Below are 141705 nucleotides of genomic sequence, written 5' to 3'. Positions count from 1 at the left end.
TATTTCGCTCATCATCACGCGCACGGGATGCCGGCGTGCTGTAAGGACTAATATTGTCTGATTTTTATCGTTTCAATTTGGCCGCCGTTGTTGTGCTTTCAGTTCTTACCCACCGCCCTTAAACGGTCGGACACGTTTCGTTCTAATTTGTTATGACACTGCAGCACAGAACGTGCGCTTCAGCCACGTCGTGCATGGGGATGGACGGGCGGTAAAGGAATCTGGCAATGGTGTAATGCTTATTCAATGATACCCCAGCCTATCCTTAAAGTTCTGGTATATCAACAATCGTGTGCCGGAGCCATCCACCGGAAAATTAGGCTCAACCCCATCCGAGGGTGTTAATTCGGAAGCTTTTGGAAAAGCGTGTATGCGTGCGTCGGGAAACCAAACACCGAAACTTTAAAAATCCCGGACAGAAAAGCACAACAAAAGTGGTTATCTTTAGTATTTTCCGGAAAAATGGCTTAGGAAACGTACACCGAAAAATAAACGGGATCAAAGTATGCTGGAACTTCCTGGGAAAAAACCAGCAACATTCCATTTCCACATCAGCGAAACTGCCGTCCAGCCTGGTAGGCGGGTTGCTGTTTTTCGGATATTGTTAAAAACGGCATAAAAATGTACAGGACACTAAAGACTCCCGATAATAGCTTCGGCCCAAAATGGCCTTGCGGGAAGGGAACGGAGGCGCCGGAGTGGAGTCCACGAGGGAGGGAGCATACAGCGCAACCGGGAACCGAATCACGGTGGCCTGTCCGCCTGCCAGAAGAAACTAATCCAATTAGTTTATCAGCGTGCCATACCGCAGCGGGATCATTGGAATCGGAAACACAAACGCGGAACGAAAAGGAGGAACAGAAAGCCGAAATTGCAGACGGGGATTATACCTTTTTTTTCACGTCCTCCCCTTTTTTCACTCCCCCCTCACCCCACACAGTTAATCCCTTTATGGGGACCGTTAAGATGGGAGGGAGGAGGGTTGGAAGGGGGATACTTCAGGGAGCGGGAAAAACGAGATGGAGCCCGAGCAGAGGAACTCCCGATTTTCAGAACGCGCAGAACGGTCGCGAACGGGGCGCACTCTTTTTTTATCGTCGTTGAATCCTTTTACCAATTTGCCTTGAATTTAGACAGAAAAAAAATGATTCGGCTTCAGACTTGAGTGTTCTGATTGTGCAAAATTGATTACTTAAACTGTGATGTGTATTTTTCCCACGAAGTGTGATTGTTGAACTTTCCGATGTTTATTGCATCTGAAAGGATCAGAGCTTTGTGTAGAACTTTCTTCAGCTTTGTTTTGTAATTATGCTAAACTGATTCACAAACAAAGTTAGATGAGCAAAACATAAATAGCACAAAAACCTCGGAACTGCAGGACCAAAGCAGATTTCTTTAAATTTATGTTTTTCAAGCCAATCTAATCGAGAAAAGTTTGATTTAAGTAAGGTTTTTCTTTTACGAGCCCTCTATTTTATGTTTAGGGAGTACTATATTGGTAACAACTCAAAAAAAATTCAAGAAACAAACATTTTCCAACCACATTATTTGCAAATAGCTGAAGAATTAAAAATGAAACCATAAACCAACCAACCAACCAAAGTTACTACATCAAGTTAATTGGACACAACTCTGAATATAATTTATGTATACAAAACAGGATAATATAACCTCGGTAATCTAGCAAAACAAAATTGGATATAGATAACCCTACCCATTTAATTCAATGTTGCTGTGTACATTGCACGAAATTTAGTCGATAAAAATAATGTCGCATATTAAGGATTTTTCCAAGAAAGAAAATTGTCATCTCCCGTTAAGTACCGGATCCGGGACCAACACGTGCGCTCAAAAATTAATCCATGACAGTAAATGTACCGGTTGTTCATCACCGGCGCACACACCTCGTCACCCTTCTGCGTCCGACAGGGTCGCTACTAATTGACCATGTTTATAGCTCTCCCCCTCCTCCCAAGTCCCCAGGCAGAAGATGCGCCCGATGGACGGCCCCGAGGGGTGTCGCTGGTTCAAAACGGCCACTTCGGACCACTCTGGCGACACCATTCGGTGCTCGCAAACTGCCACCCGTTAGAGTCCGTATTATTGCTTCTTTTATTTGTTGTTTTGGTCGCATTGAGGCGCTTGGCGCACTTTCGACCGGAGAGTATATCGCACGTTTCACCTACTAAACTGCTGGAGCAAAATAATAAAAAAAAATAAAAAGTGCTAACCAAGCCCGTGCGAGTGCTGTCGGCCAGCTCGGCACATGATGCCCGGCGTGCGACGACACCGGACATGAACTAGTTTTCACCGTTGACGGGAGCACTTTTCCTCCGCAGTTACTTTTTCGTCAAGCGCCAGAACAAACACGAGTGAGCCATTTTAGTGCCACGCGGAAGTGGGCAAGTGCTGGATGGTGTGGTCTGTTTTCACCGCGATAGGTTAACCCTTGAAGGAGAAGTGTTTATTATTTGTCAGAAATGAGAAAAAAAACAAAAATAAATTTGAGCTATTTTATATCCTCAAACATATGTTTTGACACCAGGAAAGTCATTGTGAAGACATCTTATTGGACACCATTCATATTTCTACCATACGGATTAGTTATAAGGTTTTGAATCGAAAGCATCTGGAAGTCGATTTTCATAAACAAATTTTCTGTATAATTCAATCGATTTAGATTAATAAAACTAATTCCAAAGGAAAACTCGCCACTCAAGGGTTGTACGGATGAAGTCGCCAGCGGAAAATGGGAGCCACATGGCACTACCGCGAACGTGCCATCGCGGTCACTTACTTACTCGAAGGCCTTCGGTGGTGCCTTATTTTTTTTTTGTTCATTTCCTCATCTCTTTCTCACTCGCTCGCTCGACCACCCCCATCGTGTCTGCGAACCGTGGCGCGATTACTACTGAACCTAAGCTCAATGATCTGTCACCGGAAACGGTGTGACCACCACAAGCACAGAAGCGCCATCCACCATTTACCTCCCCTTTGAGGTGGAGTCCCGCTCTAGCGGAAGTGGAGTGAATGAGACGAGGGGAACTAAATAGGCTCCGCGAGGCACCGAGGTCGGCCATTTTCCGCCGGCAGGGCAGGCACATCTGCCGCATTAGGAATGGATGGTTCGCATTAGCGCGAAAAATAAAGTAAAACACTAGCACGTTTTCCCCGTCCACTGGATGAATTGTAAAATAACACAACACACACACACACACACACACAAAAAGCAATGCAATACCCGCGGGGTAATTGGGAAAGTTGTCAAAGACCAGACAAAGCAAGTTCCCGTGGCATCGGGAACGAGGTGGTGGATGATCGTTTATTTTATTAGGCTCATCACGATCGGTGACGAAGTGCAGCATCGTGCGAAAAGAGAAAAGCTTTAAAAGAGCTCACACTCCAGTTGAGCTGCCGGGCATGAAACGGTTTATTTGAATTGTTCGCAAATGGACCAACTGACGTCTGACTTTTGAGTGTGATATTGTTGGTGAATTTAGAAAGAAATGAAAGTGTCTGCATGGATTTACGAAAAGAACAGTCTTCTATTAATCGTAATATAAATTTGAAAAATTTAAAAGTAAGTAACTGTAAGTGAAAAATATAATTTACAACATTATTCTATTACCCAAGCTTTGAGTAAGTCGGGCATGGGTCGGAACATCGTTGGATATTATGAATTGAATTTGATGCCAACACAAATCCCACCAGAAAGCGGAAAAGCTCGTACGCTCCCACTCGACGGCGCCGGATGAAGAAAATCCTTTGCAAAAGGAAAATTGGACGCCGATGAAGGATGAAAGGATGGATAAATTTCATCAAGGGATCTCACGCCTTCCGAACGTCCTAGCACGGACTCGCACGAACCCTCTCGACATGGATGAGCACAAATTAGGGTATCACGTCCTAACGGTTCAGTAAACAATCGACACAACTTCGGCAAAGACCCACGCCGTTGCAACCGAGCGTGGATTGCCGCAAACTCAACGAACAGGGTTCAATGTTACTGCTGGCTTATGTTTCAAAGACCATTGTGCAGCGCCTTTTGTGGTTAGCCGCAGTTTGGGGAAATGCGACCAATTCACCCCTCCAAGGGATTAGAACTAAACCCTTTCGATCCCCTTTTGCTTCGGTCGGTGAGATTTTTGCCTATTTTTCCGTGGCGAACTTTCATACTCGGATGGGGACATTTCTTCCGAGACACCGAGTCGCGTGCAATTCAACGGAGGGGAAATCATCAGAGGATGAGTTAATCATTAACAAACAACCCTCGCCAGTACCGCCACAGCGGATGTTGATTTGAAGTATCGATCGGAGTGCATCAAGTGGGAAGTCACGCTTCGGAATCGATACTTGACGGCGGCACGTCTAAACAAATTGCGCACGGCGATGAAAGATACCCTGAAGTGACTCATCTTCTAATACTTCCCCGTGGAGACGCGCCAGCCAGCAACAGGTTTCGGAAGAATTACTCACGATTGGGTGAAAAATCGATTTTCTCAAGGGGAGAAGATTTGGTAAACCGCATGGAAACAACCCTTCCCGGACCGATCGTCAACGAGAGAGGATGTTTTTCTTACGAAAGCGGAACCGTAAACGATTTTCCACTAAAGTAAACCAAACCCTCAAAGATGGTAAAAAGAGGCATATCTGCTTCATTAGTAATTAACGTTAAAACTTCGTAACAATTTCGTAAGCGACAAAAGTCCCTCTTTTCAACCACTGGATAGAAGATAAATAGTTTATAATAAGACGAAGAAGTTTTGACACTCAATAAACACATATAAACAACAAATTAATACACAACACATGCCACCAGGAAAACTTCTCTCTATGTTCATATCAATTCATTTCAATTAAAAATAAAATAAAGTGAAAAAATATTCTCTCTTAACCTGACTGCCAACTCCTGTTTATTATTCTCATCATGTGAATTACTGATCTTGAATGCAGGGCATGAGTGAGTGCTTCAATGAAAAAATTTAAGAAGATCAATTGTAAGTAAAAAAAAACTCGTTCCAGTATGTGTCTGATTTCCAGCATTTGTTTCGCTTAAATGCTTTATTTATACTGAAAAATACCCTTAGCATTTTTGTTGCTGCTAATAACTGACTACCCGACTGGTTTTGATGTGTTTGCTCACTTGTAAGAGAAAAAGTAAAATCGTTTTTCAAGTTTCCGACAGCGGCACCCTTTGTTACAGACTCGCTGTTCATTGGCGATGTATTCACAGCCGAGAACATAAGTGAGGATTTATGTTTTTACAACAAAACCTGCAGGAAGAAGCTTCCGTGTTCGGTGAAGACCGAAAAAACAATTGCTCCACAGACATGGAAAAACATGGAATCAATTTTCACTTTCTTTACCACCGACCGGTGCGTGCTTCTGAGCATACATATCAACACCTTTCCTTCCGCTACGGTGGAATGCGCATCACTTTATTACCATACATGTGCTAAAGCCAGAAGCCAACTCTTGAATGTTTGGCGTTTTATTTCCTCCATTTTTTCCGCACCATCTCTGATGCCTGCTGCGGTTATGTGTGTTCGGACATAAACTCATTCCCCCTCTCCTGCCAAAAAACATGCGCCCATTTGATAGGCATGAAAAGCCTGTACTTCACGGTGTACAAATTGGCAAAGGGGCAAAAATCATTACAAAAACACAGCATCCCGCCCTCGGCCGCGTGTCTAGTGTGTGGCCTTTTTATTGTCTTTACATCGCGTTTGCATGTTGTCGATACAAAACGGCAAGTTTATACTTCCTCGATAGTTTCCCTGCTGGGCGTTGACTTTTGAGGCGGTATGCTTCCTTGGCCGCTTGTTGCTACCGTTTGCCTGCTGCCGGTGGCAGAGTTTGCAGGAAAAGTTTGCTAAACAAGCCACCCCCGGAGCTTTGCAATGCCTCCTTGTTGCTGTTGCTGCCGCCGTTGTTTCCTGACCCCGGAGGAAAGTGATACACATTCGACACATCGTTTTGCCACGGAAAAAGGGCCCGATGGGAGGGCGCGCCTTTGGAAGTTTTGTGAGACTTTCCATAACCGTACCAGCATGTTTTTGGTACCACACGACAAACTTTCTTGGTTTTCTTTGCACTGGATTGCAACTTGAGAAGCTTTGTATAAGTACCAACATTATACACTATTTATGTCAACAATTTGATCAAGTTGTAAAAGGCAAAAAGTAAACCATCAAAATACGGTAAAAATAAACAAGGGGTAAAAAATCAGCAAATCAAGCACATTTAGCTTCAGCATTTTATATTAGTTTTGATAATAATTTGCCTGCCATATTGTTTCATATGTAACTTAATTGTTGATTCATGTAATCATCCATTTATTTTTTATTTATACCTTCATTCCAATTTTTGAGGCAAGTGTATTTTCTATTATTATTACATACATATTGCCAAATCGTTTCTTACAAAATTTAAACGTGCGTGTGCGAACATATCAAACATAACATGATAAATAAACCGTGAGTGCCTTGTTTTAAAAGGCGTGAATCGATACGAAAAGAAAACAAATACCAGCAACACTATCAATTCCACTCGACCCATTGGTTTGGAGAACCGGAGCGGATTTAATTGCAACAAATGTGTATAAAATTACAAAAATAAATTCAACTAAACACACCATCAACCGTGGTAATGGTCAAATAAAATTAAAAAATACTGTGACCGATCATTTGGTATGTGCCTTTTCTTTATTTTATTGTTACTAACGCCAAATTAATCGGTCAAGTTAATCTGTTTCAAATTGCGCTTTCATTATCAGTTGGTTTATCAATGTTTCTTTCCACAAAGTCTTATAGGCAATGCCGTGCCACAAGCAAGTTGCAAGGCACTTACCCAACGATAGTGCGCGATGTTTGTTTCCTTTTCCCAATCGTCTTCTTATCATCTGGGACTTTGGGCTGCAGTATCTTATGCAAGTTGCGATAAGAATGTACGTTCCAATGACAACAACTGATGTAGATGATTGTTCCTCACATAGAAAGGGGCAAGGGAAATGTACCGAGTTCCTTGATGTCACATTAATACATTTCCGCTCGGAAAAACCATTATCGCGGCGGTGTGACTTGAAACCAATTCATATGCATCTGGAAATGCGATCAGCAATGTGTCAGTGAGTTGTGAGAAGAAACCCCTACCGGAGGGGCAAAGCCATTTCTATTGTTGACGTGGTCCATCCTAGCTAAACTTAATTCCGGTCCTACTTGATTCTATTTATTTTCGTGCCGGAAAGATTAGCCAGTCTGCCCCGCCGGCAGTGTGAAATGGGTAGAGGGAGAAAAGATCTTAAGAAGATGATCTTCCAACGCTGACGATCAAGCGCTGGAGAGGGAGGAGAGACAGTGAAATCATGTTGCTGTGAAGAGAATTGTGCCCCTCTGAAATAACTCACCCAGTTTTGGTTGGACGAGATGTGCTTCTTGATTTTTGTTTCTGCCGGTTTCTTTCGCTCTCCGCTGGCCTTGCCCCTCAGCTCTGGCTCCGCGTCAGCCGAAGTCAATGATTTGGATGATCATGCTGGTGCCTGCAAGCTTCTTCCCGCAGCCTTCAAGACCCTATGCTTCTTCACACTTGTGCGCGATTAACACGCGCGTTTTGGACCAATCCACCGCTCACAGACACACGCACACAAACACAAGGAACGCCGGCTTTCCGATGGAGATGAGGGAAGAGAAAATGCCCACCGTCTGATTGAGCACGGAAAAACATTCCTCCTCCCAAACACGGTACGGTTAGAGTGGCCATTTCACGGGTAATTTTACGTTTCGGTTTTCCCGGGTGGGGGCTGCCCTATTATCACCACACCAACACCAGTGCCGACCGCCAGACACGATCATCATCATCATCATCATCGGCACAAGCACCATCAGCATCAACTTTTGGACCACTTTCCACAAACACACGCACTCACAGCCCTCCCATTTCCATTCACCGGCTTTCCTTCGGCCTACACTCTATGACCTGTTTTGAAATCTCTTTTTTTCTACTTGTTTCATTCATGCCATTTTCCGTTTTTTTTATTATTATTTTTATTTCAGCTTGTTCACCTCCAATTCGACACGTTCCTCGCGCGTTGGAAAAAGGGAAAATTGATCTTGAACAAAGTGGTGATTGGCTTAAGAAAACTGGTCGAGCAATAAACCGACCTTGTAGGTTGTATGAATGGAAAACCCCAACGACGAATGGTTATTCAACGAGCCTTTGAAAGTCGATGGAAACGATTATCTAGTTGCCATAGAAACCGCTGTTTGATTAAACTACTTCTTCCACATCTTTTCACGCCCCCCCTCCGTGTTGTGGTTCGGAGAATGATTTGTTGGTTGGTTGATTCCTACCGGCCCTGAAGGGCATGCATGGAAAAGCACCGTGTGCATGCGTTGCATCGGAACTTGCTGCACTTTCCTCGATAGAATGGTTAACAAGCTCGTAAACTTGTCCACACAGATGCAGACTTTTGTTACGGGGAAGTGTTTTTACCCCCTCGAAGGACGGGAAAAATCTTATGGACTAGTATTTTTAATTTGTTTATACTAAATTGATCAAAGATTGCTGGAACCACGCAAATGCAAGGTAACCTTTGCTGTGTCCGTTGTCATAGACGACGGAAAATGGCACTATATACATTCGCTGGGAAACCGTACGCGACCTCCATGGAGTAAACAGACAACGTCATCAGGTTAACCACCGTCTCCCCATTCGCCGCACAACCCGATTACCGTGACCTGCTTACGGACACGGGGCTGGTTGCTGGTGACGCGAGCTGCTGCTGTTCCCTGTTGTCGACCGTGTTCCGGCATGGCCGGGTGGTCAACACGTACCGTTCGCCGTTACCCACGGAAAGCACCAGAAAGAACCGCTTTACGGCCATTCACACTGCATGTTGCTGCCACTGTACTGGTTCGTTTTCGATAAACAGGACCATACACGGAAACTGCACGCAGTCAGCAAAGGAATAGTACCGATGGAAACTATCAATATGACAACACTGAAACTATCCGCCTGACATGAAAGCAAACCACGTCGGCGAAAAGGCTTCTCGAATGACTTACGCGGCGTGAAATGTTTGTTGAATTTCTTTTCTGCGGGTGCTCTGGAACCCACGGCAGATTGAATCGCACAGACAACACGACGAAGCAACGACAGCCACAACTGAACTGACAACATTTACTCGAACTGCGATTGTAAACTGCTTGTGCCTACTGCCAAGGTATGCAAACTAGGTAGCGTTATTTCGTGCAAATTGACGTTCCACCACTTAACACGTCAAAGTCCTCAAAATTTAGATCTTTTCTCCGTAAGTTCTACGCTATTCATATGAAATAACTTATTATTAATATATATAAACAAGATTTCTTTTATTTATGAAAGAATCGGCTTTCATTTGTCTATAACATCGTAGATTCTGCAATATGGCTTGTCAAAATAAACAATTTATTACAACCTGGTATCCGCTTAGGCACCCTTGGATAAAAACGAGATTAGTGTTGGCAGAATCGGGATTTGGAAGACTTGAAGATTCAATCCCCGATATTTGAGTCCCATAAATAACTATGCCCGCTTTTTAATGGCGGCGAAGAACATCGTTTCCTTACGTTGATAGATTTGTATGATCAACAGAACTGCAAACAACGGTGAAGCTCACGTCGAAAATGTGTGGTATGTTTTTTATTGCGGAAAAGCGTGTTATCAGTTGTGATTTGATGGGGATTAAGATTAGGATAAACGATTTCCAGACCGGCTCTGAAGAGTTTATATCGTATCGCGACTGTTCGATGGATTGGGATTCGGATTCGGAGATCCGGATCTCCAAATGGATTTGAATCAAAAGATTGGAATCCCAACCGGGAATCGATTTTCCCGACACTAAACAAGATCCTTAGCGTAAAGATAAATACATTATATGTATCTTGGTGCAAGATGTATACCCAGGTGACAAAATTGACGGTTATTTTTGAAAAATGCAGTGAAATTGCCCTAAATCCCACCGATGTTTGAATGTATGGGTGCGGAATTTCGTATCGCCGTGTACATACACGGACTGATGAATGTTTTCTTCTTGAACATTTTTCTAAGCTTGCTGTGCATCAGTTTTGAGCTGTCATTGGTGTTTTCATTTGGTAATGTGACTGTGCATCGTCAGTTTCAGTTCGGCAGTGAATCAGAGCGGAGGTTAGCAGTGCAGTTCCTGAAAGGGTTAGCGGAAAAGTAAGGTTACGGCACGACCGCGTGGTCACGCCGAGCTGGAGCTCAGGTCAGAAAAATCCTAGCTGCCGCACATCTCGTTCTGTTGGAGTCAATCAAGCGGACCACGAGTTCTTGTGTCCTGACAACGGAAGGAATTATCCCTCCCGTGGCCGGCGGGTGGACATATGGCTATTATTAGCCGGTCCTAAAGGACGAGCCCCTTCATAGGAGTTCGGACAGAGTCGGTACGCCTCTGATTACGAGTAAGGGAACAAACGTTCGACTTAGCGTAGGAGGATATACCCCGACTCGCATAGCGAAAGAAGAAGAAGAAGACTGTGCATCGTGCGGACTTGTTCAGCGTAAATAAAAGATGATAATCTTTATTAATCACACATGTTTTCACGGAATAACAAGAAAAGAGGTAAGAGAAGCCTTTTTCCGGAAACATATTTAGCATCATCATCAACGTCGGTCGAATGTAGGTGTTGAATGAAAAAACGTCAACAAACCAGAGGTTTGTATCAAAACTTGTTGACACGGCGGGAGTGAATAAATCACAACCGTTGAAGGAAGTTTTGTTTAAAATGTTCCATCTCTTGAACTTCATATTCGATATAGGGTTTTTTGAGAAGTAGAACTTCGCACAACGAACTTGGTGGCTTCGGGAATTCTCTACAAACTCGCAACAAACAAGGAGAATGTGCTGATGAACGATGTGATCGCCATCGTTAGTTCGGTGCATATCTGGGTGAAATTCTGGGCACATACAATACATCAGTACGATTATCAAGGACGGTCGGAAGTACTGTCGGCGTCACGTCAGTAGATGTTGGACGTGGTACAGGAGAATTTCGCGATAGGTACGACACTTCCGCCGCAGGATACCAAAATGGTACTGGAGTCACTGTTGACAAACGTGAAGTGTTACATCCGAAAAGAGTTTAACATTGAAAAGGTTCGTAAGATTCAGGGGACAAGCTTATTCATTTTCCTATTTTTCTCGTTTTGGATTTCATTCGGGCTCACCCTTACCACCACAACGAAGCACGAGACTACGGTTGATGACACTTTGGCGCCGAGGAAGCTGATCAAGTTCATTACCGATATGCTAAACACGAAGCGAAATTCGAGCAAAAAAATGCTGTCCTGCGTTTCTACGATCCATCACTTGAGTGCCACAACCTTTAATCGGGGTTGTTTTCCTTCACGCTGCCGTTCGAGCTGGAGCCGCACGTTCTTTTGGGTTTGCGGGATCTCGTCCTTGGGTCCGACACCGAGATGGGATACGCCGGGGCACTCTGTTTGATTTATCACACCAATCTGGCCAAACTGTCACTGAAGCTTGAAAATGCGCGACGGTTGATGATCAACACTTTTACCAAACCGAAAGCTCCGCAGACGATCGCGAAACAGATTGGCTGGCAGGAGTCGATTGCTCGATTGTTGAACAAAAATCGGATGGAAAACCGCGTCCACGGAGGCGCGAGGGAGCAAAAGTAGGGTAATATTTTGATCGACATGGATGAGGTGGTCAAACGTGAAGGTGAATCGTCGGTGATCAATGGTGCTGGCGACGATCTGATGCGTACACGTACACGACGGTGGCGGTAAGCATGGACCGAAATCGTTCATGTCTGAGGAGGCAATGGTGATCAAGGAGCAGGAGGATACGGTGTAAGATGCGGTGGTGAGGCAGCGTCCACACGGCATCGTAGCGTAGCGATTTTGACACTCCATCGTAGTGTAAATGTTGGTCGAGAGGCCTTAGCCACGGCCATAAAAAATAGTTGACACTACGATGGAGTGTCAAAATCGCTACGCTACGATGCCGTGTGAACGGGCGGTGAAGAATATCACCTCTTCGATCACTTCCGTCTACTTGGTGACAAACAGGACGCGATCGGTTCGCTAACGTTCGCTAAGTCGTAAGAAAAACTCGTCGCTCAGCAGCAGCAGCGAGGAGAATGTTTCCTCTCAATAATCGGGTAGGTCGGTGATAAAAGATGTTACTTTCACAAAGCGTAGTGAAAAGTTGGATAGCAGCACTGGAAACAGTGTCGAGTCGCCGGGTGTGAAGTACGCTGAAGAAAATGACGCAGATAATCTCTTGTGCCTTGTAACGAGCAGTCTGTGGCTAGGTCAGACTGCATTAGCTTAACCATGCTCGCATCGTAGTTTGCGCTTGCATTCTCGAGATGGGTATTCAGGCTGAACTGATCGATCTTACTTGTCCTGCGGCACCGATAGAACGTAGCCCAATTGCCCTCTGGCATACGATCCAGTGGAAAAAGTGTTCTATGAAGCTACACGACGGAGTAATTTCGCTGCACTGTCATGGTAGTCCTGCAGAGCATCAGCAATGACTGGACTGAAATGTCCCACCTGCGTCTCGGTTTGCGAATAACATATTTCCACATCTCTCTCGATTCAGCCGTTTGCACTGTACCAAAAACAACATTGCGGTTCGAAGATAAACAGAGATGCGACTCTAATTTTCTCGATCAGAAGGCGGATTAAACAACATATGGATCAGCAGTATGAAAGCCAACAACACGTTTACCCAGGGCCAAGCAAGATTGTGATGAGGCAGTTTATCGATTATGGTAAGTTTACTGATTTATTTGCGTTATCGCTTCAGCACTCGATAATTTTTATTTGGAAAGTGTTATTTGCAACCGTCCAGCAGGTTTCAACAACAAATGCCGGAAGGTTTCTGCATTGCTCGTATTGACCGTTTGCTGCTTGTAGAGGCTATGATTTCGGAAGCGTTTGCTGCTTGTAGAGGCTATGATTTCGGAAACGAGACAGGACATACAAGCCAAAATAATGCTGGAAAGCCAGGGTAGGCCAATATTTCCAGTGACTGTATCGACGAGGGATGAACTTTATGCAATGATGATGCAGACGCTCTGTTCGCCGCAAGATGCAGCTAACCCTATGATACAGGACGAGCAGCAAGCTAGGAAGCAGGTTTACTCCATGGTAGCTCGATAAATGCAGTGTTTGCGATTTTGTTGCATTCGAGTTCATCGGGGAAGATTATCCTGTTTGCAAGCAAGGTAAATGTAAACAGGTAATTTTTTGTATATTTGTACTTTTCTATATTTACCTTTTCGTATTTTTCGTTTCATGACTACGAATTGCAACTAGACGGTTTTTGGAACACGCAAAGAAACTATTCCAGAAAAACTGCTGAGATTGTTAAAATAAATCCTCTGTTTGAATTCGAATTTATATTTTGTTTTGATTTGATGGCTTTGAGCTGTCAGTTCCGGAGTTGGGTTGGAAGGGTTCAATTTATAATAGTAAGGATCGGATCAGTGCACCCACGGTGGGTTCATTTTTCACGCACACACTTGCAATTTTGGCTTAATAAGTCTGCTATTAATCTTCTATGCAGCCCCTTTCTAAGCCTGGCGAAAATTATCTAAATCGTGTTTTCTGTCACTTGGGTAGTGCTGCTCGAAATCTGACAGCCTCGATAGTTTTAGATCTACGCACAACTCGAAAAAGTCGTTAGAAACTCCCAGGACACACAAATCTGGTGATAAAAACTATTTATGGAGTATGTAAAACAGTTTAAAGATTCCTATTCAAAGTTTTCTTTCATAAAGAATTCCTGATAAATTTTCGACTAGCGTGCACGGTTCCATTTGTCGTATACTTACTGTTTTATTTTTTTGCATTCGGTAAATCGGGAGAATCAATATTCTTGTAATACCCCTTTGCGCAACAATAATGTGTTTTTCGTTTATTTTTCACATGTGTTATAAGAATATCTCGAATGGTAGTCGGTTGTTTTATTAGAATACTCGTATATTTATCTATCAATCTTTGCACGCTTTCCCTCTCGAAGCTCGCACGGAACAGCTTTGCATATTTTTTCCCTAACTTTCCTGTTACGATCGCTTCTATTTACCACAACGAAGCACGCAATATTCTGCTCGGTATGCACGTTCAGAGGCACTATTGCACGTCGCACGGTTTGTCTATTCGAAGCGAATATTCAGTCCCGGTAAACTCGGTTTTTTTCTTCTAACCTTTCTGTTAAAGCACCACTAGCCCGAGCATTGATTGCCGTGTCAACGACCTAACCGTTTATCCCCATTAGAGGCCATTTATCTTGTACATTTAAAAAATAGCTCATCTTGATGCGCAAAGTAAACAGTAAATAATGTCCTTTTATCCTGTAACCATTTAACAACACCCTCGGCCACCTCATAAGCCTAGGAGAACCATCTTCACTGGGATAGATTGTATTTGGTGATAGCTACGTTACTTATCTAATGCATTGAAAGCTGCTTCAGTTGGACGTACGCATTATTTAATGTTTATCATCAAGCGGCTAAGTTTAGAGCTTTTTTCTGTTTAGCGGTTTGGTGTAAGACTGTCTATTCATTTTCATCTTTGTCTATTCCTTTTAAAGCAGCACAAGCATGGATGGTAGGTTGTTTTGTTTCCCTCTTTGCCATAAGGGGAACAGTAAAGTAATAACATTCGGAATATGTATCTCAAGCTTAAAAGGGACCAACTCAAATATTTAGATACATTTTTTTTCTTGTGAATTATTGCTAAAGTAGGAAAAGATAAAATCTATCGGCTCGAACCGATTCAGACATGATACCGCTAACATTTACAAATAAATAATAAGCCACCAGGGAAGGAACTGGACGAAACTCATAAGCTCATAAACTTCAAATGGTTCACAAGCACGGGAAGAAGTAACCGAAACGATAGCATCACATTTTTTACCAAATTCGGCATAATTTTCGTAAGTACCAGGGATGAAGATTGTTTCTAAATAGTCTATTCATCTAATTATAACTGATCTGTAGTTGTATTCACTATCGCATTCCCTTACTCGTAGGCCCTTTCGTTGTTTATCCCGGTCTCTCAGTTCACATCGAGCATTATGTTTCGTTTAAATTCATTCAACATTTTCATAGAACGTTAAAATCTTATCTACAAGTGTATCCGTGTTGTTTCTACTAGCTTGTGTGTAAGTGGATAAAACATATATTAATGCTTTACCTATTTTTCTTCTAGGGGTTTTCCTATTATTAATAGCAAGTGTTTTACTCCAGTGACCTCTCTACTTGTACGCTCGTGCCTTGTCGATATTCGAACGCTCCGCGTCGGAGAAACCAAGAATACTTTCGATCGCATTCAGGTGTCCCTGGGAGTTTTCCTTGTCCGTCAGGAAGTAGTAGATCGCACTCTTCAGAAACTGCAGCGTCACTTCCGGATCGACCTTATTTTTCGTTTGCTGTGCGTCAATCAAACGCTTGTACATGGTCTATAAATGGGAAGAAAAATAAGTATTAAAGTTAATTAAATTATATTCTGTGAATAAAATGTAAAAATATAGTATTTTTACGAAATAAAAATATAAAGCGAAAGAATAACGTAAGCATCACAATATTAGAATAATAGAGTAGTTAGGCGAAAATGTGCATTGCATAAATTGTGTAAAGAAAGAACTAGAATAGTAATAATAAGAATACTATACTGAACATGCAACGGATATAAAATATTGGCTTAGTTACTTCACAAGAACAACATGAACGAACGGAAACACTTTCTTGGCCCATGCATTTTGTTTAAGCTATGCGTTGGTTTTGAATCATCGATCACTCCCGAAGTATTCAAGATCTCAACAATATAAATTAAAATATGTATATAAAACATTCAAAAATTTAGAAAGATAAACGTTACGGTAAGTGTACAGAACGTCTAGTTGAGTGAAGAAGTTAAGAATATCGAAAAGAAAAACGTTAAGCAAAATATTGAATAGAAAAATCTCAGCGGTAGGAAAATCAAAAACAAAAAACCAAAATGGCGCTAATGTTCAGCATGAATGTTATTTACTGATTTTGCTAATTTTTTTTGTTTTGTAATCTTTTTACAAACCTTACGGGCACCGAGAAGCCAGAGTGAGATCGCTTCTTTTGCGCTCAGTAAAACCTGCGTACCGCCGTTTTCTTGCTGATAGTTCGTATCCTGCGAGAGAAGTGGATCGACAGATGGGAACATGGGGGGAAGGGAGAGAAGTGAGTTATGATAAGTGATTTTGAACAGTTCAACATATAGAGAGAACGCGAGCAATAGCAATAATAGAAATATGCAAAGTCCGAATTGATTCAATGATTTTTCTATAAGTATATCAAGATGCTAACAAGATTGAAATAAGGGATTTGGATTTTGTTGGCCGTTGCATTAATTTTAGATTGCCTTTTTATCGGTTGTGTTGGTACTTCGAAAAGGGTGTAATGAAGAAATGAGGTATGGAGCTTAGGAAGAGAGTGGGGAAGGTAGGCAAACAGCAAGAAGCAAACAGTGCAACAGTGATTCGGTGCCATTCCAGCTTGAACTGATCGCGTTTCCACCGTTAAAAATAACAGACAGGGTATTTTCGATCGGGATAAACAGTGATCATTTATCCTTAGTGAGATTAGAACTTTAATATTTGAACAATAGTTTTTCAAAATCATTTTTTCATACAAAAATCAATGCTCAAAAAGAGAGTATCAACCTCGCTTTCATTGTTCCAACAACATTTTTTGTAGAAATAAATCTACAAATCACCCCAGGGAAAACACAAAGAAGTATCATGAGTATAAGGACGTTAGTTTCTACATCCTTGAATATGGTATACATTTCCCAAATTCAGAATTTGACCTATTAAATTCGATAAAGATAAAAAAAATTGGTCCACGATACGCCAACATTCGTGTTCTCCATTAAAATAAACCGTAAGATAACAGTACGTATCAAAATAAACATCAAGACCCATTGTGGGATGGCACACAAACATCCTTTCACTTTCCTTGTTCGATATCGTATAGCTGGTTCGAAAGGAATCTCTGGCGCAATACCATCTATTGGTTAACGACAAACAGTAGCACACAACACAGCCACAACGAATGGGTGCGTATTGTTTCGTTTTCTTGTTGTACGTTGGTGGAACACATACACACCGATGTGGTACACGCATACACACACACAACACAAGACAACCAAAGCAGCCACCATAGCCGAGTCGCAGCCGAGCATCGTAAACGAAGAAGAGGCAAGGCAGACATCGCCCATATTCCGTGCGCTGGTTTACTCTCACACGCTGTACAGTTAGACGGTCTCAATTTTCCATCCGAATCTACGGTAATTATATTGATCTGTTCCACGAGGCCTCTACCATTCACAGCTGGAGGAGGAATCACCCTGTAGTTCCCTGATGGGGAAACGACGGTTTTCGCCAGCTAAAGCGCTCACCTTAATGTTTTCCAGTTCGTCCTGCGTGACCTGAAGCTGCTGCATCAGTTCCGGGACCGAGACACGGCTTGGGGAAGCACGGGCCATGTCGATGACTCGATCCGCCTGCTCCTGCCGTTCCGCCTCCTGGCCTTTGGTGTACATGTGCAGATACATCTTGTTCGCCTTGTCCTCCTGCTCGGCCAGCTGCGCCTGCAGAGTTTCCAACTGTTTTTCGAGCTCTCGGATGCGTTCCTTCGCCTGCGGTTGAGAATTTAAGGACAGTGTGTTAGGGGGGATTTGTGTCCTATGAGCTTCTTAAAGCCACCATAATACCTGCTCGTAGTCCGGCACCAGATCACAGTAGCGCGTGTTGGACTCGGCTAGCTTCTGGAGCAACACCTCGAACCGGTCGTTGTTGGAAGTGCGCAACTGCTGTTCATCCGTCTGGTGCTGCTTGATCAGCTCCTCGATGCGCTCCTCGTACAGCGCAATCAGGCGCTTCTTCTCCGCGTCCATGTCCTCGTCGCTGCCACACGCACGGTCCTGCGTGTGCACGTACGAGTCCTTCGAGTGTATCGACGACGTCGTAATGTCCTCGAAGTGGCCCGAGTCGGCGAACGAGCTCTGCATCTCCGACGTCGACAGCTTGTCGATGAACTGCACCTGGTGGATGCCGGCCTGCATGTGATGGCTGTGGTGGTGCCTCGGGCTCGCCTTCACCACACCCTCGTCGATCTGATCAACGATCGGCGAAATGTCCTGACTCGAGCTGGGCGTATTCACGTCATTCGTCGTGTTCTCCCGCACCGTCACCGCATCGCTCGAGTTGCTACGCTCCTCCGGCGAACTGAGCGATGCCTTGAACAGTCGCAACTCAACCACCTCCTTCGTGAGCCGCAGAATTTCGCTGTCCCGTTGCTCCAGGTCGCAGCGTGCTTGCGACAGGAGCTCCTTCAACCGACGGATCTGCCGCTGGGCACGCTGCGTTGGCGTCAGATAGTCGCCCCCAGTTTGCCCTGCATGGCTCGAGCAGTGCACAACGTACTTCATCTTGCGGCCACTGAACGTGGTTCCGTTGCGGGCCACGTATGGATGATCGCACGACATACCACTCGCCACCGAGCTGTAGCTGTGCAGCGAGTCTAGATCGTCATCCAGATAGCTGTTGACTGGCGACTCCGGCGAGACGGGCGGAGTCTTCGGGCTCAGTCCTCCTACTACTCCACCGGTGCGTTGCAATCCGACTCCGGGTCCTCCGTTGGGCGTAAGCGGTGTTCTAGGCGTTCTTTGACTACTGCTACTGTGTCCAGAGTTGGTAAGATTCAAAGACTGTGCAGGAAAGAATCAACAAAAAGTACATTACTATAGGGCCTTTAAACAGCGAGTCAAGAAAGATCTTAGTAGCCACATTATTACCATCATTGTCACCACTTATTTCCATAATCTGAATAACTCGACCAATCTCAGAAGGTTTGCGCAAGTATTTCTAAGACTTCGCAACACCACAAATATCGTCGAGTCTGCAGTGACCAACACCGTACCCCTAGCGGGTACCAACCCAAGCCTTGCTTTGGTACTTCAGTTAGAAACTTCCACTCCAGTGGGAAGTTTAACGAGTACCGCCTCACTTCGATATTATAACCTCACAGATTAACTAGTCGACAAGAGGAAGACTAGGTATTCCGTCGACTGCTATGATACAGATTTGTACTAACTCAGCCTCAACCGAAACGCGTTCGATTGACGCACGGTTCGCAAACTGCAAACCACCACTGGCTGTTCCGTAAGTTTCACTTCGACTGATACTGCAGCTGAAGAGATTCGCTCGAGCAGCTGAGGCCTAACCGACCACCCGAATCGTGTTTGTAGTTCGCGGCAAAAAAAAACGACCACTACCTAAAACATACAGCACACCTTACGCGTTTCCGATCAGTAACCGTGGATTACAAAACTCGTTCAAATCAGAAAACACACACAATCCGGAGACTTGCGGGTGTCTTCATGGCGATTGCGATCTAACTTCCGAAAAGACACCCACCACTACCGGGGACAGCGGGGCTCACTGTAGACGCAGGCCGCGAAGTTATACGCGGTTTTAAACCTCCTATTAACCGCCACAATAACAAGTCCGAGGCTCACGGCGCGATACAGTTCAGCTCACGTTCACAGTTCGCTGGCGCTTAGAGGAGCAGTTGCAGTAGTAGCCTTGTGTGTTGTCCGACAAACGGCACACCACCGCAAAACGCCACGCCAACTTGGCTGGTTTGGAAGAAACGAGGTTTCGGTCTTCGTTTCGCGCGGTTGTTGAGTTGGTATGGTTGCTACTTTTCAGCACGTTCGTTTGAAGGAAACTTGGAAACGGTCACTTTTGAGGTATAGCCACAGCAGCATGGTGCTTCAACACTTCTGCATGGTCATTGAAGAATATATTTTTCCCCATTAGAGAACGTTCCATCAAAGCCTCGCCACCAGTCATACGGAACAAACGACTTGCGAAATTCTTGATTTTGGGATCCAATTCCCAAGAAAACCTGGGCGATATTCGTTTGGCGACTCAACACAGTTTGGCAAGATTCCTTCTATCTGATCCTAGGTGGCTTAGCACTTTAAACACCGATACAACTCGACGCAGGCGTACAAATACCGAGACGCCTAAAGACTTCCGTCCGATCGGTCGGAATGTCCGACGGAGAATGGCCGCGGTTGTGGGACCTGATAAGCACCTGCAGCCGTTGGCGCAGATATTTCGAATGGCCAGCACCGTTTGTTCGGCGCAATGAGCCACATCTTTGCTTTGTTTTACGTAGCCATCGATTTTCTTGCACTCCCAGTGGTAAAAGAAAAGCAAAAGTTTTCGTTCGCTGTCGTTTTTTTGTTTTTCTTGAGGGGCGTTGTTTGTTGATGAGGATGATAGATAATGATGACCATGATAATGGTATCTTTTTCTTTTCCCACCCCCCAAAAGGCTATTTCCCCACAATCGGCGAAGGAATCCCGCCCACGAGCGCATGCCTCTCTATTACGGACAACATCTTGCTTTGTGAATTTCTATGTGGTTTCTTCTTTTTCTTCTTGAACAGTCTCCACTTTCCAACCGATCACACCGTGAGACTCATCTTCAAATATCAAACATCCAAACAACGATCAAATAGTGCTGAAGAGATAGAAAGAGAGGGAGAGAGGCGTGGGGCGCAGTTTTAATACCTTCTGTAGCTCCATCCTTCTCGTGCACCTCAAAGGAGAACGATTTTAAGTTGGCCCCGTCTAGCAGGGGGAGCATCTCCCATAACCATGTTGTATATGTTAAATGTAGATCAGCTGATCATGTTATGCAGAAAAACCAGTCCACCGCTAGCCGCAAGGTGCCCGAACGCGCAAACGAGTACAGTGGAGTACATGGCGATAACGATAAGACAACAGAAACCTCATCATGGCACGATCCATCGATCATGCTGGGATCAGCTGAATCAGCGCCCAGTAGCGCAGCGGGATGATTTACGATTATCGATGATTAGCGATGCGCCCAGCTTCACGGTCCGTGAAATTAAACACACTCTCCGGCGCTGCGAGGCATGCCGCAAGCCTTACATATTTCCCGTGCCAACGATCATTAATGGCAAGAGAAAACTGTTTATCATTGACGGTGGCGCTTGGGGATCAATTGTTTCAGATTGTTTCGCAAACGCTTAGGCGAAGGTAAATTTCAGCACTTATTATTATATATTAACAGGTGATGGGCCTGAACCTAATTGCCTCAGTCCGATGGTAACATCTCCAGTCAAAAATACTCAAAATGGGACCAAAAACCCAGAGCCGGAGAATGAATGTTTCATGAATGATGAGTAGTTCGATGTCAAAGGATATACTGCAGCGGTCTGCAGTAACAGACTCCCTTGCCAACCAATAGTAAACGCTACTCTGCATGGTAATTTGCATACAGTTTACCGACCAGTAAGTAACGAAAGACATGCGAAGCAAACACATTTCATACCTCGTTATTTGGAGAGCAATACTAGCTAAGTTTAGCATAGAGTTAGCTGCATGTACTAGTATATTTCAGTTAGAAAGGGATAGTGGTAAAAGTGAAACAGTGTAGAAAGCTAAATACCTTCCCTTCGTAAAACCAATCGCACCAAACCATTCCTTTCGAAAAGAGAAGGATTTGATTGGAGAATGTGAACATCTTGAAAATTAAACACTCCCAAGCCTTCCAGCTCGCTGCCGACATCGTCGATTCACCATCACCGCGGAACGATCTGCCTCGTTTGGTATGAATCGATCGTAGTAGCCTAAAATTTCTCCAGAATTTTTGACAGCTTTGTGCAACTTAGTTGATTTGTATGCAATTCCATAGTTTGTTGTCACTTCAAAGATTCCTTCACAGTTTAACGGTGTAGTTTTTCAAAGGTCTCCCTGGATTGTGTGCTCTTGTAAATTTCAGTACACTTTAACCGAATGTTACCACTAGGGACGCATATAACGTTCTGAAAACAAAAATACACTTTGAAACCTATCAACACGACCGCTGTGAAACATTGCGCCACATCTAGGTCACCCCTGGCGAAGGCAAGGACCCTTAGAAGAATTACGTAACGCCGCAGTACGGACGTAGGACACACGGGAACTTACCATTCCACGCTCATGCTTCTGGCTCAGGTTTGTTAGGCTGGTTTTCCGTAAGGCTCCACCGTGGGCGCAGCACACCTGAATCCCGGGCGGTTGTTGATGTTGATACTGTTGCTGCTTCTGGTGCTGGGATGGCGTGCCTCCTTTCGCTTTACACGGCACTGGGGACAGACAGTTGGCGCACGAACCCTCACTGTGTCCACCGTGCACTAGCACTCCGTTCGGAAGCGCACCGCCGGTGGTGCCATCCTTTCCGGTGCTCGACTGGACGGCGAATGAATCTACCTCGTCGATGACGTTCTCCGTGGCAGGATTCGCATTCGCCATTGGTGAACGTTGCTGCGATGGCTGCTGCTGCTGCTGCTGATGGTGGTTGTGCTGATGGCCGTGGGGAATCGATTTGCTGCCGATGTTGTTGGCACTACCGCCAGCACCGTGCGGCGACGAGGCGGCCGACGGTTTTGTCTTTACACCCGAACTTTGCATGACCAGATTGCTCGGATGGTTGACCAGCTGCTGCTGCTGGTGCTGCTGCTCGCAATCGCAGCACTCCGTTCGATAATGTTGGTAGTCATGGAAGCTCCGGCTGGTGCGCATACGCAATGAGTACGACCGGCGGAATGGCTGCGGCGAGAGCATTGGGATCCTGGTCGTTTCACTCTCGCCAGGATACGCACGGCGCTGCTCGAGCGGTGTCGCCGGTTTCGAAGACATGGTTTATCCTTTTTCTGGTGCTTCCCGCGCGTGCAACGCGCTCTGACATCCGGGCGTTACTACTAACCGAGCACGAGCGTTACTAGCGTTACGTTAACGGTCGACGAAGCACGTGCTACCATCCAACGTGCTAGTCTGCTATGTTGTAGCTAATGACGATGCTCCCGATGATGGTGTTGCGGATGATGCGAACAAAAAACAGAACTAAACTAAAAAAACCACCCCTCGCTATGGAATGTCCACCTGCAATAGAAAAAAATGAAACAAGATAGAAAAAGAACATTAACATGAGGGCAATACACGCCTTTGCCGGTTTAGAAAGTGCCGTTGTAAAACGATCAATTGGCGCCAAGGAATCGGCTCGGAAAAGGCAACCCCAGCGTAGTGAATGGTGACGGGAAAACGCCTTCAGTACCCCAGGCCGTGTTTTTCATCACACCAAGGTGGAGCGCAAAGTGAACGATGTGTGAATTGCTACCGACACGAATCCGAAGTAAAGATTTATGGCCGCCGGTTCGACTGCAAAGAACAAAATTGCCGCATCCCGCACATTTGGAAAACCTCCCACAGTTTGCTTTCCGGTAGCCATCAATGCCGTTCAAAAGGTGTGCCAATATCGGCCGTAACAAAATTAAGAGAAAAAAAAAGTCCAAACTCTTTATCGCCATTGCTCGTTCCTTTATCGTCGCGTTTATCAAATCACTAATTGTGTGATTTCTAGCTTTGGCCAAAGCGTTGTGTAATGTGGTATGAAATCCGGGAAAACATATGCCCACCCCATACGTACACATTTACGTTTTTTTTTTATCGTTCAGTGTGCCACCACTTTTCCAAACACTTTTCTACAATTTCCTCCCCTCGAGGGGGCGATTTTGTCTTTTGATGTTTTGCGCTGGATGTTGTTATTGTTGTCGTGTACAACTTTTCGCTGGCCACACACCACCAAATGTGGTGCTGCTTTCGAATTGATTAAACTTTCAAGGTTGAAAGTGACCCCGGGACCCCGAGCCGGTACTGTTTACCTTGTACAACAATTCGGTTTTCGAAAAAAAGAGAGAGTGTAGAAGTGCAGGTCCAAAAATAATAGAAATAGACGAAGAATTGCGGTAACAAAACGATGTCACAAACAGAGCGCACGAAACTTCGAAAAACAACTCCTTCCCATGGCGGTGCCAGGGGACAACTATCGGTTTGAAACCAGGTTCGTCATAACAATCGTTACATATTTCATTGCAGTCTGGTGTGAGTTTTATTAAGGCATATAAAACAGTTGTTAGGATTAGTTTGTCCCATGGGAAGGTACTAGTAGACTTGCGTGTATTAACTTTGGCAGTACAAGAATATCTACGACATTCATGACCTTTGAGATGATTTGAAATGACCCCTAGTCACGCACATCCTCCCTGAACCTCTGGAAGCGTTCGCTTATGTATTATTCATTGAACATCATTCACCAATTATAATTGGCCCGAGTAAAACGCGCACCAAGTATGTAATTAGCAATAAATCATTATTGATTTTCATAAACTGAAGCAATGTTCTTTGATACTGATAACTATTTCAATTGTTTTTTCCCAAACCAAACGACACTATTCAATTGTTGAAAGGCCGTCGAGACAAACTGACGTAGAAGGACCGAGTTTCAAATTTCCATTAAATAAGAAAATTTTAATTGATAAAAAAGTATTCCAATGCGCGATGGTAACAACTTGCCCATCCATGTGCATAATTTTGTGCGGGGGTTTTTCATTTTGTTTTTTTTCCTTCTTTACACACATTAACGGCATCTTTGGGGTAGGGTTTTGTGTTTTTTCTCCTTTTATCTGCTACTTTCTCATTTTCTTTTTGATGAAATGATACCAGTTCGAAGATGTATTCCAATGTTGCGCTGTAAATTATGCTAATTTTCTACTTTGGTTTGTTTTGTTTCATAAACATACCGAATCAGCTCATTTCATGATTAACGGTACTGTTTGTTAGTTCTTTAGTTAAATAAAACGCTAGCTTTAGCTTGAACGCTAAAAACTCGGTATTACCGAAGCAATAAATGAAATATTTATAAGACCACAGCATGCTGTGATCACAAAGATCTTACACCACATTGTAGTCAATCAAAATGATAATTATGTAAATGATTCATCATGCGATGACGCACAAGGTACGAAAGAAACTGTACTTCCTCAGGCCTAACGATCACCAATCAACTTAAATAAAATAACTTAAAACACAACTCCAAAAACCACACACACACCCACCAGCAAAAGCTCTCAGCTCAGTCGGCAGGTCGTTCACCTTGCTCACGGGGTTTGGTTTTCCGTGTTCACTTTTACTGTATTGCGCTGGCTGGAAAAGTGTGAGGAAAATCCGTTAAAAATACATGACCGCACACAACGCATTCCCACAACCCACGATGTCTCTGTGATCATACGGATCCGGTGTGTTATTTTGTCTGTGTTTTTCGTTTTTCACCGGAAAGCAGAGGGAAAAGCCAAAGATTGCCAAACCAACAGCTAACCCAAAACAATCGGAAATCGACACAGTTACTCTACTGCTCCAGTTGAGCGCTGGTCGCCGAATTTAGTTACAGTTGGGACAGAAAAGTGGAATGGGGAATTTTTCTGGGTTATGCGTGTTTTTTCTGCATCAAGCTGAGAAATTTCACCAAACATACACATATTTTAGGACACTGAAATGTAAACAAACCAATAACTTACAAGAGCAGAATATCTGGGGAAGAGACTTTATGTAAAGTTACATATAATGTACAGTCCGTGCCCTTTTTTCCTTTTCAAAACAAGAGAGAACTGCAGCTTAATCAGAAGAACCAGTTTCGTAATTTAATTAATTTGGATTGTAATACCTTTTAATTGGACAAATGTCCGTACCTCACAGTCCTTAATCAACAGACTGACTGACGGTTCGAACCATGGAGCAACTCCTTACCGCGAGATCATTATCTAATGGAAGAGATTTAATCTTCTCCTGGCATCATAAATTTTAACGTCGACCAGACCCTGTTGACGAATTTCTTTCTCTATTTCCTTTCTCGATGCGTTACGCAATCAATCAAACGGACTGACTGGGCTGGGAAAGAAAGCATGTGGAAAATGGCGCAGAAATAAATCTGCCCCACCTTTTGGGGAAGGAGAACCATTGTTATGGCTTTTTTTGCAACTGGTGAAATTCAGTTTCAAAGGATTTCTGTTTGTAAAAATTTCGATTCGAAAAACTGTTTTACAGCACCAGCTCAATATTTTTAAATGAAAGTTCAGTAAGCATTAGTTTTCAGCAAAGCGCGTTATCATCATCAATTAGTAACGCTCATGAATTTTATAATGGCTAACTATTTAAATATTTGACCACTAGCATACTTTAAACTCGAAGAAAAGTGAAATGAAAAGCATATGATGTTTAAGAAATTGTGCGAATGTAAAAAAAGATAAACGTTAATAAAAAGTTACTTGTTTCAGAGCAGAAAAGCGCATCTCAATTTTTAAAGTATAAATTACCCAGCTTATTAAAGTTTACTGGATATTTCCGCATGCATCTACAGCTTGGAAAAGTAATTGTTCTTCTTATTTTCGCTCGGCACCACCAATCGAATGCCGGCAAACATCAAAACCCAACCGGCGCGAATGCATGCCACGGATGGGTTGCTCCATCGCGGCTGGTGCCAATGTAATGACGCCTTTGGCCGTTTATTTTTAACCTCAACATCTTAGCCGGCCGAATGGAAGAAAAACTAGCTTCAAAAGCTAATGTACAATGCTCGTCACTGCCGGGCAAGTGCACGACGGTGCAGTGTACGGAAGAAAGCAGGTATGAAATGGCCATATCTTACGCTGAACCTGACGAATTGTGCACGGTGCACAATGCATCCAGCACTGTGCTGGCTGGGATGCGGAGGTGCACACTCGTGGCGTTACATAAATTGGGTGATTTTGTACCGTGCTCTCAATTCAGCTGTCGGCAAAGTGGAAACTTTCGAGAAGCATACGTACATCGACGTCGACGAAATGCAAACACCTTCTGTATTTTGGTGGCTGACGGAAATGCATGTTTCATGCAGGTTATGCAACGTAGAAAATGACAAAAAAAACCCCTGGAGGTAAGGGTTGGAATTCTGCCAAACCAGCCGCTTGTTTGCTCGAACGATGAACGGGTTGCGGTCGTTGCAGGTGCTGGTAAATTCTTATAAATTCTGCTTCAATAGACCCAACGTTGAGCCTGAAAAAGGCTAAATCATGATATATGTTCATCAGGCTCTCAAACGTTCTGATTTGCTAGCATTTGGCGAGGAGTAAGGAGTCCCTGGCCCCAGGTCGATACTTTATGCCGTTTTTGTGCCGTATAGGTATGCAGCAAACTTTCGTGGACTAAATTGGAATACAGTCACGTGACTTAAAATGTTTAACATTGTTAACGTTTTTTTTCATTGAAACGAAACTTTAGAATGCAGTGCATTCAATATTTGTGTGGGCAAGGGATTTCAACTATATTGAGTTAGTTTTAAGGGTTGATATATTGTATTTTTATTCGCCAATCAATGTCTCCCAGGGGCAGATTCAAATTGAACTAAGAACTTCATCAACCACCGATCATCGAACATTAAAATTTTTATAACCTCTTATGTTTTCATATCCGACATATAATTAGATACAATTAACGTTAAATCTAAAAAGAAAACTCCCAGACGCATGGAACCGCCTCCATAAACGACCTGAAAATTCCTCCCATCCATTTACCTTCTCCTACCGAAAAATTCTACCATCAATTTCCTTCCTAACGGTGTAATAGTACTCTTAACGAAAGATAGGGCATTTAATTGTACTGACCCAAAACAACAAGAAAATTGAAGGGTTCGAGGAACACAAATATCAAGAAGTTGGTATTTGAAAAGATGAACCATGGAACCAAGCTGTTGATTAGTAAAACCTATTACCGAAACAGTGGAGGAAATTTACGGATTATGGCAACGAACAGGCAATGTTAATGACGTAGAGCAATTATTCTGAAGGTACTTTATCTTCGAGAACAATTAAAAAATAATCAGCCATATGATTGACTGCATCGCTCAAAACTGAATTGCATCACGAAGGGGTTTTATTCCAGCTTCTGTTTAATCCCCATTATACTTTTCAGAGGTCATAAAACTTTCAACATATTTGCCAGAGGTCATAATAATTGGACAAATGAAACAAATACTAAGTCAAGGAACAAAATTAAATAGAAGATTGTCTAGTCAGAGTGGTAATGTTTTTTTATGATTGAAACGTTGATAATATGATTAAATAATTGAAAATTAAGAATTTTCAATGAGTTTTTTTTCACTTTCTTAGAGTTCTCAGTTGTCATCTAAATCCTAACATAGACTATAAATAAACCCCATTATTTGCCTTGGTTGTAATTTCATATTTAAAAAATCTAGAAGGAAGCTACAATGAACATAAATTTTTAAAGAAAATTTACTATATAACATCTTCCCAAGTGGGCTTGGCTAACGGACCGTTCTTTAACGACCCCTGTATGATAAAATCTACCGATCTGATAGAACAATCATCTTCGACTACCAAAACAGAAACCACCAATCATTAATGCCCCATCAAATGAACTGCTGGACTGTGAGCACGAAGTCTGGGAAACTCTGTTAATCTCCCGTTGAAAACTGGACGAGGGAAATCATTCCATTCCAACAACCTTCACGGGCTTCGCACGGGGGTAAACCGACGGAACACGCATCGCGTTGGCTTTTAAGGTATCGGGTGAAAATCTCACCCTGCGCCACGAGTTATCTCTTTTCTTCCCCCTCAACGTCGGTCGAAGTTGGTACAAATCGAAGGAAAATTCTCTCTTCACGGTAGTGGAGCTTTCGAAATGGGGTCGGCACCGATTTTTGTTTCCATTTGTAGGCCACCCCGCCAAGCGCTCAAGGCGCGGGCCACAATTAGCCACCGTTTGGAGCAAAATGTTTAGCGCGCGGTTTTTCTTCTCCTTCTCTCGTCTCTCTACCGGATTGCTTTTTGTTTTTCTCGTTTCCAATGCAACCTTGGCGAAGGCCTGGGCCTGCTCGCTCGACCGCGCGGAAAATGCACATCGCGAGGTTTTTCCTTCACCAAGCTGCGCGCTGCTCCTTCGGTGGTTTTCGATCCGGGGCGGCCATAAAATGGTTTTCAATGGAACTTGAGGTGCGGAATGCGGGTTGAATTAATCGAAGTTTTTTTTTCTTCATTTGTTGCCCTCTTGGCAAATCGCGACCGCGCAATGGAGTTGTCATGAGAAAATGCAATAGGCGCCAGGAATGAATGGATAATGTAAGGAGGGAAGACTGAGAGGTTGCTAATTTGCCGGCGCATAACACTTTCGACGGATTAAATTGCGGCCGGTGATTGTTTTGTGACAGTTCAATTACGCATGCTTTCGACGTGATTTGTTAAATCGTTGATGAAAGAGCTGCGATCAGTGTTAGTTAAATCCTGCTTGTATTAAACAGCTACCCAAAGACTTTGGGTATTTGACGTAAATAATCTGCTCAAACACAATCTGGCAATTGTACAATTTTCATAAGAGATCAGGGTCAAGCAAAAATAACATAACTAAATAATGAGCTCAGTTTACATACATCCAATGCACTGCATGTATGTTTTAGAGCAGTTTGTTTCAGGACCTAAAGTTACATCACACTTACATTTTCGGGATAGTCAGTATACTATCAGAGCATTATTTTCACCTAAGGAATTGGTCAAAGTTTAATCAGTTTCAGTTAACGTTGAATAAAAACTCTGGTTTAAGCCTCCGGAAAATCTCATAATCATCACCATTCACAAAGAAACGAGAGTTATTTCGATGCAAGTTGTTTACTTTTGATTACAATTTTTAGAATAATTTTTCATTTTTGATTTTAATGAAACCATTAGAAAACAAATATGCAAAAGGACATTAGTAGTACTGGGTAAATTTCCAATGTTGATAAACCTGTCACTACTTAACCTTTAGCGTTTAAATATATATACGACGATTCTCTATTTATATATATATTTCCAAGACTAATTATATGCTTTTTATTTCTATTGTGTGTGTTTTTAATCGACGGTAGATACCCGTTTGTTTAAAAATTGTCTTTATAATTTTTCAGTATTTAGCAATTGAAAATTGAAGCACCAAAAACAAGTTGCCCTGAGCGAATCAGACCAAAGCGTGCTAGCATGTAGCCTGGTTAAAGAAAGAAATTGAAGTCAAAAAGATACTTGCGAAAAATGTAAAACTAAATGCCCTGTAACCAATTTATGTAATCATTCAGTCCTTCAAAGCCTCATTTGTTTGTCTCGTAAGAGAAGCAAATTTATTTTTACCGTCACGTAAAGCTATTCTGTCTCCAACCGGACTTGTAATGGCTATAATAACCGTACCCTAATAGTCTTAAATATTTCTACTTCTCTCAATTGGCTTGACACCCGACCCTTGGGCATCAACATGGAGGCTATTTTCGATCGTTCCCCAGTTGGTTGCTTGTGAATCCACCGAATGACCCAACGGCAGCCTGGAAGGCAATTTGTGCAGCTCAAGTTCAAACATTACGCAACCATTTCCGTTTCCCATCGGGCACCTTCGCACAACGAACGTTCAGGCGTCCCCGCATTTAAAGGATATCACTCTCGGTGTTGGCGCCATCAACCTCATTGCATTACGTAAGCGAGCTGTAATGTTTACACTGTTCCAGTTTTTCTATGGCACGTATAGCTTTTCCCCCTCTCAGTTTTTCCTTCCACCTTGGCTAAACTGTGATGCCCAAACAGAAGACATTCCTTCACATAACATACCAGGCGGCTCTCTTCAGTAAACACACCATAGTAAAGTATACACAACTGCCAAAATATGATAGTAATTTACTTTTTCAGCAGGAAAAACCTACCTCCGAGCTAGTTCCTTGCACGTGCCGTTTTACGAAAAGCAGCTGCTCAACATAAACACACACAAACAAGTAGGAGTTTTATCATCCCAAGCGCACGATTAGCGTCTTCTTCTGGGCGGAAGCTGACGAAAAACACACAACCACGTCGCACGGAGGCATCTTACGCGCGATTTTCCTGGCCATGGTAACCGTTTCCATGGCTACCACCGTCGTTTTGGGGGGATCTATTCTTTTCTGCTTTGCGCTGACATGCCGCACGGTAGAGGAAAATTAAAGCACTTCTCACTGTTGCACGGGAAAAGCGCAAGGAAGAGCGGAAAAAGAAACCGAACAACAGTTTTCAAAAGCTTGCCGTTGGAAGATAGTTGTTTCTTTTCTTTTCGGATGGCTGTGGTCCAGTTTTCTAGTTGTGGTATGGTCGCAACTAATTACGGTGTTTCTTCGGATTGTTAAGACTAACTAACGTTAGGCGACTGAAACAACCGGACTGGGGGAAAACTTTGCCGATGGAAATTATGCTCGCGGAAAACGCACTACGCACACTGCTGCCTGTTTTCGCGTGCTAGGAAGAACCCGATTCGTTGAGGTGTTACGTAATTTGTACCATTTTATTCTTTTCTTTTTCTTTTGCTAAGATTGCTTCGTAACAATCCGTAGCGCTTGACGTCACAAAACTACAATTTATCACTCCGGAAAAACACGATTCATGACACACGGAAATGGGGACGCACTTCTTCCGAGCACTAAGAACTAGAAGCTGACAATGTCTAGTCTGGTGGAAGAGCAACGGTGTCGAAACTGACAGGCCACCATCCGCCAACGAAAGCACGGCATCGACTACGATGGTGAACTTGGCGATGGAACATGGATCGCTCTCAAACAGCGAGTCCCTCCACCCCCGGGCAGCAATTGCTTTTCCCCTCTCGACCGCACCGAGGAAAAACCACACACACACGGAGCCTGAACACCACGCTGCTCGCGGTCGGAGCACTGTCGAACTACTGACCGAGCAACGGGGACGAACGGCACGACGGAGCCTGAATGACTGCGCGAGCCTTCGAGTGCGCTGGAACATCCGCCCCGCCAAAAACCGCCACAAGAACCACAAGCCCGCGTTTGGCCCAACGAGCGTCCAAAAACCGAACACGAGAAGCAGGAAAAAAACCGTAACAAACGGTTCCACCACAACCAGTCAGCCCTGCCCCACCGGGCCCATCATCCGACTTGGGGAAAAAATAAATAAATATGTTTTTGCCGAAAGTCCGTCCATGCTGTTGACCCACCGCGTGACGTGTAGATGTATGCTGCTGTTTCGTTCGTTCATGATCCCGGCTGCACTCGTTTCTGTGCGCATGAAGTCACGCAATTGCACACGAACACTGGGCGGCAAATACATTGACGCCAACTCCATCTTGGAGTGGTGTCGTCGTGAACGCAAGAAGCTAGTAGAGCGTGGCTGGATGCCGGGCGCTGGTCCGAAAGAGTGCTTTTTTCCATACAACCCCTCGACGGTAGCATAAAATTGTGTGACAGAGATTGTGGAAGTGCGAGCAGAACCCATTTTGAGGCAATAGAAACCAACAAACTAAAAACAAAAAACAAACAGCCAAAGAAAAGGTAGCTCAAAGGCCTACAAAACCGTAGCAGAATGGGAGCATAGAAAAAGGTTTTAAACTACATACCTCAAGAAGACAAGAAGCGAGAGATCAGAACAGAGTACAGAACAGAGGAAGCAAAAGAAATCCACCTCCACTCAGAAAGTGAACGTCTTGAAGAAAAATTTGAAGGTACCCGACCACGCTGTCTCTCCGCTTTGACGAAACCGTTGCAAAACAGTTCGATTGCACGTGAAAAGTCATTTTCATTGCTGCAGGTTGTTTCCGTTCCAAAAGACCTTCCTAGTCTAACGGACACATGAAGAACATCAGTAAAATAAAATAAACGAAAAACCAAATCCACCACCGAAACGTGTGCAGAAAGTCCCACAAGACACAAAGAACTGGCTGGCCCTCGTGGTGGCCGGATTTAATCGAAAGGTTGACAAAGAATTCCCACAAATCAATGGAGGAAACCTTGTGCTAGCTCGCTTCGGAGCGTGGGTTTCGAGGATCCTTTTGTGGAAACGCTTACGTCAGGTGAATGGTATGGTGAAAGTAGACGACATGTCCTTGAAGTGCAGAAAGACACGAGACTATAGTCTCGAGCGATATGTAATCCCTCGAGCACATGCAAGCGAGGTAACGTTGCAGAGGAAAGATTTTAACATGGTCAATTCAATTTACTTCCAAAGCAAGGTAACTTTTTAGCGTGATAGCAAAAACTTACCTCGTCAAATAATGTGTTACCATAAATTGAATTGAAGTTGAAGATCTTTGTTTTGACAATTATTCCAAGAGTAATAGTTCTGTATAAGAGCACATAAATTTCAAATTGATTTCAAACACAATGGGACAATTCAAACAACTATCGTAGAATGAGTAAAGATTGTTACTTTTTATTGGTTTCCATCTGTGGTAAATTATATTTATAGTTTCTCCTACCATCTCAGTTAAACTTCAACAGCGTTGTATATAGTAATATTGTAAAAAGTTCTTTTTTAAAATATTATTTTCAACATAGGAAGATATTTTTCACCTTCTCTAACGTTTAACATTTGGTATTTTATAGAGATAGCTCTTAACACATGCTCTTAAATTAGGTTTTTTAGTTTTAACTCAAAAGTTATTAAATCCAACTGCCGCATTAACACCGATACTGTTGTTGAGGAAAAACTTTTCAGTTAGTTTTCCAGTTTTTCCTCTTTTGTTGCCTCCCGAAAGTGGTTCCTCAAGACCTCAGAAAGCAAACGATGAACCTGGTCGGATAAAAATTTCTCAATTACTTAATTTGTCTTGCGCAATCGCGTGCCTGTGTTCAGCCAACATTATTAATTAATAGCGCTCGCTCTGAAGCTCCATGCTAAATCATCGAGATAATTAACATGAGACATTACGCGCGTTTCAATAAACCAAACACAGTGTTCCGAGGGACTCCGGTAAGTGCCGGCTCGGCAATTCCTTTCGCCAGCGGAACACATTATGCTCGAATTGCTCAGTCCCCAACGAATTTAGCGGATGAGGGGGCACAATTAAGGGCACCATTGCAATTGTTGCCGCAGACAAATGGTTTGCACCAAACACCTTGAAACAATGAGACGTACCGAAACCGGGGGGAAAACAAATTCAATGTCAAACAACCCCCGTCTGCATTATCCATTCGCCCAATCAAACAAACACGTGGTTTATTCGGTTGGCAGAAAACAAAATGGTGGCAGAAACTCGTGAACGATCAATATGCAAAATGGATGCCATTGACTGCAGCGAATAGAATGGTTCCAATGTACACGCACTTCTCCGATCGATGGGTTCAATTTGCTAAAGATTCGAATGGTAAAGCAGACGAACGAAAGGGATACGATCAATTGCTGTTCGTTTGTTATTTTTCCCGCGTGCCACACGTTCAAATGAAGATTCCATTTTGGATGGCATACCATTTGCCAAAATTATCCACAGGCAATCGAACCAACGTTTTTGTGGAAGGTACCATATGTATAATTTCATTCGGAAATGACGATGCAAAGATAAGGTTAATAATTGCCATGCGTTATAATCACATTATCCGAACTAAAACATCTATTTTCGTTTTTAATAATTTCTACTATTCTCTTCTTCTTGTTGTCAGGGAAACTAATTCATTAGAAAATGAATAATTACGGATGGTTTACCCATACAAGTTTTCACTATGTCCAGCCTACCATGCGTATGGTAAAAAGAGTTTGGTTGAGTTATGCCTTGCAGAGGTGGACTTTTCCACGGATTTCTTTAAATTTTCGCTTATGAACTACTTTCTACTAGATTCCCCGCGGTGCCTCCCCTCGGTAGCCCCGCTCTCAACCTTCGGTGATATATGCATCGGACACGCTGGACGGATGCAGATTACACTCCACCAAGCGCGCATAGTCCGGTATGCTCACCGTGTCTCCAACAACCAAACACGACCCCAAAGCCACAACCTCAGTATACTTTCCACGCAATTTCGAACCACCACGGTGGCAGATATCACCGTCCCGGGGGGTGGAAAGTGACCTCCCTCCGACTCGCAGTCGGAAATTTGTCACAATTGGTGTGTGAATTTGTGCCGCTGGTTGGTTGGCTGATTTTAACAACGTTCGCACCGAGAAACAGAAAGTGAGAATAACTGCCGGCCCCATGAATGTCCACCGCGCGTGGACTACTACGTGATGAAATGTGGCGACGCCATGGTTAGGGCCGGTGGTAATGCGTGTCTTGCACAGTAAGAAACATCCGGGAAACAGACCTCAACAAGGGAGAAAATTGAACGAGTATTTGCCAAAAACAAAATCCTCACAAGCTTTACAGGAAACAGTTTGGCTTCCTTTTAAGAAGAGTTCATCGTCTCTACATCATCGTTTAGAAATTAATCTGTAGAAGGTAAACTGTCAGCCCATTAATTATTCTACACACACCAGAAGTCTATGATACTTAACGAAGTTTGCTCGAATGATAACTATTTTATGTTTTTCCCCCGAGAATCATTCACCAATTTTTAGCGTACAAGTTTTTTTTAAATAACATCTTATATAGCTAATAGCTCCAAAAAATTGACCAATTTTATAAATTAAAATAGTTATATAAGATTGGTAAAACGTGACAACGTGTCAATACTCCCACTTCAAAATTTAGGAAACAACATCAAACTTGCATTTTTGAATGAGACCCTGTTGCTTGCATTATATTCAGTGGATTCTGCATTTATGCAACAATATTCAAAGATATTATTTACAATATTTTCATTGAATTCGATTATCCATAATCTGGAATCTTTTTGGTTATTTCTAAATTTTTACAACCAAGCACAACATGTTTGTTTTTAAACGCACTCATGTTGAAATGCTGCCGAAAAAACAATACAAAAATAAATCAAACAATAACTTTTTCACGGCTCCGTGGTGGGTCACTCGTAATATCGGCCGGCCAGAGCTAAACGATTACGAAGTTGTAAGACACGTTTATGGGTCAAGTAAAATTAATTAAATCAAAACCAATCATCCGATCGTTTGATGTCGGCCTGCGGTGGTTGTTTTCGATTTGGTTTGGTTATTCCCCACAGCGCCCCATCGAAGCCACTAACACACCTCAGCCAGTAACTATTATTGAGGTGTTGTTTTGTACCCGAAACCAATATGTTACAATGATGTATGTTACATGAGCGATTGATGGATTGATTTTTAGGTTATTGTTGATGCTAGTTTCTTACCTTCAACGGCCTTTCAGCTACGGTGGGGAGTTTTTTTTGTATTTTATATTACACTTTAGGAACTATGTCTAGGTAATACTTAAAATTCCATCCCCTATATCCTAACATGATATCACTACTTAACTAAACCACATTAACTTTATTTAATTCACCTTCGACACAAGTCTTTTTTCTTTATACGACTTCACACAACTGAAGAAATTGTCACTCTTCACGCGCACAACACGTTGTATTCCTCTTTAGTAACGCTTATCTTATCATGAATCGATTCATGTGTTATAAATTATAGTCCACTGTTTTCTACCACAATCGATACCGCAGGTATCACACATTTTGAGAAGTTTTGCACAGAAAAAAATGTCATACGAAGTTGCAAAAATTTGGCCAATTTTAAAAACACGATTTAAGGTATGCTCAGTTTGCGGAACAGAATTCTCACAAATTGTAATTGCGTATCTAAAACACACTGTCCTCTACCACGTTTGAAAATCCTCTAGCTTCTCGCTCGGGACCTTAGCCGCTTCGCTGCTTTGGACAGATGTTTTTCGCATGACAAACAAACTTCGACTCATCACTGCCACGATGCGCTCGGTGCTGGAGCCGCCAGCAAACACGAGGCCCCTAGGCTTGTTGGATGATAGGAATTTTTTTATGTGGCGCTCGCAAATCGCACGAACACACAAACGTGCAAAGGTGAGGGCTAATGTGTATATGGGGGGGGTATGTTTTTTACTGAATTTTATTTTTTTCTTTTCCAAACCTTGTAATGAATCTTCACGATTACAAATCAGCGGTGATGGGCCCCCACGGGGTGGTGTGCAGTTAAACGGGCCAAATTATACACGCGACCACATACGCGCTACCGGCCGCGAACTGCGGCACGCGATTTGCCGACGTGGACCATGCTCGAAGTTTCAGAAGTGCTGGAACCATAGTATACCGCTGATAGTGATAATGTAGATAGCCCGAAAACGTGTAGATATTGGATCAAGTCTAGCAATAGTGTACAACAACCACAATCAGTAGGTACATTTTGTAAAATTCGTAAGTTAATTCATAAAAGTTTGCAATATACGATTAGGGTGAAGCAATGTTGTCAGCAGGCGCTCGCAGGCACTTCACTCGTTTGTAATGTTGAACCTGCAACCAAATTCAACTAAAGGCAGATGCTGCCATTCACCAGCTTTGTGCAGGATCGCTTGCAGTGGGATCGTTTGCGAAAATTACCGATTACCCCATTCTATCTGTCTCGCGCTTCGTCGTCGAGATGCAATTTCCCATTCACCAAAAGCGAACCGAAAAACTACTTGCATAATGCAGTCCACGCTGAAGACTAGCTGACATTGGTTTTTCCATGAATTTTCGTCTTTCCCACCAAGCAGTGCGACTGAAAATGATCGTTGTCGCACCCGCCCGACTTGTTGAATCACTTACGAAGGTCCAGTAACGGAAATATAGTCATAACCATTTAAACAACCCGACCATTTTCTCCTCTGGCGGAAAAAACAATGTCCAAGAGATATTAAATTCCTTTCTCCAAATTTTAGTTCTCAGCTTATGATGGATTGCTCGAAAAGCTCCTCAAGGGTACAGTTAAGCTGTAGAGTGAAATTGAAGCATATTTATGCTTCATTGTTATACTTGTTTTTCTCAGCACATTTATTAAAAGTTGAATCAGATTCAACGCGATGTTTTAAAAGGTGATTAATAAATCAAACCACCAATCCTTCAGTTCTTTCAAATAATAGTATAAACGTAAACAATTAGTTCTGTATACATAACGAATAGCAACCCAGACTGGAATAATTAAATCACGAAGAGCACAATTAAGAGGTAAATCAAAATTTTATGAATTTTACATTGTTGAAATCAGCGACATTATTATAGCAAGTCTATGTTCATCTCTATTAACAGAATTATGAAAACTCTAGAACCGTACAAACGTAAAACCCGTTATCGATAAGCAGCACATCAGTAGCTCGAGCAAACTCTTATCAGTGCATGTAATCGTTCCTTTTATCGGAGAACAATTTTTTCCACATGTTTTGCCCGACTGCAATTGAGTGACAACCTCCGATTACTGAATGGTGTTACTAAACCGTAGTAAAAAAAACAAAACCCTCCAAAATATAGAACCCAGTAATACAATTTAAGTAGCTATATTTCGTACAAAAACTTTATTCTTGTGTTTCAACTCTGTTGTTCTCGCTATCATTTACTGAAGCTTAATAAGTCTATGTCCTATTTAGGTACCCTTTTGAATGATTTAAGGATTAACAATGAAGGATGTAACTTTGATTCGTTACTTTGCACAACTTCTTCACTAGCTTTCATGGTTCTATGCATAGGAATGGTGAACGTCTTGGACATCCCGTCTCTACAATTCCTCATGGGCCTCTTCGCTCTCCTCATACTCGTACTCATCGTCGACCGGTTGCTCCTTGCAGTATTTAGCAACCTGTGAACATAACCGAATGTCGGTATCCTTTACGACTTCCTCCTGGAACATCCGGATGATATCCTCATCGTAATTTTCCACGATCTCCAGGCAAAGATGCTTCAGGGTTTTATTGAGGTCTCCCTCTTGCACGAAGTTAACGTGGGCCATGTCGGGGTTCATGCCACCTTCCGTCATCATCTTCAGCACCACAGGGCGGCCAGTTTTCTTGTAACGTGCCTTGGCGTAGTCGTCCATACGATCGCACACCGTCTCCATCATTTCCGTGAGGTACATTTCCGACTTGGCGTAGAGGATCTTTTTCTTTTTCTTCGATTCACCCGTGGTATCGAGCCGGTAGTCGCCTATTTCCACCTTTTTGTTCGGATCCACCTTGGAAGCGGCCAGCTCCATCTCTGCCATCGACGCCTTGCACACGAGGCATTTCAGTTCTTTGCTCTCGATCGGTCGTGCAATATCGCCAACCTGTCCATTGATCGCGGCAGGTCCGAGAACGATCGTTAGCCCCAGCACACCAAGTAGATAGCAGCACAAATCAGTCTTCATTTTTGCGGGGGTTTTCTTATCTATTGACGAACACAGATATTGTAAAAGGTTGAATGCTACTAGTAGATGGTAACTGTCGTTATGCTACTGAAAAAGGATACTGATCAAATAATGGACCGAATGACTTATATCAACCGGTTTCTGACGAACATTATCGCTTCGAAATGAAAATAAACACGTTTCTCGTCTCTGATTGGTTGATTCTATACATTGAACGGAACTGACAGCAGCGTTGCCAGCATCGGCATTTCAAATCAACTCCAGGGTTAATTGAACAATCTTCAAACACGTTAGTCACAACTAGAAAGAATGGCTTAAATAGTCTATTTAGTAATAAATTTGTTAGTCTCTAGGCCAGTATAAATATGTTAATAATCTTAAGTAAAAGATTTTTGAAAACAAATGATTTTTGCATGTAGCTCAAGGTTACTTTTACAAAGCTATATACAGAAGCAAATGTTGCTTCGTTAACGAAACCTTGATTGTGACATGATTGAACTGTCATTTTCGCAAATAGTGATGGGGAAATTGAATCCCTACAGGGATTTGAATCTTTCGATTATGAGAACCGGATCTTCGAATCCGAATCCCAATCCGTATAAACGCACAGTCACGCCAAAGCGTTCTCTTTTGAGGCGTCCCGCAAGTATAAAGAGAATTGTTTTACCCTACTTTTCAGAAGTCGGTTTACGCCTAGATTGCATAGGAAATCTGCTGCAAAAGAAGGAATAAAAGAATTCTGAAAAGAAGAGCGGGCAGTTCTGAAGAGAATTCTTTTACCTTAAAATAACGCTAAAATTTCTCGTTGGGATCCTAATCTGGATCCCCAGAATCCGATTCAGAATCCGGTAAAAATGGTCTGGTCCTGATGAAATGGGTTTGGTTGGGTAGAACAACTCGGATAACGGACATTGTACTGTATTTCTTTGTAAAAAAATAGGTTCCAGGAATTTTTCTAGAGACTATCTTGCAAATTAATCTTTGAGAGTCGATTCAAACAGTTTAGGATCAAGTCAGAAACGAATCAAATCGAGTCCCAAACAAATCAAATCTGATTCGAATCCCAATCGAATCAAATCTTTAGTATCTGTCAGATGGGATTCGAATTTTTTATAATCCGTCTAGGGATCGAATCTTCGAATCTTTCGAATCCTGATTCTGCCAACACTAGTCGCAAAAGAAACGAAAGTCATCGGTTTCTTCGTTCCGCAGCGAATGCATTGAATTGCTATTTCATCAACTGGTTTACTCGAAGCATACATTCCCTCTTGCCATTGTGTGCTGTAAAGTGTGGAAAGTGAATCAACTGTAGTCAGTGAATTACATCTTCTTCGTTAAAATGGATCGTTTGTTGCGACTTGGAGGAGCCATGCCTGGACTAAGTCAAGCTCCGCCACCATCGGATGCTCCGGTTGTGGACACAGCAGAGCAGGTCTATATTTCTTCACTCGCCCTGCTGAAGATGCTTAAACACGGCCGTGCTGGAGTCCCGATGGAGGTCATGGGGCTGATGCTGGGTAAGTTAAAGTTGCACATTAGAAAGCTTTAGGATATACGTTTTGTTTACGCCCGGCTTGCGTCTTTGTTATCCTTCGCAGGTGAATTTGTTGATGACTACACTGTGCAAGTCATCGATGTGTTTGCGATGCCACAGACTGGAACCGGCGTGTCCGTTGAAGCCGTCGATCCCGTGTTTCAGGCGAAAATGTTGGACATGCTAAAGCAAACCGGCCGTCCGGAGATGGTGGTCGGATGGTACCACTCGCATCCGGGATTCGGTTGCTGGTTATCCGGTGTTGATATCAACACGCAGCAGTCGTTTGAAGCTCTGTCCGAGCGTGCTGTTGCCGTTGTGGTCGATCCCATACAGTCGGTCAAAGGAAAGGTGGTCATCGACGCATTCCGCCTGATCAACCATAACACGCTGGTACTGTGCCAGGAACCACGACAAACGACGTCCAACTTGGGTCACTTGCAAAAGCCCTCGGTGCAAGCGTTAATTCATGGTCTCAATCGTAACTACTACTCCATTAGTATTAACTACCGCAAGAACGAGTTGGAACAGAAGATGCTGCTGAATCTACACAAAAAGTCGTGGATGGATGGGCTAACGTTGGCCAATTACGAAGAGCACTGCAGCATCAATGAAAGCACCATCAGTGAGATGCTGGAACTAGCAAAGAATTACAATAAGGTAATCGAAAAACAATGGCCTGAGAATGAACTGTCTTATTAATGAAAATCGTTTCTATTTTGCGCAACAGGCTCTTGAGGATGAGGAAAAAATGACCCCCGAGCAGTTGGCGATCAAGAATGTTGGCAAACAGGATCCCAAGCGTCATCTAGAGGAGAAGGTCGACACGCTGATGTCCAACAACATCGTCCAGTGCCTTGGCGCAATGTTGGACACGATCGTGTTCAAGTAATTGGGGAACCAAGCACACTACAGCTCACTAAAGCATACAATTACGGTTTATTTTTTCGATTCAATAACTTCCTTTCGTTCCATGTGTTGTGTTTGTCTTTTGCGGGAAAACGCAAAAAGATCAGATCTGTGTATCTGAAGGGAAAAGACTACATCGGAGAAATTAAAATCATATTTTATAGGTACTTATGATTCTGCGTTTTTGTGCCTTTTTTTAGTGATGACCCATGGTAAAAGAAATGTTTTATGATAGGAGTAGTTTTACGGACATAAGTTTTGAAATTTGGGAAAAACAAAAAAATATTCTCCCCGACGGGGAATCGAACCCCGGTCTCCCGCGTGACAGGCGGGGATACTGACCACTATACTATCGAGGATGTTGGAGGAGGGGTTGTTAACTAGTTATTTAGACGACGACATAACTTTCGAACAAATGTAAAACGCTTTGCAATATCAAATAGGTAGGAATTATTCGTAAAATACATTTTATAGAATACAAGGTTATATTTACTATTATTTATTCGAGTGACAACCAACGAAAATTAATATTTTACAAAACATCAAAATTCAAAATAATGATCGCTTGTGATGGCAACACGGTCTAGAGTAGAAATTAGTGATGGGAAAACTGAATCCCTACAGGGATTCGAATCTTTCGATTCAAATCCATTCTGAGATCCGGATCTTCGAATCCGAGTCTCAATCCATCATATCATGCGTGCCTACCAAATTTACCGATTTTTCATATTATTTGTTACTTTAACAATTGTACAATCAATGGTTGAATTGATCCAAAGGCTAAATCGAGCTTTTGAATGGTCCCCAGGACCATCTGGATCGCTATCGCTATCCGCTCCAAGGGGGAGCTGTTTCATTTCAGTTCCGAGGAAACTACCCACCACTATGCGCACAATTTGAGAGAGGAAAGAGAACTGAAAATTCTCTCGCAAAATCGCAAAATCTCTCTTTCGAAGAGAAAGATTGCGCATCGGGACCTTTCGAACTCTGCCGGCCTGGGATTATATGAAAATGACATTTTGATGTTTTCGAAGAGTATCGGTCGACCGGGCCATGACGCAGTATTAATTTCTCCAAAATTGGAAACGATGGATAAGTCTTTACTTCGACAAAGTTGTTGGTCTGCAAAAGACCTTTCGTTTGAGGGGTCTGTCGTAAGAATCGGTCCACAGAATCAAAAGTTATAGGCAAATTGGCTGTTTCGGCCATTTTCCCATACAAAATCATTTCGCAAGAACTAAGCAGCCTGGAAAATCTAACTATCGTTAAAGTTGTGTGTCTTGAGCAGACCTTTCATTTGAGGGGTCAATCGAGAAAATCGGTTCAAAGAATCAAAAGTTATTAACAAATTGGCAATTTTTTGCTTAATTGGCTATTCGAAGTATTGAGTACCTTGTTCCACCGGAACCGATAGATTTCCGAAGCTTTTCGAAAAATAAATTTTCTCAAAAACTAGATAATATAGAATGATCTATTGTTAGACAAAGTTGTGTGTCTTGAGCAGACCTTTCATTTAAGGGGTCACATGTACAAATCGGTTCAGCAGTTATAAAGTTATTAACAAATTGGTTATTTCAGCAGAAAATACCAACCAAGGTTTCTGCACCTACGCCTCAGAATTTCATAAACTAAGAGCTACCGAAGAGTCTTTGTTGCACAGAGTTATCAGTCTTTAAAAGACCTTCCATTTGAGGGGTCTGTCACTAAAATTGGCCAAGCCACTAAAAAGTTATTGAGAAATTAGTTGCTTTAGCCATTATTTACAGTTGTGACCAAGGTTTTTGAAGCTTGTTGATGCCAGTTTGGCGCGAGTTTCGTTCGTAGTGGTGGGTAAACCAAATCCCCAAATCCGAATCCCAATCCAAGAACAGTCGGAACAGTTTAAGTAGCGTATACTATAGTGCTCCAACCTGTTTTGAAAGGCCTGGTACCAACGTATTTGGGGGAAAGGATAGTGGTTTGGGGTCCGCGACAGCCGAGCGGTAGCGCCGGTTAGAAAATCGGCCCATGAGCGCCGGGGCTCACCACTTCGACGGCGTGGGTTCGAATCCCAACCGAGACCGGACCCTCCCCTGTACGAGAGGACTGACTATCCACGTACAACAGGGAAACAAGTCTCGTACGCCCTCGACGGGGCAGGCATGACCAAGAGGTCGTTACGCCAAGAAGAAGAAGAAGATAGTGGTTGGGTCTGACGTGCATCGGTAACACACTCGTAATGGAACGCTCGAAATTCGTTGTTTTTCAAAGGAGTACAATGGTACAACAGGATGCCGAGAGAGATTAAACAAGCGCGAAATCTTAGGGAGTTCATACGCCTATGTGCCGTATTCGTGAAGAGGGTTGTCAGACGCTGTGCTTGCAATGTATTTAGTAAATGTTGTAGTTTTTGAGCCCGTAGTATTGCATTTGTCAACATGGTCTTTGACTATGATGATGATGAGTAAAAAAATGAACAGGGACTTTTTATTTTTATTATTTAATTTAACTGAATAGAATGAATTAGTCTACATAATTTTGAGACACGCGCGCGTAAACGAGGACAATTGGTGGACATGGCTGTACGGAAAGAACTAATAGTATCTACGAGGGTTGCCTTTTAAGTTTCGGGATTTGGAAAAACTGGTGATGCAATCTGTTAATTAACAATTTTATCGTAAAGTTTGACGTTTTTGAGGTATACGTTCTCAGAACGTTTTGACATACGAACGCTATTTGTGTTGTTAAAAAAATGTTAAAAATGTCATTCGATACGAGTCTTTTTTGAGAGATCTTCGCTTCTTCAGGTGTTGAAAAACGTTGAAATCTCTGTTTATTTTTTACGTACGGGAATTAAAAGAAGTCATTTGGTGCTAGATCCAGGACTATATGGCGGATGACTCATCAAATCGATGTTTTGAGTACTCAAAAATGCAGTTGTTTGAGCCGATGTGTGAGAGCTCGCATTGTCGTGGTGACGGGTGATCCGTCGACAGCGGTGGAATTTCCTGATTTCTTGGAAGACAACTGGCAAACAAATGGTTGTGTACCACTCATAATAGACTGTTCTGCGTTGTTCTAGAGGTTTGGTTGCGATATATCCAGTTTTTCCGAAAAAACATGCGACCATTTGCTTAGAAGTGCTTCGTGCGTGAACAACTTTGGTTGGATTTGGCTCATCTTGAAACACCCATACAGTCGATTGCAGTTTAGTTTCGGGTTCATTCGCGTAAATCCACGACTCATCACCTGTCACGATATTAAAGACGAGTTTTGATGCACCACAATCATATTTTTCGAGCATTTTTGCCGACCAATTGACACGAGTCTCTTTTTGAGAGATTGACAAATTTTGTGGAATCCAACACCAGCAATTTTTTTTGACAGTTAAATGTTCATGCAATATTAAGTATGTGCTGGTCCCAGTAATACCTAAGGTTGTCTCTATCTCACAAAAAGTCACATGACGATCTTGTAATATCCGTTCACGCACAGCATCAATTGTTTTCAGAACGAAAACTGATTTTGGACGACCTTCACGAAATTCATCTTGAAGTGAACTCCGACCCCGATTTAATTTTCCAAACCATCAATAAATACTGATCATTGATGGAGCTTCATCACCAAAAGTTGAATTAAGTTCATTCATGCAATACTGCTGTGTCAATTCACGTCGAAAGTTGCAAAAAATAATCGCATGAAAATTTCCACGACCCAATTCCACAATTTGGCGGACATTGACACTTTAAACATTTTTTTAACAACACAAAAAGCGCTCGTATGTCATAACGTTCTGAGTACGTATAACCTCAAAAACGTCAAACTTTACGATAAAATTGTTAGTTGGTAGATTGCATCACCAGTTTTTTCAAATCCCGAAACTTAAAAGGCAACCTACGTACACATCTCGCTGTAGTTGGGTCCCTTTCTGTTTTTGACAGTGGCACCACATTATCAACCAATGGTAATTGGCGGGGGAACTACAAACAGAGCAGAAATATCCTCTTACACTCCGGAAAGTGGTGCCTCGTTAACCTTGGGGGACTCGGCGATTTACCTTTCAAGGTGAAGGGACGAGATCAGGTCCCGTAAGTAGCACTGGTGGGTTTCACCACACTATCAATCATTGATAGCTGGCGGTGTTAATCAGAACTGTGCGAAAATACCTGCCCTACTCCGGAAAGTGGTCCCCTTTTGCTAGTTGGGAAATCTAAGATGTACCTCTTTGTGCAATAGATGGCGACCGTTGTATGAATGGAGCAGAGTTGGATGCGATTGTTCTGGAGAGTAATGCCCCAATGACCTCTCTCGTTTGATGATTTATATTCAATATCGCAAGATACTTTCGTCCCTCTCAAACCTATGTAGGGGTAAGCGGTGGGACTTATCATCATCATCATCATCATTAGCATCATCATCATCATGTAAACAAACCAATGTCGATCTGAAAATTGTTTATCCTAATCTGAATCCCCAGAATCCTATTCAGAATTCGGTAAAAATGGTCTGGTCCTGATGAAATGGGTTTGGTTGGGTAGAACAACTCGGATAATGGACATTTAACTGCATTTATTTGTAAAAAATAGGTTCCAGAAATTTTTTTGCAGCAAAACTTGCAAATCGCGCAAAAAACTCAATCTATGTCCATTGGACATTCTACCCAGCATTCGATTTGAGTAAACTTAAATCAATTACGTTGTCTCTAGATCGACTCGTTATGTGACTAATTCGACTCAAATCATTGTGAGTCGATTCAAACAGTTTAGGATCAAGTCAGAATCGCAACAAATCGAGTCCCAAACCAATCCCAATCTGCAAGGTCTGGCTTAAAAGACCGATTGACTCAATTTACAATACAGGGTTGAGGAGTTAGAATGGTTTTTACTGCACTTGGCTTCTGCTTGTGTCCGTGTAGTTACATACTGTCAAGCGGGATTTAAGTGCATTTCGTGTAAATTTCAATCTGGTTTAGGAGGTTCTTACCCAATCTGCAAGGTCTGGCTTAAAAGACCGATTGACTCAATTTACAATACAGGGTTGAGGAGTTTGAATGGTTTTTACTGCACTTGGCTTCTGCTTGTGTCCGTGTAGTTACATACTGTCAAGCGGGATTTAAGTGCATTTCGTGTAAATTTCAATCTGGTTTAAGAGGTTCTTATTTTTCTTCCTTGAATTGTATTTCTGTCAAAGCGAAACAGGCACGATGAGAATCGTAAATATTTGGTTGTTTATTTCATGCAGCTGACTATCGTAGCATCACAGATCAGTGTATTTTAAAGCATCCAATCGATACAATGAGCGAAGAGGGTGAAAAAATTAATCACAGTGAAGAAAACAACAACTTGCAAGAAGGTTCGGCAACAGCAGACGACACAGCTGAGGCAGAGGTAATGTTCGTATCATCGTTCGGAAGATTAACTCAACGCAGTGATCCCGCTTTCATCTTCAGCCATAATTGTTTGTATAACAATCTGTGTTTTTTTTTGTTTAACATCAAGGGAATCTTCGAAAGATCGAAAGAAGAGGTTTGAGCCAGTGGTTGGGGCATGGCTCATTGAAGAGCATTGACGCCCAAAGCCGCCTGGCTCTCGCAAAGCTCTTGCGCTAGAAAGCTCCTGTCAGAACGCATCAGCTGGCACCTACAAGACAACCTACCTCCGGTTAGCGGCCCGACGTCGAGGCCTCCGAGACGGCCGCTTCCTTCGCCGCCGTCAGAGGACTGCGGCTAGTCTCGTCGACTGTCACCTCCCGTACAGCGTCACTGCTCTTACTTCTGGAACGGCTGGTGGTGCAGTAGCCCGCCTCCTTGTTCCTCGGTTGCCTGCTGCTTCGGCTACGGTCCTCGGGATCGGCGCGAGGCTGTGTGCTGTGCAATGGTGCTGTGCTCACAACAACTCAACAACAACACACTCCGTCAACTCCTTCCGTCGTGAGGACGATTTGCCCAACAATGCGCAAAATCCACCCCAGCAGGAGGATGTTTCGAACGGACTCAACCAACTGTGTCATGCGCAGGGGAATCAAATGAAACACTTGATGTGGAACATCTTGATACAAAAGATTTGCATGAGGGCTGACCGCTAAGCAAAGGAATCATCTTCGAAGGGCCGACCGCAAGACCACCTGATAATTGGTGTTAACGCGTTCTTAGCGGAGGATATATCGAACGATGTCGATGCGTGACTGCCGATATGAATGTTGAATAATTTGTCCACCTCGATTGCTCGAAATGTAACAATTGAGTTTCTTGTTTTACTAGATTGAAAATAAATAAAAAAATCCGCAAAATCTTTTCTCAAAGCGGCTGTTGGAAAGTATTGGAATTAGCCTCATTTTGTCATTTTGTATTTTGACGTGGGTGTTCGAAAAAAGGAGGGACAATTTTTTATTTCGAATTTTCGAAATCCCCACTTTTTGACTTATGCGGTCTTTTAACCGTGTTATTTAGACGTCTTTTAACGGTCTTTTAAACGATTAAAAGACCACTAAAAGACGTCTTTTAAAGTGACGTTTGCAGCTTGGGATCAAATCTGATTCGAATCCTAATCGAATCAAATCTTTAGAATCTGTCAGATGGGATTCGAATCTTTAGAATCCGTCAAATGGGATTCGAATCTTTAGAATCCGTCTAGGGATCGAATCTTCGAATCTTCCGAGTCCCGATTCTGCCAGCACTAGTAGAAATGACAAGTTTACGGAAAAATCAAATGTAACGACAACAGATTCGGTCGCGAGGAAAACAAGCATCTACTTTGCATATACTCAAGTGTCGCGGGTTACATTTTTGTTAAAGATTTTTAGTGCTTCCAACATAAAAACTACAGTAAGCCATGGAACCAATGACACTGGGCAGCCCGAGTGGACCGGGAGGAAGCAGCGCCGGCTATTTACCCTCCTTCCTGATGGGTGATCCGCCGACCACGCCGCGTCCGAATACGCTCTCGCCGACACGGGGCCGATCATCGCTGGCCTACTCGCATGGAATGGCTGGATCACCACCGGAAGGGCTCCGATCACCGCCGATCCTACAGCAAAGTCAACATCATCAGCAGTACCAGGGCCAGTTTTCTTCTCCGTTCGTTCTGCCTCACACGCCTCAGGGCCACCAACAACAACAACAACCACAGCAGCACGCACAGCGATTCCTGCAAAACTCGACCGTTCAAGCGTCAAGCCTTGCAAATCAGTATCGGAATGAGTCGTTCGATGCAAACGCCAGCACGGCTGGACCGCCGACGCAAGGGTTATTCGACTCGTGGCGAAAGGAGAAACAGATGCTGCACACACCCGTCCGTGGTCCGTCTGTTCCTGACGTCGCCAGCCATAATCTGTCTTTCAACGAGTCGCTGCAGAATCAGAGTGCGTTCAATGCGTCCCGTGTCATGTCCCCGATACCGCACACGACGGATTTTAATCGCACCACTAACCTTCCGTCGCCTTCGAGTTACGAAATTGGTAGTAAGCTGGAGCAGCAGGAACACAGCAACTGGGTGACGGTGTTCGGATTCCCGCAGAACGCCACCTCAATCATCCTATCGCACTTCATGGGAATCGGAACAATTCTGGACAAGCAGCCGGCACTGCAGGGTGGCAACTGGATCCATTTGCGCTACAGCTCGCGCATCGAGTGCAACCGAGCGATCAACTTCAATGGGCGCATCGTTAGCCCGGGACTGATGGTTGGCGTACAGTATTGCACCGATTCGTCCATTACTGGCAAAGAGAATGATGCCGATGGGTTGGATAGATCCCAGCGGCCCTTTTCCCGTGTGCGCTCACTAATGGACGTGTCTTACACAGCCAAACAGCAAGAGAATGCCGTGGTCGGTTCACCGATTGCGGCGAAGCGATCGAACGGCATCGTTAACAAGGCGATGGACCTTTTCTTCGGATGGTAGTAGGCTCAGGGAATGGTTGAGTAGGCTCTGGTTTGCTTCCTACGGGCAGGCAACAAACTTTCCAGCAAACTTATGCACGACAATTGAAAACACAACATATTACGGGACAAAATCTGTGCTGGGGGATGGAAATTTATAAATTGTTTTTGAATGTGAATCTGCGTTAATAAAGTGAATAATGCTCGAAAACTGTAAATCATTGATTAATTCAAATTTACAATTGCTTAACCAGGATACTCATTGGAGGGAACTGCATTATCCTGAAAAATAATAGTTTAGCCCTTAGCTTCAATTTTTCATGCGTAGAATTTTCCAATCGTTCAAATCAAGATTTATTAAATTTTCGTAAAGCATAATCTAGATTAAAATAACTGAAAGATCCTTGGATAGCCTTCCTAATGTTGCCCGCTATACGCGCACCTTTTTTCCAATGCCAAGTCTTTTGTTTCCCTTCAGGCCAACAACTCGTACAGATAGCTTGCACATTCGTTGAGCTTTGCGAAGTTGGGCTGCTCGCTGCTAATGTTGAAGAGTATCTTGTCCGTCAGCGCACCGTTCGCTTTCAACGTATCGGCCACCGCACCCATCCCGGCTCCCTTGATGCTCAGCAAATTACCGAGCGCCTGGTAGGCCCGGTACGTCGCCTCGTTATCCGTCAGCCAGCTGAGCAGCTCCCCGATGGTACCGCCCAGCACCCTGCAGAAGTCGACGGACGTAAGCTTATCCAGTTGCGTCATCGAGAGGTTCAGGTAGAAACTGGCCAACGCAATTTGAAGGTTAGCACTGCCACCGCGGATCATGTTGAATCGATCGACGATCGCACGGATGTTTTCTACTACCACGTTGCGACCGGCCTGGTGCGCTAGCATGTTTGTGAAGCAACGGGCGGCCATCAGCTGGTTCGCCGGCAGGTGGTTCACATGCTGCAGAAAGGTGCTGAAGAAGGCTGCATCATTGAACAGTTCGTGGCAGGCGCGTGCCTCACGCACGATCAGCCGCGTTATGTCCATGATGGGGAACAGTTTCTCCGTCGGCCAGTTGGTGTAGAGAAACTTGAGTGCCGTCAGGCAAACGGAGTTCTGCTCGGGGGAGGACACTACTTCCGCTGCATACCGTACGATGTCGTCAAGTGTGTCATCCGACATGCGGATACTTCCGGAGGGGTCCTCGATATTGCTGTTCAATTCCCTACGAATACAATATTCTTTTATTGATGTTTACAGAATTTTAAAACCAATATTCACCAGGTTAAATTATTTCATTTTTTCAATCAATCAAAGTAAGCACAATAGTTTGAATGAATTGTATTTTTAGTGAAAAAAGCGAGAATTTTAATTTAAGAACCAACTATTAAATACTACTGTTAGAATAGTTGGTTGTTTTAAAACAATAGGTTAATGTGCTAACTAAAGTTCATAGCAATACGTGTACTTACTTTAGCTTTACTAGCACCTTCGAGAGATCTGCATTTTCCAGCATAACGTAGTGGTGATGGGGGAAGTGAGTATTACTTTTTTTCACCTCACTCGATCCGGTTGTGTAGCTAGAGCCACCGGTAAAAGGGTCCAAGTTTCCGGCCCCATTAGCTGGCTTGGCTGCGTTCGTTGAGAGCGAGACGTTCGGTGTTTGCGTGGTATAGCTCGAGCCACCCGTGAAAGGGTCCGTGTTGACCGCGTCGGGCCGAAACTGGGACGCTTCCGCCGACGAACCGGGCACATAACGAGACCCACCGGTGAACGGATCGTAATAGCTATTTCCTATCGCACTCGCCACCGGTGCATTGTCGGAGTTTTTCACAATGAAATTGGCCACCTGCTCGAGGTAGACTTGCGGGAGATTATGCTTGTGGATGAACCGCTGCGCCACAAACCATGGGTCCTCACCGCGGTTGTAGGGAAGCTTCAGATTGGGCGCATCGTCGGAGAGGTTGACGGAAAACACGTAATCGTACTCCCGCCCTTCGTACAGCTGCTTGCCGGTGTCTCCATCGCTCGCGCCCATCACGTCACCAACGCACTCCCACTTGCCGTTCGTCCACTGGTAGCAGAGAATCTTTCCGTTCGGGTGTCGCACGATGCGCGTCTGCCCGTCGCGGCCCTCGGAGAGCAGCGATTCGGGACCGGGCAAATCGTTCACATTCATGCCACCGAGTTGCTTGGCCGATTCAGATTGACGCACTTCGACCGCTACACGGTACGCTGCCTGGAGCTCATCGGAAGCCGCACGTTCTGCGCTGGCCGTAAATACTCGCACGGTGGCATCGCTAGTGCCGCTCACGATGTCCCCGTTGCGTAATCCCGCCAGCGCCCAAACGGATTGGGCCGGCATTTGTAGAGCCTCACCGAGGGCGCCTTCCTTTAGGTGCCACATGCGAATGGTACTGTCTTCCCCACCGCTGACGAATATTTCATCGCCCCACGCGTCCGACCGGGCAATGGAGTAGATGTAATTGCTGTGACCATGGAACTCCTTAACGCACTCGTACGTATCATTCCAGTAGCGAATGGTGGCATCGTTCGAGCAGCTAAGGAATCCTCCCTTCGGCAACGCACAAAGCCCCCGCACACAATCCTTGTGTCCCTTGAGCACCACCAGCTTTTCGCCCTTTTCGTTCCACACAAAGATGTTCTTGTCGGCCGAGCCGGTGATGTACTTGCCGTTCGCAAGGCATGCCACAGCCCACACGGCTGCCTCATGGCCGACAAGCGTCAGGTTCGTCATCGAACCGGGTGCATTGGTCCAAATTTTGGCCGTCTTGTCCCAGCTGCCGGAGATCAGTGTCGTCGCGTTGTGTCCCGCTGCCAGCGCACATACCGTTGAGGTGTGTCCTTTCAGCACCCCGATTGGCTCCGGGGGGCCAGGATACTGGAACACGCAGATCGTCGCATCGTTGCTTCCGGTGCACACCCATCCGTTCGCCTCCACCACCAGCACCGCGCCGACATAGTTGGTGTGGTTCTTTAACGTTGCCGTATCTTCATAACCATTGCTGAAAAAATTAATCATGAATCAAACCAGCTACCCATCGCAGCTTTTGTGTTTGGTTTGGATTTCCCAATGCGTACCCAGTAGCACTCCAAACCTTGGCGGTTTTGTCGCGGGAACCGGACACTATAAAGCCTTTCCCCTCGGCTACCGCACGCACGTCCAGCTTGTGGCCCGTCAGCTCGCAGGACAGCTTAAAGTCTTCTATTTTGACCATTTTGCGTGATCCGATTCAACTGCCCTGTTCCGTGCACGTCTCACACGATCACCTATTCTTCGTTCAGAGCGTTGGTCTAAATATCCGATAGTTCTGTGTCTTTTTGCGAAAGCGTACAACTGGTTCGCTTGGGAACTATGTTTACCTTTTTGCAATCGCAACACACAATATACCGCCAGCAATTTGTTCCGAACCAATTGAAAACTACCAACTCACTGCCGGCGACTGCAAGGGCTAGTGCGTTGGAGGAGGATAGAGCATATCGAGACTACTGCTTGGCTTATGAGTGCGAGCGAGAAAATTGAATAAACAGCAAAATCATAACGGAGACTAGCGCTGTCAAAAACAAATGTCACGTTAGAAAGTTTTAAGAAAATGAAAATTTTATGATTTAGAAAGTTTAACCTTTGGGAATATTTAACCTAAATGTGTAGTATGCTTTCCAGCAATAAGAAAACTTTATTTGCAATGTTTGATATGCGTCAACCAAGACCTCTGTCTTATTTGATCCACGACTTGTGTTCCAAAAGTTCCAATTTGGAACCGAATTCGATTTGTTTTCATGCCGTCACAACAAAACAGCAGCAGCAGTCAAGCAATCGAATTGTGTGCACCGTGTCCACAAAACAGAGGGGCTGTTGTAATTTTGGGGAGCCGCTCCGGTTACTGAAAACGCATAATGGATTGCATCGTTTCGTATTCGAAACAGAAGCCTGTTCCACCAATTCTGTAAAGTAAAGTAAAGTGTACAGTGTGCGGCACACTACTGCAATTTTTTAAAAGTATTAAAAAGTCAGTCATTCGTACGCGAAATTTTAAAGGTGACTTCACCATGAAAACTGCACGCATAAATTGGGATGAACTGTTTCCCAGCAGGAAGAGTATCGTGATATTCCTTACGTACATGTCCCTCTTCGTTAGCCAGGGTATGGAAAGCGTGCATCGATAATGTAATACCCACTATACAAACCCCTAAACTGATTCGTATCTTCCCTTAGGCATTCTGGTGACTGCTTCCCAGCGGTCCGATAACTCATACAGCTACAATACGGTACTGGTGGTGCTATTAACCGAAGCTCTGAAGTTGGTGATATCGGCGGGCCTCTACTGTCGCGAGTAAGAACAAATCCCAAAAGAAAATGTCGATAACGGCTAGGTTTGGCATGTGGAGCCTGTTTTATTGCAACGTTTTCTTCTCGTCCTTCAGGCATAGCTTCACATCTCTTATCTCGCGGGTGGTGGAAGGAAGTAGCGTACTGTTGTTGTACTTCGTTCCGGCCTTCCTGTACTGCCTTTACAATAACTTGGGATTTATCAATCTGTCCACGTTTGACCCTACCACGTACTACTTGCTGCTTCAGCTACGCGTCGTAATTACGGGCGTACTGTTCCAGGTATGGGTGTTATTTATGAACGCAAATGACTTGGTTCTCGGCTCACAAGAAAACCTTCTATTACATTTGCAGATTATATTTAAAAAATCTCTTAGCCGAAAGCAATGGTTCTCTCTTCTGCTTCTCACCGTGGGATGTATGCTGAAACAATGGAATTTCTCCCTTTTTTCATCCAACACAACCGGAGGAACATCGGATCAGACCGACACAACGCAGGTATCCGCAGCGGATGGCACGTTCCGTGGTAAAAACATATCCGGCTTTGATCTAAGCTACAGTGCTTTGCTCATCTTGGTTCAAACGGTGTGCTCCTGCCTAGCTGGTGTATATAATGAGTATCTGCTGAAAAAGAAAGGTTCCGATATCAATATCTACGTGCAGAATGTTTTCATGTACTTGGACTCGATCGTTTGCAACCTGTTGATACTAGTGCTCCAAGGCGATCCGATCGGTGCGTTTACGAGTGCCAATTTACGCGAAATAGCCAGATTTGAGGTCATCATCATAATGGTCAATAACGCGGCCATCGGCATTATAACCAGCTTCTTCCTGAAGTACATGAACTCGATACTGAAAACGTTCGCTAGTGCGCTCGAGCTGATATTTACCGCCATCCTCTGCTATCTACTATTTGCGATTCCAATCTATCTCAACACGATACTTGCGATCTTCGTGGTGTCATATTCGATCTATTTGTACTCGCTGAACCCCGTTGTCAACCTAGCCAATACACCCAGTGCCACCAAAGGATCCCTGAACGTTCCTCATCGACAGACGGACGATCGAAAATCGCTGCTAACTGGCGGTAGTCGGTCTCGAGCAAATGCTAGCGACTCAGAAAACGACGACGTCCTGCAGATGGAGGAGGTGTGATAGTCCGATCGGAGCCTGTATCTCCCCCAACATAATGACACGCGTATGACAAACACACCAATATTCCTATGATGGAATCATAGGGATGCACCTAGAATATATTCTTTATATATTTATTGCCTTGGTTTGTCACAGACAAACAATAAAGAACAAAACTTTTAGAGTAAGGTATTGTTTGCTAATGTTAACGAAAATCACACAGACAGAGAATGAAGAACCAACAGATAAAAGTATTACCGATGCGTTACATATAATTCATCAATCATTTAAATTGTTTTACTGACGGCTTTAGGAAAACCCTCCAATAGTGGAGCATACAATTTCGGTTTGTAGTTCAAAAAGGCTCGATAAAATTATAGGAATCGTAATTATCGTTTCTCACCTGTTTTTCTTTTTTTGATTTTGATACTTTACTGACCAGTGCACCAAGTGTTCATTTTCGAATAAAAAGAAAACATTGATGAATATTTACCGTTTTGTCTAGTTTTATTCAAATAATTCTTGGAACTTGGTTAATAACGAACCATGGCACATTGTATAGTTGAGAATATAAATGGGTATGTTTATATAAACAGTTCTTTTTTATAAAACAGAAAATTCTAAAACCGACTTCTAAGCAGTTAATTTCCCAAATTTATAATAATTAGAAAAAGAGAAAAAGTACATAACATAAATCAAATGCAAAAAATAGGTACAAAGAACTATGCTTTGAGAGATTGCAAAAATTTCTTTGTCATTGTTACGACTCCACTTTTTGAACCGGCTTCAGAAATGTAACATGGATGGTTACGAAACAGCTGTCTCCTGAAATTAAATGAAACAGAATTATTAACTAGCAGTTAAAGACACAGTTGACACGGAGCAGGAAAACTTACAATTTCGTTCGAGTTTCTTTGGACAGTTTTTCCACCCAGGGTTTAAGCAACGTGAATATTTTGGAGATCATTTTGTTTTCGTGCGCCTCAGCACTGAAATATTGTTCGAATACTCTATCCCCGATGCTTCGGGCTACATTAAAACAATATTCATCCATTTCTACTATGCCTCCCAAGTGTCCACCATGAAATGTTTGTATGTGGTTTAAAAATACCTAAAAACAGTACGGTTTTGGTGATATAAAAGTATTATGATTCGTTTAAATTACCCACCTTTGCTTTAAAATAGCATCCCTTTTTCAGAATATACTCGAAGAAAACACTGGTGACGATTTCATGGAATGCCTCTGGACTTTTAGAATATACTATGTTCAGCAAAGCTTCCAATTCTATTGAGAATAGGGTGTTCACTCCATAATGCTTTACAATGTGCCGGGTGTCGGTAAGGCGAGGCAATGACGAATGCTTACTGTACAGTTTATTGAAAGAAGTAAGCAATAGTTTCTTCTCTGATAGTAAAGATGTGTCCACATCTGAAAAAGGTAAGATTAATTTGAATACGTTATTCACTTTCAAAATATACAGAAACTACTTTGCTGAATTATTCATTCTTGCTATTCAATCATCAATCTTATGTTAAACTCTTCTTTTTAATGATTGAAAGAGATATCTATGCGACCATTATTTAATTGAAACGGTTCCATAGTAAAGACACTATATTACGGTTTGATCTTTTTCCAACTTCTTGCATTCGGTGACGATTTCGTTCAAAATTATTTCCAAAACCACGATACAATGGTCGTAATCGTGTGAAAATACGAATTAATGGATTTACCCAGTTGGATCATGCAGCTCAAAGATCATGTATTCATTGTTCTTCACTATGAATCCATAATCCGTGAAGCAAATATTTTGCATTAGGTACCAGTAATTTGTATCTCCGGTACTTTAAAAATCTACATGTCTTTTATATTTATTAGATTTGCTAGAATCAGCGTAAAACTTGTTTGTCTTCAATCACCAACCACTACATCACAATTACACAAACCAATAAGTAATTTATAGACTTAAGAAAAATGTTTAACTTACCTGAGGTTGCACTAAAAATGGTTTGTTCTGCATATTTTGCCAATTTCTCCAGCAACTCCTGCTCCACCGTAAACTCCGTTGGTAGTATCTTTTTCAATACGGGGTTTTGCCCGAACGGTTCAGTTAACAAAAGCATATCGCAAACTGTACTCACGATATGTTTGCTGACATCGAATGCAACGTCGTCTCCATTAGCATCCAGCTGGGCACAAAGATCAATAATGAACGCTTGTACCTGTTTGCCAAACCGATCGGAACCGTTTTCGCAAAACTGGTAGTTATGATTTTGCAGCAAACTCGCAACCTGCGCGAAGAGTGTATTTTTATACAGTCGATAAAATATTGCGTTTGCGTTCTCACTGAGATTCATTTTCTTCAGCAGCCGCAAATCTTTCGCTAGATATTCGGCTAGTGTGAACACATCGTAGGAGCTGTTGTTAATTTCCAACAAGACGCACAACTGAGTTATGGACGCGGTGTAATCTTCCATTAACTTTTTATCGATACCCTGGCAAATGGTAGATAAGTAATTATTGTTCGTATCTAGTTCTAACAGTCTTAAATATGCTAAAAATTCAACTTACCACATTGTATCGTCTCAATCGGCTACGTGTGTGAAAGAATACCGTATAAAAGCGTTTTGTAAGTTCACCCCAAATGTCCTCCGAAACATGAACGATCGTATCGAATCGGTAAATGGCGGTTAACGTTCCAAGCAGCGTAGTATAGTCTGTGGCTTTCGATGCAACTGGTGAAAGGGTGTTGTACAGAACTTTAATATAATATTGCTCGCAATTTACACCGGCTACGCTGTACAATTCCTTATCCTCAGGATTGAGACAAGTCAGTAATATTTTGAACACGTTCTGGTCCTCAAACACTACGGTCAAACACTCTGGGTAGAAGGACACAAAACTGTCCAGCCTCATTCGTATAGTACTCCAGTTGACCGGGGCTGGCTCATTCTGTGGTGGGGTTATTCCTGCCTTAATGTCTGCCATCAGCAACTGATGACAGAATGTTATCATATACGCGATGGTCTTGGCACCAAAGCGGTTGCCGTCCTCCAGCGGGAGGACTTCCTTTAGAAGCAGAAAGAGATCGTCAAACTGCTGAAAGAATCGCTTCTGCCATATTTTTTCGATTAAAGACTGCAGAGCCGTTAGAGGGTATTCATATTGGCCGTAAGCTTCGACTACTGACATAATTATATTGTCTTCTACATTCCTCGCCTGTACGTTTTCGACAAAGCGTGCTTCGAACAGGTCTATAGCTGCATTCATCGCAGTCTCATTGGTACTAAACATACTCAACGCGATTCTTTTGCTAGCCTGATCGCTTAGTGTGCTTTCGGTAACTCTACAAATACATTAAATTAATTAAATTTTCCACTTCATGGTAGATCATCCTGCTTTTACAAAATACCTGCATGCGTGGTATAACAGTTGCAGCACGACGGATTCGGTCGATTTCAATGAGCCCATGATGCAAATTAAAACACTCTCTCTGCTCAGAATGTATCTGCCAACATCTCGGGTGATTGTGGAGGTTGTGGTGTCGATAAAGTGGCTTTTAAGATATTTCAAAACTGTATGCGTGGTTTTCTGGCTTTTTAGCGATAGTATCTCGTCTAATAACTCAAGTTGTTTATACTCTTTTATCAACAGAGAAGGATAAGACGTCAGCATCTTGCAAATGTGATCCGTTAGCGGTATCAATATCTCGACAAATGCGAATCCGGGTTTCACACTCTCGAGTAGAACCAAGCAAATATTATCACCAGTTTTGCATATTTTCTTCAACTGTACTTGCTCCTCAGCATTACGGAACAGGGATGGTCTCTCTAGGGTTTGTTTGATATCGTGCTGTACTTTGCAAAGGTTTAGTAACATGATGGAGGCAAAGTACGCCCCAGCCATGATGCATTCGTCCCGGTCGCTACTACAAAATGCCACAAGCAGTCTTACCGTCTTGTTCAGCCATTCATTCCCGGCGAGTATCTCCTGCCACGGGCGAACGATGAGATTTTGTAAGAAATCTTGAAAGTTCGAAATGAATATCCCATCTCGTATGAATTTTTTACAATCGAAATGCTACATATAGAAGAGAAGTATAAAAGGAGACAAATATTTCAATGCTGTTGATGTAACTGCTGATTTTGGTTCATGTGCCTTACCGCTCGGAAAATGTTGTCCTCTAGTAGCGCATTTATGTTTCCATCCAACAACACTAAATCTTCTTCATTCAAAGTGTAGCTGAATCCCGACATATCGATGCACAGCTGTAGAATAGATAGGGATCCACTGCGCTTTGACTGCTCCCAAAGTTGACGCCATTGTTGAACTATGTTCTAGGAAGTGAAAAACACGAAACATTATCTTAGCTCATACAGTTGAAAATCAATGATCTCTCGATGGGAAATACATTACCCAAACGTTCGATGAACCACTTGAAAGCTGATTATATAGATTATCCATTTTATAATGATACAAAGAAATGATGAAGACGACAACGACGAATGTATCAATTGGTTTTTGTAACGGTCGGCATCTAATTGTTAATGTTCCAAACCTTGACAGTTGAATGACAGCTGTTTGTGACCCAAAAGGCGAGATCAAGGCGGGATGTACGGCGGGCCTTTGTTTGGACCGATCGTTCAAAAGCGATTGTAAACAACAGGTATTTACGCACTTGTGCTACACTAGAAAGGATCCAGGCAGTTGACTCTCTAATAAATTGACTCTTGTAGGAAACATAGTGAACATAAGGTAGGCGCGAGGCTGGATAATCCATTTCAGTGTTAAATATGCATAGTTTCTTCTAGCGTAACGTGAACATGCCGGACGAAATGCTGACTTGCCCGTATAACCCGTCGCACATCATAATACGACACCGTATGCCGTACCACTTGGTGAAGTGCAAGAAACAGCACAGCTCAACACAGCTTGTTTCGTGTCCATTCAATGCAATGCATGTCATCCCACAATCGAAAATGGGACAGCACATTTCAGACTGTCCCGATGCCCTCATACTAGAGGCAGGAAAATGAGGTGCAATTCCGTACAGTAGGTGACAAACCCGGCGAAACGGTTGATGAAATACATTTACTTGCGTGCAGTGCATTGATAAAAACCATAACAGTGTACAAATAAAATATTTTACAGACAAATGATAGGGTGGTTTCTTTTTACTGTACAAGGCAGTATTTTAATCCATTTGCAATCGAGTTTCCTAATAGCCGCCTTGGTGTCTTAAGGTTTTGAATTAAAATCGGATCTGGAAAACTGAAAGCAACCAACGCCAAAAAACAGCTTGCATCGTTCAAGTTAAAAACCGAAAACCAGCGATTTTGAACGTCAAACCTCAAGGCGAAATGTCACATGGGTGCTTCTCGATAGGTGGTTGTGTTTTGTGTTCTGCACTGTTCTCGATCGGTGGTCCCGCATCGTTTGTGCGTGTGTGAGTTGATCGTAGCATGTCAAAAGCAACGCCGCGCTTCAATGAAACGCTACTATGCGGGAGAAGAAGCAGAATTTACGGCTGCAAATATCTGTTGTGCTTTGTTTAGAAAGTTTGTGAGTAATAAGCTGAAAGATTTCGGGTGTTAAATAGTGAAACCGGGAACAGCTGCCGTGCCAGATACCAGCGATCGATGGGCGACGTAAGAACATCGGCAACAGTTGTTGTTTTCCTTTGAACTGCTCGGCATCGTGGGTGGCATTGGATGTCTCAAGCATCGTCTGCGACACCGCCCTGTAATAAATTTAGCAACCGTACCCATCCCCTATAGCAACCAAACGGAAAAGTACTCGTGGTCGTTAGTTTCAACTCATCTATGTTCCTCATACGGAAAATCAATTCGTACGAAAGCCAAATCAATCCGTAATCAATCCATTAGTATGCAGAGCCGATGATGGGGTGTTGATAAACCGTTCGAGGCTGGGCATGGCCAGCGGTGAAATCGAATTCCAGTGTTGCAGTGATTCCTCAGCATCAACTTAGCTGTGCCAAAAGTGTGTTCTACACGTTCATTATTAAAAAAGGTATTGTTGCAACGATTTTACATTCGTTTATACATTTTGTTTCAACCGATGACTTTTCTGCTCTCATTTCTAGGTGAAGATGGCTGTGCTCAAAACAATGTTTTTCCTAGCGGTGCTATCGCTTACCATCATCGAAGGGAAGGAGTTCATTCCAACGACAAACCTTATCACTCCCGAAGCTCCCCGTCCGATGCTGGAACATATCAATGGTACACGGAATTACCGCATGCACGGGAAGAAGGGAAAAGACGACAAAACGTGGTTCGATGGGCGTGAGATGCGGTACATCTATTGCGTCCGTCCGGCCAAGTGTGAACCGATCAAGCACAAGTCGTGCCTTGGAGCGAACCTGCCATACTCCTCGTTCAGTCTCGATCTGACCGATTCGTACAGCCAGGAGGAAACGCACCACAAGCTGTACCAGTACAATGCCCTGCGCCATGTGCCCAAGTGTTGGGCCGTCATTCAGCCGTTCCTGTGCGCCGTATTTATGCCAAAGTGCGAGAAAATCAACGGCCAGGAGATGGTGTACCTGCCCTCATTGGAGATGTGTAAAATAACGCTCGAACCGTGCCGCATCCTGTACAATACGAGCTACTTTCCGGAGTTTCTCAAGTGCAACGAAACGTTGTACCCGTCCAAATGCAACAACGATGTCCGAGAAGAGATGAAATTTAATGCCACCGGACAGTGTTTGAAGCCATTGGTTGCGGCCGATCTACCTGCAAACTATTATAAGGGTAAGTAGGGAATATCTTTAAGGTAAAATGTAGTTTTCGTGTTTCGAAACTAACGTCGTGAATCTTGCCGTAATAAACGGTATCAAATGCACTGATCTAACTTTATTTAATTTCAATTTCCTTCGTCTATTGACTCGACGTTTATACCACAACATTCTGGCAATTGTTTTTTGCACACAATATAATGAATAATAATATTTTCTACTTTAGATATCGATGGATGTGGCCTACAGTGCAAAGACCCACTGTATACGGACCACGAGCACCGACAAATCCATAAACTAATCGCTTGGGGGGCCGGCGTATGCTTGACGTTCAACTTCTTCACGTTGGCCACGTTCGCGATCGACTGGCATAATGCCAACAAGTATCCGGCGCTGGTTATTTTTTATATAAATTTTTGCTTCGCCATTTCTTGCCTGGGGTAAGTGGCCATCATTGTCTTTCCGCCGGATCGTTTTCTGTTGAATCTGGTAAAGTAAATAATTTCCTTGCATCCTATAGATGGTTGGCACAGTTTACGCCCGGTGGACGAGAGGATATTGTGTGTCGCAAGGACGGAACGCTGCGTACTTCGGAACCGAGCGCAGGCGAAAACCTTTCCTGCATCGTTGTGTTCATCCTGGTGTACTACTTTCTCATCGCGGCCATGGTGTGGTTCGTTATATTTACCTACGTTTGGCACATGAGCTTCAAGGCGATCGGCAAAATACAGGACCGGATTGATAAGAAGGGATCCTACTTTCACCTGATTGCCTGGTCGCTGCCACTGGTGCTCACGATCACCATAATGGCGCTGAGCGAAATCGATGGCAACGGTACGGTGGGCATCTGTTTCGTTGGCTACCTGAATCACCCGATCCGGGGCGGGTTTCTGCTGGCCCCTGTTATCTGTGTCCTGCTGATTGGCGGTTACTTCTTGGGGCGCGGACTGCTCACCCTGATCCGGCTGCGGATATCGAGTAAGGAAATCATTTCGGCCCGTGCCAGTCGAAAGATTCATCAGACCATCGTTCGCATGGGCATATGTACGGCGTTCACGTTCGTGTTTATTGTGGCGACGGTGTTCTGCCATGTGCACGAGTTCCGGCACAGTGCGGCCTGGGCGACAGCCCTGCGGAACTATATCGTATGTCAAATTTCGTCCACGTATACCGACGACATCATGACAGGTAGTTGCCGCATCGAGCAGCGCCCAAGCGTAGCCATCCTCCAGCTGCACTTGATCTGTCTGTTTGCTTCCGGCATCGTCATGTCGTCGTGGGTGTGGACCAATTCGACGCTCGAATCTTGGGCTCGGTATTTTCGGAGGCGCTTCGGTACGGACGTCGACGAACCGGTGAAGCTGCAGAAGCATAAGGTGATCGCGCAAGCGTTCGCGAAGCGCAAAGAGTTCCAGAACCAGGGCCGCCTGTCGATTTCCTTTCACAATTCGCACACCGATCCGGTGGGGCTAAAGTTTGACATCAACTCGGCCATCGGGAGCCACGACTTCAGCTCGACGTGGGCGAACAATTTGCCACGGTTCGTTAACCGCCGGTGTGCGCTCACCGGAGCGGCTACCAGCTCGAGTCACGATCCGCGGAAAAACTCCGTTGATTCCGAGATAAGCTTTAGCGTGCGGCACGTTTCCGTGGAATCGCGCCGCAACTCGATCGACTCACAGGTGTCCGTGAAGATTGCGGAGGTTAAAACGAAGGTTGCCAGTCGCAGCAGCCGCGGTCCGGTGGTGGTCGGTGCCGGTAAACACCACCATCATGCGCACAAAACGCGTCAGAGTCGCCGGCGGCATGATTTTGCCTCGGCTGGACGCCGGTACAGTCGCAAGGAAAGCAGCACTTCGGTGGAGTCACAGATCATTACGGCCGCGCTGCAGAAAACCGGTTCGGTGGGTGGAAGTGGGCGTCATTCAGCCTCGACGGCCGCCGGTTCGTTCGGCGGAAATATGCAGCGTCGTACCGGCATCGGAGCATTGGATGCCGATCAGATAAATGATCTGATTTCGAACGGTAAGCTGTTGTTGCCATTCCTGCAGGGCCAGGGATTGACCACGTCCGAGGACGACAATGTTTCGGTGGGTTCGTTTAAGCTGCAGGACTCGAAGTTCGATATCATTCTCAAACAAATCGACGGAATTGGATCGTCTGGTGCTGGCGTACGTAGTGACAACCCGATGGGTAACAGTGCCGTAACGGGCACGACTAGTGGATGCCGCATCGAAGAGTATCGAAGCAGCGATGATGATGATGATGATGATGATGACGATGACGACGATGACGACAGACGGACTGAGAATGAACCACTGCGCGCTAGAAACGGAACGCTGCGACCGATCACGTCTGGAAGGGATGATTCGGTCTCGGCCCGGGTAGCCGATGCTGCCTCCGGCGGGGATGGTATGCGCAGCAGCAAAGAAGGTGGTCGCGTCAGCAAAGGTAGCATTACGAAGGGCGGACGCAATCGAAAGTCGGGTGGATCATCACGGCCAGGAACGTTGCGGAAGTCGCAGCATCATCATCACCACCGCAGCAGTGTGCACCGTAAGGATCGAGAAAAGAAGGAAAAGGCCCGTGAAAGAGAAAAAGAATTGGAACTTATTGAACGGACTGGAGGCGGCGGAACGAATAACCATAAGTCGTCCGCTTCGAAGGCTTGCGCCACCAACCAAGGTTCGGCCGACATGGAAATGTACGATTTTAATCATGACTCCTCGTTTACTTCCTACTGCTCTGAGCTGCTGACACCGTTGAACATTAACAGCTCATACTCGGGCGTGTCGCTGGCGAAAACGAACTCGCGCAACTCGAAGCGTAGCTGTGATGTGGGCATACAGACGAATGCACACGAAATCGCTACCCAGACGATGTCCTCGTTCGAGTTCAACGAGAAAGCGCTTAAGAACGAGGAAAACGAGGACATCTATACCGAGAACCATCAGCTGCTGCCAAAGCTGGCCCCGGCGGTGATCGTTGTCGGTGGAGGTGTCGGTCGAAAGCAACGCGACGCCAATGATTCGGGCATGAGCGACGCGGAGAAACTGAAAATGCTTCTTCTACCCTCGAAATGAAGGAAAGCGAGCAAATATGAAGCATAAGTTCGAGGCGGTTCGAGCCTTGGGTTCTAGAGCGCCGACACGCCATGTTTTAGGTTCTAATGTCAGTACGTCAGGCAGTCATTAGGTACAACCAAATATTTGGTACATTTAAAGCCATAAATAGTGCTCCTAATGACTGACCAATAATCTATGAAAGTACAGTAGACTCACGATTATCCGTGGTAAAGAGGATGCCATGGTATCCATGGATCCAGTTTGGCGGATAACCCGCAAAATGTTCAAGCAACAGATCAAAGTACACAATTGTTCAAATGAACTTGATTTTTTTTTCAAAGTAGTAATCATCTGATTCTAAGGATTTTAGAGAAATTGTGGATCCATTTCCAATAACAGATCATTTCCAAGTAACGATCGTCTTCGGTCATACGTGCCTCATTTAGGGCTTACTAGCCTTTTTCCCTTTGTGTACGTGGATAGTCTCGTACAGGGCAGGGTCCGGACGAACCCACGCCGTCAAGGTGGTGAACCCCAGCGCTCATCGGCCGATTTTCTAACCCCCCTAAACTAAGCCTCATATGATTAAACATGTCTTTTTCCGAACATATTCTTTACACAACCAGCCATGCATGCCACTAGTGTGTCACATTTAAAGCAAGTGCAACGTCCGCGAATAATCGAGAGTCTTCTGTAAATGGTTTCCCTCTCATTACATGTGAGAAGTGGTAAGAACCACAATTAGAACGAAAATGCCTTCTGTAATACGGAGATGTAACAGAGCCGGTATCAGACATACATTTAAGATCGTTAGATAACTACGTCCTTCGCAAACCTTTACAGGTGTTTGAAGTGGGACTTTTTATTATCTAAACTTGTGTAGCATTTAAAGGAAGGAGGGAGAATTTAAAGTGCCTTGAAACAATGAAGTGCTAAGTTCTTTTTCTCGTATTTATGAGGAAATGTATGCAGTTAGCACTATTTCATCCATTACGGAGATTTTTTCTCATTTTGCATTTTTTTAACTTGAATCATTGAACAATGGTGAAAAACCGCGTCACATTAAAAAAAAGATACTCAACCACCAATCGAATCTCAAACATCAGCAGCAGTTGTAACACAAACTTGGTCAGCATTTACATACTATACGATATTTCAGTTTAGACCCACCCGAACATGAAACGAGAATCTTTTGCTTATTACTCAACTCATCGAAAGACTGAAGGCAGAATCACAACGAACGAACAAGCCACGGAGTTGTCCACGGTATTGTATTGGATGAGGTACAAATTTATAAATAACGAAAAGAAAAAAAGTGCTTCCAGATAGAAAAAAAAACATAAAAGCAATTGATCAACGAAAATGGTTTAAATATTTTCCTATACACACTATATACACCGTTAAGCGAGTAGCAAGGGAATTTTACCCCAACATTGGAGGAGGTAGTTTCCATACCAAGTAGTTTTCTGTTTCATTATGAAACAAATGCCAAACGTTCGATTTTCTAGATTTAACGATTAAGCTAAGAATTGTCTTCATTTTGTTCATTTTAACGATCGTTCTTGTGTTGCCAGCGTCCTTGAAAAATCTGCCACTTGAACCAGAGAAATCCTGTAGTCGGTAAGCTTTCAAAAGCCAAGAAAATAAACGATCACGTGCAACTACTTACCTCGATGCGAGTTTTTAAATGTTTTGTACTGTAACAAATTCCGGAGAGTGAAATATCAAGAATCAGCACGTTCGTACGTTCCACCGTTTTCCGTAGGTTGTTTATTATAAGCAAACTGGATGAATTCTGTATAATGACACCTTATCGCCGTATTTATTCCCGTCACAACAAAAATCTAATATCGCCAGTGTTAAGATTTTCTCCTCTACTTTTTGTGTGGAAAATATTTCCCCATCTAAATTGAAATTGAATTTCACTATCTACGATCGACCGTGCTTGTGTATGCAGGAATATAATAACACCTAGTAGTACACACGCCACATCTAAAGTGATATACGCAACATTGAACAAATCGACACGGACTAGACAATTGGCCTACAAAACAAACGTTTGCTAATGTCGGACCCGAATTTCTAGCTACTTGCATAACGGTTTTGATGTAATTTCTATCATACTTTCGTGACATTCGATTTAAGAAGATAAATAATTTTTGTTCCTCTGGCTCATAGTAACGTTTCATCCGTAGACTATTTCCCCTCCCCTAATATTCTTCAAAGCTTCTGCCAGCAATGCAGTCCGAATTCGATCATGACGTTGGGATTCTGTTGCACGTTTACTTATGTTTTGGTACTTGTTGGTCAGTAATTGGTTTTGGTGGTGCTGGTACGATACGAGTGGTTCTACGATCGGACACGTTCAAACTTGACAAATTCATTCACATCTAAATACGTTGAAATATTTTTAATAAATGGTCCATGGTTTAATGGAACCAGTTTAATAATTTGACGCTAACGAACGCTCAGAGCGACCGATTCTAGAGACATGCGTGATGCAAAATTCATTCAAACAACACTCAAAGACTAAAGGAAATATCTAGAATGGATGGTACAATGGTAGATTTGATTTAAGTAGATTAATGGTTGATGGTTGACCGGGGCCTTCGGTTCTTCTATTTTAGACTACTTTAAATATAAGCCACCTTTTTTCTTCTTCCTGCACCCTCCTAAACAACTGTTTCAAAAGGCGCGATGCGAGTTTGCTCCACGACAATGCAGTCCGAATCATCACCAGGCGTCCAATGAGTGTACTCTTACGATTAGATGATACTAATTCTAAATGCAAAATAATTGTGGGCCCCCAATAATTTGGGGCACATCTGATCAGCTGTTTTTCCTCCTTTTTCGGTTACCCTGCCCCACATGGCGATTTGTGGTCCTGTTTGTGGTCAAACAATGTTCATCTTAAGATGCTCGGTCGATTTATCGTCCACCGGTGTCGGCTGGGACGCTTTGGAAATGGCCGGAATGTGCGGAGGTGGTTGTGGAGTGGTTTTCGAGGAGAAGAGAGAAATAAACATTTGATTTAAAGCTGAACCGCAGCTCGATGAAGCGAAAAACCTTTGGTGTAGTTGTGGATATCACACTCACAAAAAACGCATGCAAACCACCCTTGATGAGGCGTTGAGTTGGGCACTGTTGCAGCAATCGCGAGCAAAAAACGTTAGTATTGTGGCTTTGGAAAACGGCACAAATGTTGGATGAAACCAAGCAAAACGAAATCACACATGGAATTTGTATCTTTTAATTAAAACGAAAAGGTCAGTTGGGAATTATAAAATAGCAAACCAACATTCATGCCGTACGAACGAGACAGGTATTAATTAGTGAACAAAAGGAACGCACTTCTACCGATCGTCCCATGGTTGATCGTTCGAGGGCTCTGATAATGTTTCAGCATGCAGCACAAATGGCTCTAATACTTTAAAAAAAAAAAACAGATGCACGAGCAGTGATGATCTATTTGATCTTCTTACTGGCTCCGGAGCCGGCGGCCGTTCGGAGCTGCTTCAGCTCCTTCGTCCAGATAAGATTGTTGAAGAACTCGCCCAGCAGGTACAGACCAACGCAGAATATAAGGCTGACCGCGAAGAAAACGATGCGCTGCGGAAGGTTCAGTACATCCAGCACCGGGTACACCCAGATACCGCCAAAGTGACGGACGACATGCAGCCACGCTAGGTAGGACGCCATGAAGATGCCCAACCCGGTAAGGCCGGCCTTGCGGGACGGGTACTGCCGGAAGCTGGTACAAATTTCCAACACCATAAAGATGACGATATTGGTGTGCATGACGTGGTTCAACCATCTGTGGATTAAGAAATACAAAAAACATAAATAATTGAAATAGAAGAAAACGGTGGCTTCATGTTTACCCAGGGAAAACGGCATCCAGAGCCTTCGGGAAAACGAGCTCCCGATCGATTGCCATCAGCGTCCAGAATGTAACACCAACGTTCAGCGCAACAGGGAATGCAAATGCGGCCAGCATGTAATCTTTTACCTTCCGGATCAGTGGCATCCGTTTCGGGGCAACCTCGTTGGTTCCTATGAAGTCATTCAGCAGGCAAACAGTAAAGTAGACAGCTTGGAGAATCTGCAACGAAAAAACAAATTTAACCATATATCAAAACGTGTAACTATTGCTACGCTCGAAATTAGTATATTTATCCCACGCCACGCCAACGTACCGCATCCCAAATGGTAAGAAATTTTAGCTTTCCACCAAACTCTCCCCCTGCCCGTTTCAACTCCGGCGGAAAGTGCACATAAACAAAATCATAGTACAGTCCGTACGAGAACTGCACCGCGGCAATGAAGTGCATCAGCTTAAGAAGGGCACCGTAAACGCCACGCTGGTAGCCACCGCTCGTCTTCGATTTAGCCATTATTATCACCGGCTCTGGGATCAACGATGGTCAGTGGACTTTTCAATGTAACTGCTGCCAAACAACACCACTTCAACCGGAGAATGGCACACTCTTTGCACAAAGAATTATCGTTAAGTGCCAGGCGAGGATGATGATGGTGCGCTATTTTCAAGTGTCTTAAATAAGAACGAGTATTATCTCGTCGGGCTGAGCAGATAGACGGTGCTGTGGTTGATTAACTTCATTGAACTTTGCACCAACTCCGGTGCTCGCGGAAGGATTGATGTAACGAGTACGTTCACGAATGGTTTGTTGACATTTTGCCCCACACTTTTGACAGTTGTCAGTTGGCATTCGTTGAAGGCTCCACAATAGAAAGAGGTTCCGCAGCGGCGGAACAAAGTCGGCGCCGACGCATTCGCGGATTGTTAGTTCGCGTTGTGGGGAGCAAATAAACAAAATCTCAATTCGTTCGTAGAAGCGGCGAGTGCGTGCAATGGAATGTGTCGGAAAAGTACTTTCCAACAGATTCAGCGTCTAGCGAAGCATCGTACAGCCTCGATCGCTCTCTGGTTCCGGGGAGGTCGTTGTAGAAATCGATCGCGACTCGGGGGACATTGACATCTCGTGCTCATTTGATAGTGGTGCTGCTGCATTCAATATCAGCTGTTCCATTCGTAAGTTGTGGAAGGACCATCGAATCTAGGTGTTGTGCATTGCGGCCGTTGAACCCTTGAAAAGGGCTAAAACATACGCTGTAAGTAAGTTTCCCGGAGATTATTTCAATAACAATGTATACTCATTCTCTGTTGTGAGTTTTCCATACGAATATAATTCTTTTAATTCTTTATGAGAAAACGGATTACATTTCAAATATAACTTGCATTAAGAGAACAAAATATGGAATGTTTAGTTTATTTTCCATCTTGATTAAAGATAGATTTTTCACATCCCATCACTAAATGATGCATTTGACACCATTCCAGAGTTGTATTAAGAATTATCTCTTTCCATTAAGTTCATAGATAAGACATCATTCATCCAGATCGCTGAAGGATGTTGCAAACGATCATAATTTGGGGTGCCCCTTTCGCGTAGAAATTTTCCCTACTGCCAACTCCGGTTTATTGGAGTACATAAAACAACGAGGGTACACTTTGCTGTGCATCACTTTGAGAAGGCAAGAGACCACACCATTCGATGGTTTCACCCCATGCTTAGCATGTGGTTACTATCAACTGTGGGTGGAATGTGATCCTCGTAGATCGTTGAGGACGTTTGTTTTCCTACCCCGCTTCCACCTTCCGGTAAACTCAACTGCTTCGGCCATAAAGTGTATCACCCACAACGCCGCAGTATGAAAATACACTTATCTTGCGATTTACCCGTATGTTGCTTTCTGGGCGTACAGATTCGTTCACTTCATGCCGTTTTCAGTGTCAAAGGCAAGTGATACGATGCCAGTGAAGGGAGGATTTTAATCGACGTAGCTACAACAGTTCCAACCTTTTTGGACAAGAAAGTTTATTTTTCTATGACGCTGCACGCGCCATGTTTTGCTTGTCGAACGCTCGGAAGGGCACGAACGATCGAAACAGATGTGATCTTAAGTAGATTATTGTTATTGGCAATTTGGACCAGCTGTTTGATATTATTCAACATTCAGACTCAAATAGCTATGTTCTGGGATGCTTTTCGCGATTGAAATACTTTCAAAGTAATCTTTAAATGAGTTTTCCATTTCGAACAATTCATAGTTGATAAAATAATCTGGAAAAACGGGTTCTCGCTTCCTTTCTTCTTGATCATACTCCCAAATGATGGAGGAACCGGATAACATGGGGGAACCATTTATTTTAGTGCTAGAACGACCGGTTCTGCAAAGTTTTATTTTTATTCTTTTTACCAAGAAATATTTTTGGTTTGTTTTAAATCTTGATAAGTTTATCTAAAAACATTACAGTTTTCATTTTTATATTTTTAGTTACATTTATGTGCAGATAAGCAAAAGTTTATCAATGCCGATATAATATATATACTTAATGTTTTTTAGTTACATTCCACGATTGTACTTGATACAGCTATCACCCGAAATTCTTATTTTGGTTTATTTATATCAAGTACCTTATTGAGCTATCAGATTTATTATTAACTAGAAAATTGAACCTTTCACTCCTCCACTACTCCTTATTAAACATGGTTGATAAGGTTGCCCGAAAAATAGAGAAACACAATCGATAGCAAAAGTAGTTTTATCAAATACATAGCATGACGTAATTCTCGCTCTACGTTTACCTTCGTTTGGAGTGCACTAACCGGCCAATCCAAGGTATGTATGTCCGACTCCAGTATGAAGTTGTTGCATGCCTGTTTATTTATCCACAGACACATGGCGTGGCTTGTTGATCAAATAACTCCCACTTCACAAGCCGGTACCGATGATAGATAGAGCGGATCCCATGGCCAGGCGAAATGGGTAATGAAACTTTTGCACGATAAGTAAAATACCCGAGTGAAAAGGGAAAGTCCAAGACGAGTCGTCCGATGGACCGTCGGCGTCAACGTCGGGTGTGTTCCCAGAAACTCCAGAAGCCGTCAAAGTTTGCACCTTTGGGTGAAACGATGCGCTCTTCTTACGCAACAATGTGAACGTCATCGGACGGACACAAGGCGTTTGGAAGTGATTACATGCCGTTGTGTTCCACTTCTCGGTGCACCGCACTCGTCACCCACTCTTGCCTCCCTCCGCAGTCACGGAATCGACCACCCGACTGGCGGCCCGACTGTGGTGAGTGTATCGATTTTTGGAACTGCCGCAGCACGTTTGTCCAATTGCATTTGGTGTCCGGTGACCTTTACCAACGACCTCCCGCCGTTGTACGGCAGCGGTACTACTACTGCAGCTATCGTAATTTCTCTCCAAGGGTGTTGCGTGATATAATTTGACCACCGAAAGCTCGCCCAACCAAGGGGTGTGAAGGGTGGGCTTACTTTTGAAGGGCTGTTTTGGTGGATTGGTTTCAGGGTGAACCTGTTTTCACAGTTGAAAAAAAATGGTTCTAAAGATAATATTGAGTTAACAAATATATACACTTCGGTGCGGACATAGTCACCCGAACTAAAGAAACCAAATTAAGGTATGGCTTTTGTATGGTAGTTTTTTGTTCAATAGCCACCGAAGCGTGCTGACATGACGTGAAGAAGTGCCTTTATATAAATATTCATCATCAACTTGAACATGCAGCCCTGACGCAAAACATAGAAATCACGCAAAAACACACGATGTCATGCATGAGTTGAAATATAAAATCATAAACATAAGATTAACAAGACTCCGGTGATTCGGTTTCGCGCAGGATATTATAAAACTCAAAAACGTGTTTTCTCTCTGTGTGATAGTGGAGTATTATTTTTCGAAACATGTTAAAATATCATCTTTCATGTAAAATACCACAAATCCCATACAGTTTTGTTATGTTCCTTCTTGTGTAACTAACAAACCCGCACAGAGACGTTCGAAATGATAACAGTTTTTGAGGACTTTGTATTACAACAGAGGTGGTTGATGAGAAGTGGTTTTCGTTTCTTTCCAGAGAAAACCAACCCTTGTTTTTGTTCTAGAAATATCTAGAAACATCCCTTCCGAAACAAGGATAATGTCTTTCGTTCCTTTCATGGAATTGCGTGTTTAGTGCGCTTGGCGTAGGAGAAACGGGTTGACCTAACGATGACGCCACGTTGACCGTGCACCATCTGTTAACGTCCCACTACCTATGTTTCCTACTACTTTCCGGTCCAACGAGACACTTTAGGTTGTGCACCGTGTGTACGCTGAACGCTTTTATGTCCTGCCGGAAGAAGGTGGCAAAGCCCATAAAGTTTTTCCTCCCCGGGAGGATGTGGATGTGTCTGCAACATAAAACATTCATGTAGGAAAGCCGTAAGGACAAATCCGACGCCAGGTGAATGAAAGTCGGTGGTCTCCATTCAGTGACATCGTGCATCGTTTTCCCACTTTTAGCGACTTTCTATTTCCTCGAACATATTTACCCCCATATTGCACCGGCCACCAGGCGGCTCCATCACGGGAAAACCGGCTCGCAAAACAGCTCATTATCGGCTGCCTGGAGGCGGGAAAAAAACAGACTGCTCAGTTTTCCATAGAGGCACATCGCGTACGTATGTGGATGCGTGTGCATGTGCGTATGTGTGTGTGCCCATTTGTTTATGTTACATTTTATTTTTAACAAATTGCGTACATTTTATCATCGGACGCGCGTTTCACCATCAGTTTGTTGATAGCGATGGAGGGCGATAAAAAAAAAAAACTTAATAAAAAAAACTTTTACGCAACAGTAAAAAAAGGCCGAGATAAATAAAACAAAACGTAGGAATAAAAATAGGCGAAAAAAAAACTGCAACGGAAACAGTTGCTCTGGAAATCGCATACAGCACCCACCGCTTGGCGCTCGGTGGCCCATCGGTTTCCCCATTTTCCGTTTTCCAAAAACCGTCCCCAGCGGGCGCATGTTTACGGTTGTTGCTGCTGGTGCCGGTGTTGTGTCTATTCCATCCGCCTCTCAAAATGCGATTCCGGTAGCGCACGGCGCACCACCCACCCGGTCCAGCGTGGTCTCCCCTCCTTGCTTCTGTACGGAAGCCGTCCATAAATCTTTCGCCTTTATTGATCCGTTTGCAATAACGGATTTTCGCGGCCAATGTGATGATGGGCCCCATGGGCGATCGTGCAGCGAAACCTGCGAACCTGCAATCCTCCCAAGGGGGGTAAGGAGCAAATCGGGAGGTATTTTTTTTCTTTTTCCACATCATGCAATACGTTACACAACCATTATCGAGTGCAAGTGTTACAAAAAGTTCTTGTTCATTCCTGTTTTAACTTGATTTTGATTTTTCTAAATATTAGCTGGAACCTTGAGCTCCTTCCTGCATTTGTACAAAAGTATTGATGCAGTATAAATAGATTTTTTGCAAAACAACCCATCCGTGGAATACGGGTTTCGGCTTGAAATATGATCCGCATGATTTGTCGGTGCTGCAGTTAAATATTTCTTACGCAGGAAACTTTTCGTGTGTTGGTTTCTTATGATGCACCTATAGAATTTCATAAACAATTTCTTCAATCCGACGCGAAGCATGTGAACAATGGTTCCAGAAACCCGTAGAAAACTTTGCACCGGTTATCGATTAAACAGGCTTTAAATTTTAAATTTAGATTAAACATATTATTGTTCGTTCAGTGAGCATCTAGCTAGGGCTGAACGTTGTGAAGCAAATACCCAATTTCGAATACTAACCAAACACCAGTAGGTAAGGAACTTGGACCGTCCACCGAACTCGGTGGGACGCATCATCTTCGGAATGAGCAGATCGGCCGGGATGTGGACGAAAAAGCGATCGTAGTAGAGCGCATAGCAATACTGACTGAACGCAATCAGATGCCAGGTGATGACGAACGCCGGGAGTTTATATAGCTGCACGCTGGACATTTTGGAAAAATGCGATACCGCAGCGGAAACGTATGCAAAAAAGGGGTTTGCCTTTTTTTCTCCACTTTCAGATACACACAATTAACACCACGTTCACACTTGCACACACTTGCTGGGGGAACACTTCAATACCTAAAGGAAATCCCTACACAAAGAAAACCAAGAAAAGCAACTCATTAGGAAAAACACTGCAAAGTGGTTTGTATGCGGTGTGTGGGTATATTTCTTATTCTTGTGCCCGAATTGAAACACTCGTCACACTACTTGCGAGTCGCGAAGCACCAGGATGGACACTGTTGGTATGAAAAGCTCGTTACTTTGTAAACAAAGCGAGTCCACTGCAATGTCTTTCGCTGCAGCAGTTTCGCACGCACGGGCTTAAGAACACGGGGACGTCTGCGCGGAAACGGTTCCCGACACGGGATTGTTTCGTGTCAACCGCTTTCGTACGCCACGAAACACATACACACTCGCACAACACAAGCCGCCAGTTGGTTCCTTACAAGGGGACGAATGATGGAAAGACGGTGTAGGGGAAGGAAGAGAAGTGGAATACCTTGCCGATCCCCCAGGGGTAAGGAAACCCACGCTTAGACGTTTAAATCCTTTCGCCTATCTTCTATCAGCGGTTCGGTTCGGTTTTGCGAAAAGATTCTATCCCGGCATCTAAGCATGTGGTCTGTTCCGATATGTAATTAATGCTGCTAGAAAAGAAACACACACTTTTTCGAAACAGCGAGAGAGTCCCTCCGACGGAACATTCACGTGTATCTGACTCTTCAAGTAGGCGGCGAACACAGGGAAAGGAAAGATATAACACTCCGTGCTAAGTGATGGTGCACCTTTTCTTTTCTTCTCGTAATCACTCCAAAAGACGGACAGTCGCGTGTCCTTGCGCGTGGACCCTTCTTTCTTCTCCGAACTGGAACCTTCAGCCGGAATTGGAACACCAGCGAATGGCACGACCGACGTAGCACGAATGAATGGAAGAAACCGAACGGAATTTTACACCCGGACACATCGCGCCGCGAGCGTTGACGTCGGGACCGTCGAATTGGAGCACAAGCGCAACGTGGATCCCCCGCTCGCTCTGGGGAGCACGACCCAGTGTCGTTCGTTTGTTCTCTCTTGTGCAACACGCACTCTTTGGGGCAGAGAAATTAAATAAACCGTCGCGTCTCGCGGAACAAGTGGTGGATGCTTCCGAGATGAAAGATTTGTATCAAGTGCGTATCTACGCAACGCTCAGCTACACGATCCGGTTCCTGATGCTCAATTTATCATACTTTGTTTCTTTCTAAGTGTCCCCGTTGTGCTACAATTACGCACAATGACTGCATTACCCTTTTCACTGTTGGCATCGTTTAGCCAAAAGGCAGGTTTATTGATTTTTTTTCTCGTGCTTATTAACCACTTTCTTTTCAATTACATTAGTCGTGTTAATTACTCTTATCGTAAATTGAGAATGAATTACAAATTAACTACCTGTAGTGTTAATAGACATAAACTGCACTCTCGTTCACAACATGCTAGAACATTAGGCATCATCATACCCTGAATTAATTCATTTATTTACTTTTCGTGTTTATAAATAACAAACAACAGGATACTTTTTCAACCTTCAGTAAATAGATGTGGCGCAACAGATATAAATATCAAGAAAATGTAATGTCTGTTTCGAGCATTGTTAAGTGTATAAAGCCATGTAGTAGTGTGGCAAGTTTTGCAATGGAGTTGCGTTTCTTTGCCATCAAGCTCTTTCTTGTAGGGTAGCACTGGTTCAATAATTATACAGTCTGTATGTAAGATACCTCTGACATACCTTTAAAATATACAGGGTATATTTTCTACATTTCTTTTCCAAGCTTGCGTGCGTTTTATCATATTTTTTGTACTGATACTTCTTCTTCAGATAGCTGCGGACAGAGTCGCTGTAATCAGTCGACTTACTTTCGCTAGTTATCTCTTGCCCCACGTACGAGCTGTTTATCTATAAACAGCTGTACGAGCTGTTTATATTGTTAGAATCAGTAAAATGATTCTGTAATTTGCGACACATACACACTCTTCTGTGTAGGTTTTGGTTCATTAAATAATTGTTTGTAACTAGCCTTCAACTGTGTTCTTGGTTTAATAATTTTGAATTGATTGAGTGTATGGTAAACAATTGTTTGTCACGCAATGCATTACCCAAGGAGATTGTTCACGAACTCCATCGTACCTGACCCGTAAGTGAATCATCTTGTTTGATTCATGTGACATTTAAATTATGACCGTTTGCTTGAGCCGTTTACATAGTTTCATTGCTAATGTAGCGGCAAACATGTATACACGGTGGGACATTTTGTAATATTAAACAGTAAAACTTTTAATTTTTAAACTCACCAAATTCCAGTAGGTTAAAAATATCACACGTCCTTTTAGTGGCAGGGGATATTTTTCACTAGCTGCCAGCAAACTGTGGCTTTCCTTTACCACCGACAACCGTTTGTCGCTTTCAGCACAATCGTAGTACATGGAAAACACTTCCATTACTACGGCGGTACTGTGCATAAGAAGGACGAAAACCTGCTTGGGCTGTAAAACTCGCAAAACCATTTTCACTGGGCTGCAAATCTTTGCTTTCGGAACAAATATAAATTTACTAGAGATGATCACACGTTTAGTTCGCTGAACCACTACTTTATGACTGGTCAATCGATACACCGTTTCTCAGCAGCTAGATTGCGCCACGAGCGAAGCGAAAAATGGTGGAAAATTGCGTGTGTTCTGTCTGTACGCATGTTAATAGTAGCAATAGAGCGTTTAGTTTTGCTAGAATCGACTACAGCTACTCGTATAATGATGATCGTGCTTCAAGTTTCTCCACTAGCAAGTCACGGATATCAGACACGATATGACGATTGGTAGACGAGGTGAGGGGAACAGAACGACTAGTTTTTTCGTCCAAATGTAAACTTGGCCGTGTATTAAACCATATGAATGCCCCTAACAACGTACCTTACCCTGTACTACGTAGGTTGCCTTTTAAGTTTCGGGATTTGAAAAAACTGGTGATGCAATCTACCAACTAACAATTTTATCGTAAAGTTTGACGTTTTTGAGGTTATACGTACTCAGAACGTTTTGACATACGAGCGCTATTTGTGTTGTTAAAAAAATGTTTAAAGTGTCAATGTCCGCCAAATTGTGGAATTGGGTCGTGGACATTTTCGTGCGATTATTTTTTGCAACTTTCGACGTGAATTAACACAGCAGTAGTGCATGAATGAACTTAATTCAACTTTTGGTGATGAAGCTCCATCAATTATCAATATTTATCGACGGTTTGGAAAATAAAATCGTGGTCGGAGGTCACTCCAAGATGAATTTCGTGAAGGTCGGCCAAAATCAGTTGTCGTTCCGAAAACAATTGATGCTGTGCGTGAACGGATATTGCAAGATCGTCATGTGACTTTTTGTGAGATAGAGACAACCTTAGGTATTACTGGGACCAGCATATACTTAATATTGCATGAACATTTAACTGTCAACAAAAATTGCTGGTGTTGGATTCCACAAAATTTGTCAATCTCTCAAAAAAATACTCGTGTCGGTTGGTCGGAAAAAATGCTCGAAAAATACGATTGCGGTGCTTCAAAACTCGTCTTTAATATCGTGACAGGTGATGAGTCGTGTATTTACGCGAATGAGCCCGAAACTAATTTGCAATCGACTGTATGGGTGTTTCAAGATGAGCCGAATCCAACCAAAGTTGTTCACGCACGAAGCACTTCCAAGCAAATGGTCGCATGTTTTTTCGGAAAAACTGGATATATCGCAACCAAACCTCTATAACAACGTAGAACAGTCTATTCTGAGTGGTACACAACCATTTGTTTGCCAGTTGTCTTCCAAGAAATCAGGAAATTCAACCGCTGTCGACGGATCACCCGTCATCACGACAATGCGAGCTCTCACACATCGGCTCAAACAACTGCATTTTTGAGTATTCAAAACATCGATTTGATGAGTCATCCGCCATATAGTCCTTGATCTAGTACCAAATGACTTCTTTTAACACCCGTATTTAAAAAATAAACTGAGATTTCAACGTTTTTCAACACCTGAAGAAGCGAAGATCTCTCAAAAAAGCCTCGTGTCGATTGAAACTTTAAACATTTTTTTAACAACACAAATAGCGTTCGTATGTCAAAACGTTCTGAGAACGGATAACCTCAAAAACGTCAAACTTTACGATAAAATTGTTAATTAACAGATTGCATCACCAGTTTTTCCAAATCCCGAAACTTAAAAGGCAACCCTCGTAGTACTTTCAAATATCACAGTGAAACTGACGATTCAATGCAACTAAAAGCTAATGCGTACACTGACCTTTTTCGGGTCCACTTTTAACGATCAACTATTAAAGCGTTGGCAAAACGTAGCTTAAAAAGTGTTCGTAAGTCAAGTTCAATGTCACAATGTGCCATTTGCAGCAAGACGCACATCGTACGTAATGAACATGCATTTTTTTAACCACCATGATGCTCATAAATTCCCCATAGTGGTCCGCTAGTAGAACCAAAGAGCCTCAGACGTTTTTCTCTGCTTATCCGTGACTCACTTGTAGCTCGAACGATGGACACTGCGGACCGACTGTGTATCATTCCTCCGGTTGAATGGGTAGAGCTACGTGATCTCTATCTCGTAGACTGGCCAGAGCATCACGTTGCGTACACGACGATCGACAACTACATACGGTGGTACGCGAAGGACAGTGGAATAAAGAATCTCGCTATATGCTGTCTGAACGGAACCTGGCGAAAGGATGGAACATATCTCGTGGTGGTAAGCTAAGAACTGCAGCAGTGGCTGCTTAAGGATTCACTAACTCTCTCTTGGTATTGCATTGTAGGACCGTTATCAACTATTCGCCTACAGCTTCGATACGACGAACGGAATACTGGAAAAGGCATTCCATCTGCTGGACTGGAGTGGGGGATTGAAAGTGAGCTCCATTTTAAAGCGACATCGCGCACCACTGATAAAGGTGCTCGAAGCAAAAGGATTGCAGACGGAGTATGACAGTGAAACCTGTATCTACTTCATGCCAAAGGAACGCTGCAATGCACTGGAACTGCAAACACCGGACGGTTTCGAACTGCGCGCTCTAACTCCAGATGATGCTGCCAAGGCGGACGATCTTTGGCCGAACCGGCATCAGGGATCCCGGTTCTTTCTGGAGCGGCTGGCCGCCTGGAACCCAAACGTAGGGCTTGTGGAACGTTCGACCGGAACGCTGGTGGCCTGGTGCTTTCGACTACAGGCCGGACCACTCGGTGCCCTGCAAGTAGATCCGAAATACCTGCGGCGTGGCTTCGGAACAATTGTTACGGTTGCGGTGGCAAAGCAGATAGCGGCTCTCGGACAGGACTGTTTTGCGCTAGTTAATGCGACCAACGTTCCGTCAAGGAAAATGTTTGAGAGGTTGGGTTTTACCCATGAAGGTGAAGCTTACTGGATAAGGAATTTTCCGACGGTGCCGACAATCTGGCAGGATTGATCAAAGCTGTATTACTGAAATCTCTCTCCTGCTGTGGATAAAAAATATTTTCATTTCGGCAATCAATAACTATAAATCCTAATGCAAATCAGTTGATTCCATAACGTAGTTAGTTTTGAACAATTCATCGAACTATAAAGCTTGATATTATAATCAAATATATTAAATTAATAGATGTTTCATAACAGATTCTTTAAAAGATAAACGTTGAAATATCACAATGTTCAAAAATTTTTATTATGTTGTTGCCTTTCTAAATGGTTATTACTTAATGTCGATACTAAATACAAACTTGATTGATTAGTTTTTTCTCCATTTAGCCGTGAGTTTAATACCGATACAACACTTATTACTTTCAGGATCATTCAGGATCATGGCTAAGAAGGGAGACCAGCGAATGGACATTTTGTTCGATGAATGGAGCGAACTGAGGGACATTTACCGGCGCAACTGGCCAAAGCATGAATTTGCCTTTTACCTTTTACAAAACTACATCCAGTGGAAAAGCCAGGAACAAACATTGAACGTGAATATCTTTTCACTAAATGGGAATTGGCGCAACGACGGAACTTTTGTGTTGAAGGTGATTGTTGAAGGTGATTCCCCAAAAATAATGTGCCATTGTTCAACATTTTTTAATATATTCTAGGATGGATTTGAAATCTATTTTTACTCATCAGAGATTGACGGCTATGGTTCATATTTGATTCGATTGCTCAAGCTGCTCGAATGGGAAAAACTATCCGAGATTAGCATGGATTATCTCGGAACGCACCATATGGCCGTGACGAAAGTTATTAACGACAATAATCTACTGGTGAGAAGTAGTAACATGGCGAATTATTATTTCATGGCAAAAGAGCAAGCGCTTGCGGCTACTTCATTACCACTACCTGAAGGGTTTTCTTTCGCCCGGTTGACGCCGACGAAGCATTTAGATTACGTTTATAACCAGTGGCCACTCAGGAGTCACATCAGCTACGAAGCCGGTTATGGGTTGCTGAATCGATTGCTTCTTTTGAACGAAAGCGTTGGACTGTTCGACGCCGAAGGAGTACTCGTATCATGGTGTTTAAGGTACATAAGTAATTTAATGCGTGTCCGAAAGAAGGAAAATGATATCTTTTGTTGAATGATCTTTCCGCAGCGATCAAACTGGTGCTCATTCAGACCTTCAAACGGTGGACTCACACTGCCGGAAAGGGTACGGGCGATTGGTGGTGATGGAGTTGGCAAAGCGGTTGGCCAGAAACGGTTCCGATTCTAAAGCATACGTTTTGCAGGAGAATTCCAAATCAGTAAAATTATTTGAAAGCATTGGATTTCATAAGATACAAAACCTTCATTGGGTTGTGATAAATGGAAAAGAGGTTAAAACTCCTCTCCTCTAAAATGTTTCTATACATATTAACTTTGTTGAATTTCAAGAAAACATTGTTAGTTAATATTTAAATTACAAAGAACGCCTTTCTTAAAAAAATTGTGATATTAATTGGCTTATTAAATAGTTTTTTGTACCAGATAGCGACAGGTTAAAACCCTTTGGTAGATATCCATTTAATTTCTAATTTAATTCGATTTAATTAACGCTATAACTAGTTGTAATATGATTCTTTGTTTGTAACAAGTATGTGAGTAGGCTTGAATTGGCTTGGATCGAAGAGCAGCGTTAGGTCTTCTCTGTAGTCGAAAGGGGCAGGCAAATCAGGCAGGGCCGTGTGAGTAAATGGTTCCTTCTTCCTCACCATTATTTTCGTTACCATCCATGTTTTCCTAGCAACAAAAAAAGAGTTTTTAGGTTCTTCTTCTTTTTCTACTTAATGATGTAGCATAACTTTCAAATCTTCATAAAAGTTCTAAAATTCTAGATTCTTAGATTTTCTTTTAACTTCTTTAAACTTTCAACATAATTTATGTTCGACTTACGCTTCAATGATAGCGCTGGCGACTACGATGCGAGTATTCACGAGGAGATGGAGAGCGACTGGTTCGGAGCGAAAAATGCAATTAATTATGAATATTGTTTAATAAAAAAAGGGATTACTTATGAATCTCACCTTTCAGCGACTCGCCCTTTATATACTCCTGGAGTAGGGGGATGAGGCCGATCCGTGATAGAAAAGTCTACCCGTATGCGCCGACCGTGATATTCCATTCCGTTACAATACGAACGAGCCAAGGAAGCCTCTTCCACCGTTTGGAAGTATACAAACCCAAATCCTCGCGATATTCTGGTCTTTGCATCGTAAACCACGTACGCCTTTTCGACTATTCCATATTGACTGAAGATGCTTACTAGATGCGGTTCCGTGGTGTACACACTTAGCCCGAACACTCCCAAGCAGTGACTAGGCTTCGCACCATCGACACGAATTCGGCCACCGTATGTCGATGAATCTCTACGGCTGGAGTATCTGCGATCCGGAGAAATAGATTCCGACCTATACAGGTATCGATCAGAAGAGTCAGAGCGACTGCGACGGCTACGACGATGGCGATGGTATCGTTCCGAGCTTCGTGAACGTCTACTACCATCATCAAAACGACGGCTGGTACGACGACTCGAATGGCGGTGCGACAAGACCTGTAGCATTCAATCAATATTACCGTTAGAATGGATTAAATTGTTCAAATAGCAAGTACTATAACACTAAATACTTTCCATTTTTAACGTTAACGTTTTTAGCAAAAAATACGACTTCACCTAACCAAGCTTGGGACAAGAATGACTATACTTTGTTTAATTTTGTATTTTGTATGGCGAACGAAGTTTCGTAACCGTTAGCAACGGAAGAGAAAACTGGATCAGGCTTAAATTGCTTATGGTCGTAATTTCTCTGCTTAGTAATTATTTTAGAAATGTAGCTGGATTTTCAAGTTTAGATCAAGCCCATTAAAATAATAAAGCAAAAAAATTTTATCGTTCACGTGCGGTTTTAATGTTACCCTTATGTTCAATGCGCTGATGTTTTGCGAATTAGGTTTGGTTGTGGGGTTGGATGGCGACTGTTTAGAAGAGCAGCAATTCACCACGAACAAGGCAATACAGGAAGAAGGACTTATGTCCCTTATTTTCTGCTTAAAATATACGGCTACGTAGAATAATCGCGTAGCCCGAACACTACCAAGCATCTAGTAGGCCTCGGTTGTTGATCGAAACGGTACCCCTGGAATAATGGCGGTCCAGGGAACTAAATGTCGAACTTATACGCTATTGTTTTTTTTTGTATCCTAAGATTATCCTGAATAGGATGATGAATTTCAATCAATCTTCAATCGTCGTTAAAACAACACAGGATGGGCAGGGCTATGACACCTAATACTTTTAATTTTTTTAATACAAATACAAAGTTTTTTTTATCTAATACACTTCTTCACCAAAGGACAAGAATGAAAATGCTTTTCTCAATTCATTATCAACTCAGATATAACTTGTAACAAAGAAAACTAATTCTGCTTTAACAAACCAACTCTGCTTTCCAAAGTGGTCCTGTTTTATTTAGCTGAACATCATTTTATTAAATATTTATAAAAGTCAAATAAAACATTTTACAAATTATCGATCAATTGCAATATACGTAGACGACAGATTTTTTTTACTTCCCCAATTGCAGTTTCAAGCTCCTGGTCAGGTGTGTTATGTATTCTTTCAGTTACACTGCGCAGAATAATATCAAACTTTGATGCTTCGCGAACGCAAATGACGAACGGAAATCCAAATTTCGTTTTATAACTAGGAAAAAGAAAAAAAAATACATAAATTTATTGCAGTAGTGCTATGTTATTGCTTTAGTAGTGCACATACCTTTCGTTCATTTCAGTTAACTTTGCCCTATCCTCTGTCGATAACTTGTCCAATCCAGCAGCGGCATGTTCGATCGAAGAATCTCCGGTAAGCTCATGGCTGTCGAGCAACTTTCCGGCCAGATCCGGATAAAGGCGAAGAATTTTAAGTTTAGTATCAGCAGGCAGTCGGTCAATATAATTTTGGAAAGCGGTGATCATTCCATCGAAGCTTTTGAACGGCAGTAGTGCAGAGCAAAAAATGGCTCCCTCTGGCCAGGATTCTATCACATTTTCGAAAGTTTTGTGAAATTCTGCTGTTGCAAGACCGTTCAGCTGTTCAAGGGTTAGTTTAGGTCGCCTGCAAAATTAAATGATCACGTATTCACGAAATTTAATATATTTCAAATTGAATTCGTTTGTTAAACATACAATTTCATAAATGCATACATACGATCTTCAATGCTGAATGTTATTGTTTTAAAAATTATGAACTTACATTTTTGTTTTGCGCTTTTGTTCGAGATTGCAGAGGTGACCGAATGCGTTGTAGTCGCAGATAATAAATTATTGTCAATCGCAAACTGGATTGTTGCAGAACAAAACACGTTTATTTCTGTTAGCGGTCAGAGGAACACTGCTGATAAATGCACAATCGCTTGTTTACTATCTCCGTTACATTTTGTTATGATTATCTGCATCTTCGAGTTCACACGCACACAGTCTCAACCGTGAATTTTTCATCTTTCTCGTTTGCTGAACCAATTTGGCTGCGCTGGTGAATAGGAATTCAAAATAATTTTGAAATTCTAAAATTATTTAGCTGTGCTTGTTTCCAGTAAATAAACTTAATGTATATTTTTTTATTAAAAAAATATGAGAATATCGAAATATTTAAGAACTAGGTAATTCGTTTCAAATGAAATGGATCGAACCTAGTAACTCTGCACCTAGCTGAAGGACGGATCTTTTGACGTTCGAATAAACGTCAAACCTCAAACAATCAAAACAGCAACATCATTCTGTGCATTCCGGCGTTTCTTCGGAGGTTTTTGTTCTCAAGTGAAATCTTAAAACATCATTAGAAAATGGTAAAAGTTTATTAAAAGGACCGGAATCCTACCTTGCCCATAAATACTACAGTTTGTATCCATCCATTACAGGATCCTGCCATCAAGGTTACGCCGAAAATGCCGTCGACGTTCAATGAGTTCTCGGGTCACTTGGAGCCGCGCGATGAAACCTGCGTTGCCCAGCTTCAGGCAGTCCATCCTTTGAAGCAATCAGAACTGAATGTAAGCATTGCAATCAATAGTTAAATGTAATTTGCGTAAACTTATTAAATATGTTCAATTTCAGTACAATCAGCACCGTCAAAATCTCAACATGCAGATGCTCCGTAAACACGAAGGACTGGCCGCTCCGCTTAAGCTTGCGATGGAACTCAAAGCTGTATCGAAGGTCGGACATTTGCCATTCCTTCCTTCGACGAATGTTGCTCGGGATGTTCTTACCGGTCGTGACGAAATGATCGAATTTTCTGATATATTCAACTTGGAAGAACACCAAGAAATTATGCGTCAACCCCACGCTGTCATGGAGAAGTATTTAGGAATGTAGGTTTGTGGTTTTTCTTTTCGATTCTAAGTGGAGGGTACTACAATGTGAAATAAAAGTTTATACATTCGGAAACCTACCTGTGACGGTTTTTTTTAAACTATCTTATATTTGCCATAATCAAATACTTCTTAATGTGCTTATGATCAACATAAGATTGGGAGTACATAACATAAATCCTACGGAGGACAAAGACGTACCTAAGTAAGTAGCACAATATGCAATTTCTGAATTTTGATTCCATATTGTTGAAAGAGGATGTTCTCACACAGGAAATAAATGACAAACATTTATTTGAAAAGAGCGTCGTATCTTCGATAACCTCCATAGTAACGCTTCCCGGATAACGCTGGATAACGCTTAGGTATGGTCGAATATAGAGTTGTGTAATTCAGATTCAGATTCATGAATCTGAATGATTCTTTGTGTGTTAGAGATTCATGAATATTTTAATGAGAGACACATGAAGCCCAAAGAGTAATCAACTGGTGAAGAGTAAAGAGCAAGGCAGACGGACTCCCTTTTTGTTGACCGCATGATCTAGCCAATGAAGAATCATGGAGTTTTATAAAAGATCCATGAAAGATTCATGAAGATTCGTTAAGGTTTCGAAAGATTCATAAACGTTTGAAGAGTCGAATCCTCATAGATTCATGAATCCATATGAATGAATCTTAAGTGAAAGATTCATACGAATGAATCTCGCCAAAAGATTCATAAGGCACAACACTAAAAGAATGGAAAAACTCATTCTAGAGATTTGATTTGTAACGTAAATTACGTTTAATTTTTCTTTAGCAGTGTCATGACTTTGGTCGAACTCTACGGTTGATGGAAAAGCGGTCAGCGTCGGGATTAAATCTGCTATACTTGTTTGATTTAAGTAATGTGTACTACACTAGCACAAACTTTATAAAATTTTCATCCAGTTTGATTGATAAGAATTGAACCGGATTGCATACATCTACACATGTCGACACGGTTGACAGAAATTTAAATTTTTGCTGCTATGATGTAGTTCCAGCAAGAGTTCTAGCAATCTGCCATGGAAAAACTTGCTGTATGATGAATGATACTACGCAAGGAAGCTATAAACATATTTGAAAGCACTTTACTTTATGAGTCAGTTTTGTTGAAATATGTTCGATAAACTTGTTCGTACTATTTTATGCATCGACTACTGATATTAAATTAATGGAACTAGGGACAAACATTGTTCTTCTGAGCTTTTAGAAGGTTTTACGATCATTGTCACCTGGTTTTCTTTCACTGAAAATTATTTTTATAAGTTCTTAAGTTGTTCGCAAACAAATGGATTTTGTTGATTACAATTTGCATGTTGACGAAAAGCTCATCGTCCTTCCATCGTCCGTATTTCTTTCCTAGAAGCTCTACGGCAACGAGCTATATTAAATTTGATCAGCTTGACTCACCACCACCACAGTAATCCAACATTTGCTATCCATCCTAATTAATGGCTTGTATCGCTAATACAGGTCCACAAATGGGTTTTTCGAGGGGAGTTATCTTGACGCATGGTTCGAATTCCTTCGTCAGTCCATCCGCACTGGATTCACGTACGGAAGGAACGCATTTTATGAGGGGTCTTCTACGCTGATCCCGGTTTCCCAAAATGACCACATTATGTGATCCATTCCGGCGGGGCTCGCCCATTGGCCGGCCTGCGTGGTGCCATTATAAAACTGCACGGTACGAGACTGGACCGACCAACGAACTGGATGAAGTCTCATCATCATTCGACCAGCCAAGCACACGTACGGAACGCATACCAGCGTCCAAGTCCACTAATGGTCCACAGTTGATTACACGATAAAGCCATCGCCATCATCGTCGCCCCGGCGGCGCGTTTTGGTTTGGTTGGTTCAAAATTTTATGTCTTCATTTGGCGCAGATAAAATGGTAGCTCGGAGACTGCCCTCGGTCTCCCGGCGGTTGGAGGCCGCCATCTTCCTTCAATGCCTACCGGTCCTATCTAATTAATTTTTGGCAATAACACCGATCTAGAAGATGAGCCAGTTGGGGAGTGTTTTTTGACCATTTAGACGATTTATTGGTGCGCCTCTTAACGGGATGTTTTCGCGAAAATAATCATTCACTCCAGCTGAAGAGAGAGTCTTTCGCTAAATCAATTAGGGCATGTTTTTCACATAAACTAAATTTTAAGCACATTAAAACAACTCAACTTTTGCTGATAGTAAGGAGAAATTTCTGTTTGTGAAAATTTTCTTGACTTTTTTGCAAAATTAAAACTTATTTCGTTTACCTTGCTCTTTCAGTGGCGTTTACCTTGCTCTTTCAACGAATTCCGGTTGCTTTAAGTAGTTCTTTTACTTTAAATAGCATTTAACTATGAACAATTAGTTAGCTCTCTTACATATAAATCTTTCATTTCTTTCTCATCAATTAGATTAAATGCCCTTTCCAATTTTTTTGTAAACTTACTTGTTAGAATTAAGCAAGATCCGCCTCCGAATACGAAGGAAACATCTTTTCTGATGTATTTATCGCAGTTCTATGATATATTTTAAGGATGGATCTACGAAGATGTAAAATCCTTGATTAAGTTGAAGTTCTTCTTGATTTAGGCGAATGAATGAATATATATTTTTTAAAGGACGTAGAACAACGGTATATAAGACATATCTGATCAGTGAAGGATGTTACGATCTGTTACTGTTCTAGAATCCTGCGAGCATAATAGAACAACCCATTTCGAAATTACACATGCACGACTTATCATTTTAAATATTGTTTCATTAAAATTAATCTGTAATTCAAACATGATATTCTTCCCAGTATTGGAAGAATATCATAATTATATTCCATTCATTTTTTTTCCTTTTTTAATTTGTTCTTTTATTACAATACTGTTCATCGCAGAACGTCCAGAGTATGAGTTTAGTGAATTGCGTTCTATATAAAATTGGCTGCAGTTATTGATTGTAACGAGCGGATCGCTCCATAATTCGTCCGAAATAGTATCAAGTTTATAGCATCCGTTTCATTCGAGGAGTTTATGCAAATTGGGTTTCAATTTTGCAGCGACTTTTTGGTTTGTTTTTGTCGTCATTTTGCATCGCTCAAAAACATCTCCAATCCACTAGTGATTCCGATTCCATGATGATGAGTGGGCTGTAGCATTTCGAGTTGATAACCATTTGGAGCGTTTTGCTTTGTTGCTTTCCTGTGTAATAACTTCCCAGTTTTTTCCGCAGCCGAGATCGGTTTTGGCAAATAAAAAGCCCCATATTAAAAAGTTCCGAAATGAAATGAAATATGCTGAATGCGATGCACAATAGCGGGCAAAGTTACCAAAATTAATCCCCGCGGTTGAAAGGAACTGGAGTGCCTGAGAAGCGTTCGTCAAAAACTGTTGAGAAGAGAATAAAAAAACTCAAATAAAAGAAAAACGCATCGTTCTGCTGCGTTCTTCCTATGGAGAGCATTTATGACCTCACGGGTATCATAAAACTAAAGGTTTTTTTTTATCGAGAACTGAAAGCGGTAGGAAGAGCGACACGATGGTGGTGGATCAGCTTTGAGTGAAACAGAAACTGTAAGATGGACTAAAAAAACAGAAAACCTAAAAAGATGAAGCAACATTAAATAAGATCAGACATAAGATATTTGAACCCCAGTTCTTTTTTCCATCCGCTTTTCCATTTCACATTCCCAACGTTTGGAAGCGCTTGGAATGGCCATCGTTCGGGCGAATGGGCCGTGGTTGTTCCCTTTACCAGCCATCACACACATTGGATAAGGTCTTATCTTTTTAATCGGATTGCTTTTAATTAATGGTGGCGATGGTGGCTCGTCGTCCAAAACCTGGGCTTCACGATCCCGAGAGCAGAGGGCTAAAAAAGAGCAACCAATTAAAGGGGATCGCGAACGCTTTTCCAGTTGGATACTGGGTGCTCGGGACGAATCGGGCCGAAAGGAGGAGCATCCTCATTTCCAAAACGACCAACACTCTTTCACATTGAAATCAGAGAAAGCCAGACTACCGTATTCTAGAAACCAGTTTTATGCCAAGAGGCATTGGGACAATGGCCCAACAGCCAAAACCGAATCTAGAATGATATGAAAATTGGAAAATGAATTGGAGGACTCAGATAGGACAATGTTGTACGAGATATTGTTGAACCATGTAGCAGTGTGTTCGTTACTTTTGATTTATGTTCCCTCTCAAACTGGTCCGTAAGTACCCATAAAAGCAAAAATAGGCTGCAACTTAGCGCTGTCAATAATGATCATCCTTTTTCACGATCACCAGGAAATGTTATAAAGGCTCGTTTTTAAATAGCGCAGAAAACGATTGCTTGGAAACCTAAACAGACACAAAACGATGGACGTGAACGAAGAAAAGGTGAGATAACTCCTTTGTATGGTTGAGAAGCTTGCATACTTCCTTTCGCCGTCCATCTACCTAACATTGATTCCAGTTTGAAAGAAATCGTTGTCTGTTAGCCGGTTCCAATCAAGTGTCATATTCATCTTCGGGCATCGTTTTCCAACCCCTCCCGCTCGCGCCACGCATCGTTCTCGTTGTCCCGACGCGTTTCATCGCTCCGTGGAAGCGACGTTCTAATTTATAGCACTACCTAGCCCTGAAGCCACGGCCATGGGATTTCGATCAAGTTTTCTTACTCCGAAGGATTTTCTCACAACGAAGGCAGCGCGACGGCGGGAAACTTTCCAGCGACGGCCCGATGGGTAGGGTTCTGATGGGTGAACGATGGTCCAAGAAGGATCGAATCGGACGCAAGAACAAGAACACGCCGGAAAGCGAGAAGAACTAAAGCAAATGAACGGATGCAGGGTAGTGAGATTACGAAGGAAGATGGAATGCGGCAGCTGAAGGGATTGTCCTTAATTGATTCCCTCCAGTCGCATCTCGTTGTGTTCTTGAATGCGGCCATTCCTGTTTCCCATCTCTGCTTTGTCGTTCTATATCTATCGTGCTTCAAGTAGAGGGCGTTGCCATGGCGACCGTCAACCATTTGGAAACGGGCATTCGCACTCGAGAGGATCGATCGTAACATCTTGAAAATACATTGAACAGAAATGGGAATGCATGCACGAATCGACGAACGCGTCCTAGCGAAGGGAACTAAGGGTGCAGCTGGTTCTGAGGACGGAACTCGGTTCCTAGCTTTTGGTGCTTCAAAACTTCCTGGTGAGCTTGTCAGGAAAAGAGAATAGACATAAATTCAAATGAAAAACATTAAATTGAAAGAAACATGAAGGAAACGAATTTGGGACTTCTTTTTTGGAAACAACATTAAAAACACTCTGTATAGGGTTGTGGAAAATGGTACAAATCATTCCACATAAAACAAATAAAACACACAAATATGTTATTTAACTAAGTATTTTGTATGTTTGTTGCACTTCTTTAAATAAGTAAACCTTTCGTAATCGATTGACTTGAAAACCACATTGATTTACGACTAACCGTTCAAAAGTTATGAACATAATTGGATGCAACATAATAAATTCTATTGTTTTTTGTTTAAACTCTCTGAAAAATTTCTTACCCATTTATCTTTATCTTTATTATTAATCTTTTTGCAACGTCTTTGATGCTGCTGCATCAAAAACAGTTTTCTTTGTAGTTAGCAAGAAATACTGGTGTTGTTGTTGTTGGCGTGTTGCTGGTAACAAACGGTAATCGAATTCGTTGGGTAGACAAATGTGAGCTTTTAAAATATCAATAAATGACTATAACATCACTGATTTTCTACGTGAATTTTTCGGTTTTGTAGAAAAATTTCCTCACAGCTTTCACTGTTTCACACATTTTAACGAAGGTTTCGTCTCATGGCACGCTTGAAGTAAATCACTGCCGAATTATTTTAAACTCTGGTCTCAACCTGCTTATAATTTTCTTGTGTAATACATTATGTAAAGAAACTAAATTTTGAATCTATCAAGAAATCGATTAGTTTTTACAAAGCTCGGCACTCTCGATAAAACTGACATAGACGATCTCTCACTCATTGTGTGTTTTAAGGGATAAATTTCATTTAACAACAAGAACCACATCCTCCAACCAGGAATTTTATTGTTTTACTGTGGTTGGTTGGCTGACTAATAATGATGGCAGAAAATTTGCGAAGGGACGTCTTTATTACACTTCATTATGCATGGATACAGAAATAATCAATGTCTACCTTATAACTTCACACCAGAGTTCGTTCATACCAGAGAGGAACTCTGAACTTAAACAGCGTCAATATACTAATTATTTTGAATTGTGTCTTCTGGATCTTCTTGATCCTTAAATCGAATGTGTAGTTTTGTTTTTAATACGAAATCATTTTGAGATATATAAAACTCCTTCGAGTTGTTTTGTCAGAAACGTTCTGGCCTTCGCCACTTCATGAATCGTAAAATCGCACACAATCCTTGTTCAGGCATTTCATTTTTTTGATAAAAACAAAAACCGCGAAAGCTTTATATTTCATTCCATTGAAACCATAACTACGTAACGATACTGGCCGATAAATCCCAATTACGATGATGAGCCGATGGCACCGAGCGCGCAGCATCGAAATAAATCGCATTCGTAAACCTCACTTTTATGACCCTACACCACCAAATCAGACACCAGAAAAAAGGAACAAAAAATACGCCACTCTCACACTGATCCGCAGCGGGCTGCACATCCGCGACGCGATCCGGACCACGCGTCCTTAATCCACGACCAGCCCGAATCGGCACAAGGTTACGGCGGAACTGCCACGGCTCGCGATCGCTGCTCCCGCTCGCCACGGGGGGAATTCCAATGGACAGACACTACGTGCTTCATGTTCACCTCCCCGTACGTCGCAATTAAGGGCAACCCAGCGGGAACCGACCCCGGGGCGATCCATGCTGCTCCGGGCATGCTCCAATGCTTGCAGGCGATGCAGTCGCAGCAATGGCAGCATAAATCAAGCGCTGTTTACTATTGGCATATTATTCCCATTTTACCATCTCTCTCTGCCTCGTTTTATTATTGCTTGCATTCGTCGGCCGACACGGCTATCGTTCTAGAGAACGACCTCTTCCATCACTTTAGGAGAAGGAAGAGGAGGAGCGAAGGGGAACAGTGGAAGGACAACTCTACGAAGAAGACGGTGCAGTTGACACTTGATTCCGTTTGATAGTTTGCCGACGAACGCCGCGGGTCATAAAGTGTGGTGTCGAATGTAGGTTCACGCGTACGTCTTTCGAAGGGCGCAACGTCAGAAAACAAAATGGTTCCGGCCGTTGACAACACTAGACAACGTTACTAGATTAGGTTAGTACCGGGCAGTGGGGTGGGGCGCTACAGCAAACAGTAAGTACCAAACGGCTGGAGCGCTGAAACTGCACAAACATGGCGAAACCGGCGCAATGGCGGCCTTTAATCGAGGGGATCACATGCATCAAAGCAATCGAATCCAACCGAAGTCCCGCGGCCTGTTGGAGGCTCGTGGACTTTGTAAGTACGTTCCCGTGGACAGCGTGCCGTAGAGATTGGCCATTCGGAAGACATGATAAGCATCACTCATATTGTAGTGTTTTTTCTTTTTTTTTTAATTGCCCATTTTTGATGGGCGGCGATTCGATCAACATTGGTCGATTATGGTAGCCAACCGGACCGTTCCGATTCGGGTTCGGGGCTGTATCACTTCCCACACATCACCCGTCACTCGTTGCAATCGATTTCTTATCACGCAGGCAGCAGTTCTTCTTCTCTAAATTCGTACCGATAGCACGGTTGTTTGATAAGCGGTGGTTGGCTGCGGTGAGTTGGTTAAATTTTAATCGAAACATGTTCCGGATCGAGCGCAACTCAAAAAAAGTGGGGACAAGCAGCGTGTGCCCGGTGGTTTCAATTTATTGCCACCGAATGGCCATCGGCACAGGACGAATCTGTAGCATTTACGATGTCAACAAATGGTAAAGATAACCGGGATTTTCTGTCACCTTAAGCCATCGAAACAATCTCTTAGCAAATGGATTTAGCGTTACGCTGCAGGTTAGATGAGAGTTTTGTTGTGTTTCCGATTCTTTGTTTAGATTTTTCAAAATGCTTTGTGCAGCGGTAGTTCACATCGCATTGGTTGGAATCGTAATAAGCAGAATTCGAAACTGGTGAACTTATTTTAATAATTCGCAGCGCAACATTAAACATTTTAACGAATGAAACCCATTGCATCTATACAATTTACGATACGTGAAATGCATGTAAAATCCACAAACGAAGATCATTTCCAATGAAACATATACCCACCGACGATTTAAAAAAAGCTTGTTTTCTGTTGTGATTGTTTTTTCTTCAATCAAAAAGTATTCGTAGTTTGAAACCAGTTCATTTGAAGTACCTCAAAAATTGTAGTAAATTTTATAGGATGTACATTTTGTATGTTGATAATATGATGCAGAGGTATCTGTTTGAACCAAAATAATTCTAATTGTTTGTTCATGACTATGTAAAGCAAATAAGTCTAATTTGGAGGCATTTTACATAGTTTTTATATGCCAATTTTTTTATTAATCTTGATTTTTATATGAATCATTCGTTATATTTTCATTCGATATGGTTTTAAAATTAAATTAAAACGATTACGATAATTACGATTACTTAATTACGATCAGTATACAAGTTAAATTTAGCAAAAAAATGAAAAAAGACGTCAAATGTCAAAAAAAACCCCGGGTCATCGAAAAGCAAACAACGCATCACGAATTGTTTAATAAAACTGTTGCAAATCTTCAAAACTAGCTCCATGACTGGAGTAACTCCCTATTTCACTTCTGATTTGAAACGTTCTAGTTTACGAATGATTAACCTCTTTCATTTAGTTTGAAATTTGTCTTGGCATGTGCAAGAAATGGCTCATCATTACGGTTTCCTCCGAGAATATTATTTACTATTTCGGCGGAAAGAACTGATAATTATCCTATCCATCCCTATGGCATAAAGGCGTGAAAAGTGAGCAACAGCACCCTCGAATTAATTACGAAGAATCAGTGTGATCCATTTGTTACCATCAACAGTTAACCACGAAACATGTTTCTTCCGTCGATTTGACGTTAAAATTAAAGCAACGACTTGGGTTTGTGGAGAGTAAGGTCTTTTTTCCTAAAGTATTAGGTTACATCGGAGCTAGTAGGGAAATTTGCGTAGCATGAACTTAATGCTCGCTTCGTCAGAATTCGTCGCCTTGAAGCAAAAAGGGCAAGTTTTGAGCCCACCGTATCCGGGGGTGCGTGTCCGACGTCCCTCGCCACATGGTTGTTATTTATTCGATTTTCTGCCATTCGACAAGTTCACAGTTCATCCCGACGTTCGTCGTCTGCGCCTATCCTCTTTTCCCTCGCGGAATGTTCCGTCTACCCGGCACTCGTCGTTACGATCCCAGTGGACCAATAAAAGCGGACAGCCCTCGGGAGGATTCGCTGACGTGGTGGCGTTACGGAATGAGCCTTGTCGCTTGTCTGGTCACCGGCGAATGGTGCCGGCGGGTGTACCGTTGGACTACTTTTCGGAAAAGTTTTGCCACAGAAATACACACACACATACACTGAAACGTGCGACAAGAGGCCGAAAGAGGCGAAAACGAACGGTACTCAACCTGATCCGGGTGGCGAGAAGCCAGTTTTCGACTGGCTTTGCACCAAATGAGAACACCGTCTGGACCACCGTTGGAAGTTTGTTTATAAAATCTGCCTGGCATGGGATGGAACGAGTTCGGGACTTCTACAAAGTCCAGTGCTTGGCCTTATTTGGCAATTTGCGGCTGCACCGTGAGCCAAATGTTGGGAAAACATTCGATGAAACGCTAATCCGGACTCACAGTTCGTCCCCGGACCATTCCTTTAGCCGGGGCTGTTCGACCGTCCACTTTCGACGCCGTCCTGACTAACGATGACTGATTTATTGGCCGAGAAGGAAGTAGATTCAGATTAAGTTTTATAGCTAACCGGATCGAAATGCCTGATAGATCGGGTAGATTACCCGGGTAGGTTTGCGAACGGATGGAATCGGGGGTTATCCGGCTAGAAAGGGTGGGAGGAAATGGGTTAAACCTTGACACTGGTACTGGATACGCGGGAAGATAAATTCTAGCATCCTGTATTGCCTCCACAACACGATTGGGATAATCCTTTTCATCCGCTGGAGCATAGTTAAGGCTTGCTCTAAAATGTAAATCGCATAACATAATTATGGAACGTTGTAGAGTGTCGCCTGTAAACTTGCAAGAATGAAATAGAACAGGCAAGAAAAAGTGGGCGAAGATTAAAAATCTAGCTTAGAAACAGAATTGAAATCGTTACATTATAATTGATTCTTTATTTTCGTGATCAAATTATTTATTAACTTTCCGTGCCGGAAACATGTGAAAAAGATAACATTAAGGTCGCTACGAGTGTTACGATGCATAAAGATTCAAACTAACTGTTTTTATAAAATAGATTTCGTTGTACCGAAAAAATATTCAAATATCTTGCACATGTAAAGAGCAAATAAGCTTTGTGCTCAATGGGATCAACCAAGCAATGCAACTAAATCAGTGAACAAGTACTTTCCTTTCATCACGCCTATTTATAAGAAGTTTTCTACTCTCATTACAATCTCTTCGAATACATTTTATGATCTTATGATTGACACAACACATAGGATTGATTGATCAACAGTGTTTATTACCTCTACTTCCATTGTATCATATTAATTCGTCAGTGATCCAACTAATAGAGTATGGATAATGTTCGGGAAAAATTTTGTTAGTATCAAATGTGTATTCTACTAAGCATTGTAAACGAAGATTGCACAAAACCAAACAATAATCCATTGTTATGTTAGAAAGTAATGAAATCATATTTAGAGTGTCAGATTTGAGTAGGTTTACTATTTTCGCCTCGTTCGACCAAAATGAAATTGTGCAATTTGAGGCTTAGAAAAATTTGGACTAGATTAATCCTATACAATTTATTAACCTTCATGCATCTGTAAATGATCGGTTGATTGCCGCTTATTGTCAGGTTTATCGAGTGTTCTTCAAGGCATAAATATAAAAAAATAAGATACAATATTGTTCAAAGGGTAAATAAATCGGTTACAACAAAGTGTTATAAAAAGCGTAAAACATTAGTAATGTGCATAAATGTTTTAATTCTTCTAATGAAAATAGAAGACGAGTTTGAATTGTCACCTTGTATATAGAAATGCAATAATCTTGCCATGTGAATCCAAGCTCTGGAAATCCTATGCTGTGCACATTGGTATGGATGTTGTATTGTATTTCGCTCAATTCAAGTAATTGTGTCATACGGCTCGTTGACGAAAAAACAGCCAAGCGTTTTCCATTCGGTTGTTTTTATTTCGGAACGTGCCGACAGCCTTCCCAATTCCAATGTCGATCGGTATTGTTTTTCCCGACACGCCGCCGTTTCCAGGCGGCCCGAAAACACTATAATAACACCAGTAAAAGCTAAAACGCCAACCGAAGCACCGATCGCTGCAATTGACCGTGGGAACTAGCCGGAATGCGCGTCAATTAATTCTCACTGACGTGTGAAACTATTAGCACCTTCCGGCCGGGCGGGTGCCGAATGGTGGACCATCGCAAACACAAACGTACCTACGTACAACGACGCCAGCAACGCCAACCGACCCGGATCAAGCAGATCGAGCCGAGAAGGACGAGAGATTAAAGAAACTTGGCCGCCAGGACCGCCTTTCCCAATGAAGGGAAGAGTTTTTTAGGATGAATCTAGCATGGAAATATCATACTGTAATGTGCGTATGGGTGGGTTCGATCTGACAGATGGCTGCACTGTGCGGACTTTCAGCAGCTGACGAAGGATTTTTCCAAGGTTGACTAAAACGATGGTTGACTAAACGACTAAAGGCCAAGGGTGGGATTCTGCCTTTCTCCGGTTTTCGTACATGGTTTCCCCACCGTTCGGAACAATTCCCCCCAAATCCCCGCCGAATCTTCCAAAGTTCAGCCGCAAAGCAATCGAATCGGTATGGTCTTGTTACTATGGAAACTATACTTTATTGAGTTACATCGTTGAGGTCTCCGCTTACACCCGCAGTGATGATTTGTTTGTTTGTTTGTTTGCTTACGCGTGTGTACAATAACATAATTAGATTTACCGCAGTTTAATACTTTACTATTCAGAGATTAGGGGGTCGAGTCTCCAATTGCTCCCTCCGACCCAACCCACCCAATCCCTTCACCCATATGTATCTCCTATCTTCTCACAAACGTACGCGATCTCTTAGAGATGAATCTCAGGGCAAAAATAAACACAAACCTAAGGATTGGAAGTAGTCTAAAGGCAAAAGGGCATGTCTGGCTGGCCGGAGATCCGCGCTCTCTCTTTCTCTCTTTCTCGTTTTTTTTCCTTCCTAGAGGCCAGAAACATCTCCACACCAGACGCAAACAACGTTACTACTAATACAGCATACGCATCTCAAGGGAAGGGAAAGGTGCTTCCTAATAAGCACACAAACACGGTTTCACAATACCACGCACCTAACCACTAGAAATAACACCCACCTAACTATACTAAACTTCTGCACGTCTTTACCTCGACACGCGTCACAAACGTCCGAAAAAAGGCTGCAACTAACTGCCAGAGGTTCTGTGTTCGTGTTGTTCGTTTCATCTTTTCGCAACTCTCCTCTTTCTCCGTATCTTTGTATCTTACGCTAGTTAGATTAAAAGTATATCAATTTGTTTATACATTGCACATGAATTAGAGTTTACTATCTTCGTCCCCTCGGCGTCCTATTTCCGCGAGTGATGCCGCAATTATGCTACATTTTAATTTCCACTCCATCTTGATCTAGACAGCTGCGCTTACGAACTGTGTACAACTTGCTAGCTCTATCGGTATGGTTTGTCCTCCGCGTGGGAATAAAACGAAGGTTCTCCGTTCCTCCTGCTGGTGTATTTAATCTCTGCCGCTCGCTAGCGGACCCGACCTGGACACGGAAACCCTTCCGTTACCGTTTTCCTTTTCTTCCTATCGATCGATCGAGGAACAAAGGCTTCGGCGGTTCGTGCTTGCATCGTCGTGGCGACCTACTAAGCGCAATGGTGGCACCGGAGATAACAGTTCTCCAGCTTTCTAGGTTGGGGCTGCTTTTCTTTTTAAGTTAAAGTATCTATATTTGTAGGTGTGCTGTGTGTGTGTGTGTGTGTGTGGTTGTGTGGTTTTTTTTTACAAAGTTTCCACCATGTTTTTGCCAATCCGAACCGTTGCCGAATGTAACCTAATCCTAGCGACGATTTGCATATGTAAGGCGTTTGTTTAATTTGATGTTGTTGTGTTTCACTTTGTGGCGTTCCAGTGTTGCTTGCAGTGTTGATGGCTGAAGATTTTGTTTGTTTGTTTGTTTTTTTTATCGTAATTTTTCTCTCCCTCCTCCATCTTCCCGCTGCACACTATGAACAGAATAAATTAAACCAAAGCGGCGATCGTCGGGCGATCGTCGGCCGAACCGGCGCATCACATTATGCTGAGCGAGGTCGGGGGCACCTGGGAGGCGGCGGCGGCGGCGGCCGCGGCCTGGTTCAGCTGATGCTGTGACGTCGGCACGCCCAGGTGCGGATGGAGCGCCGGATGGTGGGCGGGATGGTGGTGGAGGCCCATCGAGCCCATGCCCATGCTCATCGCGCTCATCTGATGCAGATGGGACAGGTGCAGCGACGGTTCCAGCTTCGGTTTGGTGTCACCCAGCAGGCTCGACATCGACTGCGCCCCGTGCACGTTGTGGCCTTGCGGGTGCCCGACCAGCGACTGCGGACCGCCACCCGTGCCCGTTTCGGCCTTCTTCTTCTGCTTGCGGTCCTTGGCGCGGCGGTTCTGGAACCAGATCTTCACCTGGCGCTCGGAGAGCTGCAGGTTCTGCGCCAGCTCCGACTTCCGGCGGATCGTGATGTAGCGCGTGTAGTGGAACTCCTTCTCGAGCTCGAGCCGCTGCTGGTCGGTGTACACCACCCGGTACTTGTCTTTCGTTCGAGTTTTCCCTGCAAAAAAAGAGGATTGCGTTTGCGATTTAGTACAGGTTTTAGTACAGAGCGTGTCGCCTCCAAAGGGAAACGATAGAGCAGCGTGCGTGGAGTTAAGACGTTCTTGCATACGGTTTCTCTACATGACTTTTTTTTCCTAAGACCCCCCTTAAGTTCCCTTTTCAATGTCTTTCCCCCCCATCCCTGCGGGTACTCGCTCCTTACATTCGATATCTTCAGCAAACTGGTGCGCTGGCGCAATGTGTCAATAGGTAATTGTTAATGACAACTCATTTCGGTGTTAACAAGCGTGTTATGGCTTCAGCCTAGTAAGCGAACCCCGCCAGTGCCCGCCACGAACCCACTGCCCTCCCATCGCCCTCGCCCCCGACGGCGGGAACGGGTTACGTGAGTCAATATTTGCCGACCAAAACGGAACATCACCGCCTGTCACAACACCGTGGGCCGTCGCTTTTTCGGTCGTTCAGTTTCCTTCCTACGTGCCCCGTTGACTGCCTCGTTTCCTCTGACCAGCGCCCGTTACCTTTGCCCCTCCACCACACCGTGGTTTGGGTTCAGGTGAGGTTCCGCCCGGATGATAAGCACACGAAACCCGGCGCTCTTGTTTGTCCCGGTACCGCTGTAGCGAGTTTCTTCTGTTTTCTCAGCCCCCACAGCCCCCTGGGCGCGGATCGGGGACGAGATCGGAGCGATCGTGCGGGGCACCGAGATTAGGGATCTCTCGAGGCGCGGAGTTGACGCGTGATCGTGCATCGTGTTATCAGGAAGGGAATCATGCTTCAGATCGCACTCTCGCAGCCCCCGGGAAGGCCCGGTGTTGTCGGGGCCCGGTAAACAACGTGTCGGAGTTTTCGCAGAAGTGTCCACCAACTGGCGCGAAGTGTGGTGGATAAACATTTTCCCTCGTCACCAGATGATGGCTCGAGTGAGCGTTAAGATCGTCGTCACGCTTTGGTTTTACCCACGTGATCGTTGGGCTTTTAGCGCAGACGTCTAACGACAGTATGAATTCCGTCAGTTTCAATTATCCGTGTTGAATGCACCAACCGAAACCGGCGATTGATTCATATCAATTGGGAAATTGGGCACGTCACCTACGCACCCATTGTTGTCGGATTGCGCACTGCATTGGATTGACATGCTCGCAACGATAACAGGTGACACGAAACGAAACCGAAACCTCTCGGCCAGAATGAAGAAGCGTGGAAGTGTAGGAAGACGAGGGGACCCTCGCAGAACCCAAGGAACAGACAGATAAGTCCGGTATCCGTATCTTCATTATCGCCGTTTGGGTTTTAGTGCCCGGCGCGGGGGCACTAAAGATAACCGATGGTGGCCTATGCTCGATTTTAATTACCCTGTTCGTCGCCTAGTCCTATCTTTAGCCGGTTTTTGTCGCAATTGGGTGAAACTTTGGGGAAAGCCAACGACAGCGAGGCTACGAGAAGCAGACAGAAGGTAGAAGAAGGTAGTGAACGGCTGCAAAGAACGCATCCGTCAGTTTTAGGTCTAGGTTGGGATGGGTATGCAGTTTTACACGGCGCAAACCTTCGGAATTCAGGCCGGATATTGCAAATGTGGTGTGTGACATGATTCAGTACGCTGTTGGTTGATCGGAATATAAATTCCAGTAGAATGATTCAAACACCTCTGTTCTCCCCGGTGGCATAAACCAGAGAATCTTGGCTTTGGTAGAAGTAAACATTAACACGATTACAAAAAAGGAATCTTTCAGTTTAATTTAAAACGTTTAAAAAACAAAGAGCCATTTTATCGAAAATGTTAACAGCTGTGAAGCATTATCTGAAGGATGTCGATTCAACAGGATTGTAGTTTAAATTTGGTTACAACATTTATGAAAACATCATTATTTGAAAAACAAGCAAAAAGTAGACTTCCCCAAGAATACCGTTTTGACATAATTTTAGCCTACTACGATATTTTTGCTGCTGTCACCCGCAAAACAGGTGACGTCGCAGTTAACGTGTTAAATCAAATCAAATGGAGAGGTAAAATTTGAACCACCCGTTGTTTGAAAAATGTATCATCATTTCGTTTAAAAATAGTAATGGTATTGATATTTCTGAATTATTTCTGAAACCAATACTAACCGCCCAATTTATTTTGGTGACACTCAAGGGCACTCCGCTTGAGAATCACTTGCCTAGAATTCAGTTTTAGCCGTCCGCGAGCGCCAAGCCCCGAAGCACATGGCAGCTTCAAAGCGCACTTCAAAGCGCACCGCGTGCCTAATCCGCGATAACGGAGTATTACCCTTTCGTCGGTGGGCTCAAAGCGGGAAACCCTTTCGCCGGAGCCCCGTGGTCGCGCGGCCATGGCAAGAAAGGGCCGGGAACGGGCCGAGCGTCCATTGATATTAAAATATTCCCATTCGCTCCAAACCCGAACGGAAAATGACGGAGCTACCAGCTACGGGTGAAACGTTGCCTTGTCCACCATCATAATCCACCACCATAATCCTTCAAAGCTCGGGTCCGTTGCTTGTGCTGCCTCGGCAAACAGTTGCCGGCGGAGATGAATCCATGCCGTAAGTGTGCAATTACGGTTTCCTCCATCGAGTGAAAAACCAAACAAAAAAAAATAAAAGAAAGAAAAACAAAGCGACACGCAACTTTCTGACGCCTTTTTCCTCTCGACCCGCGCCTAATTGGTTCTTTATTGGTTCCGTCCCGTTGGAGTGGCGTGGAAAGTTGGCAAAGAGGACGGTCGGTTCGTGAAGGTGGAGAAATCGGGTCTCGCGGTTCAATGGACCGAGGGAAAACCGAAACCAACCATTGGACCGGGCCAATTGGTCCAATTGGTGGCGGCCTTCGTAACGCGGCCGATTGCTGCAATCTGGTGTTGTAAAACCAGAAAACTGGAGGTTCAAAAACCAAGACAACAATTACACCTGAGAAGATGTACCGGCCGTGCATCAATGTGAGGCCTGCAATCGTCAACTCCATTCAGGCATGGCTTGACTTTCTCATTTAAGCTCGTTGTATCCGATGTTTTGGACACTCACTCCGTTCACCTGGAGGTCGCACGGTTTCAAAAAATCAGAAAGAAGTACAGTTCCCAAAGACTCCCGCAAATATTGACCCATTTAATCCGATTCGTCCCACCTGAAAGCCCAGAAGATCTCGGGCCCGACTTCAAAAGGAGATTTGTTGGCAAAAACAGTTGCGTACGAGGTTGCGGGAAATTCCTGCCCCTTACGCGCCGGACCAATTGGCGGCACTGACGCAAAGCTAGACCCAGTTCGGCTTCGGGGATACGAATTCAAATAAAACAAACAACAAGGAGTGAGAGAGAGAGAGAGGGAGAAGAAAAAAACGCACCGTTAAACGTAGTATGGAAATCAAAGCGTGCCGCCAGTGAAACGAGCCGCTCGGGAAAGCCCCATATTGGAGGATGATTGATAATATCGATTGACAAATGGATTACCGCCGATTACCCTACCCGACCCGCCGACCCAGGGCTCTAGGTAAATGCAACCGAACCGACAAAAGAAACCCCTCCCTAATCCACCCGGTGTTTGGGGTCCCGGACCACCCCCTCGCCACCGCCAACCCTTTTCTCCCAGCGGAAGTCAGGTTCACCCTCGTCGCCTTGGGAACCGTTTGATGTTTGGATCCTGTTGGATTCAGAAAGCAAAACATCAAAGGAAACTGACTTCCCAAATCTTCGCATACCTTCCTTCCTATCTGTCTCGAGCCGACCCCTACCTTCTCCCCCCCTTCCCTATGTAGCAAGATGTTTTTTTTATTGTTGCTGAAACGTCACAATGTCTGACGTTTCGTGACCCACGGTTTGTGCCAACGCGGAACCTCAGAATCCGCTCAACGAGTTTCTTATCAAGCAACCGAAGCAGCAGAGGACCGAAACAACTATCGGTGGACACACGAGGTGTCGTCTTTCTTATCCCCCCCCCCCCCCCTCCCCTACCCCTACCCGTTTTTCACTCGCTTTATCACAACCCCACGCCGCTAGGGGGATTAGGGTGCTCTTTTGGGGAAGATTTCTTACGTCCAGACGCGCGGTACGTAAGTGGCCGACTTCCAAGGGCCCTCGTATGGGTGTTTGCGATCGTGTTTGTGTGCGCGAGAGACTCCCAAAACCCCCCTCCTCGCTATGGATTCCCTCGTGGCCCGGAGAATCTCAGCGCATCGTAAATAATTACTCCGTAATCTAATGGCAATAAAAGTATTAATACTTTTATGATAAATATCAATATAATAATGGATATCAATTTTTATTTCGGCCATATATAACCGGTGTCTGCACGGGAGAGCAAGCACAGCCTGCACTTCCTTGACTCACGCCTGCGAGGTGGGTGTTTTTCTCGCGCGACACTTGGTTTGGCCGCTTCCTTCCGACCAGCAATTGACAAATCGATTACGGTCGTTCTGGGCGGACAGATACGTTCATGGTACACATGTGGAAGAGAGATTGAAGAAAAGGAAAGGTTCGGCTTTCTTTTCAAACAAATTGAGACATCTTGAGGGCCTGGCAAGGACATAAGTGTCCCATTTACACGTCAACATCCTCCCCGTTGTTTTTTTCGTGTTTGTCTTTTCAAAAGCCCAACCCCATGACGGTGACAATTTGGCCATGATTCTCGCAAATCATCACCCTCGTTTTGGGAGGGTGGGAGGCAAAAAGTACAAACCCACACAAGTAGAAGAAAAAGCAACAGATCCCGGCGGGATGGAGGGAAAGGGAGACGGTGTCTCACACTTCATTCGTTACGCACTCCCTGGGGGTGCGTTTATCATCGGCGTGGTAGGATTTCCCTTCACCAGCGCAACGGAACCGTGATTGCCGTTGTTGCGGCTTTCCTTCGGCTTCCGACAAATTCCTCTTTACCCCCTGTCCCCGGGGGGTCGGGATGATAATGGTTTGCCAAATGGTAGCGTTGGGTTTTCGGTCGAAGCGAAATGGGCCAGTAGCGTGGCGACGTGGGTTACGTGTTGCCCATCGAATCGCACCGGAAGGCCACATCAACAACACCATCCACCGAGGAGGTCCAAGGGTTCGTCTGGGATAATGCTGAAGGACGAAAAACGGACACACCGAATCCTCGGCTGTGGTCTGTGGATGGAAAGGACGACCCGCGGGGATGACCCTGGCCGGAATGTTTCTATTTATTTACGTTTCCATACGGTTTGTTGTTGCGTAACACGTTACGGTAGGACACTTGTGTGGCCGTTATCGGGACCCCAATGAAGCGTTACTTGAAATAAATAACCGACACCGCAAATCACGCCGTAGGTAAGGTAAATCCATTCACAATGAACACGTGCTGCGTTGAGGAAGGTTTTAACAGTTTGTTTCTGTAGGAAAAAATCAAATAGAATCGGATTTCTTTTGGTTGCAGAAGAACCGCAAAAGGAATAAAGTGAACGGTTAAAAAGATAACAAATAAACGTTTTGTTACGGAAGACATGTTTCAGTAGTCAACCTTGGAGGTCTTTTTTCAAAATAGAATTCAAACAAAAGCCATACGAGAGTGTTAAACAAGTGAAGGTTTTTTTTTGAAAGACAGGTTAATTTGTGAGGAGCAAGGACAAAAAGAAGCTAAAAGTAATTGAATGAGTCGTATTATATTCCTCCGGTGATGCAAAATAGAGTAAAAAAAAAGTTTAAACCACAAAATTATAACTATAATGCCGTCGTTTGCCAACTTTATCAACTTTTTGGCCAAAAATTGACAAAAATGCATGTTTGTGTTTGTGTTTAGTAATTAGAAAAAAAAAACACAACGGGGGACAAAATTGCAAATATCAACATGTGAAACGTTCTAATTCAATAGTGTTCAATAAGAGATTTATAAACCAAATGATGTCACATATATTTTCATCCTTAATCAAGATACTTTGTTTTTGAATAAAACTGGTGATTTAGAAAAAATAACTGGCAAAGTAAAGCAGTCTCAAATTGTTGCCAAAACCCTACAGAAGATAGTAAAAACGATAAACAGCCAGCATAAATATCATTTAGTGAAGAAAATGCGACCTATTGATTGCGAACGTCTGCCACAACCGATAAACGTGAGCCGATACGACTCCTAATCGTGGTTAAATTTATTCGCTCTGAGACTTTTTTTCCTTTTTTTGGGCCCTTTTTCCCTCGATGGCAAGTGGTTTCCACCATCAGCATCAGTGAGGTCCCCAATTTTATGAATAATAAAAACAAACAATAAAATAGTGGTAAAATAAACTGCCAGAATATGACCGTTTGGGGGAAGCCGTGGCGCACGTGTATATAAATAAATATATACACACTCAACTCAACTACCTTCAGCGTCGGCTTAAGTAGTCCAAGCCACCGGTACACTATGGTGAACCGGGAGAAACTATTGCCGTAAAAACCGAAAAACTCCAACCATAACCCTTAACGCTAGAGCGCTAGAACGAAGGAATCTAACTCACGAAACAATCGTAAAGCGGACGCCAGAGTACGGCCGAACGAACGGTGACGTTTTGGGCTCTAGACGTACAATATCCGTTGCCTCGAAAGCGCCAATCGCAAGATGGGTTCCGTTCGGGCACCATAGCAACCGTGGAGCACTTTGGCATCAAAGGAGTCGACTAAAATATCGCTCCGTTTATGGGAAGACAGTGTTTATCGAAGATAGTTAAAGGGAGTGGATAAAGGCTCACACATTCACACACACACATAGAAAAGTGGGCAGACACATTTGAGCCAACGTCGTCTGCCGGTTTTGGCCGATCGGAACGGTTCCATTTTCAGGCTTTGCCACCACACCGTGTGTGTGTGTCTGTGTCCCTTTACAGACGTTTAAGGACCAACTATTTATGCTGTCCTAATGTTTACGACCCGATGGTCGTAGGGTGTGCTGTAAACGAATAAAATACTACGGGGCCAGTCTGCGGGTGAGCTCCGGGGGAAAATCTGGACCAGCTTTCGGATCCAGTTCCGAGTGAAAACGTCGTTTTCATCCGTCCAGCGTTGGCTGCTGTCGACAAATCTATTATCACTGTTATATGGGCGCGAGGGAGATCATCCATCGGTTGGCATGCTGTAGGACGTGTCTGTTTTTTTGTGTGTTTTTGCTTTCTTGAATTCGAGAGGGAAACTCTCACCAAACGTTGTGATGACAGTTGTCTAATTGTAGAGTGAGGATGAACTGAGGACAGTTTCACAAATGGCAATTACAATTTTCATATTTTAACAATTTTATGTATCTCGACTTCTTGTGTAGTCTCGTCTCGGTCGTGAATCTCTTCCGAACAACGATGTTCGTTACGATTTAATTCCGTTCCATTTTCACTTCGACACCTTCCGTAACGCCACCGACAACCCCCTCCTCAATTCGTTAGCGTAACGCACGTCCTTGCGCGTTCGTAGGGTTTAGTTAATTTTCTCAATTTCACCCACGGGACCAGTTTTTCCGAACCGTTGCGTCTGCGGCGTGGAAACATTCTGATGATGATGTTTTTCAGCGCCGGTGCACCCAGCGGATGATAGATGAATGTTGCAATTTTTCACCGAAACCTACTCGCAAGCGACACGCTGTTTCGAGGAAAATTGGAAGCATGGTTCAAGATTCCTACACCGAGGGAACGCGCACGTTTCGCTCGGTTTCCCCGCCAAAGCCAATTTACATATTTGGCCACTCGGTTTCGGGCGAGCTTGTTTTGCGTTCCAGCCTGCCATTAGCAGTACCATCACATTACCCGCAACCCCGAGGCCGTTCCTTCCTCACTTGTTTGCCAACAACGCTGGCTGGGAAATACCCGAAAAGGCAACGAAAGATGGACGCGGCAAGCAAAACATCGTCCTTTCGCATTCCGCACCGGAAGCGACCGGGGCATCGACGGAACGGCATCGGTCCAATTAAGTTGTAAAATTCATCCTTCATCCTGGATGCCCGGAAAGTTTCGGAGAGTTCGCTTTTCCTTCAATTCCCCATTCTCATGATCGCCAGTGTTGGCCAAACGTTTGGCCTGGCCGGAGCGTGAAGATGGTGTTTATTTTGGGCTCGTCGGGCAAAAAACAGGGAAAACTTAAAAAACAAAGCACATCACGGCGAAGGATCGTGTTGCTTGGATGGTGTTATTTCATCCCGAATGCAAATGCTTTAAAGAAAATAGCAACAGTTTCGGGTCTCTTCTTTTTTATTTTTGCCGTTGAGTGTTAACGGAATTCGGCGGACATTTGTTTGAACATTCGCGTTCGGTTTGTTTGCAAGAAACGAACGAAGGAAAGAACAAGTTTATTTCAACGAAACGGACCGTTCGGATCGATAGCAAGTACCGGTCAGCTCAGCACTTTCCTTTGTGGATTTAATTTCCATCGTCGTCATTGACTTTTTCGACCGGATCAAACCCGCTATGATTGATGGCCGGTTTTCGGCCGCAGACAAGCGAGATCCTGTCAGGCTAAAGGCCACGTCGGCCTGCAGGGTGGAAGCACGCTAGGCACCGAAATGTTGAAACGTTGGGGATTGGGAAAATCGATTAATCAAACCACACTGTCAAATCGTGATAACGTGGCCGCCACCACCGTCGCCGTCCGTCCGCGTTTGGCCGATCTCTATCAACGGTGTTCGGTTTGAAGGCGTTTCGAAAAAAAGCTAATGACGACAAACGCGGAGCGATCGATGACGGCCACCATCCGCGAAACGGTTCGATAAGGTTGTTGAAATGAAATGTTGATAGAGGAAGGAGAGCAAAAAATACACACAACCCCCCCAAAAAAAATAGTACCCCGCACAGACTCTGCTCCACCCGGGGGACAAATGTCTGCTCGATGCGGGAAGAAAAATGATAAAACAACCACAAACAACAACTACGAGCGAGAAGGAAATCGTTGGAGGGGAAAACAATATCGCTTCTCGATTGCGGTTTTCTAATCGTCCAGCTTTTTTTCTTCTCTCCTTTCTTATTTCCAACGATTAATCGCTGAATTCCAGCACTCCATACCGGTGGCATGGCCGCCGAGCCCGTACAAAATGGCGCCCGTGTTATGCGGTTGTGTTTGATCGATTATTGCGCAGCAGGAGTCGCTCGTGGAAAGGCAAGGAGGTGGAACAGTTCCATGATTAGAAACACTCGAGCATTGGAAGCAAGAGTGGAAAGAAAAGAATCGAATCCAAGGAAGCGAGGCACGGATTCGGTTTGTTTCCATCGATTGTTGCGTAACTTGAATGGGGTGAGTTTTGAAAAGCAACCTCATTTGGAGCGACTGCTGAGAAACGCAACGGTATTTAATAAATATTCTTTAGATTTTGTTTGTCCAGTTCCACTATTGGTGCATACATTGTGTTGGATAAATATAAGCCTAGTAAGTTGATAACAGAATGAAACTTAAAACTTGGAATTAAAAAATAAAATAGTTGTGCTTGTGATTAGGAAATAATTCGTACGGATTGGAAGTTTTCAAAGAAAATTCCTATAATTCATTATGAGCAAATATATTTGTTCAAAAGAATAAATAGCACAAACTGCTTGAAAAGGTCGTAAAGTAATCATTCGAACGGTCCCGACTGCCGTCGTTTAATTTAACTGTTACAGAAATCGAACACATTCAAATCAACTCACTGTAAACTCGTGAAAACACAAACAAATCGAAAATGTGGCGTAAACTTTAGCGAGGGAAAACCGAAAGGAAATAAATTAAAAAAGAAGAACATTTTCTGAGCGTTACCTGTGGAAAACTCGGTATCAAAACGCTGGAGTTGGGAACAAGGCTAGGGGTAAAGCAAGAACGCAAAGCGGTGTGTTTGTGTGCTTGTTTGGGAACCGCGGGGTCCGGCGGTCTGACCGATACTTACATTTTCCTGCAAAAATGTAAAACGGGGTCGAGAAAAAAACATCATTAGCCTTTTGTTTGCGTTTGAATGATTTTTGGTGAGCATTGCTTATCGGTTAGAGAGTTTTATTTAAGGTATCACGGAGCACGCGGAAAAGCATGGGAAAGTGCTCGGTTTATATTGCAGAAAAACAAACTGACTGTGATGGAGGTAGGGGTCAAATCAAACGGTGCCAGGGAAATCTTTTGTACAGTATACGGAAAGGCTTTCAGCTTTATACACGCTCAAACGATTTTGGTTAGGAAAATTTCTTTGAACATCGTTTTTCTAATGTTATTTCATGGAAAAGTAATTTTTAAGATGAACACAAATTATATGTTACAAAAACTAACCTCAAAACAAAAAGGATTAAATTGAAGAAGCAAACCGAACATAGAATCAAGTGAAACAAATTCGATCAAACAAACAGAAGGATAATGCTGTATGAAACGAAGTAAGCTGCTCTTCGGACACCTTGTGCTCGACCTGTCCAAGAAGCAATCAAAAGAGATTCTGTTGGGATTCATCAAGGTGGCGCGTACAAATTAATCTTTCCGAAGGTTGGATCATTCTGGGCCGTCTTCCATGTTTTGCTGGAGTAGGAAAAGGTGCGCCCTGATAAATCTTCCTACTGTCGATTGTTGCGCCCCACGGGGTTTTCAAACTTCCGGGCTCACGCACACCCACACAGTGTAGGAAAACACAAGTCGAAGACGACACACACACAAGCAGCGACCACAACCGTTGTTGCTAGCAACCACGACGAATGTTGTGCGCTTTTTAATGTCCTCCTTGGATTTGATTTGGTTGTGCTTCCCTTTTCGGCTTCGCTCGAGTTGTTCGTCTGTTGTTTTCCCTCTATATCGTCTTTGAGCCGATTTCACCCTTCCCCTTGGCACACACACACCGCCACAAGCATTGTGCTTTTTTAGAGGCAACTTCTCCCTCCCGGCTCAACTTGAGCTCAACTTGGCGTGCCATAAATATTAAACGCTATAAAAATATACATAAAGCGAATAAATTAATAGCGTTACGCGCTTCGACTTTGGTGGCTAGAGAGTTGGTGGCAAATGGACGGGTTTTGTGATTCCCTTGCCTTCCCCATTCCTAGCCCTCCCTCCCTGTCCTCCACCGGTTGTCCAACGGTAGACTAATCCTAGCGAACAGCGTTACAAAGTCATGCAGTCTCATGGACCACGGTTCGCAGCGTGTGCTGCGAGAATGGGTTCGAAATGAATATTAAAACTCACTGCTTTTTAGGCTCGGGCTAGCATTCGAACAACGTTACCCAAAGGGGGGGAAAATGTGGTGCGGAATCAGCAGTGCAATACATCAACCAGACTTAAATTGATTCCACTGTGTTGGGGATACCCCGTAGCCCCAGCACGGGTTCCTTTTGTGTTCCCCTGCGCGCGTCGAATGGGTTGGTTGGCTTCCATTTTGGGCCCGAACCGAAACCGAATGCAATCATAGCGGAACCCGGTGGCAGCCGGTTACAAAATGGAGCGCGAAACGAAAGAGGGGCGGTGGGTTTTCTTTGTATGGAATACAGGAGTGGCGAAAAGAAGAAAGCGGAAGGTAACAAAGAGCCACAAAGAAGACAGGAAAGTTTACCTATCGTAGGCGTTTCTATAAAATGAACTAAAAATCTATGAAATCAACTCTTCTTTGTCACGAAAAGGAAGAGGTGTGAGTATTATTCATTTTTAAACTGACCTAAAGGAGTATCTTGAAGCATGCAAAACATAAAACTTTTAAGATGGTCAGAAAAAGTCTAACAAAGTAAAAGTGTTGTATTCCAACAACCAAGGGACAACAGAACCGAAAGAGTCGATTGTCAGACTTTATCAAAAACAAAATACAAAAGTATCGCAAGCAGTACACATTTTTATAACGAATAAAGGTAAGTTGTTCATCCATACCACCGGATTCCACAGGGGCGAAGTCTTGCAGCGATGGTGCCGAGCAGATGTTGATAAGGCCTCCTGGTTTGGTTTGGTTTTTTTTTTCATTTATTCGTTCCACAAATCATCAATCGACAGGTTTGTGTCGAGCGAGTGGACGTGAAGGTATTTTTTTTTTGTTTGTTCGGGTGTGATGGAAAAGGAAAAGAATAATGGACAGCGTGTGATTAAAGCTTGCAGTACGTGTCACCCATCAACGTGGATAATATGGTAATATTCAATGAGTGGGGAAAACAAACGGTCACAAAAGATATAACTACAAGCGCAAGGGGGTACCATTGAGAAGGGTAAAGGGTTTGACTAAACAAATAGAACAAAAATTAATTTTTAAACAAATACTAGAGATAATCTTGAAGAAACATGCTCCAACCAGCGGAAGGTAATATAATAGAATAACACTAGACAGCAAACAGGCTGAGGGAACTAAACCAGAACAACACAGCAGAACGTGCACGGAACGTCTGATTCTGTTCGTCGGCGGCTCTTTTTGGGTAAGTGGTAACCGAAATTGGACGCTAATCGGAAGAGGCAACATGGCTACTGTCGAACGTGATCGCCGAAGTGTGTGTATGGCTGTGCGTAATGGAAACCTTTGCCCCAACCGGTGGACCCGAAATGGACCCATTTTCGTGGTGCTAATGGAAATTGCAAGCCGCGCATCACGGCGGCCGGTTCTCTTTGTGGAACGGCCCTAAGTGACGTTGGTTCGAACAGAGGGTATCCTAGCGACACAACGCTGGATGAAACCGGAGTGCCATGTGGAAGAAGAGGATAAAACAGGATCCCTAGCGATGGTGACGATCGCCATGGAAACGGGGGGTGATGAAAGGGAGAAGTAAAACCGTCCCATTTTCTTGAGAAACACAGGAGAACGGAATAAAGGAAATAAAATTCATCCCTGCAGCGTTTGTTTCCTTCTTCCCGATATCCTTCGCCCATTTTGTTATGGTGGCATCGACACATACAAACACAGAAACACTCGAGCTCGGGCTTCCTAGAGGGCCTTTGGAATGAGGATTCTAATGTGCAGCAACGTCGTCACGAATAAATCACTTCATCGATAAAACAGAGAACCACAACAGAGCGAGAGCAGGGAAAACACCCGAGCCTCACAAACACACGCCGTTTATCCTCGCCACCCGGCCGCAGAATATCCTTCCATCCCCGATCGTTAACCGTTGGTTTATGTTCGCCCAAAAAAGTTTGGAAGCATAAAAAAGTCACGGCTCCGTCGAAAGTGGGGAGAAGCCTAGCGTAGCAAAAGGCACATCAAAACCAAACCACACCACACCACAATCTACATAAATATCTTCAACTGGAGAACGTTGTGCTTGCGGGAAGTAGTATGCAACATTTCATAACCATCCAGCACCTTTTTCCACGCCGAAGATCATGCACCGCGACATAAATCAATCCATTCTATGCGTCGTCCCGGGCGGCCCGCGCCATTCTTCAACTACGACGTCCCTTATTCGTTCTAGATTTTTAATGGTTCCTCCTTTTCGTTCCTCCGAGGTGCCATGTGGCTACCATGGCGACCGTGTGGTATGGTTTATGGAATGTTTTGGGTAGTAAAGCTGCGTGCCGAATCGTACAAGAGCGCTTGAGATCGAACGAATCAGATGTGGGCTGAAAGTTTGGTCAGTCATTTAGCAAATAGAGGGGTTTTTTTGAAAGACATGTTTCAGTTGTAGATTTAAACAACCGGTACATGCATGTTTTACATGCAACAGAAAGGTAATGAGGGCTCAGAAGCCGACGATCAGTCGATCTGTCTGATGTTCTACCATTCCAAAATAAAGCATGACATTCTGTTGAAATAACGAACATCAAAGCGAGTAAGTAATTGCAGGGAACCATCATCAATTTCCGAGAAATAAAATGGAATTTGATACCAAGTTCTTTTTTACTTATTTGCAGAAACACATGCAGAACTGATTCTCATCAAAGTGTAAAGCAAAATAATGAACCCAATCGTAAATGATTCCATAATAAACAGAAATTATTACTTGAAATAACTAGCATTGAATTAAACGAAGAAAATGTACAACAGCACACGCATAGAAGAAAACTGCACGCGCAACCGATCATGCAAGAAACTATAGATACTCAAGAAGAAGGACACGAGCTTCCGCTACTAACCTGGATTGGGCTGACTCTGGTACGACTGCTTCTTCATCCACTCGTACGGACTCTTGACGGGCGTCGGGCGGGGCGTGATCTGCGGCGAGGCCGAACCCGTCGGGGCGCCCGGGCTGGACATGTCGCTGCCGGAAACGGTGATCGGCGGCGACGGTATGCTGTGCAGGCCATCGGTCAGATGATCGTGCGCGCTGTTGTTATTGTTGCCGGCACTGTTGTTGCTGTGATGGTGATGATGGTGATGATGGTGGTGGTTCGGCCCGCCCGGGCCCAGGTGGAGCCCACCCAGCCCTCCCAATCCTCCGCCGCCTCCACCGCCTCCGCCACCCTCACCGGCCCCGCCAGCTCCTCCACCGCCACCGCCTCCACCCCCGGAACCGATACCGGGACTCGGACCGTGCGGCAGGAGCGTCGTCTGCGGCGGAGTGGAAAAGTTCTCGTGGGCGCTCCAGTCCGGGCTGGACTGCGGGTGGAACACGTGCGGGTGCGGGTAGTACATGGTGGGCTGCGGGGACGACTCGCCGTCGCCGATGAACTGCGGGTGCGGCGGCTGGTGCTGGTAGTTGCCCGGGTACCAGCCGGAAGTGGCCGAGTACGGCAGGTTGCCGCTGTGGTTCTTCGGGTACATCGCGAAGTGGTTATAGTAGGACACCATTTTGTCGTATTTGCTTGTTTACACCTTCGAGTTCCCGACCGCTTTACCGGTCCGACTTTACCGACGCTCCTTCGAAAGGAGGTTCTCTGTTTTTTTAGCTGAAACTTCTTCCACAACACTTCTACGACGATCACTTTTGCTTTAACTGATTGGTGTAATCGATGTTTATATTTTTCCTAGTACAATTCGTTTTTCACAATTTATTTATTCTTCTATACTCTTCACGCACTAACTGCTCCCTCAACCGCCACTGAAAACCTGAGTTTCGATTACAGTAACACCGTTAACCGATACTTGGGCGCCATTGTTTTTCTTTTTTGCCACAAACTTCACCAAACTTCACTGTTCACTGTTTATAATTTCCAAATCCGAATGTTATCAATGGCTTGCAGCTGCACCGCAAAATAAACGAACCAATATTCTCCGCTTGGAACACACCGTCGCTAAATCGGGGAACCACTCGACGCGGCCATGACACACTCGTGTTGTGTGTGCGCAAATAGTAGGTTCGGAAAACAATCACGTTGTTGTTTTTGTCGCTTTTTTTACGTAACGGACAAACACTGCAAAAACAAACGACAACCTCCACCGTCAGCGCTCGCAGCTCGACTGACTGGACTCTTTTCGGTTGTATCCTGGCTGACGTCTTCGTCGTCGTATCCTGCGGGGCCTGTCAGTGTTCGCGGAGGGTCGTAAGGAGGGTGAAACTCTTGGTCCGACGGAAGGGTACCGACGATGTCACTTGGCACCGACGAACTCTTCAACTGAACGTACCGGAGAAGAAGTACGCACTTGCAACCCTCCGACGGGTAGTGCCGAGAGGGTAGTCTACCCCTTACAACCCGTTACTAGTGTTTGTGCCTTCCGCTCCCTTTCACACACACACACACGCTCATAGCACATCGTTTTCTGTCTCGTTTTGCCCCGATCGAGCCTTCTCTCTTGCCTACCTGGCGGAGGGCGGAGCTAAGCGTTTTTCAAGGAACTTCTTCAAGGCAGTTCTCTTTCTCACAGCGGAGTGTAATGGCGCATGCTGCTCTTTCCGCTACCGGAGCGAGGCTCTCTGACGAATCGGATGGTTTCGAAAAACATAGTGGGTGGAGTAGCGACATCCGTTTTTGATGGTTCCGCGAGACGGTAAAAACTGACAAACGCGCAAACGCGCCTGGAAAATAGTGAAACGGATCAACAACAATCAGAAAACTTGCATTAGATATCGCTTTAATGAACACTTCAATTAAAAACCGTCAACGCAATCGATAGGGGGGGTATTTCGAAAGAGAGTTCTTTTCAACAATACGTTTTCATACAACCTCACAGATAAACAGTCACAAACACAACCAGACGAGCTAGACAGCCCATAGTCCCAGCCTTCGGTCACGAAAAAAGAAGCTCAAACCAAAAAACAATCCAAGCCCATTTTGACGAAAACAATGGGTGAGTGGGCGATAGCGACCTTAGAGGAAAACCGAGCCGAACTGACGTTTCCCCCACGAAACATCATCCTTGCTATGTCGAAGGAAAGAACAGAACGGTACGAGCGTACGAACCTGCCCAATGTCTCTGCAATGATAATGATGTTTGATTAATACCACCCGCAATAACCGGGTATTTATCCGCATCGAGGGGAATAGGAAATATAGCACACTGCGGCTCGCCATGCAAACACACCACCCCGACACACAGCCACAGGTCAAATACACACGCAGGCGCACACACAGCCCCAGGACGCACGGTGACGTTCGGTGGACTGTTTTACGGCAACCGGGTTTCGGGCGACTCCCATTTTCGCTAATGAACCATCACTGAAACCGAGCAGCGGCGTTGCAGGGCTACGGGAACTGACAGCGAGCTGGAGGCATGGTTCCCAACGCCATTGGAGCCTCGTGGGACTTAATAAAGAACTGAAAAGGTAATCGATTTCTCTGTCTTTTTCCATGTATTATAACGAGAAGTACTCATTGCTGTAAATGAGTACTTTTTTGTGAATATTATGCAATGCCAGCTTTTTTAAATGAACACTGCTAAAGGTATGTAAAGGTTTCAAGCAAAGTTATAGTTGTTTAAGAGATCAACTTAGGTTCGCTTTTTGTTATTTCACCACCCTTTTTATAGTATGATTGATTATTGAACAGAATAAAAAAATAAGTGGATGGCTGAAGGTGTATAAGGGGAATTACACTGCTCATTAAAATTTTGAAAGCAATGTTTTGTTTGCTTGGCAGCTTTTTGAATGCAGCACATTTAAAGCATACTGCATACGAAGGAAACTGAAAAACAATTAAAACCTGTCGGTGAGACTAAGCTAATTAAACAAAGGGTTATTTTTAAATATAATTTTTACTGGTTGAATCGATGATTGCAATGTAATTTTGAAGTTGTTTTCATATTCGCTTAAGTCCATCGTATTATTTTATACGTTATCGTCCAAAGGATATTTTTCGACAAATAAGCAAGGTTTGGATTAGCTCAAAAAGCGTAATTCGCATTTCACTTTCATTCCAGTTATTATGCTCAACTTCGCAAGACTTTGAAAACTGATATGATAGAAATGTTACAAATGAGACAACTTTCATTTTATGACACTTGCCACGGTTTGACTACAGCACGGATCGCTAATCGAAAGGAATAATTCCAAAGTCATTAAAACCCATAAAGAAAACAGTTTTTATATGAAACAAATACTGTTCCGCAATGTTTAATAATGTTCAGCAATTCAACTGTTTAATAATGTATGTAAATGTAAAATGAAAAGTGATGATTTGATTTATTTACTTTTAGTTTTTTATATGTTTAAAGTTTGTTCCAAACACTTGAAAAAAAAGAATAAAATAGTCAATAAGAGTCGGTTGAGAGTCTTTAAAAACTGATTGTTTGAGCTCTTACTTTAATATACCGTACTGTGATTTTTTATGGAAAGAAAAACTCACATTCCTCAGCCCGTTCTAGAGGGAGCTATCGTAATCAAATTCCTTCGCTCCCTTAGCGCTGGAAATTACGACACCATGAATCACAGCCTTATTACTCCATACATCACCCACGGCGCATCGCCAACGCCATCGCCGGGCACATTTAGGGCACATACCGTGCCGTCCTCGCAAGTACCCTCTTAGGGCCCGATTAGTGTTGGATGTCCTTGATGGGGACGGTACCCAAACTTCGTCTACCCTTCGGCAGCACCTTTAGCCACCCGGGCCCTAGCCGACCCGCCCGCTTTGAACTCTCGGTTGCCATCGGGGGTGGCAATAAAGCGTATTTTTGGCTGAAAAATGAAAATAAAACTCCCTTTTTACCGGTGGACGCGACGCGCAGGCGAACGATGATGCAGGGTAGCATAATATTCCACCGGGAGGAGCCAACAAAAAAAATAGGTTATGCCCTGAGATTACCTCCGTATGCTGGATTCTTAAATCCTTGAAATTGAATTTTGTACCGTTTTACCGTTACGTTGGTTATTTTTTCTTTATTGCTCTGCCAGATAATCATAAGTAAAGATTTAGTTTAGTATAACATTAATCTTAGTTTGATCTGATTTGAGGTTTGACGAAAAATGCATCTTTCAAGAGAGGCTTCGTAACAGCTGAATATAATTTTGACTTGCTGTATCTTTTGTCTAGATTCTTTTCATTTCTTCGTAATTAATTTAATTCTATTAACTAGCATTGCTGTCTGTAAATCAGCACATCTCACTATTGCACATTTCCAACAATTGAAGAGAAAGTTATGAAGATCCATATTGGCTGCTAATATTGTTTACTTTTCTTCAATAGCAGGCAATGAATTTTAGTATCTCAAATCTAGGAACATAAAAAGTATATTGTTCATTAATCTCAACTAGACTATCTTGGTTTAAGCGATTGAAAATCCGACAAAAACGGACACGGGGTGTGCCTCGCCCTAACATTCCGCTGCGATTAAATCTACCGTGTCCGGGTTCGATCAGCTATCAATGTCGATAATAAGCATTCCCATTTTCAGCGCACCGGCCGTGCGTGGACAAGAAATGAAGAAGTGCAAAAATTTAAAATACCCCCAACTCAGTCCGGACGGTGGCGGGCATACATGCGCCAAAAAGAAAACGGCACACAAAAGCTGCCCCGAAAATGATAGGACACGTCAACATGTCGGCGTTTGTAAAATATAGGCCCCCCTTACCAGTCGTAAAGGCCGCGATTCTTTTGATGGCCCTAATCAAACTGTTTAATTTTTACAGGTGCCGTTAAACGTTAATTGCCATGACTATTGACGATACTAATCGTGTGTGTACATTCACTCGCCATTCAAAGCGCCGTACGTCTAGCATCGGATCGGATGCTCGGGTCTTGCGGCTCGTCTGGGCGGAACAGGGGAGTCCCGGCTTGGGAGGAAGAACCATTTGAAAACACGACGTTGCACATATTCGCATCGCACGCAGCTGTTTTTTTTTATTATTTAGTGCAACGGTTTATTCGGAGGACAACATTACATTCTACAAATGACGTAAATAACACCGTTCCATATTCCATGTTGCGTAGAAGTTTAATTTAAATTTTTCGAAAATTCAATTATACTCCAATAACTAACGAATACGCTGTGGTATCAATATCTTGTCGATACGTTGTATAGTGTCCATTTGTTGTCTTACCTAACCCATAAAAGTAAAACGTTGAGTTATTTGTTGTCGAAATTAGTTAAGATACCAAAGAAACATGGACAAATTAATTTTAACGAACATACTGTCGATTTATTTCAAAAGAAGAGTTTTGTTGTAGTCTTATTTCATTTAACGATTGTTTATCAATCAAATTTAGAATAATATTTGTAAAAAAAATTAATGATATAGGGATCCCTACATCAATATAAAAACTAAACTTGCATCTTTACATTATTTCAATATTTTCGCCAGTTACTTCTCACAATTTAGGTTTGAAAGTAAGGTTCAAATAAATTTCAAATGCTTGAAGATAGCAAACAATCGTTGCATTATCCCTGGGGTTCATTACAGTCTTCATTAGTTTTATATAGTTTTTCATATTAAGGACCTATTTGATAATGTCATTCAATGAAATAAACATCTATAAAAACAGACTCATTTAACAATAATTAATGAAATTATTTTTGCGAGCAATAATATGAAATTTTGAACGGCTTGAACGGTTTTGTGCGTTGAACAAAAGAACAAATATTTGGTGATGCGATTGGAAATAAATTATTCATTGTTAGTTTTATTTACCATAGGTAAAATCTGACGCCCGGTCAACGGTTATTATTTATAGCATCTTCCTGTTGATCCAGTTTATTTGCTTGCTCAGTAAATCCCCGGCCGAAGTATTTATAATACCCCAAATATTGCTCCTATTTACGACGGTGGGGTGGAAGAACCGAACGACAACAACCACCAGAAGAAAGGGCACCACAATGGAAGGATTTGAATTTTTTCCGTAACCGAATGTCCGAAGCGTGACCGAATTGGACGGTGTTTCTTCGTTTTATTCCTCAAAAGTCCTTGGTTACGCTTCAGCTTGCTGGTGCGGTAATCTCAGGGACACGTTGGGTGATCGGTTTGGAAGCTTGGGCTCGAGTTCGTTTGATCCATATCCAGCGAGTGGACATTGTGCGAACGCTTGGAGGCTACCGTACCTACGTCTACCGGCAGATTCGGTGCGGTGGCGGTTGTAATAAACATAAAGTACTTTGTAGTTGAATTAAGGAGAGAGAATAAAATAAAAAACAATCTACCCGCCCATCACGGCTGTACTTGCCGATCAGCACATTTAAGGCTCATCCCCGTTCTGGTTCCCGAAGGGTACCCGAGTGCCCCGAAGGATTGTTGCCGAAACCAGGGACAAAGGACAAATTGTTCGTCCAAATGAGCGACCATAAAATTTAATTGAAAGACAATGGAACCCCATTCGGGCGGGTCGTGAGGGGTCGGGCTTTGGTTCGCCACCTCGCACGTCCAACAACCGTTGGCCCAAAGCGAAGCGCATCGAATCGCCAGAAATAACAAATTGCCCACATAACCGACGAACCCATATTCCTAAGGGATTTTGCGAACTGCTGATCGTGCAGCAGCATCTGATCCGAACTGGGCGGCTGCTCTACCTGAAAGCTCCGCCAGGTCGGCGGAAAAGTGTTGGACACACGTGATTTTCCATGTGTTCCACCGCTGGTACTTCGGCATCGCCATAACTACCCGCCATTACACGGAATACTTGTTCTGGAACCAGCAGGAACTTCACTACCTTTGCAGCCTTTTTTGCGCCCCGACAATCTTGCCCCTTCTACCCGCCGTTACCTCACGCTAGTCGGAGAGAAAGGGACGCAGGGGAAAAGGGATTCATTTCCACCGCCAGGCAGTTGACCGAATGTGTTACCGATTTTGATTACCGTTCCTTATTTTTTCGAGAGGTGTGGTATCGGCAATGTTTCGCTTCAGACACTATTTGCAAACTTAGGTAATACTATTTGTTTTTCTAGCTAATTACAGAGGTCCGTTTTGGTCGCATTTTGCTTTACTGTTTCTTCTTTTAAGGGGTTTCTAGGGCGACCCAATTTCTCACGGAATCCAATGGTGCAGCGGGTCCTCCGCTGGAAATTCCTCTAACGATTCGATTCGGTGCTCGGAAACCATCTTCCATCTCCAACGCGTCAAGAACGCAGGTAAGATAAATGTAAGGATCATTCCCAATGACACTGGAATCGGATGGTCAATTTAATAAAAGATGAATACGCTAAACTGTTATTCCTCAGAAACTAAGTGAAGCTGCCATTGTTTTCTTGGACATCGAGGCCGAAAGTTGCGAACATAAAACAAAATAGATCTGATGCTCAAACGATTTCCTATTTGTTACAATTTTTCAAAAGCTCACTCTGGGTATAAAGGTTGAAGTTTAAAATTATATCACTATGTTGAATCCAGAAGAATACTTAAATTGTTCAAACAAGTGGCACATTCGCAAGGATGGTCGTTCAAGTCTTTTAAGCTCAATGTTTAAGTTGAAATAACTTCAATGGTACGAGGAGCCAATAAATTATAAAATTGGCCTCCAAACACTCTGGTCAGAAAAACAACATTAATAAAAATAAAGTTTAGAAATGATCATCATTTAAAAACTACATAACCAAGTATCCTGTGAGATTTTTGATTTTCGTTTTCGTGAAGATATCACTCTATACGGTTTAGAATTGATTGTGAATCCGAGAGCACTTGTTCAGAAGTCTGTCATTTTGCTATCAAGATTAAAAATTTGTTTTCATGCTAAAAAGAAGTACCGTATTTTCCGTGTATAACGACCCCCTTTTAGTTAAAAAAAAAATTATCAAAGTCAGATTAAAGGGGTCGTTATACACGGGTAGTAACTTATCGAGTCAATCATATAGTGGAGGTTAAAACACGTATAACGTTGTTAAAATTGTTGAAAATTAGAAAAAACAACATTTTTTTCATAAACATTGAATAGTTTTTTAGGGAGGTTGTTTTGCACGGGGGGTCGTTATATACGGAAAAATACGGTAGTTATAATTACACACAAGATACAAGAAACTCAAAGTGCAAGGTATTCAATAGTGTTGAAAATTTTTACTTACATAAAAACCAAAAATCTAAAGTAACTTACACCAACTCAATCAAAGACTGTTTAATTCGTTGAAAAAGGTTCGATCGGGAGACATTTTTATTCTTATCGAAACGATCATGATATTATACGTAATTATCCATCTAAATCAGTGTTCAAATCATAAACTTCAACTGCCGTGGAGTAAACTAACGAGGTAAATAGGCAAACATTGTAAAGGGCAAGTAAGTAATGGAGCATAAAATAAGGCCCTACCTGACATGGGCTGGTGCTAAGAGATCACGGGCCGTTGTTGCCGAGGGTCAGAGGGCATCAAACAGAACGAGATAAACAACCAAACGTTGATTGTTATACACATGTTGCTGCAGCTGATGGGGCGCAGTGTTTGGTACATATTTACGGTGGGATCATGGTCTAATGTAATACCCTGGTCAAATACTGTAGAGCATTTTGACAAATCGACAAAAGAAAAATACAAGAAATCTTTGACAGTCCGGTTAATGTTTACTTTTAGAGCTGCCGTTGTTTTGGTTTGGTGCGATAGCATTCCGATTGGAACGAAATTGTGTGAACGATGGAAAGAAATTTGTGTGCTGTTTCGGGGTGCCGGATCACACGAAATATAGTGAAAAAGGAAAATCTGAGCGTTGTATTGCATAGTTTTCCTCCCGATCCTACCTTCAATAATGAATGGGCCAAGTTTTGCGGCCGAAATAATTGGTCGCCAAACAAAAACAGCCGAATCTGCTCACAACATTTTGCAGCAGATTGCTACCAAATGAAACATTTGTTGCATGATGGGAATAGGCAAGTTTTGAATAAATTCAAAAAGCTTCAAGCTAATGGTAAGTAATATATTATATTGTAATATTATTTACCTTATTAACTGTATCATTATTTTTAGCCATTCCTACGATTCGCGTCAATGGAAATGAAAACTTCGACAATATTTCCTCGGTACAAGTTGCACCCATTGACGTAAATAATAATACTAGAATAAATGGTAAGATATTCTTCCCGTATGCGAATGATAGTTGTCTGATGTGTTTCTATTTTTTCTTTTCTTTTTATTAGAAATCGGAGCTGAACAGGTAAGTTTGAATTTGGTGTGTGCGAAGTGTGATTTACTAGCTAGAAAGTGTGCCATGTTAGAGTTTAAGTATAACGAAAGTTCCATCCAAAAAGAACAGATTATTAAAGTCAATCAAGGTTTGATCCAGAAGCTTCAGGAAATAACAAGAAAATCTAAAGAACTAGAAAAAGAAATATCTATTCTTAAACGCGATGCAGAAAAAATAAAAAAATCTAGTTTTTCGTCCGATGAATTACCGGATAAAATTAAACAGGCACTAAAAGGAACGCTATCAGAAAATCAAATAGATGTAATTTTAAAGAAAAAACGACGCGTTCGATGGACAAAGGCCGAATTAAAGACAGCGTTTACGCTTAGGTACTTTGGAATCAGATCCTATAAATATCTAGCGACTGATTTGAAATATCCGCTCCCAGCCATCTCGACATTACAGAAATATGCTCGACGGCTTAATTTGCGGCAGGGAATATTGGAAGACGTGTTGGCTTTTATAGGAGACCTAGCCAACACGCTTCTACCGAAAGACCGTGAATGCGTCCTTTCATTTGATGAAATGAAAGTTAAAAAAATTCTAGAATACGATCCAGCAGCAGATCAAATTATCGGCCCCCATAACTACCTACAAGTAGTGATGGCGCGTGGCCTATTTAAAAACTGGAAGCAACCCGTATATATAGGATTCGATCAGCAGATGACGAAGGCAATTATTTTGAAGCTTGTAGAAAAATTGCACGATAGAAATGTTAACGTTGTGGCTATTGTGAGCGATAACTGCCAGTCAAACATTGGTTGCTGGAAAGATTTAGGTGCACATAATTACGAAAAACCATGTTTTGCCCATCCCGTCACGGGAAAAAATATTTATGTTTTTCCTGATGCACCTCACCTTATCAAATTGCTAAGAAACTGGTTCCTTGATCACGGTTTCGCATATAATGGAAAAACTATAACTGCTGCTGCAGTGGACAAGCTCATACACGCCAGACATCATGTTGAAATGACTCCAGCATTTAAGTTGACTAAAGATCACTTAATTATGAGCCCACAGGAGCGTCAAAACGTAAGGCGAGCCGTGCAACTGCTGTCGCGTACCACTGCAGTCTGCTTGAGACAATATTTTCCTGACGACGGTGCAGCGAATGACTTGGCAGAATTCATTGAAAAAGTCGATCGCTGGTTCAGTATATCGAACTCGTATTCTCCAGTTGCAAAACATGACTTTAAGAAAGCTTATGTCGCTAATGAACACCAGAAGAAAGCACTCAAGGAGATGTTTGATTTAGTGCTAACCATGAGGGTCACTGGAAGATCAACACTGCAGGTGTTTCAAAAATCCATCCTTATGCACATAACATTGGTGCAAATGCTGTTCGACGACATGAAGCTGAAGCATAAAATTAATTTTATGTGCACCTATAAGGTAAATCAAGACGTGTTAGAAAATTTTTTCTCTCAAATTCGGCAAATAGGAGGAGTTTATGACCACCCGTCCCCTCTGAGCTGCATTTACCGAATTCGCATGATGATACTGGGGAAAACGCCGACTATCTTGCGGAACCAAACCTATACAGGAGAAGAACACGAGGAAAGCCATGAGGAATTTGTTTCGGCGACAGTATTTGCAAAGGCAGCTATTGTACCTTCCCTGCCGGACATTTCGGAGATGGAGGAAATCAATGACACCTCGTCTGTAGAACATACAGAATCAACATGTGCTATAGACATAGAATCGCAACAAGAAAGTGACGGCCTAACCTATATCATGGGATTCTTAGCCAAAAAGTACAAACAGAAATACCCGACCCTGGACTTAGGTGAGCAAACGTTTAAGATGACTCCAGAGCATTCGTATTGCCAGCCGTTATCTTTTATGCATCATATTTCTATGGGGGGATTGTATGAGCCTTCACCATTTTTTTTGAATCAAGGGTTGAAAATGGAGGAAATTTTTTTGAGCATGAATCCGGAAGGAAGTTTGTTGAAGAGTTTTGGAATTGTACGCAGAATAGCTACTGTGACTCAAGCGAGAATCCCAGACATACCTGCCGACATCGTCAAATCGTTCGTAAAGCAGCGTGTGATTGTCCGTATGCGTTACTTAAATTTAAAGAGTTCTTCTGAGAAAACGGTGGGAAAGAAAAGAAAAATACAACAAACGAACATAAAACATGTAAAAAAAATGAAAAAAATAACTAATTAACGTTGTACAAATTAGGGATCAATATTTGGAGTAGTTTAGAGATGAAGGTTCAAACCACTTATTTATTATTTAATTTGTTTTTTTTGGATAGATATTCTCTAACATTGCACACTAAATAATTTATTATTATTAGGTGGAATCGCTTACGGATTTGTTTATTTAACCATCGTTTAATTGGCCAAGTTGGGAAATCTAAGATGTACCTCTTTGTGCAATTGATGGCGACCGTTGTATGAATGGAGCAGAGATGGATGCGATTGTTCTGGAGAGTAATGCCCCAATGCCCCCTCTCGTTTGATGATTTATATTCAATATCGCAAGATACTTTCGTCCCTCTCAAACCTATGTAGGGGTAAGCTGTGGGACTCATCATCATCAATTTGCCGTCTTGCGTCCATTTTCAACGAATCGGATGCATTTGTTAATCGTTTTCGTCAAAATTAATGGTCGTTATAATCAGTACAAACGATCGTTCTATGAAAATATGCGATCGTTCATTTTAAACCATGGTTAAAATTAAACAAATCATCCTCCGATTCCTCCTATTATGTGGCTCTACATCCCCAAGTGGGACAAGGCCTCTCTCCGAGAAGAGTTACTGTGATCGAAAGACGGTATATTATAGTTCGGTGGTCAACCGTTCGTAATACCGGAGGGTGCCACACTCGAGATTCGATCCCACCCCTATGGCGTGGTGTTTCCTCGCGCCTCCGATGCGCAATGGGCACACTAAATAGCAATAAGTAAATCACACTGTGTACGCACCAAATCTATTTTATTATATTACAATTTTAGTTACTTGAATTCCCCGGGATCTGCGACAACTCAGCGGTAATAACTAAAGTGAATTGTTCACCGACGTGAATTTTGTATTCTCTTAGCGTAACGTGTCTCTAGGTTGCTCATCTTGTGCTGGAAATACAAAACCACTTTTTGAGACTAGGCCTCCCTCAGAGGAAAGGTACTGTGACCGAAAGACGGTATATTATAGATCTGTGATCAGCCGTTCGTAATAATAGGGGATGCCAGACTCAAAATTTGATCCCTGGCTCCATGTTGAATTTCATGGAAGAATTCCATGTTGCACTATGATCATTTTTCGGTAGAACTCTTTAAATTTAAGTAACGCATACGGACAATCACACGCTGCTTGACGAAAGATTTGACGATGTCGGCAGGTATGTCTGGGATTCTCGCTTGAGTCACAGTAGCTATTCTGCGTACAATTCCAAAACTCTTCAACAAACTTCCTTCCGGATTCATGCTCAAAAAAATTTCCTCCATTTTCAACCCTTGATTCAAAAAAAATGGTGAAGGCTCATACAATCCCCCCATAGAAATATGATGCATAAAAGATAACGGCTGGCAATACGAATGCTCTGGAGTCATCTTAAACGTTTGCTCACCTAAGTCCAGGGTCGGGTATTTCTGTTTGTACTTTTTGGCTAAGAATCCCATGATATAGGTTAGGCCGTCACTTTCTTGTTGCGATTCTATGTCTATAGCACATGTTGATTCTGTATGTTCTACAGACGAGGTGTCATTGATTTCCTCCATCTCCGAAATGTCCGGCAGGGAAGGTACAATAGCTGCCTTTGCAAATACTGTCGCCGAAACAAATTCCTCATGGCTTTCCTCGTGTTCTTCTCCTGTATAGGTTTGGTTCCGCAAGATAGTCGGCGTTTTCCCCAGTATCATCATGCGAATTCGGTAAATGCAGCTCAGAGGGGACGGGTGGTCATAAACTCCTCCTATTTGCCGAATTTGAGAGAAAAAATTTTCTAACACGTCTTGATTTACCTTATAGGTGCACATAAAATTAATTTTATGCTTCAGCTTCATGTCGTCGAACAGCATTTGCACCGATGTTATGTGCATAAGGATGGATTTTTGAAACACCTGCAGTGTTGATCTTCCAGTGACCCTCATGGTTAGCACTAAATCAAACATCTCCTTGAGTGCTTTCTTCTGGTGTTCATTAGCGACATAAGCTTTCTTAAAGTCATGTTTTGCAACTGGAGAATACGAGTTCGATATACTGAACCAGCGATCGACTTTTTCAATGAATTCTGCCAAGTCATTCGCTGCACCGTCGTCAGGAAAATATTGTCTCAAGCAGACTGCAGTGGTACGCGACAGCAGTTGCACGGCTCGCCTTACGTTTTGACGCTCCTGTGGGCTCATAATTAAGTGATCTTTAGTCAACTTAAATGCTGGAGTCATTTCAACATGATGTCTGGCGTGTATGAGCTTGTCCACTGCAGCAGCAGTTATAGTTTTTCCATTATATGCGAAACCGTGATCAAGGAACCAGTTTCTTAGCAATTTGATAAGGTGAGGTGCATCAGGAAAAACATAAATATTTTTTCCCGTGACGGGATGGGCAAAACATGGTTTTTCGTAATTATGTGCACCTAAATCTTTCCAGCAACCAATGTTTGACTGGCAGTTATCGCTCACAATAGCCACAACGTTAACATTTCTATCGTGCAATTTTTCTACAAGCTTCAAAATAATTGCCTTCGTCATCTGCTGATCGAATCCTATATATACGGGTTGCTTCCAGTTTTTAAATAGGCCACGCGCCATCACTACTTGTAGGTAGTTATGGGGGCCGATAATTTGATCTGCTGCTGGATCGTATTCTAGAATTTTTTTAACTTTCATTTCATCAAATGAAAGGACGCATTCACGGTCTTTCGGTAGAAGCGTGTTGGCTAGGTCTTCTATAAAAGTCAATACGTCTTCCAATACTCCCTGCCGCAAATTAAGCCGTTGAGCTTATTTCTGCAATATCGAGATGGCTGGGAGTGGGTTTTTCAAATCAGTCGCTAGATATTTATAGGATCTGATTCCAAAGTACCCAAGCGTAATTCAGCCTTTGTCCACCGAACGCGTCGTTTTTTCTTTAAAATTACATCTATTTGATTTTCTAATAGCGTTCCTTTTAGTGCCTGTTTAATTTTATCCGGTAATTCATCGGACGAAAAACTAGATTTTTTTATTTTTTCTGCATCGCGTTTAAGAATAGATATTTCTTTTTCTAGTTCTTTAGATTTTCTTGTTATTTCCTGAAGCTTTTGAATCAAACCTTGATTGACTTTAATAATCTGTTCTTTTTGGATGGAACTTTCGTTATACTTAAACTCTAACATGGCACACTTCCTAGCTAGTAAATCACACTTTGTACACAAACAGATGATTTCGACATTGAAATCAGTTTTAACAACTATGTGGGAATAAGGAACACTCAACTATTGCAGTGCTGCGCTCAACGTAAGTATATTACCCGACTAAATTCGACAAAGTTTCGTTTAACTACCCACTGACCTTGACCTATATTATTTTCCTATTATCTTTGCAGTGGACTGGCGCGATTGCCTCTTGGTAATAATTGGAAAACTTTGGGCCAATTAGTTTGAACAAAATAGTTAGAATGATCCGAAAAAACTACATTTTCCTCTTACTCACTTGTGCTGAAGGTTATCAATTCTCTCCAGTGTGGTGTCAGTCCTCCCATTTGACCAACTTTATCCAGAAAAGTTCGGTAAGTAGCATTTTCAAAGAACAAAGTAAATCGAGTCAATTTTATTCATGTCATGCTTCATCTCAGGGACCTGTCCATACTGACCTCCTGAAATATTCTAGCGTGTCGAGGCCTTTTCACAGATAACGATGATACACTGAGCTCCTTGTTTGTAAATTTCCTAAAATACTACACCAAGTTTGAGTAAGTACCATTACTTCGAAATCACTCCTTACTATCCCTTTTAGAACAATTTTTTAATAACTTTCCTTATAACTGTTTTCTAGGTAACAAAAACCAGGGCGGATCTCCTAGGCTGTTAGGATTAAATATTACTAAAGAGTTTATGTAAATATTAGTAGTAAATATTAGTTAGGATATAAATATTAGTAAATAATTATATTCTTTCAGTAAGTTTAGAGGTCCGCGATAGCCGAGCGGGGCTCACCACCTCGACGGCGTGGGTTTGAGTCCCAACCGAAACCGGACCTTCCCCTGTACGAGAGGACTGACTATCCACGTACACTAATGGAACAAGTCTTGTGAGCCTTTTAAGGGCAGGCATAACCAACAAGATCGTTACGCCAAGAAGAAGAAGAAGAATCTTTCAGTAAATGATAGTATGTAAATATTGAAAACATTAGTTACAGTTCAACAAGACGAAATTCCGCAGTTCGGCCGTTTGCAGCGACGCAAACGTTGTGATCAATGAGAATAAGCTGGTTGATCGTAGTTCAACTTGCGTTTTTCAGATATGTTTTCTTTCCGAGGGCCCCTGGACATCCAATAGAACCAATTGGTGTTGGATCTATCGTCACAGTCATAGCGAATTAATTTATCGTCACAGTCATAGTATCCAATTAGCGAATTATTACAAATAAACATACTTAAACTTATATTGTATTTAAATAAATAATTTTTTATTTTATATCTAAATTAAAAGTGTACATTGTTTTTAATAAAAAAAGAAAGTTTCTCTGGTAGACTTTATGTAATATGTTCGATGCATCGGCATTGATCAGATGTGTGTAACGGATCGAAACTGCCCGATCGTAAGACTAACTAGCCCGGCAAGGCAGGGTGCCGTTGAAATTGAAAATGTAGTTAAATCTTGGTTTGATTGCTTTTCATGGCTTAACGTTTATTGAAGTTTTATAAATTTCCAAACGAAAAAATGTATGGTGTATGTAGTGTATGTTTTTTTGGGTCTCCAGCAATTAGCTGCTCAGGGCCCCTAGACTGCTTATTCGGCTTTGCCCAGCGTAGACCAGTTCAGGACCATCGGGAAATATTACATTTTGCGATAACGGAACTGCTGTGGGATAAAAATGGTTAGATCTCGTTGGGATATTCCTTTTCCTTGTGTATCACTTACAATTGTGCTCCATTTCGTCAATGCTGGTCGTTTTCCCTTTGTTTATAAACAATATTTGACAGTTGAGTTTAATCAATATGGTGGACATGAAATCCCCTATTCCATAACCGTAGTCATTAACCGTGGGTGGGATCTTGGTTAGCCATGACAGCTACGGTTTCATGTGTTCGTTTGATGCGTTTATGCGCATACCAGGTTGGGTTGAGTCATCAATTCCGTAAGCCATTGCTCAGGGAGGTAAACTAGAAAATGGTGGTCAAGCTGTCGTCATAGAATATAGAATTTGGCGTTGATTATGTTTGAGCGCACAAACCATAAAACATGCAAAACGACGCATTAAAATCATGCGACCTTTGTACTTGGCTGCTTATTGCAACATATTCCCTGCCCGCGCCATTATCGCTCAGATGCGCACCTGTTGTTGAACCATACGAGTTCCTTTCTTGCGGGGATTTTTTTCCGTGTTGTATTTTTCGAACCGCCCAGTATTCGCCAGATTTCCTCCGCCATGCTGGCTAAGGTTGGCGTTAGTTGCGACGCACACAGCATCACGGCCGTATCTGAAAATTCGTGTTGTTGGGCAAACAGTCAAACAGAACCGAAAGCGGGAGGGACAACACACAATCGCTAAGCACACACAATTAACGCGTGTTTGCTCGCATTAGGTCAGGGTGATAAGACTATAAATTTACTTTTCTTTTCTTCATATTTTCAGTTTATTGCTGTTCAACTTCAACATTTTCTATTTTGAGGATTCACTTGTTCTGCGCTGAAAAATGGTGCGTGAAGGTGACGGTCTGCCGTCGTGCCACAAGGCGCAGTACCGAGATTGATAAAAGTTACTTTAGTGGGAAGTTGCGAAAACATTTGATGGCCGTAAAATATTTCCACCTGAATGGTTGCGTGACGATATCAGTAAAAGTAAAAGACACGCTCCATTAGCATTTCCAGTCTCGAAGGATTACATCATTACGGTGTTTTCATGAAACAGCGAATTAAGCGAATATTGACGCTTAAGATACTTTAATTCTTGACTTTAAACATTAGCTTTGTACCAAACACAACAAAGGACTTTTAATTCCAAGTGATTGTTGGTCAAATGAACCAAAAGTTTAAATTTTATGTTTGACAACTGATAGCTTACATTTCAACTCACTTATACCATGAAATATGCCGTTAGGTTATTTGCCGGAATTTTAAAGACGCTTCATTCCTTTTTTACATTTCGGTACACTATACAAATATCATATTTTACAAATGGGGAATCTGATTCCAGTTTTATATGATGAAACGTAGAGTAAATTAAAGATGTTCTAGCCTGTTCGATCACATGAACTAGGCATACACGTTTTTCTATATTCTGCTTGATATATAAGAATATACTCCAGTCATTTCATTTTTTTTAAATCTTTTTGTAGGAAGGATGTCATTACATATATCAATACAGTTGGAAAACATATAATGATAAAATTATTATTCTAATACAGTAAATAAAATGTTTCAGTCAACGACCAAAATACATTCTTGTGTATAGTCTTCTTCTTCTTCTTGGCGTAACGACCGTATTTGGTCATGCCTGCCCCATGAAGGGCTTACAAAACTTTTCCCCTTTGAGTACGTGGATAGTCAGTTCTCTCGTACAGAGGAGGGTCCGGTCTCGGTTGGGATTCGAACCCACGCTGTGTATATTATTACAAACAATTCGAAGTCAACAAATACATTTTACTACACAAGTAAATAAAATTTGGAGTACTTTGCCAAGGATTTCAAATGAGAAAATAAAATCTATCGAATGTATTCCATTCGTCTAATATATCCTATGCTTTCAGCTTATTTTGTTCATCTATTGACTTAATGCGTAAGTGACTCTTGAGAGTGAAAAGTGGCTTAAATTTCATGTCCATTTACTTGACCAACAACTCTGTCAGGATTCACTGATATTCGAGGTTATTCAGAATTGTTGTATCCAGTAAAAAGTCTCACAACAGAAGCAATTGTGACTTTAAAACAGCTAAAACTGTTGCTTCCACGAGCATGTATGTAGTTGTTATCATATTTCCCAATCTACCATTTCTAGGAAAACTCTTTCTTCAAGCATATCTAAATTTAGTCGCTTAAGTCGTTTTAGTCCTCTGTTACTGGTCATTCCGTTCATGCCAAGGCTTTCCACCAACGTCAGCCTACTCGACCTGGGGAAAGGCAAGTTCAGCTCCACCGAAACGGAGTTATCTTCCATTTTCATCCCTTTTGCTTCGTGGCACCTAAATATATAGCTAAAATGAACAACAAGAAGTGTATATAAACCGAACCACTCGTATACACACCTCACGGTAACACCTTGCGTGATTGTTCGAGTGCAAATGTATTTCCAACCCCAGCTGAAACTGAAAACAAAACACAAGTAGAAAAGCAAACCGAAGGAAAACGTTCCAACCGTCGAGCGAAGGCGCATCGGGAGTCCAAGCCTGGCCAACTGGAGTTTCAGTTTTTTCTCCACGCACCAACCACAAGGATCATAAAATGTAAATGGTCACGAACTGGCTCGCATCCTTCACTTCAGCCAGCCAGCCGCGGTGCGAAAGCGGAGTGGAAAGGCCATCGCCAGCAACAATGGCGTCCAACCGGAGGCGGCTCGCTCAGTGGCAATGGTAGCCCCCCTCGCCTCATGGTCGCAGCTGCCAGCTGCCCCCTGACGTTCCCTTTTTCAAGCCTTTTGAAGCCGGCCAGTTGTTTTTCCCCGCCTTGACGGATTATCCACTCGGCGTGCCGTGTGGAAACACTCTCCGCGCAAAAACAAAAAGGCGAGCACGCAAACGGGTTGGAGAAAGAAAAAAAAATGAAACAAGACCGTGCAAAACAGTTCACCACGGGGCGGGTGGAGGGGATTGAGAGGGGGGAGAGGGAATGGAGTTTTTCACCTTTCCCCCTCCCTCGGCAGTTGCTCAATCGTAAGCCAACCAACGTCCACTGCAGTGACCCGACCCGCGGTTGCGTTTTTCCATCTACTCTTTCCATTCCACCTTTTATGGCACCACCTTGCCACCCGCTCGACCCACCCGTTATAAATTATGAGCGTAATTTTTATTTTCAGAAAATTTTAATTTCATTAACTTAATTAGCAGAAATGGCGTCGGAATGGACGAACGGACGGTTGGAGCTGGCGATCGTATTTCTTTCCACCGATTGGCCTGCGTGTGCTCCCGTCCCCAACCCGTTAAGGTGGGATGGAAGGGGACGTGCTGAATGGGAAAATGATTGCAGATCGGTCGAAAAACTAGCGACGAGTGGTAGCGCCGAACGGAAGCGCGAATGAAAATGACAAAAAATTGGTGCCAGGTTGCGTAGCTTGGAAGCGTGGAAAACAGATTACATGGCCTTTTGGGCAGACGGTGAGGTTTTCCACTTCCGGATCGTGCGTAGATCACCGTTGGTCATATTTTTCGGCCCACCTCCGTCCCGGTAAGCGTCCTCCCCCCGCAGGGAAAGCACTCCATTATCCAAATGGAAACGCGGGATGGAATCGGTAACCTAAAAAACACGCGTTTAGCGTTGAAATATGATCCTTCCATTATCTTGTGATTTAATAACCGACTCTCTTCAGTCCCAGTATTTACATGACCGGGATAATAAACCGGGTGAGCGCAAAAATGACCATCCCAACGCTATGGTACGCTGGTCGATCGTAAATATTGGCATCAAATAGCACTGGGCGGTTCGGATGAACCTCAACCCACCTCAAACCAGGCTTCAGCTAATGGGGTCATGATTTGTGATGTCCACGGGGAGGGAAAGTGGAAACCTTGGTCCACGCAAATGCGGTGTAATAATGTGAAAATGCTGTTCGCGTGAAAAACTGCTCCCTATGTTCCAGGGAAAATGGTCCGCCGCGAATGGGGAGCGGCCTCTGGGTAACCTTTCACTTTGATAGAACTCAAACTTTCCGCGGCATTGAACAGGCTCAGGATGGCGGACCGAGTGAAAGTAGTCCTTGGCTGGCAAACCGAGCAGACAATAAAGACATATTTTACACATGAATTATGATGATCTCTGATGAGATCGTTCCGGGGATGAGTTGTGGCTTCGGTGGTACCAGTTGACAATGAACGCGCACAGCGGGTTTGTTTAGTGAAATTGTTTTCAAGAGGTAAAACTTAAAGAAAGGACGATGGTAAGAAAATAGGGTCAACAATAAGATGCACCTTATGATTGTTATTACGGGCTGTTTAAGCACCCCACATCGATCCCGATTATGCTGTGCGTTATTACGCAGGACGACGGCGCACAATTGCACACCATTATTGCCGAACCCCGAGTGCAATTGCAACCAAACTGCAGCTCCTCTGTGTAGGTCGTAAAAGCATCCGATCCTGGAGCGAAGGGAATAGCACCAAGTGTAGGATATGCTCGTTATGAGCCGGGGACACCTGAGAAAAGGACACCATGCTGAAATACAGCGCTCCTGAACAAGCGGAAAGTTCAGCACACGTGATCGGTAACGTTCCCTTCAGGGCCGGTTACGTTTTATTTGTTTGACGATTTTGCCATTTATGGATGAAGATCGAGTCCCAAGGACCCAAAGGAAAAGGTTATGAATGGTTGGGATGGTTGTTTTCCCTATTAAAATAGTATCGTACTTTCCTCGCCGCGTTGCATTTATTGTGCGTGTTTACGACAACAATTTTGAAGTTCGGAGCTTTCGGAGGATCCTCGGAGGACAGAAACACATGGAAAAACAAAAACAAAACAGAAACATCAATTGCATCGCACCAGGAGTGTAGTAAAATTTAAACCTTACAAAGAATCGTCCGACGTGTTACTCGTTATGTTGTAATTATGCTAACGTTTGAGCAATTGAACGCAGACGGAATTTATGGAAATGTGATAAAGCTCCATTGTTACCGGCGATCGTCTGGCTTTCTTCTCCAAATCTACCGAAGCTACCAAAACCGAGAAACGTAAGTGAAGAAAACGGTCGGGAAGATATTACGAAGCTGTTTGTACCTTCATTTGTATACCAATTTTGTGCAAAGACGGGTTTGGTTCTTTCCAGAATGCGTTGCTTTGTTTTAGTAATGTGAGACAATATGCTGATGTTTTAAATGGTATGTTATTGAGGGCGTTACCAGTTGTTTGATTAAAAGTTTTCCATTCAATTTTTATGTTTCCGTCAATAGAAGTATAACATTCGTCATTGTCATTCTGAAACGTATTCTATAGATTAGTTATGAATTTCCTCATAATAAACGATTTATAGTAAAATTGAACTTTTTACAGCCAAAGAGAGCTACTCTTGTACATTTCTCTTTTAAAAAATAAAGAAACCATTTTTAGCCATCTAAAAGCAGTTATTACGGCCCCTATAGTGGTAATGAAACAGCATACGCTCAAGCTTGGAAAACATGTTCCAACAAGCTTAAATGAAGAAAACAAATCCAATTCTATTGCCACCGACGCATTAGGTAGTGGCAGGCTAGTTTTTTTTTCTCCACGCACCAAATAGTTCAACATGCGTAGTCATATTTAATTTTTTACGATCACCCAATCATTTCGGTTCCTTTTTTACAGCCGCATGTCGTACACACACACACACTACTCTCGGTGTTTTACGGCGCTATAAACGGGCGTGCTAAAACAAAGCATCATTTGATGAGGTAGCCGATGGCTTGTTACGAACAAATAAATCTTCCAGGATCGCAACGCCGAACGAAGCGGACGCGCGTAGGGAAGGAGCCTTTTTATGTAAATAGTAATTTGGTTGATTGTCTTTGTATGGGGTTTTCCTTTGGGTATGTTATTGTTAGAATCATTCAGATTTTTCGTTCGGAGTCCATAAATAACAATAAGGTTGATAAAAAGTAACTTTTCGTGGAGAAGCTAAGTAAAAGCTACTAAAAGACTATTGTCTAAAATATGGTTAAAGTGACACTCCTAAATAATCTTTCTCTCTATCAACTCTTGGAACAAGTAAATAATGGCAGGAGCTATTAACATTAAATTGAGTACTGGATATTCGCGTTTAAAATACCAATCTTGTATAACACCACCCAAATATGACCCGTTTGACTAAAACCAGATTTTGATAAGAATTTTTCTTTTTTATAATTTTTTGTACGTAGTACAGAGAATATTCAACCAAATTTAATTAATTTTAAAATCTTCCAATACGGCCATCCATTCATCCATTTGAGCAATACGGCTAGGTCGTCCTTCTTGAATCAATAAATAAATAAACAAAATAATTCTTGTCACAGCTAGTTGTGCAATCAATGCTCATCTCTTCTTTAACTGCAATAAGCCCTGTAAATCCTTTTGTTCCTCGCAGGAGCACATTTTAACATTTTTTTTACAATAAAAGGGACTTTGCTAGACTAGATTTGTTTCGGCTAAATGATTACACAATTAAAATTAGTCCTTTAGGTGCGTTTGTAATGCATATTTTTGCAGACAATTATGTTCAGCCAAGTAAAATTAAAACAAAGATATCGTAAAGCTTCCCATAGCCTGCTTTGTGAACTCCAATTTTTTCACGTTTTTAATTAACCTTACTCTTAATGAACGGACCCCCTTAAGTGCTGGTCTATCGAAGAAATGACTTGTGCCCACTTGCGAAAAAGAAAGCCACACTCGCCACGAGCCTTCAGCGAAAGGCTCACCACTCACAACTCCAGTTGCACGTGCGTGGTGGAAGCATTCGAAAAGCTTCACAAACAATTGCTTCATCACAGCAGGCAAGGCGCCTTTCGATTAGCTGCGTTTATCATCCAATGAGCTGAAGTGCCGAAGAGTGTTGCCGTATGCCGGTTACCATAACTTTTTTGCGAATCGCGCCATCGTCGGGAATCGCGTGTGGATAAAACCGCCTGCTGCGCTTCACAAGCCCCAGGAATGGAAATGGGACCATCCAAAGGGGGCGTTCGGGGCCAGGAGGGATGCGTGATGGACAGAAAGGCAACGAAAAAATGGCCGACTTGAAGACTTTTATTGCCCCGCGCAATTGATTACATGTGCGCCGCTCATTGGGGCGGCACAAGTTAAAGACGAATACCGCCTGCGCCAGCGTGAGTGTTTTTCCATCCACGGCTGTTTTCCTTCACTTTAAATTGCGATATCCACCTTCCACCGCTCGGTGCACCTGCCCTTGTGGCAACTTCCCGGCCCAACGGACGACTTTCCATCCATCCATCCAGTTTATAAGACCATCAAAGTGTGGGAGCGTTTGTTGAGGTGCGTTTGTAATTGGAAACTTTTGCCATTGAAAACGATTCCAAGGGCTTCAGCGGTAAGGGGACTTAAACAATTTTTGGATTTCAGCAGATTATCAAACCAACCGGCTTAATTACCTCGTTCACCAGGACGAGTTGTACCTTACCATGTATCATTTTTTTTAAATTTTGACTGGGATTGTACTTTGTGCATATACTTCCCACTCCATTGGATGTTTATATAAACATTGTGATTGTTTAAACAAAACATAATCTCATGAAATGCTATTTGCCTAAGGGGTATTTCAAGCATCCGCAAAAAAGTGTGATCCCTTTCTAAGTTATTGGCCGAGTTTTGTTCGAGAGAAAATTTATATTTTTCGCTTTTGGATCACCACTAGGATATCAATTATATCAAATCTTGTGTGAATGATTTTAATTTTAATGCTCACCAAAAACAGTTTATGGGACATACAAGGCTGGATAAATTATCCACCATAATGAAGAAATAAACAGCCTTAGCAAGGAATCCAATCGAATCAATCCAAATCAATCCAATAGAAGTGAGTTGTCATTTTCCATTCATATCACGTCAAAGGAACTCTTGCAGGTTTGTAGTATATAATATGAAATAAAATTAATTTAAATAAATTTTATTAATTATGGTATAATATGGACAGACCAATTTTCAATTTAACCTAATTTCAATGTATGTAATACGCACGTAGAACCATCGAGTATTCTTTTCCTTCCCAGAACATTCAATCAATACGTGAGTGGACATTTGGTAAAAACGATCGAGTTTATTACACCAGTTAACTGCCAGGTTTGACCCAAAGCATGCGAACTAGAAAACAGAATGGAAAACAACATTTTGCCGACTTCTATCGCTCAAACGCAAACAAACGCCGGCCAAAGCTACGTGCCGTATAAGGTCAGAAGCAGCCTCCGCAACCGGCCAACCGGACGTTCGCAGGGCCGAGGACATCGGTCGGTTGTCCCGAAGCCGCGAACTGACCGGAACCCTTTCAAGCTTTCCGAACCGATCCCACGAACACCGTGGGTCCGCCCTCGCCGCTTGTGCATTCCATTACGGGGGCTGAAGGTCACCTCTCGGCCGGCACAAATACAAAATAAAAGAAGAAAACGGCGATCCGAAAAGCGTGTGCGGTGTCTTGGGTTTGATGTATGTGAACCAACGCCGTCCGCGCTGCGACGGAAGGATGCATAAGGTCACAACCAGTCGAAAACATTTTTCCGGGCGACGTTTTTCCTCCCGGGTGTCCGCTACCCATTCCAGCCACCACCCCAAACCGAGAGGTACGGTTTTTGTTTTTCGAGGAACTTGAAAGCGGCTGCTGGATCGGGGCCGAGAAACGATCGAGTCGGCCGTTTTCGACCGATCGGCCCGCTACGGATAGATGCGTCCCCTGGTTGGACCGGTTGGACGAAATTGCCCCGCCATAAAGTGGCGTTTTACGGTCCGTTTTTAGTTTTCCAAAAACTGTTGCTATTTTTTTTTGTCCTATCCGGGTTATTTTTTTGTTTTCCAGAGGTTCTGGTTTTTGTATGCCATTCGCATCGTGGCACAGTCAAAAACCAAAAAAAGAGGGCATTGATGCAGTTCTGTTTTGCTATGAAAAGCCGTTTGTTGTCGATGGAATACATTTTAGCGAGTGGCTTTGTTTCTGTTCCCATGTTGAGTTTTTTTTTTTTTCCTTTGGCACATGTGTGCCGTCAAGTGTAGGCTAAAAACTTAGAAAAGTTGCACTTTTTTGGGGTGTTAGTGTTTTTGTGTGTTTGTTTGAGAGATTCGTTCCAATTCGCCGAGACCATAAAACGGCTGAGGGAAACAACATGGCGAGACTATGCAAAACTGCACTTTGGTTTTCTTCTGGTTAGCGAAAGGTTAGTTTCAGAGAAAAGATCCATAATTTACCTGGTTGAATGCCAAAGCGGTTCAAGACACCCAAAAAAGTGCATTTCCAAAAAGGTTTATGAATAATGTAACACATTTTTTATATTTTAATTTTTGCATCTAGAAAGCGCTGATAAATTCGTCTAAAAATAAAATTTTATTAGCTTTTGCAAGAAACGAATGATGGGCCAACAACATTAAGACTTTCGATGTGCGTCGTTGGATTTACATTCTATATTTATGGGGTTTTTTCTACTTTATGGACAAATGCTGAATGTCACAAATATTATTCGTTACTCTTCATTCCCTACCCAAACCAAACCCAATCCAAACCCAATCAGAACGAGGCGGAAGTTTTCCCGTTGATCTGTTCAATGAAAAAGCGTCAGAAAAACCTGTGTTCTCTCTAAACAGGGCTCTAACCACCAATCATTTACGCTTCTCGTCGATCAACAAGTGATCTTCGGTTTCGTTCGGCCAACGAAAGCGAAATGTAATATACCAATATAAACAAATAATCATATAACAATTAGTTCCAAAGCTTACCTCTCGCTGGTGCGGTTTTTTACTCGGCTTTAATTCTTTTGGTTCCCTCCGGGCACTCCCCGGGGGAGTTGAAAAAGGGGTACGACGAAGCTAATGGTAGAGGCCTCTAATGGCACCCAATATTCATTCATACTAACATGCATATTATAAACAATCCGACCGCTCAGTCCCTCCCGTCGGCGGCCCGTTCGATTGAGTGTGTGGTATTTTCGTTCAATTTGTGATTTATTTAGTACACTCTAGCCAGGCGCATGGTGTTCGCGCCTTCCCGCGGTAGATTTATGCTCCCGTTTATATTTTACCGTTTGGTTAACATCGGTTCCCATCCGTTTTTTTCGTAGCCGCACTGCAACGCACATCACACTTGCCACTTCTTTTTTTTTATACGCCCTAAACACCCGGGTCCATAAATGGCTGGTGGCGTCAATTGAGCCACTACGGTGACTGCTCCAAATTACTTCCGGCAGTGTGAGTCTATTTGTGACGGGAACGCATCGGTTGGACGAGAAGCGTTTAGGAGTGTCCCATTAGTCCCGAGTGCTTTATTAGAAACGTTTAAAATTAAATAAAAAGCCTCCGTTTATACTAGTCCTGATATGTGAATTAGTTACTTGGCAATACAAATAGTGAGTTCTTCGAAGCTAGTTGAGTGGTTATAACATTGGCCTACGAAACAATTGCAGTATAGGCAGGAGCGTAGCGGCCAATTGGGCAATAGCAGGTGTGATTGATTATTTTATGGGAGTGATACCGTCATATGAAACAATGTAATCTGATCAGGGGCATTGGTTTAAGCACTTTTAAAAATGCTACTACTTACTGGCAGGATAATGTTTAATATTTTGGTATTAAACGAAGAGTGTAAACATTATAACATGTACCTAATAACATTTACGGTGGTAAATAAATTTGCCAAGCTCAAGCGCTTGTGTTTTTGTTTAATACAGGGGGGGGGGGGGGGGGGGGGGGGGGGGTATTACAGGGTATTAAACTAAATATAAGAAAAAATAATAATATAATCGAAAAATATTTAATCTGTTGTAAATCCATGAACATTTCTAAAAAAGGCTTTTTTAAAGAGATTTCTCGCAGGATTTCCCAGAAAAAATCATCATCAATAAACTCGATGAGCCGCTACTGATTAGAATGTTCTGAAACAATTATCTTACAAATGCAATTATCGTACTATCTTATAAGTCATCTTACGAATGCATTAAAAAGAGGATTAATTTCCTCAATTTCTCATTCAGTGATGTCCCAATGTGATAACCATTGAAATTGAACAGTAAACCAACTACGTTTGATAGTTGGTTCGATTACCGCTTTTATCCCGGAGTGAACAAGTTGAATGTTGTGAGGCATTTCGTGTCCGTCGAACTTAGCTAATATGGATTATTTTTACTATTCTGGCTCATGGCAAAAGGTTAAAGCATCAACAGGAAGCCTAGATCCAGTCACGAACCATGCATGCTGGGGAAAACCAAAGTACAACAATAGTTGTAGCGTAAAACTAAGAGCAAATGTTTTATCGAAGCACTAAAGTAAGATTCTTTTCAGATACAACATAGAAATATAGTTACTAGCGCTGAGGAGTGACACGAATTAATTCATCAACAATCAACTACTCATATTGCTTGTTAACTTCTCCTCCTCATTTGAAAAGTTTGCTCAACCAATTATCTCGAGCCGAACCGAGGCCACTCGCTGCGTCCTTTAATCGTGTCAGTACCTCCCGTTCGTCAATCCGCCCTCGATCACAGCCTGATTAAGCTCAAACGGGGCCAGTCCGATCGGACAGCGTTGCCAAGCGAACGGACAGAAGAAAACGGGAATCCAGCTAATTAAGACACAAAAAGCCTGATTGGTGCCGGCAGTCCGGCATTGAGCAAAGTGCCTGCTCGGGGTGCAGGAATTTAGAAATCCGCATCCAATGTCGGCAAGAAAACGTTCGGTCGAAACAAGAGGGAGCGAGAGAAAGACACCAAAAACTAAAAGCTAGCCTCCGTTACCCGGCTTGCAGCGAAACCATCGTCAGGGTTGATCCGATCGCTACGAAAAACAAAAGCAAAAAAAAAATGAATAAAATAAAATAGCATGGCTTTGGACATCCAGCCGACCGATTGGCCCTCGTCCGATTTCGGATAGCGTCCGAGCAAATGAAGACATAAAAAAGGGCCCAAGAAATATGGTGTCGGTTTTCCGATTTTCTGTTGCACACTTTTCTCCCCTCCTT

The 141705-nt window shown here is 43.0% G+C and overlaps 14 protein-coding genes, 1 long non-coding RNA gene and 1 other non-coding gene across 23 annotated transcripts; 7 read left to right on the top strand and 9 right to left on the bottom strand.

Annotated features, from left to right (window-relative positions):
- Positions 1-12668: 12668 nt before the first annotated feature.
- Positions 12669-13430, top strand: LOC131265758 (uncharacterized). 2 transcript variants are annotated; one of them, XR_009178298.1, is made up of 3 exons: positions 12669-12803; positions 12887-13259; positions 13351-13430. It is a non-coding gene; the product is annotated as an uncharacterized LOC131265758 (long non-coding RNA). The 2 variants fall into 2 exon arrangements; XR_009178299.1 differs by having other exon boundaries at positions 12684-12803; positions 12884-13259.
- A 470-nt stretch (positions 13431-13900) lies between these two features.
- Positions 13901-22791, bottom strand: LOC131261829 (protein quick-to-court). The gene is made up of 6 exons (XM_058263667.1): positions 22187-22791; positions 22081-22117; positions 17785-18780; positions 17470-17709; positions 16111-16200; positions 13901-15496 (listed from the first exon to the last, which is right to left on the bottom strand). The coding sequence occupies exons 1-6, from the start codon at positions 22789-22791 to the stop codon at positions 15293-15295; spliced, it is 2172 nt and encodes a 723-aa protein (XP_058119650.1). The 3' UTR covers positions 13901-15292.
- A 15374-nt stretch (positions 22792-38165) lies between these two features.
- LOC131263453 (protein seele) lies at positions 38166-39199 on the bottom strand. Its single transcript, XM_058265653.1, has one exon. The coding sequence runs from the start codon at positions 39018-39020 to the stop codon at positions 38394-38396; it is 627 nt and encodes a 208-aa protein (XP_058121636.1). The 5' UTR covers positions 39021-39199; the 3' UTR covers positions 38166-38393.
- A 1002-nt stretch (positions 39200-40201) lies between these two features.
- Positions 40202-41634, top strand: LOC131262694 (26S proteasome non-ATPase regulatory subunit 14). The gene is made up of 3 exons (XM_058264753.1): positions 40202-40537; positions 40619-41214; positions 41285-41634. The coding sequence occupies exons 1-3, from the start codon at positions 40360-40362 to the stop codon at positions 41444-41446; spliced, it is 936 nt and encodes a 311-aa protein (XP_058120736.1). The 5' UTR covers positions 40202-40359; the 3' UTR covers positions 41447-41634.
- A 116-nt stretch (positions 41635-41750) lies between these two features.
- On the bottom strand, positions 41751-41822 carry Trnad-guc (transfer RNA aspartic acid (anticodon GUC)). Its single transcript has one exon. It is a non-coding gene; the product is annotated as a tRNA-Asp (tRNA).
- Positions 41823-48175: 6353 nt separating this feature from the next.
- On the top strand, positions 48176-49530 carry LOC131263127 (nucleoporin Nup35). Its single transcript, XM_058265283.1, has one exon. It carries the CDS (start codon positions 48273-48275, stop codon positions 49338-49340), a length of 1068 nt encoding a protein of 355 aa, XP_058121266.1. The 5' UTR covers positions 48176-48272; the 3' UTR covers positions 49341-49530.
- Positions 49531-49633: 103 nt separating this feature from the next.
- On the bottom strand, positions 49634-52739 carry LOC131262678 (phospholipase A-2-activating protein). Its single transcript, XM_058264731.1, has 3 exons — positions 52406-52739; positions 50776-52329; positions 49634-50528 (listed from the first exon to the last, which is right to left on the bottom strand). The coding sequence occupies exons 1-3, from the start codon at positions 52540-52542 to the stop codon at positions 49793-49795; spliced, it is 2427 nt and encodes an 808-aa protein (XP_058120714.1). The 5' UTR covers positions 52543-52739; the 3' UTR covers positions 49634-49792.
- A 414-nt stretch (positions 52740-53153) lies between these two features.
- LOC131267399 (UDP-galactose transporter senju) lies at positions 53154-55280 on the top strand. The gene is made up of 4 exons (XM_058270267.1): positions 53154-53468; positions 53541-53658; positions 53750-53936; positions 54009-55280. Exons 1-4 carry the CDS (start codon positions 53375-53377, stop codon positions 54807-54809), a joined length of 1200 nt encoding a protein of 399 aa, XP_058126250.1. The 5' UTR covers positions 53154-53374; the 3' UTR covers positions 54810-55280.
- Positions 55271-59312, bottom strand: LOC131267398 (uncharacterized). Its single transcript, XM_058270266.1, has 8 exons — positions 59203-59312; positions 58950-59123; positions 58199-58866; positions 57358-58132; positions 56774-57281; positions 55958-56217; positions 55685-55899; positions 55271-55613 (listed from the first exon to the last, which is right to left on the bottom strand). The coding sequence occupies exons 1-8, from the start codon at positions 59248-59250 to the stop codon at positions 55511-55513; spliced, it is 2751 nt and encodes a 916-aa protein (XP_058126249.1). The 5' UTR covers positions 59251-59312; the 3' UTR covers positions 55271-55510.
- An 834-nt stretch (positions 59313-60146) lies between these two features.
- Positions 60147-66259, top strand: LOC131267247 (protein smoothened). The gene is made up of 4 exons (XM_058270069.1): positions 60147-60186; positions 60927-61556; positions 61767-61980; positions 62061-66259. The coding sequence occupies exons 1-4, from the start codon at positions 60147-60149 to the stop codon at positions 64621-64623; spliced, it is 3447 nt and encodes a 1148-aa protein (XP_058126052.1). The 3' UTR covers positions 64624-66259.
- A 138-nt stretch (positions 66260-66397) lies between these two features.
- On the bottom strand, positions 66398-69267 carry LOC131267356 (androgen-induced gene 1 protein-like). Its single transcript, XM_058270215.1, has 4 exons — positions 68802-69267; positions 68487-68707; positions 68088-68419; positions 66398-67561 (listed from the first exon to the last, which is right to left on the bottom strand). The coding sequence occupies exons 1-4, from the start codon at positions 68997-68999 to the stop codon at positions 67500-67502; spliced, it is 813 nt and encodes a 270-aa protein (XP_058126198.1). The 5' UTR covers positions 69000-69267; the 3' UTR covers positions 66398-67499.
- Positions 69268-69434: 167 nt separating this feature from the next.
- Positions 69435-82007, top strand: LOC131267802 (uncharacterized). Of its 7 annotated transcripts, none has more exons than XM_058270759.1 (4): positions 69435-69738; positions 80393-80616; positions 80683-81110; positions 81181-82007. In XM_058270759.1, exons 2-4 carry the CDS (start codon positions 80407-80409, stop codon positions 81422-81424), a joined length of 882 nt encoding a protein of 293 aa, XP_058126742.1. In that variant the 5' UTR covers positions 69435-69738; positions 80393-80406; the 3' UTR covers positions 81425-82007. The 7 variants fall into 7 exon arrangements, with proteins under 7 accessions (XP_058126742.1, XP_058126745.1, XP_058126743.1 ...); XM_058270762.1 differs by having other exon boundaries at positions 80393-80629; positions 80714-81110; XM_058270760.1 differs by having other exon boundaries at positions 69435-69742.
- LOC131264153 (transformer-2 protein homolog alpha-like) lies at positions 81963-82626 on the bottom strand. Its single transcript, XM_058266442.1, has 2 exons — positions 82091-82626; positions 81963-82017 (listed from the first exon to the last, which is right to left on the bottom strand). The coding sequence occupies exons 1-2, from the start codon at positions 82624-82626 to the stop codon at positions 81963-81965; spliced, it is 591 nt and encodes a 196-aa protein (XP_058122425.1).
- Positions 82627-83495: 869 nt separating this feature from the next.
- LOC131265424 (2-oxo-4-hydroxy-4-carboxy-5-ureidoimidazoline decarboxylase-like) lies at positions 83496-84461 on the bottom strand. The gene is made up of 3 exons (XM_058267684.1): positions 84316-84461; positions 83839-84177; positions 83496-83766 (listed from the first exon to the last, which is right to left on the bottom strand). Coding segments are annotated over exons 1-3 (525 nt in total). The 5' UTR covers positions 84318-84461; the 3' UTR covers positions 83496-83582.
- A 342-nt stretch (positions 84462-84803) lies between these two features.
- On the top strand, positions 84804-85512 carry LOC131263943 (proteasome maturation protein). Its single transcript, XM_058266228.1, has 3 exons — positions 84804-84907; positions 84980-85111; positions 85176-85512. The coding sequence occupies exons 1-3, from the start codon at positions 84905-84907 to the stop codon at positions 85434-85436; spliced, it is 396 nt and encodes a 131-aa protein (XP_058122211.1). The 5' UTR covers positions 84804-84904; the 3' UTR covers positions 85437-85512.
- Positions 85513-98951: 13439 nt separating this feature from the next.
- On the bottom strand, positions 98952-114589 carry LOC131262621 (homeotic protein caudal). The gene is made up of 5 exons (XM_058264668.1): positions 113762-114589; positions 113402-113719; positions 111218-111280; positions 109278-109283; positions 98952-99472 (listed from the first exon to the last, which is right to left on the bottom strand). Exons 1-5 carry the CDS (start codon positions 114054-114056, stop codon positions 98952-98954), a joined length of 1203 nt encoding a protein of 400 aa, XP_058120651.1. The 5' UTR covers positions 114057-114589.
- Between the last annotated feature and the right edge of the window lie 27116 nt (positions 114590-141705).

This window comes from Anopheles coustani, chromosome 2, assembly GCF_943734705.1.
Source record: "Anopheles coustani chromosome 2, idAnoCousDA_361_x.2, whole genome shotgun sequence".
Taxonomy (NCBI): domain Eukaryota; kingdom Metazoa; phylum Arthropoda; class Insecta; order Diptera; family Culicidae; genus Anopheles; species Anopheles coustani.
This window is presented reverse-complemented; position numbering and strand designations above follow the sequence as displayed.

Coding starts and splice junctions, on each gene's coding strand:
- LOC131261829 (XM_058263667.1), bottom strand. CDS start 22,791: ATGTCTTCGAAACCGGCGACACCGCTCGAGCAGCGCCGTGCGTATCCT. Junction 22,118..22,186: donor CAGCACCAGAAGCAGCAACA/GTATCAACATCA, acceptor ACGGAAAACCAG/CCTAACAAACCTGAGCCAGA. Junction 18,781..22,080: donor AGAAGCATGAGCGTGGAATG/GTAAGTTCCCGT, acceptor TTTCCTGCACAG/TCTTTGAATCTTACCAACTC.
- LOC131263453 (XM_058265653.1), bottom strand. CDS start 39,020: ATGAAGACTGATTTGTGCTGCTATCTACTTGGTGTGCTGGGGCTAACG.
- LOC131262694 (XM_058264753.1), top strand. CDS start 40,360: ATGGATCGTTTGTTGCGACTTGGAGGAGCCATGCCTGGACTAAGTCAA. Junction 40,538..40,618: donor GGTCATGGGGCTGATGCTGG/GTAAGTTAAAGT, acceptor TATCCTTCGCAG/GTGAATTTGTTGATGACTAC. Junction 41,215..41,284: donor TAGCAAAGAATTACAATAAG/GTAATCGAAAAA, acceptor TTTGCGCAACAG/GCTCTTGAGGATGAGGAAAA.
- LOC131263127 (XM_058265283.1), top strand. CDS start 48,273: ATGGAACCAATGACACTGGGCAGCCCGAGTGGACCGGGAGGAAGCAGC.
- LOC131262678 (XM_058264731.1), bottom strand. CDS start 52,542: ATGGTCAAAATAGAAGACTTTAAGCTGTCCTGCGAGCTGACGGGCCAC. Junction 52,330..52,405: donor AAGGTTTGGAGTGCTACTGG/GTACGCATTGGG, acceptor TAATTTTTTCAG/CAATGGTTATGAAGATACGG. Junction 50,529..50,775: donor AAGGTGCTAGTAAAGCTAAA/GTAAGTACACGT, acceptor TTGTATTCGTAG/GGAATTGAACAGCAATATCG.
- LOC131267399 (XM_058270267.1), top strand. CDS start 53,375: ATGAAAACTGCACGCATAAATTGGGATGAACTGTTTCCCAGCAGGAAG. Junction 53,469..53,540: donor GTCCCTCTTCGTTAGCCAGG/GTATGGAAAGCG, acceptor ATCTTCCCTTAG/GCATTCTGGTGACTGCTTCC. Junction 53,937..54,008: donor TTACGGGCGTACTGTTCCAG/GTATGGGTGTTA, acceptor TTACATTTGCAG/ATTATATTTAAAAAATCTCT.
- LOC131267398 (XM_058270266.1), bottom strand. CDS start 59,250: ATGGATAATCTATATAATCAGCTTTCAAGTGGTTCATCGAACGTTTGG. Junction 59,124..59,202: donor GTGGTTCATCGAACGTTTGG/GTAATGTATTTC, acceptor TTCACTTCCTAG/AACATAGTTCAACAATGGCG. Junction 58,133..58,198: donor CTGTTATACCACGCATGCAG/GTATTTTGTAAA, acceptor ATGTATTTGTAG/AGTTACCGAAAGCACACTAA.
- LOC131267247 (XM_058270069.1), top strand. CDS start 60,147: ATGTCACATGGGTGCTTCTCGATAGGTGGTTGTGTTTTGT. Junction 60,187..60,926: donor GATAGGTGGTTGTGTTTTGT/GTTCTGCACTGT, acceptor TGTTTTTCCTAG/CGGTGCTATCGCTTACCATC. Junction 61,981..62,060: donor TTCGCCATTTCTTGCCTGGG/GTAAGTGGCCAT, acceptor TGCATCCTATAG/ATGGTTGGCACAGTTTACGC.
- LOC131267356 (XM_058270215.1), bottom strand. CDS start 68,999: ATGGCTAAATCGAAGACGAGCGGTGGCTACCAGCGTGGCGTTTACGGT. Junction 68,420..68,486: donor CTGGATGCCGTTTTCCCTGG/GTAAACATGAAG, acceptor CTTAATCCACAG/ATGGTTGAACCACGTCATGC. Junction 67,562..68,087: donor GGCCGCCGGCTCCGGAGCCA/GTAAGAAGATCA, acceptor CCATTTCCAAAG/CGTCCCAGCCGACACCGGTG.
- LOC131267802 (XM_058270759.1), top strand. CDS start 80,407: ATGGCTAAGAAGGGAGACCAGCGAATGGACATTTTGTTCGATGAATGG. Junction 80,617..80,682: donor ACGGAACTTTTGTGTTGAAG/GTGATTGTTGAA, acceptor AATATATTCTAG/GATGGATTTGAAATCTATTT. Junction 81,111..81,180: donor CTCGTATCATGGTGTTTAAG/GTACATAAGTAA, acceptor ATCTTTCCGCAG/CGATCAAACTGGTGCTCATT.
- LOC131264153 (XM_058266442.1), bottom strand. CDS start 82,626: ATGCTACAGGTCTTGTCGCACCGCCATTCGAGTCGTCGTACCAGCCGT. Junction 82,018..82,090: donor AAAGGGCGAGTCGCTGAAAG/GTGAGATTCATA, acceptor GCTCCGAACCAG/TCGCTCTCCATCTCCTCGTG.
- LOC131265424 (XM_058267684.1), bottom strand. Junction 83,767..83,838: donor TTAACTGAAATGAACGAAAG/GTATGTGCACTA, acceptor TCTTTTTCCTAG/TTATAAAACGAAATTTGGAT.
- LOC131263943 (XM_058266228.1), top strand. Junction 85,112..85,175: donor TGAAGCAATCAGAACTGAAT/GTAAGCATTGCA, acceptor GTTCAATTTCAG/TACAATCAGCACCGTCAAAA.
- LOC131262621 (XM_058264668.1), bottom strand. CDS start 114,056: ATGGTGTCCTACTATAACCACTTCGCGATGTACCCGAAGAACCACAGC. Junction 113,720..113,761: donor CGGTTCCGGGGGTGGAGGCG/GTGGCGGTGGAG, acceptor AGGGTGGCGGAG/GCGGTGGAGGCGGCGGAGGA. Junction 111,281..113,401: donor CCAGAGTCAGCCCAATCCAG/GTTAGTAGCGGA, acceptor AAACCAAACCAG/GAGGCCTTATCAACATCTGC.